This window comes from Vipera ursinii (genome assembly GCF_947247035.1).
Source record: "Vipera ursinii genome assembly, chromosome: 6".
Lineage (NCBI taxonomy): Eukaryota > Metazoa > Chordata > Lepidosauria > Squamata > Viperidae > Vipera > Vipera ursinii.
Window position 1 is genome coordinate 13,658,323 of NC_139515.1, and position 125,263 is coordinate 13,783,585.

The window sequence follows — 125,263 nt, forward strand, 5'->3', positions numbered from 1 at the left end:
TGCATGCAATAGATGAAATTTCAACTGCAGTTTACAAAATGATATAATTAAGCAAATATCGTAAAATGTCTTTTACAAAATGATACCGTTGTTCAATTGATATAGATCACAACAGAATTTTGGGCGATCGCATGTGAATTCCATTTTGTAATTTTAAATATTTGTGAATAAAAGACATAAGCTTCTAATTAAAGATTAGGTTTTACAATATAATAGTAATTTGCTAAACTAAAATTTAAATTCATTTATTTATTGAAGTTTTTTTTAAACATGAACTCGTACAACTCTCAGTAATATTTGAAAGTTTGGAATGTTCAGGAATCTCTGAAATTGTCATTCATTTGAACATTTTTCTTTCCATAGCATATCTATCAAAGGGGTCTACATAAACCCTTTTCTTTATATTAAGTAAAATAATGTATGTGATTTTACTCAAAAATAGTGTATTTAAATATACCTATATTTTGACAATCTAAATACAAAGAAACTCACAAAACTAGCCTTATCTTTCCATTTTTTGAAAATATTGTCGCAAAAAAATTCTATAGGATCAAGATCATTTTGTGAATTCTTCCCTCTTAAGAAACCTAGATGTAATAATCATACCAGGGGTTTTAGAAAGAAACTTAGATACAACGCTGTGAGGTGATTCTTTTGAGAACAAAGAGACTGTTGTTTTCTTGTCAGTACTTCCAGAGAGGTTTTTATTATATAAAAAATAACAAAACTCCCTGGTTTTCTAACCCCTACTTTAACGTTTATCACTAAGGCATGTCTATGCCATTGCGCTTAAGGATTATACTGAATAGGACATATTCTTTGTAATCCCGTTCTGACTGTGATTATGTTTTGTGTTGAAATGAACTTTTAATTGTGGCTTTAAAATGGTTTTACAGATTGTCCTTGCTTAATGACCACAACTGGGACCAAAATCTCATTTGTTCAACAAAGCAATCATTAAACAAGAAGCCCATAGGACTGCTTCATTCAAAAACTGGAATCATGGCACTCCTGATTGTGGTTGTTAAGCAACTCCCCAGTTGTTAAGTGGATAAAACAAAAGAGCTGCCTGCTGAAGGAGTTCAGTTCTACATGCAGCTGAAAACCTCCCAGCGGGCAACCCTTTTGCTCCCAAAGAGCTTCCTACCAGTTTGATTTCAGTTCTCTGAGGAGCTGAAATCTTCCTGGTAGGCATTCTTTTATTCTCAAATGTTTCTGCAGCCCACTGAAGGATTTCATCTCCCCTCCATGTACAAAGGGAAAAGGAAATTCTTTGGCAGGCTGCAGGACAGAGCTAAAATCTTTGTTCATCTTCAATTTCCCCTTTCCCTCTCATGCATGAAATCCCATAAAGGATTTCCGTTTCCTTCTATCCCCTCCACTTGCTATCTTTCTTGCCAGCTTCCCCACTGACTTTTTGGGGAAGCCAGCAGCAACTATTGCAAATGACAATCCCACTATCACCGGGGGCTCGATAACTGTATGTAAGTGCAAACAGGCTGCCAAGTACATACATTACAATCACATGTCTGCAGTGTAATGGTGGTATGATGTTTTGTGACAGCTAGAAGTACTTTAGATAGTTTATGCATATTATAAGTGCATAAAGCACCATTTCCAAAGCCATCATTAATTCAATTGGTTATTAAGTATCACTCATATGTTTGTTTATTATTAGATATTGTAAGGTTTTCCACTTAGCCTCACAATTTCCCCAGCATTACTCAGGAATTTAAAAGAGCTGGTAGAGAGATGAAGGCAACAACCAGGAAAGATGTCTTCCACCTTTTATACTTTTCCAGAACAAAGAGATCCGGTCTTGGTACTAGGAACCAAAAGGTACAGAAAAATAATTCCTAGATGATGACTCATACACAACAACCCAGGTTCCACCATAACTCCTTTCCCCCCTCCCCTTACCATGCTCTTTTCATGTAAGCAATCCCCTGTACCTAAAGCATGAAACATTTGCTTTTATATAACTATTTTCCCAACATAAAGCACCTAGAAAGCTGCTTGCACATAAACAAATACACACACACACACACACACACACACACAAAGTATCACCACTAATATCAATATTACTAACATCAACCTTAAGCATAATAAAATCGCTTCAATATTTTTTTTACTGTTCTTGCTTTTCATGGTTGTGAACTGCCAAGAGTCATATATATATTTAAGATGAGCAGCTATAACAAATGGCTGGCTGACTGATTAAGGTTATACTGAATTATACTATACTTACACTTTATGTATTTGTACTAATGTCTGTGTGTATGCTACTGCTAAGCTTGTAAACCGCCCTGAGTCTTCGGAGAAGGGCGGGATATAAATGGAATTAAAATAAATAAATAAAAAATAAAATAATTCCTAGAACAGTCTAGTGAGCATTCTATTCTCCTTTGAACTGCCTTTGTGCCTAAAGTAGGACTAGGATTTGTGGTCTCCTGGTTTCTAGCCTGTTGCTTTAACCGCCACACTAAACTGGCTCTCAACCAAGTCTTTAGCCATTTTCAAGTTAGTTGACGTTAACTCTTGTACTGGACGGCTGCCAAAGTGTTAGTTTTGGATTTACTCACTGTGCTGCTGGCTGGCTATGCCCTCATTGTTGGTCTCCTGACATTCAAGCCTATCCTTCATTCACCATCAGTTGCCTGCTGAGCTTGGCTGCAAATTCTTCCTCGCTGCTGTCCTAAATAATACAAATCTTCCTCCAAAATACACCTAAGCATGCGCATTGTGATGCTCTCAGCATTTTCCTTTTATAATTGGAAACCAAGCGTGGCCCAGTGTCCTTGAGACTGCCTTAAATGTCAGGGGAGAAAACACAAGGAAGAGCTGATAAGAAAGAAAGAAAGAAAGAAAGAAAGAAAGAAAGAAAGAAAGAAAGAAAGAAAGAAAGAAAGAAAGAAAGAAAGAAAGAAAGAAAGAAATGCTGGCTACTGTGAGGCTTACATTCCACAGTTTTTCAATGTGAAGGGAATAATGTGACCGAAATGTGCTGCTGATGAAGTAATTTTCAAAATGGAACCCCTCATCCTTCTTGTTTCTGGGGTGTATATCTGTTATTTCTATTGATTCTTCATTAGTTTAGTTTTGAGGGGAAAATGATTTTTTTTCTTTGCCATAACAGTAATTTAGCACTTCAGATAAAAGAGTTTGAAAGAAAATGTTTAATTTTGAAAGAGCCATCATTTTAAACTATTGCACTTCAAACCAGACTATTTAAGCATTTTTCATTTATTTTTTTTATTTTTTCCACCTTGGGATTAAATTATTACAAAAATATTCGGTTATTAAATGTTTTAATAGTATTGATTCCTACATATTTGGAGGATTTCCTTTCAATAGGTGTATTTAAAATACTAGCTATAGTATTTCAGAGTATGGAAGAATATGAGTTGAAATCTTGAAAAATGACTGTTAATCCTGATACTTCTGCAACTTCTGACAATTTTATTTTAATATATTGATTCAGTCCAGAGATGGGCAACAAAAATGAAGCAAGGTCTGAGGGACAGTTCCATTTACACCACATGTGAATTGAGATCCTCTATCTGGTGAAGTTTGGAGGAATGCTACATTCAGATACTTGGCAAGAGGCTCGTATTTATGACGGTTGCAGGGTCCTGCAGGTCATGTGATCGCCTTTTGCTACTTTCTGATGAGCAAAGTCAATTCACCTAACAACCATGTCACTAACTTAACAACTGCAGTGATTCACTTAACAACGGTGATGAGAAAGGTCATAAAATGGGGCAAAACTCACTTAACAACTATCTCACTTAGCAACAGAATTCAGATTCAATTGTGGTCATAAGTTGAGGGCTATCTGTAGGGTTTTTTTGTTGTACAATTATTTTTCTCAACAATTCTGTTTAAATTAAAGCTCTTTTTTAAAATTCCATTTATATCCCGCCCTTCTCCAAAAACTCAGGGCGGCTTACAAGCTTAGCAGTAGCCTTCATTCTATGTATATGCCTGCTTCTGCCCTGCCACTCTTCCACCCCTTCCCAGACTCACCACGCGGCCCGGTTCCTAACTGGCCAAGGCCCATTACTGGTCCGTGGACTGGGGACCCCTGACTTAGAGGAAATACTCATTTGCATTTTTTTAAAATCCTATTTATATCCCGCCCTTCTCCGAAGACTCAGGGCGGCTTACAATTTTAAGCACAAACCAATGTGCTTAGCAGTAGCCTTCATCCTATGTATATGCCTTCTTATTAGGGCTTTCACACACACCCCAAGCGGCATTATTACAAAGTCAGCTTAATTGCCCCCAACAATCTGGGTCCTCATTTTACCTACCTCAGAAGGATGGAAGGCTGAGTCAACCTTGAGCCTGGTGGGATGCGAACCTGCACTAATTGCAGGCAGCTGGTGTTACTTAAGGAGGCATTAGCCCACTGCTCCACCAAGGCTCATCCTCATTTTAACTGTCCAGCTAAGTTAATTGTGCAGACCTGACCTAATTAGAACTGTATGGTGTAGCAGGAGTGGATGATATACTATACATTTGCAAGTACCCACCAGAAGATCATCTCATAATTACAGTACTATATACAGGATAGGATTTGTGATGGTTTATTTACATTGGCACTCATTCCTTGAGACTATATTATTTGGCGAGCAGATCAGGCTTAAATATTAATGTCATCTGTTCTGTACTGGGTTCATTGCGCAGGAATGAAGACGAGGTGAGTGAGTTCAGCAAAGATGATGGTTTATTGCTTGCAGGATCTGAACTAGAGAACAGGGCTGCAGATACAGCAATTTATACCCTGCCCCCTAGGCGGCGGCCAATAGGTTTGAAGCAACCTATTGCCGCCCTAAGGGCAACCAATAGCAGCGTTGGAGACGGGTTGTCTGAGGGGCTGGGAGCCGTTAGCTAGCTTCCCTGCTCAGCAGCCTCCCAGCAATACCACGTGGTGTTAACAAAACAAGCCCAATACATTACACCCCTCCCCCCTTAGAATGAACAACATTATAGCAACAACAGAAAGTAATTACAGCAATACAATTACAATGGGTTACAATGTGTGAAAACAGGTTTTCTCTTAGCAGCTCAATAAGGCACTTACAAACATCATAGCTCCATTGTTCAGGACAATCTTGTAGATCAACAGGCAGTACAAAAAGATACATACAACATTATAGCTTTATTATTTCAGGACATAATCTTGTAGATAAGCGGGAGGTTTGCGAGCCCTTGCAGAACGTCTAGGGGACCCAGGCACTTCCTGGCCTACCAGCTTGCCCGCCGAGCTGGGTAGACCAGTGTCTCTCAATTCAAACAATTCAGGATGGCTTGGTGCTCTCTGGCTGGCCCTTCCAGGTTGGCCCACCCCAGAGTCAGTTTGTTCAGCAGAGTTAGCACAGCGGCTGTATGACTCAGGTTGGCTTTCTCCATCAGGGGACCCATATTGCACTTCCGGGCTCCCCTCCTCTACAGCCAACTCCCCATTGCTTTGGCTGTTTAAGCCTTCAGAGTCTATGTATGGATCATTGGAAGTGTTCTCCGAGCTTCTTCTTCAATTCGGTGTAGGAGACGGATTCCAACGGCATGGGCGTGAACAGGTTCTCAGCTAGATCGAATGTCACTGGGCCGCACACACAGAGCAGCGTGGCGGCCTTCAGTCCATCCTCTGCAACCTGGTTCACCTGAAGGTAGTTTTCGACCTGGGACAGGTATGAGGGCCATTCTTCTAGTTGCTTGATGTTAAATTCTCGCAGCCTTCCGACCTTGGGCATTGTGCTGGTCTTTGCAGCTGTTTTTCAGCGTCTTTGGATCCTGCCTCTCCATTGCTCAGGGACTGGTTTTCTGAGCGCGTGGTCGCTAGCATGGCTTGGCTAGCCAACTGTAGGGGGGATTGCTTTTCCTGCCAGGCATGTTCTGCCTCTACCCTAGTGACTTTCAGCTCTGACAGAGAAGCAGGATCCCACCTTCATCACCAGTGTTGTGTACTGGGTTCGTTGCACAGGAATGAAGACGAGGTGAGTGAGTTCAGCAAAGATCATGGTTTATTGCTTGCAGGATCTGAACTAGAGAACAGGGCTGCAGACGCAGCAATTTATACCCTGGCCCCTAGGTGGCGGGCAATAGGTTTGAAGCAACCTATTGCCACCCTAGGGGCAACCAATAGCAGCGCTGAAGACGGGTTGTCTGAGGGGCTAGGAGCCGTTAGCTAGCTTCCCTGCTCAGCAGCCTCCCAGCAATACCACGTGGTGTTAACAAAACAAGCCCAATACATTACATCATCTACAGTGAAGGATAACATTTCCCCAACCCAGTAAGAATATTCAGTTTGAAAGCCACTTTCTTTTGGGCTTCCATTACTGGAAAAATTATCAGAGGATGAAATATATTTACCTTTTTAAAACAAACATCATCAGTGCAATATACTTTGCAATGTTTAATTTATGTTGCACTACTTACATTATTCACTTGGCTCCTTGATAGACCAGTTCATTTAAAGATCTATTCTTTATTTCTCTGTTCCTATGGCAAAAGCTCTTAAATAAAGCTCAGACTTTAGTGAACAAAAGAAAGAGATTGGGCCAAATGATGCTCACTTGATGTATTTAAGGATTTAATTTTGCTTTCAGAGTCCATCCTTATGTATATGCTTTTTTGTGTGGATCAGCTATAAAAAAACTATCATTTGATTTGTTAGATATTGAAGTTACAAATCCAACTGAGTCCAATGGGATTCACTTCTAATTAAGCAAATATACAGTATATGATTACAACCTACTATAGTAGTAGTAGTGCCTACTTTCTTTCTCTTTTTCCTCTTTCCATATTCTCTACATTTACTGGAAAGAGTTCAGGATCTTCAAGAGAAAATATAGTGAGTATAGGGACAAAACGAAATAGGAAAATTCTCTGGTAAGAATCTATTAATGTAATGCTAGATTAAAACTCTAATCCACAGACATGCAATTTGCAGTTCAGAACAACAATATAATATAATAACAGAGTTGAAAGAGACCTTGGAGGTCTTCTAGTCCAACCCCCTGCTCAAGTAGGAGAGTTTATACCACTTCAGGCCACTTCAGACAAATGCTGAATCTCTTCTTAAAAACCTCCAGTATTGTTGCACCCAAAACTTCTGAAAGTAACTAGTTCCACTGATTAATTGTTTTCACTGTCAGGAAATTTTTTCTTAGTTCTAGGTTGGGTCACTCTTGGATAAGTTCCCATCCATTACTTATTGTCTTGCCCTCAGGTGTTTTGGAGAAGAGGTTGTCCCCCTTCTCTTTGTGACAGCGTCTCAAATACTGGAAGACTGCTATCATGTTATTCCAGTTTTTCTCTTTGTTAGACTAGTCACTAGACAAACCCAGTTCTTGCAACAGTTCAGCATATCTTTTAGCCTCCAGCCTTCTAATCATCTTTGTTGCTCTTCTCTGCACTCTTTTTAGAGTCTCAACATATATATTTTTTTATATCATTGTGATCAAAATCGGATGCAGCATTCCAAGTGTAGCCTAAAAACGTTTAGTGGTACTAATACTTTATGTGGCTCGAACTATTCATCTGCTGATGCAGCCTAGGACTGCACTGACTATTTTGGCAACTGCAGCACATTGATGGGCCATACTTAATTGGTGGTCCACTAGGATTCTGAGATCCCTCTCACAGTAATTACTGTTGAGCCAGGTACCACCTATTCTGTACCTATGTATTTGGTTTTTCTTGCCTAAGTGTAAAACTTTATTTTTTTTCACCGCTGAATTGAATTTTGTTGGATAGAACCTAGTGTTCCAATCTGTTAAAATCCTTGCAGTTATCTTCTAAAGTGTTGGCTATTCCTCCTAGCATGATGTGTCTGCAAATTTAATAAATTCCCTTTCTATCTTTCTAAATAGTTTATGAAGATGTTGGAGAGTACCGGGCCTAAAAAGAACCTTGGAGTATCCCACTGCATTCTTTATGTAGATGTAGTTCCATTGTGGATTAAATGTTGAGTGTGGTTTGTCAGATTTATTTGGCATGATCTGTTTTTTGACAAACCCATGTTGGCTTGCTTCTAGATGTTCACAGATTGGTTTCTTGATTATTTTTTTCTAGGATCTTCCCTGGTATTAATATCCAGGGCTTTTTTTGTCATAGAACGCCCAGAACGGAGTTCCGGCACCTTTTTTGGATGGAACCTTGTAGGCTAAGCAAGGCGGGTTGTATGACGTGTGTGAGTCCCGGCACCTTTTTCTTTTACAAAATAAGCACTGTTAATATCAGACTGATTCGTCTGTAGTTTCCTGGATCTATTATTTTTTTCCTCCCTTTTCTGAAGATTGGAACCACATCAGCTCTTTTTTCCAGTCCTCTGATAGTTTACCAATACTACAGGATCTTTGAAAGATATAATTCAGTGGTTCTGGGATCACATTTGCCAGCTCATTCAGAACTCTGGGATGCAATCTATTTGCTCCTTGGGGATTTGAACTTGTCTAGATTGGATAGGTGTTGCCTTACCATTTTCTTGATTTTTATTCCTAGTCTGTCTATTATAGTACTATTTTTGGTAGGTTGGACTACTGTATTTTTTCTTTTATGTGAAGACAAATGCAAAACATGAATTAAGTAGTTCTGCTTTCCCCCCACTTCCTGTCAGTTCTTTTCCGTCATCTCCCATCTGTAGACCAATAGTTTTCTTGATTTTTTTCCCCTTTGTTTTTTTCATGTTGAAAGAAATTTTAAAAAATATTTTTTATTTTTGTTGTAAGTCAAGTTCATTCTGAGCCTTAGCTTTCAGGCTTCGATTTCATCTATATGCTGGGAATCTGCCTGAGTTATGTGTCCCTGTTTCCATTTTTTTATACTTGAGTTTTTTTCCCTTTTAAGATTTAAGATTTTCATCCATGGAATCCTTCCCAAGTTCTTTCTAAGTTTTTTTGAAATCAGCTCTCTTAAAGTCTAAGACATTAGTGTGACTGTGTTTTATGGCCTGTGTCTGTTAGAAGTTGCATTCAATTTCCAACCTCCCATTTTGTAAGATCCCAAAGATTATTTGGGACAGTATAGTTTTCTGCTGAAAATGGTACTATTGTATAAACCATTGTTTTATAGCTATAATTTTACTTTCTGGTTTATTGCAAGGTAAACATAATCTGTTTTACTTGGCTTTTTTAAATTTTTGTTTGGAGAGGGTTTTTTTTAAAAAAAAACCAAAAACAAATTCTGGCTCTTCATTATGTCCCTTTCTCTGATCCTCATCTGAAAAGTAATTGTATATTGCTGGATGATGGGCTTTCTCAAGAACTCCCAAACCCAGAGTTTCTTGTGCCTTAGCAGAAAGCAGAATATCTGTTGATAAAATGCTACTTTGAAGTAATAGGATAACCCTATGCTGATGTTCTTATTTATAGACTCCAAATGATAAAGATTCTGAGTCAATCCCAATTCCTAATGATTTGAGGCCATCTAGTTTGCTTAGCAACTGTAGTGTATGCAGCTAGCATACACGAGCTGTCAGCACAGCAGGAGGCTTGGAGCTGGACAGCTCCAGGCTATAACCGCAATGGCGGGAAAGCCTGGTTCAAACAGGTTTGACAGCTCTGGGCTATAACCGTACCGGCAGGAAGCCGAGGTTTAAAGTGATTGGTTACCTGCAGTGGCGGGAAGCCCAGGTTTGAATCCATTGGCTGGCATTCACCTGGGCAGGTATATAAACATGCCAGGTAAACCTTTTTTCCCCAAGCTGAAACACCACCAAGCTTAATAAAGGTCTGCTACGCAAACCCGGCTGCCTTCGTTCTTCCTGCGACCTGCGACCTAACAGCAACATTGCATAACTGGTTTGCAATTGGCTGCTGATATTTTTTTAACTAACCAGATATGTCCCGGTGATCTTTCATATAAATACTAATCAAGTTCAACCCTTTGAGTTTTTTGACATCTGTAAGGTCAGCTCAGTGCTATTTCCTGCTGTACCCCTTTGGGTTCCAAATATATAAAGGTTTACAATATGCTCAGATACATTACCTAGATCCACAGAGTTTGCTGCTATTTGCTGTATGGTCATAAATCTAAATCAGGTAATTTGTTAACTAGATTAAATAAAGGGAATAAGAGAAACTGAGAAATGCCAAACAAGACTTTTTAAAGAAAGGTGTCATAGTATGTGGGAATGGCTTGGGAGACAGGAGGAAGAGCTGCAGCCTAGATAAACAAAATCTGATTCCATGGGAGGAGTATAGATGGAGAAAGCATCTCAAAAGGGTACTCTCTAGTTTTCAGGAAAATAAAAATACAGTAAGGGAGGAGAGAGGTACTGTTAGACTTGCAAGAGTCTGCTAATACAACTTTACCATAAAGGTCTGGAAAGTACTCATGGTTGGTGCTTCTTATATGGACTACCTTGAAAGGCCAAGAAAAGGAAAGGCTTATGGCCAATAAGTTCAGGTGATATATCAGCTAAGAAAGTACTAGTGTAGTTGAAGTGCAAACCCAGGAGAGGAGTATTTCAGTATCAAATGACAATGAATCTGCCAAGGGATTGTAGGACAAGCAAAGTCATTGGGAAATCCAGATTCACTTAACAACTGCATTACTAACTTAACAACTGCAGTGATTCACTTAATAAACGTGGCAAAAAAAAGTTGTGAAATGGTGCAAAACTGACTTTCTCACTTAGCAACATAAATTTTAATATCTGCATTGTAATAAGAAAGCAATACTTCTCTTACAATGCAGCATCATAAGTGTAGACAAAAATAAGTCTTACAAAGTTTAATGGAGCTGATTCATGAGTCCAGTGCTGCATTCGTAAGTTGGACAAAATTAAACATTAGGCAAAAGGAAGCATCTCTGGGGATAGATTTTTGGTATATATTGGTGGCATCTTGTCAAATGTTTAATTTACTATTATGTATTTTTCCATAACTGGATGGTCACTTTAAGCATCAGACCGGTTTTAGAAACTCCAGCTATTAAGAAATAAAATGTCTACAAAACATAAAAAATATTTCTACATTTAAGGAGTGAGCCTATCAGAGTAAACTTAGCCTGCTTAAACATTCTGGTATTTTTTTAAACTACATTAATTTTTTTCCACATAAATGGAAATAGGCTTGATACAAAAAAGCCTATCATCTTGAAACTCATAATAGAAATTAAAATTAGGTTTCCTAAAACTGTACAAATGTAATTTGTCAATTTGTGCTCAACGTATTTTTAATCAACATAGAAAAATGACTTAAGGCCTTTGAAATCCTTATCCGTGTATTTCAAGTTAAACAGATATTCTTTTTCAGTACATTGTTGTTTTGGCATATATGAATGCAAAATGTGCTTTCATATCTATTGGATTTTCCCACAGCTCTTGCCCTTGATTGTAAGGAAATACGATTTTCACAGGAAAATAGATCCTAAAAAGTTTTGAAATTATTCCTGTAGCAATAAAAATCTATGTGGTTCAAGGACAACGGGCCTTTCAGTGGAGATGACAACTTGATGCTATAAAACTGAAATTTACGTAGTTTCGTACAAACTCATTTAGGGACATCACTACTGAAAACTTCAGAATATTTTGCAACATTGCACTCTTTATAAAGAGTACATGCTGATTACATTTTGAAATTGTTCCAAGATGAATAGAATAGAATAGAATAGAATAGAATAGAATAGAATAGAATAGAATAGAATAGAATAGAATAGAATAGAATAGAATAGAATAGAATAGAATAGAATAATTTGTGATAAGACACACAAGGAATTTGTCTCTGGACTATTTGGGATACATATCATTCACTATATCAGTACAGAGAGAGTCCAATTGTATTTTTTCTTGGAAGCTGTTCCATAACAAAAGTTATCTGCACAGTTCACACACACACACACACACACACACACACACACACACACACACACACGTATAGTATTAACATGCAGTAAGTGAATGAATGCAAATGATAGGAAAACAAAGGATAATTAAAACACCAATTTTAATTTTTAATTAAATTAATTCAATTTAATTCTCCAAAGCGCCCGAAGGCAGGACAAGAAGCAATGGATAGAAACTAGTCAAGGAGAGAAGCAACCTAGAACTAAGGAGAAACTTCCTGACAGAACAATTAACCAGTGGAACGACCTGCCTCCAGAAGCGGTGAATGCTCCAACACTGGACGTTTTTAAGAAGAGACTGGACAGCCATTTGTCCGAAATGGTATAGGGTTTCCTGCCTGAGCAGGGGGTTGGACTAGATGACCTCCAAGGTCCCTTCCAACTTTATTATTATTATTATAGTTTGAGATAGATATTTTCAGCTGGCACTGAAGGATTATAAAAATGATCCTAAACAAACCTCTCTTGAAAGAGTGCTTTACTTAATATTTACTTTCCTCACTTTATTTAAAAGGCATATAGAACAGGATAATCTGCTGAACAGCAGGTAATGCAAAAACAGCTTGAAAGTGAAACTCAATAATAGGTGCTTTAAGAAGCTACTTTGCAAACCTTGCTCTACTTAGCATATTAATGAAATGTATGGTCACTTTTCATGAAATGAGGTATATTTATACAGTATATATAGCTCTATATTGTGTAGAATGGCAGCAGGTGGTCTCGCAAGTACCCCGGACCTAAGCCATGTAGGGCTTTAAAGGTAATTACCAGCACCTTGAATCGCACCCGGAGGGCAACCGGAAGCCAATGCAGCTCGCGCAGGAGTGGTGTAACATGGGAGTATCGAGAAACTCCCATAAGCACCCGTGCGGCTGCATTTTGCACCAGCTGAAGCCTCTGGGTGCACTTCAAGGGCAGCCCCATGTAGAGAGCATTGCAGTAATCCAGGCGAGAAGTGACGAGGGCGTGGGTGACCGTGCATAGGGCATCTTGGTCCAAAAAGGGGCGCAACTGGCGCACCAGGCGAACCTGTGCGAAGGCCCCCCTGGTCACAGCAGTTAGATGATCCTCCAAGTTAAGCCGTGAATCCAGGAGGACACCCAAGTTGCAGGCCCTTTCTGAGGGGGGCAATACCTCCCGCCCATCAAAAGAGATGAAACATGTTGGACAATACGAGATGCCGGTATCCACAGCCACTCGGTCTTGGAGGGATTCAGCCTGAGCCTGTTCCTTCCCATCCAAACCCGCACCGCCTCCAGGCACCGGGACATCACGTCAAGGGCATCACTGGGTTGGCTCGGGGTGGACATAAACAACTGGGTATCATCCGCATATTGGTGATACCTCACCCCAAAGCCATGGATGATCTCACCCAGCAGCTTCATATAGATCAGACATGTCAAACACAAGGCCCGGGGGCCAGATGCGGCCCACGAAGTGGTTTCATGCGGCCCGCGAAGCCATCCTGGAAACAGTGAGGGAACGGCCCCCACTGCCTTGGCCCTGGCCCAGAGATCCTCCTTCTGCCAGAGACCCTCAGATCTGTCCCACTCCTGCCCAGGCACCCATAGGCACCCTTGATGCAAACTATGTAGAGCTGGCCACGCCCACCCAGTAGGCCATACGTACTCTGGCCATGCCCACCCAGTAGGCCACGCCCACCCTGGCCATACCCACCCGGCCCCCTGAGGGCAACCGCAATGCTGATGTGGCCCTCAGTGAAATTGAGTTTGACACCCCTGATATAGATGTTAAACAGGAGGGGGGAGAGAACCGACCCCTGAGGCACAGACATTCCTCCTCTGTGCCTTCCCATAAGGGATGCTCAGGTTGGTCAGGTGGCCATGGACACCAAAGGTGCTTCAATGACTTTGACCTTGGAAATATGAGATTATCTCAAAATGAAGGAGCTGGGCCCTATAAGCTCTTCAGGAAGCTAACGTGTCTCACTACTTCCTCTTATTTCTCACCGTGAAGACTCTTTGAATTCAGGATTTGGGTGGACTGTGTATGGCTGGCAAGCCACATACCGGATGCTTTTCAAGATTGGGGAATGCAGACAAATAAGCCCCTGGCATCTCAAGCAAAATTTGTGCCAATCCTAAATAATAAAAGTTGCCATGTGTTTGTTTGCTTCCTGTTTGTAGAAATTGAAAGTTAGCTTCCCGAAGAGCTTAGAGGGCCCAGCTCCTTTGCTTTGAGATAATCTCATACTTCTGTATTATATTCTACACAATATAGAGCAAAGCCTCTTAAATATGTGGAGATGCTTGTTCCTCTTGAAACTGGGGAGTTGCAATCAACAAAGGTTGCTTTTTGGAGATGGTGGGAAGGACACTACCTGTCAAGTAATGAGATGTAACAGAAATTTTGTTGTTTTCTGAAAAATAGGAAAACTAGACAAGCCAAAACAGTTGAAATATTATGGCATGAGTCATGAAGCCGTCTCCATGCCTATCACATAGTGTAGCATGTACAATTCTTAGAACCTGCTGTTGCAGATGTCATAACTAGTAAAAAGGACTCTAGGCAGCAGCTCTTCTAAAGAGAGCAAAATATGAGCAAACATAAACGGCCTTTATTAATATGGTATCACAGCCTCACAAATCTGCCTCCCACATGTCAAGAAATATTACTTTGGTCATCAGCTATCCAAACCTCCACATCCAGCTACAGTAATGAGAAGTCATACTTTTTTTAAGGAGTGATACTAATGCCGTTCCATAATGTTCTCTGTGAAGGTATTCTAACATGGTTGGAAGAATATACATTTCAGTCTGGAAGGTTCTCAAAGAAGTCTGCAGAAGGCAGGACATTCGCAGAATATACAGGTATTAGAAACAGCCCCTCTTTTAGTGATGGCAACCAAAATTAATATATTCAAAAAAATATGGCAGTACTAAATCCCCACTAGACATTGATTTAATTCATACAGCAAAATTGTTAAATATAGCAGCCTACAGGCAAAGAAAGAATGTCTATCGACATTCTTGGTCATACAGGTCATAGTTGTCCCAAAAATGCTTTTTTATGAGGCAACTGGACTTTTCTGGGGGGGGGATTTGGGGGGGAAGGGGTTTGAAGATTTTGGCTTCTCATCCGAGAAGCTTCTTCAGCTCTGACTGGATGGTGGGGAATGGAAAGATTTATACTCCTTGCAGACAGCTGGTCATTGCATTCTTTTAGAGAGTCGTTGATGCCACCTGGAGGCTTATCTGTGTCATCAGGGTCACCTGAGTAGAGCAAATGGATGTGCAGCCTTCTTGAAACTGTTGAAATGACTATGTTGTAAACTGGAGATAGATGATGTCGTATCCCTCCCCTTCTGTTGTTCAGTTTTGGCAGATGGCCTCTTTGACTCCTCTTTTAAACCAGCAGTCCTCTCTGTCCAAAATGTGGACTTTGCTGTCTTCAGAAGAGTGGCCTTTTTCTTTTAAGTGCTGAATCTTGTCCTGATGGATTTTTTTCTCCTATGTAACACATGGCACAACAACAAACCCCTCAGGACAAAATTCAGCAGGGAGTTTTTACATTTTTACAACCTTTCTTGTTACAGTTGTCAAGTGAATCACTGCAGCTCTTAAATAAGTAACATGGTTGTTAAATGAATCTGGCTTCCCCAATGACTTTGGTTGTTAGACGATTGCAAAAGGTGATCAGATGACCCTGGGACACTGCAACTGTCATAAATATGAATCAGTTGCCAAGTGTCTGAATTTTGATCATGTGACCAATGGGGATGCTGCAATGGTCATAAGTGTGAGAAACAGTCATAAATCACTTTTTCCAGTGCCATTGTAACTTGCTGAGGACTAGCTGTATAGGGAGATAAATTCAGAATATCAGGGCAATTATATTTGGGTAGAGCTCCTTTTTAAAGGACAGAATATTCTCAGTCTTTCACGCTGGAGATAGGTAAGATTTGGTGTCATTTCTTCTAAGAGTGGAATGTTCAATTACAAGCTTATTTTGCAAAATCCATAGTGCTTAAAAAAATCAGTTATGTCCTTGATCAGAGAAGTGGTGATTAGTTCCAACTTCTGGAGGAAGAAATGGTGGGCTCACAATGGCTCTGTGAAAAGTGGAACTGATGACCAGGAAGGAATGAAGAGCCATAGAGTAGAATGGCTCTTTGAAGCATTTCTAGACAGGAGGTGATTGGAGGGGAACTGAGGTCACCCACAACTGCCAACTGGTCCTTGTGAGGAGACCACACATAGTTGTCTCCAGTGAGTTTAGAGGGATTAGCTGCCCTTGCACAAACTGTGGTTGTTTTTTTTTTGAAAGGACATTAGTTTGCATGCTTCCTTTCCTAATCACTCTTGGAAATTGATTGCTAACTGCTTTTCATGTATTTGGATCAAAAGGTTGACAGAATGGAGTGAGTTTCTTTCAATCCTTAATGAAAAAATAAGTTTTAAATACAAGTTTATGAAATTATGTGAGAAGGGTTAAAAAAAAAGTCAAGTTCCATGACATCATTTGAATGGATTAAACCTGAAGATTGTTAGAAGTAAAAGAAAAGAACATAAAGTTGGTTTATTTGATCAAGGTTAAAACAGATATTTCTGATGACTCCTAAAGACCTTTTGCTCATAGCAGTGATAACAATGCTTTATGGATTTGTTTACACATAAAAGATAGAATATAGGAAGAAGAAATCATTTGTAGTATTTTAAGAGGGGACGGCAACTTCCTAAAATAATTTATATTGTGATAGGAGGGAATATTTATAGATTTTTATATATTTCTTTTCTTTTCCTTGCTTTCTCTCTCACTCTTTTTCTTTTCTGCACGTTTATACTTTCTTTTTAATCTTCTATTTTTTTAGTTTCTATTAATTTTTAGAATCTTTAATAAATTGGTTATAAAAAAAATCAGAAGAGTAGCATCACAAAAGAAATAAGCATTACAACCTGGTCTATGAAAGATCTATTTACACTATTATCAAAGTTCATTACAAAGTGTTCATCTTCACAATATCCTCCAACACAGATCTGTGAGACATGGAGACTATTTCTTCCTCAGCAAGAATGCAAATAATAATAATAATAATATTTACTTTTTTGACTCCGAAAGGCTCCAATAAAGCCTATGAACATCAGTAATGGCACTACCTACCTTGAGAATTGCAATCAAAAAGGTTGTAGAAGTGGGAGAAAGAGAGAGGCAGAAGTTCAAGGAGAAAGAACCTCCTGATAAACTTTTCTCCATATAGAACTAGGCAAGAATTTCTCCCTCAGCTGCACCCAGTTAGCATGACTGATGCAGAGGTCAGGAAATATTAGGAAGAACTTCATGGAAACCTGCTTATCAGTTAAGATCTGTGGTGGTCTTGCTGCCTTCCATCCCTTCTTCCAGCCTGCAATAATGGTTAGTAAAATTAATAATAGCTAATGTAACTCACACCACTCTAGTAGTTTGGCAAACCATGTAGAACAAATATTTTGTTGATGAGATTATTAGGTAATAGCACACTACTCAAATTCACATTCTGCCATCCCCAACATGCAACGTACATCATTGCAGTAATGTGGCAAAGTGTGTCTTTTATCAGTTTCATATTGCAATCCAAATTCTCCCATTTTTGGAAGCTCTTAAAACACCGTATTGTATGAAAGCAATGCTTCAGATGTTTTGCCTCAATCCTTTGGCTGCTGCGTTCATTGCTTGTTTATCTTCTTGTCAGAGCCAGCTGCCTGGCCCTGTCTGATAATAAACTAAAGGATGGGTTTTCTGCCACTATCAAATTTTAGCTTCCTTGAAACACTATATATCAGCATCTGCCTGCTCTATCGTGCTTGAGAGCCACAAAGCAAAGACATCTGTATGCAGATTACTTTGGTTTGGAGAAATTATTGTTCAACTTGGAACCTGGCCATCTTTGGCTTTGAATATGTTGATTTTCAGACAAAAATGTGTTATTGAGAATATCCTTTGCCTTAAATGCACCAAAGGGAAGCTGTATTTTCTGAGCAGAACATGGATTCATATGGCTAGAAGGGACTCAGAGGTCTTCTAGCTCAACCCCCTGCCCAAGGCCAGATACTCTATACCATCTTGGTCAAATGGTTGTCCAGTTTACTTTTGAAAATCTCCAGTGATGAAGCATGTACCACTTATAGGTTGGATTTCTCTTTAGCAAGTTTCCACCCATTGCTTCTTGTCCTGCCCTCTGGTGCTTTGACAATAAGCAAATCATCTCTTTGTGGCAGCCCCTCAAAGACAGTTGTCGTGTCCCCCCTTAACCCCTACTCTTCAATAGGCTAGAGGTACCTAGCTCCCTCGTTCATAATAAAATTTAGCCTCTAGCTCAGGGTCAAACTGCCAGCCCATGGGCTGGACGCATCATGAAAAAAACTGCACTGAACCCATTGCAGGCAATGGCAAAAAAGCTCTGATACGTTGTGCAATGTCACGGGACGTCGCAAGTTTGACATGTCTGCTCTAGCCTCTTTATCATCTCTGAGTGCAGTGGTCATCCATTTGCAAATCCATCTGATGGTAGTACTGTCTATCCCGCATTATTCTCTCTTACCAAGAAATAGGCTGTGATCTACTTTGTCAAATGCCTTACCAGAGTCCGAGTATACTATGTCCATAACATTTTGCAGGTCCAGGTCCAGTGATTTACTCAATTTAACAAAGAAGGTAATAAGATTTGTCTGGTATGATCTGTTTTTAACAAACCCACACCCTCTTCTAGAAATCATCTTGTTTGCTTCTAGGTATTCATAAATCCTCCTCTGATATTTCTCATGCTACAGGAGCCTTGAAAGATTACATTCAGTGGCCCTGAGATTATGTCTGCCTGGTCCTTCAGAACCCTGGGATGTAAACCATCTGGTCCAAGAGAATGTACTTGTCCAGAGTGGATAGGTATTCTCTTACTAATTCCTTGCCTAGTTTGATTTCTATTCCAGTTCTATCTCCCTCAGTGTTGCTTCGGATAGGTTGAGTTATTTCTTCCTTTTTGCATAAAAACAGATGCAAAGAAGAAATTAAGCAGTTTGGGTGACCTATAGTACAAACCTATAGCAAAGTCATTTCTTTTTTCTCTAATATTTACCCAAATACTTTCAAGAAGACTTCCATCCCTTGTATTGTCTATTTTGTACTGTGTTTCCCCAAAAATAAGATCGGGCCTTATTTTGCCTCCAAAAGAGGCACCAGGTCTTATTTTGGGGGGATGTCTTTTATACTCACCTCCAGCATTGACAGCCCCACCCAGCCAGTCCATTTCTTCTGGAGCCAAAGGAGCAGCTTCATTCTGCAGCTGCACTCCAGCCTGCACTTTGCAGTCAGGCCTTTCTGGAAGGCCTCTACTGCTGAGTACCGAGCTATGGATTCAATCCATAGCTCGGTTCTCGGCTGCAGACATCTTGCAGAAGCGAGCTATGGATTGAATCCATAGTTCAGTTCTCAGGTGCAGAGACCTTCCGGAAAAGCCTCTAACTGAGAAATGCAGGCCTGGCTTCAGAAGACGCCTCAGAAGAAGTGGACCGGCGAGGAGTGGCCTGGCTGTGGGTACGTGAGGCAGATTCAACCCCTCCACCCCAACTTGATTTTAGGTGTGTACCACACCCCAAAACTAGGGCTTATTTTTGGGGTAGGGCTTATATTAGGCCCATCCCCAAAAATCAAGCTAGGGCTTATTTTAGGGGTAGGCTTTACTTTCGGGAAAATATGGTATTTCCCAAGTACATTGAAAAATATGGTGTTAAATGTCCAATGTTCACTTAAAGAACAATTGGCTGGAAATCTTTCGAACAAATCTCATAGAAGCAGATGAGAGCTGCCACAGAATGCCTCACATTTATTTCTGGAGAATGTATTTCTTAAAAAAAATATAACATATTAACTTTCTAAATGGAAAAATACATGATTTTGCTTTTTGGGGTCTAAAGTATATTGCATACTCTGCTCTTTATAAGCTGATTTAGTCGTTGATGTTTTTCTCGTTACCTTGTCAAATTACATTTCTTATAGTTGACTGTAAACAGACATTCACACATTTATAAAATGCATGAAGTCTATTCCCATTTAAAGCATAACTAACAGGTCACTGCAAAGCTGCCACAAATTGCTCTATGCTACAGAGGCCATGTTATTGCTTTGTTGAGATGCTGTGTTCCTCTGACAACTTTCTCTGGAGAGACTGCTGAACATCTACTGTTCAGTCTAAAAACTCAGGAATCCAAAACACAAAGAAACTTGGTTGTTTTGCTGTTGGGAACTTTGAGCTATACTGCTTTGTGAATTGCCTTCAAAATCCTTCACTCCAAAGATCACTGAAGCAAAGCATCTTTTTCAGAGTTTTGTATAGCCCCAATAATTCAGCTGTATTAAGTGACCTGAAAGCTACCGCGCTGCTAAAAAAAAGGGTCAAAAACTAAGATAAAAGATTCAGAAGAATCATGACAGACTAGACTAGAGCAATGGGCCCTGTCCAATAAGATGGATTACATTGCTGAGAAAAATAAGATCCTGCACTTAGGGAAAACCAAATACACAAGTACAGAACAGGCAGTACCCAGCTCAATAGCAGATAACTGTGAAAGGGATCTTGGTGTCTTAGTGGACCGCCACTTAAATATGAGCCAGCAATATGCTGCAGCTGCCAAAAAAGCCAATGCAATACTATGTTGCATCAACAAAGGGATAACATCAAGATCATGGGAAGTAATAGTACTGCCTACACTGCACTAGTGAGGCCACACTTGCAGTACTGAACTGCATCCAGTTCAGTTTGCCAAAATACAAAAAAGATGCTGGGTCCCTAGAAAGAGTGCAGAGAAGAGCAACAAAGATGACAAGGGGTCTGAAGGCTAAACCACTCAATGAATGATTAAGGGAACTTGGTATGTCTAGCTAGCCTAATGAAGAGAAGGATTCGGCATGACACAATAGCTGTTTTCTGGTACATTTTGGGCAGCCACAGAGAAAAGGGGGTTGATTTATTCTCCAAAGCATCTGAAGGCCGGGTAAGAAGAAATGGTGAAAGCTCATCAGTGAGAAACCCTACTCACAACTAAGGAGAAATTTCCTAACAGTGAGGAAATGTCCAACCAATGGAATAGCTTGCCTCCCAGAGTTATAGAAGTTTTTCAAGAAAAAATTGGACATCCCTTTGTCCAGGATGGTGTAAGGAAGACATGTCAAACACAAGGCCCGGGGGCCAGATCCGGCCCACAAAGTGGTTTCATGCGGCCCGCAAAACCATCCTGGAAACAGTGAGGGAACGGCCCCCACTGCCTTGGCCCTGGCCCAGAGACCCTCCTCCTGCCAGAGACCCTCAGATCTGTCCCACTCCTGCCCAGGCCCCCATAGGCACCCTTGATACGAAGGATGTAGAGCTGGCCACGCCCACCCAGTAGACCATACACACTCTAGTCACACCCACCCAGTAGGCCATGCCCACCCAGGCCATACCCACCCGGCCCCCTGAGGGTAACCACGATGCTGATGCGGCCCTCAATGAAATTGAGTTTGACACCCCTGGTGTAAGGACTCCTGCCTTGAGCAGAGGGTTGGACTAGAAGACCTCCAATATCCTTCCCAGTCCTATGATTTTATGATTTGTATGACTATTAGTATTCTGGAATCCTATACAGTAGGGATGGTCAAAGCTAGAAAAGCTTTGGGGAAACAAAAGACTACAGTGAGCCAATAGCAATGCAGTGAGACTGGAACCCCCTCGCTTGAGTTTTTCTCTTTGCTTTGTTGTTTTTGATTATGTTATTGTATTCGCACTACTGTTGGTGTGCATCTCCTTCCTAAAAATAAATGATCAAATGAAATTTCATGGTTGCAGGAAAAGGATTTCATGGACCTCATGTAAGAGCATGGGGTCATGGGTAGCCCAGCCATTTGATAAACTTTTGAAAAAGCCTGTTGCAATCAGGCATATCACTGGGAAATGGATGATACTCCACAATTTAACTTCTGTCTGTCTCTGGTTTATATGAACAGCTTACATAGCAAGACATTGTAAAGCAGGTCAAACTTTTTGTTTGTTTGTCTGAATACTGTATATCGTCGACTTGACTTACTCTTTCTTTTTGAGGCTCTAATTTTTACTATCAGACTGATTTCGGACTGTGCTTCTGAAAGTACTTCAACTTTCTTGGTTTTTTTCTGAGTCTCTAGCTATGATGCAGGACTTTGTAATGAGTCTTTCCTCAACTGGTTGCCATGGCCTATGTAGGACAAGAATCTTAATACTAACATTTTCTATTTTAGGTTAAGGGAAGATAAAATATGATTTATAGGATACCTGTTATAACATCGTATTTTTTTTCTCCCAATAAATACAATACTTCCATATAGAAGGGCTATGAAAAATCAGAAGATACTATACAATACTGTTATCCACCTGGCTTTATTTGCAAATATCCATAAATTCATAAAAACCATGTATAAGCAGCTATTCCCTTTTGCTTCCAAACAACTAGGGCTTTCCCATGATCTCATATCTTCATCATGGGGGTGCCCACTTGCATGCAGTTACTGCCAGTTGCGCAAATGACAAAAAATGAATAAGTCCATAAGTAGAGTTTGGCATATCCCCTATCAAGGAGTTTTGTCATTAAGGCTGCTGTTGTATTTGACATTGATTAGCAATCCTATCCTCATCCAAAATATACTTTCAGTGATAGTGGTCCATATGAAACTAAACTATGATCTTAATCTTTAAATTGGAAAGATTTCACCAGGAGTGTCCACAGGATATGGGCAAAAAGTTAAGATGGTTGCTGTGATAATGAGATCAAACATTTGCCAGGTTTTTTTTAATGTATGTCAGTGTGCTATGCACATAAAAAACAGACAGAAAAGAGACATAGCCCCTGGATATACCACAAAGATATGAGACCCAGTAACCCCAGGATATATTTGCTTTACTGTAGTCATATCTGAAGTACCTTGAATTTTGTGTTTCCATTCCTGAGAAAATTATATTGTAATAGATTGTAGACGTGCATTTATTATTTATTTTACTTAATTATTATAATTATTACCAATAATAATAACAATAAAAATAGTACTATCTTATTGATCTAGTATTGAATACTTTCTATTATTCATGACCATTCATACTTCAATTAATATCTTCAAAAGCAATAAATAGTATGGAACATTACTTCTGCTTCCATAGAGGGAGGGAAGTTGTCTCTATGTGTGTGTGCATGTGTGTGTGTAGATTTAGCAAGCACATTCCTCCCATCAAGCCAGAAGAGAGATTAAGCAATCAGGAGACAATTAAAGCCAATTTAGAACAATTTTGCAGCTGTGAAAGGGGGACCTTTTTGTTACAGGGATTCTGAACTTATGTCATATGTAATGAGAAGCTTGTGATTAAGAAAAGAATTAAGGAAAAAAACTACTGAGAAGCACTAAAAATAGACATGTTTTCCCATTTTTAATTTTGATCACACGGTAAAATATTACTGTTTTAAAAACTTGCAGCTAGGAATTTTAGTCATACATTCTCATTCTATCAGTCACCCAAACACAATAAAATATTCTGTTCACAGTAAGGCAATATAGTTAAATCTAACTGAACACTCTTTATGAACCAAATTCCAATAAACATATTAAGCACATGAATTAGACACACTTAAACCCACCAAAGTGAATGGACTTAATGCATCTGAATAGGATTGTAGCCACTTTGTCTAGTTAAAGAATGTGGGCTGCGAATCTGTTGTATACCTGCAAATCCTTCTGCATCTTTTATTACATGGGTGCTTAAACATGCTGAACCAAATATATGATAGTGGCAACATTTAAATAAAATATCTACTTAGCAGAGAAGTATTTCCATAGAAACATTCACTTAGCTAACAGCTTACTTCCATGTGGAACTAGATCATAGACCTATTTATGAAATTGTTTTCATTCTTGACAATTTCATTTCAGCTGCAATTATCTCATGCAGATTCTAGAGGTAATATTTGATGCTGACAACTGGACCTTCACAGCTGAGTCTTTCAACACTCCAACTAGGGTACACTATATTCTCTTTCTATTGTTGCCTATCATGGTGATCTCTATACCATTTCCACTATTACTGTTACTACTATCACTAAGGTAAAGTGGTATCATGTCTAACAGTTGAAATAAGACACTTCAAAAATAGAACAGTGTTTTCTGTAGAGCTAAGATGTTATACAACTATATAGACCACAGCCTGTTTCTTGGTAAGATTGAACAATGTGTGCTAGACAATATCACCACCACCAAACGGATTGCGATTGGCTCACCAACAATACCCAGTGTGTAGTCCTCAATGGAACTACACGGAGGGAATCATGCAGTGAGGTAACCCAGGGTTCTGTCTTGGGCACTTCAAAACTTTCGTAAAGGATCTAGATGATGAGATAAAAGTGGAGCTCACCAAATTTCCAGATGACATCAAGCTGCGGGAAATGCTAACACTTCGAAAGATAAACTCAAGAAGGGTAGGCTCAAGAAGGATCTTGACAGACCAGAACAGGGGAAGGCAACCTCGGCTCTTTTATGACTCATGGACTTCAACTCCCAGAATTCCTGAGTCAGCTATGCTGACTCAGGAATTCTGGGAGTTGAAGTCCATGAGTCATAAAAGAGCCGAGGTTGCTTACCCCTGGACTAGAACATGGGCCCTATCCAATACAATTCAGTAGTGAGAAAATTAGGGTCCTGAACTTAGTCAGGAAAAACCAAATGGACAGGTATAGAATAGGCAATACCTGCTCAACACTAGTAATTATAAGAGGGATCTAAATGTCCTAGTGGACAACTATTTAAGAATGGGCTAGCAGTGTGCTACAGCTACCAAAAAAAACCCGTGCAGTTCTAGGCTGCATCAATAGAGAGATAGTATCAAGATCAACTGAAGAGTTAGTACCGCTTTATGCTACACTGGTAAGACTACACTTGGAACACAGCAACCAGTTCTGGTCACTACAATTCAGAAAAGATGCTGAGGCTCTAGAAAGAATCCAGAGAAGAGCAACAAAGACCATAAGAGTTCTGGAGCTTGAAACCGTATGATGTATGATTAAGGGAACTAGGTATGTCTAGCCCAGGGGTAGGCAACCTTGGCTCTTTTATGACTCGTGGACTTCAACTGTTGAAGTTGAAGTTGAAGTCCACGAGTCATAAAAGAGCCAAGGTTGCCTACCCCTGGTCTAGCCTAATGAAGCGAAGGATTAGAGGTGACCTGACAGCTATCATCCAGTACTTGAGGGGCAGTCACAAAGAAGAGGGGGTTGACTTATCCTCCAAAGCATCCGAGGGCAGAACAAGAAGCAGCAGATGAAAGGTCATTAGAAATCCTACCTGGTACTAAGGAGAAATTTCCTGACAGTAAAAGCAATTGATCACTGAGATGGTTTGCTTTCCCGAGTTGTGGGTGTTTCTTCATTGGAGGAAAAGAAAAGATTAGACAGCCATTTGACTGGATTCCTCCCTTGGGCATGGAGTTGTACTAGAAGACCTCCGAGATCTCTTCCAGCCCTATGATTCTATAGATATAAATATCTTCACCACCTAATTCAACTCACTAGCATTTAGCTGTGACATAAAAACAATGAGATTTCTTTTTATTTTTTTATTTGAAATATTTAATAACTTTTTTTTATTTAAATAATTTACCTAGCCAGCCATCTCACAGGAGCAACTCCAGAAACTGGAACATAAAGTGAAAAATAAGTTATTCCGAGATCTAAAAGATTCAATTTTCAAACCATACAAATCAAAACAAATTAATCTACCAACACAACTGGTAAATTTATCTTTATGCCTTATTTCTTTAAAATTAAGCATAGCGTGCATGTTTCATTTCATCACCATAAAAGGTAGGTTTTGCTGAGAAAAAGTAATTGGCCCCAAATCAACTAATTAGCGCTGCAATCAAGCGATATCTTAAACTTTGATCTCTTAATCTAGGTCCAACAGTTTAACTGTTACACTCAAAGAAAAGGAATAAGAAGAAAATGGCATCCAAAAGAAGGTGCACTGCTTACATTTTACCAGGTTTTCCATTTCCTGAAAAGATAAAATTTAAAAAAAAACCACTAGAAATTTTCTAGGATAATTAATTTATTTAACGGGGAGGGGAAAAAGAAAACACAAAGCACGAGTTGGAGTATCTAGATAACAAAATAGGAAGGGAGAGATTATAATGCCCAATAATTAGATGATCTACTATTTGTTTAGTGACTCAGTTTATACCTTGTTTCTCTGTCAAGTCAACACGGAGACAACTTGGAGAGAGCAGGGCACGTGGGTGGATGGGAAGACAAGCAAGTGGATGGGTAGAGTGCAGAGTGGTGGCAGGGGCCAGGTGCTTCCCATGTTCTCACACCCCCATGCTGTTAGCTGACCAAACTCCAGGCCGTTCAGAATTTAGGCCATATGGAGTGGCGGCAAAGCGGCAGTGGGACACATCCCATTTTCATCCCACTGCCTCTGCGCTGAATTCCGGGAGTTCTGGGAACTCAGTGAGGTGGCAGCAGCAGGAGTGTGAAAATGGGATGTGCCTGGCTACCCACCCCACCTGTTGTCGCCACGAAATGGCCTGAACTTTGAACGTCCTTGAGTTCGGTGTGGTGACAACAGTGACAGCAGCAGCAACAGGAGGTGTGAAAATGGGATGCGCTTGGCCACTACCGCCTTCCAGCTCCCCACCCCACCCTGCCTACTGCCACCAACCCTGAACAGCTCAAACTCTGAGCGGCCTGGAGGTCAGCACAAAAGTGGCGACGGCAGTGGGTGTGAACATGGGACGTGCTCAGACGCCCCTTCCCATCCTCCCACTCTTTCTACCACTGTCGCCGTATGGCCCAAACACTGCAACCGAACAGCCTGAACTCTGAATGGCCAAGAACTTGGCACAGTGGCAGCAGTGGTGAGTGTGAAAATGGGAAGGCCCCGGCTACTGCCGCTCTGTGCTCTGCTCAGCCAGCTCTCTCTCCAGTGGGAAGCCCCTGGCTGCTGCCATTTCTCTGCGCTCTGCCCTCCCACCTGCATGGCTCTCCATTCAGCTTCTCATAGTGAATTGGCTGTGTTGAGTTGTCCTCTGAGAACTTGCTGGCACTGAGTTGGCAAAGGCGTCTCAGTGGTAGGAAGCTGACCACACTGAGCTGGCCACACTGAGTTGTCCTATTCCAACCTATATGTGAGGATTGGCCACAAAATTACTCTTTCATGTAATGTAATGGCAAATGGTCGCTAAGCAAGGCAGTCACTAAACAAGGACTGCCTATACTTTAACAGACATACGATATTCAGCATCACAAATGTTACAAGTAAATCACACATGCATCCTGCATTTGCACGAAATCTTGCTTCTCTTCCTGCATCTCATTCCAACTTAAATCCTACATTAGTTTAGTGATTCCTTGCATTTGGTGAACAGAGCAGTAATTCACACAAGCTTATGCCTTTTAATAAAATTTGCTAATTTGAAAAATTGCTATCAGATCTGATTTTTGGCTACCTGTTATTAATCCTTCTCTGGTATATCTTTATATCTGACATTTTTACTGTACGAGAATGCCCTCAGGGCAGGAAAAGCATATACTTTGGACCTGAAGTTTTTAATTCACATTTTAAATGGATATGTAAACGGAAAAAAACCCCCAAAACTAGAATACTAGAATACTAAGTGAAGTTATATAAAAACTTGATCAACTCCATATACAGTGGGAATAGGGGTTTAAATTATAATTTACTTCTTCCATCTGGAATATGAAAGCTTATTCTACCACATATGGCAGTTGGCAATGTACTCAGGAAGAAAAAAATGTTTAATTTTAAATTTTCTTTTTCTATCATTAATTGTTCTATTAATCTAAGTGAGATATCTTTTTTACGGGATAAAACTAAAATGCCACCAGATGTTTACATTTGTATGAGTAGGAAAAATGCTTACGAGCAGTAATGTGCCTAATAATTATTGAAACCTCTTTAAATAAGTGGTGAATTATGTTCTGTGCTCTCTGTCGCTTTAGTTCAAATTTAGATTTATATTTTTCTCACAAACTGATTACATTTACAGGTCTATTACTGAACTTTTATTATACACATAATAAAATATATATTCAGAGCATAATAACAAGTCATAAGGCTTAATGCTCAATACCTACATTTTATTCAGATATTCATGAAATTATATTGACTCAGTTTTTCCTCAACTGTATTTAAAATACCCATCATTAAATAGGGGTCATATATTAATAAAGGTTCAAAAGTGGGGGGGAAGCATCTAAACAATAAAACAATTGCAGTATTTTCAATTTCTTCTATATTGTTACAAGCTAAAGCTAAAGAATTAAACATTCTGATGGCTATGAACACTTATGTACTATTATTTAAATAGTAACTGATATCTGAAATGCGTAATGATAAACATTTCTGGAAGCAATGAATTAGACTTTTTGGATTTAATATAGTTGAAAGTAGACTTTATTTCTGCATGCAACATTAACAAATGGTATGGATCAAACATTGGAACTGATCTTATTTCAGCATTTTTAAATTAAATCTTTGGAGACAAATTCCCATTATTAATGATTTGAGAGAACAACTGTCTCCTGCAACTGAAACCCATAAATTATTGGGAGCAATTCTAACCCTGTTAGGCTTGCCAAATCCAAGAAACATGCAGCAATCAAATGCAATAGTTGTAATTATTAGGAAAGAGCTGGAGAAGAGGTAGCTTTGAAATGAATTTGAAATGGCAGCTGGAGATGCTGTGATCAGAGTGGACTTTGGAGAATGTACTGATCTGGCCCACTAAATATTCTCTATCTTAACATTTGCTTCAAAACTATTTCAATTGTTGACTGCATTTGTGTCTGTAAACAGAAAGAAAAAGATTACACTCTGCTATAAGTAAGCCCTGAATCCTGGTAGCATTTCTACCAACTAGTGCAGCTTCAGTTTGGGGCTTCTGTCTGTGTTAAGAGAGTTCTATAATTCCCTATTATGCTGTTTAATATAATGGTTTCATGAGATTTTTATTGTCCAGGGCATGCAGGAATTTGCTTATTTATTTATTTATTTATTTATTTTATTTATTTGATTTATATACCGCTCTTCTCCTGAAGGACTATTCTAATTAGCTACCCAAGAAATCTTTTGGGCTATTTTGTTTTACAATTTTGCAAGGTCTTCTTGTGAAATGAAATGCTAGACAGAAAACACGAGGGTTACAAACTTCAAAAAATAATGGTGTTTCATTTGGAATATAACTTTAATGACTGTTAACCCAGTTTTAAAAGCAAAAGAGGTCCAGCTGATTGCATCCCATGTTGCTGAAGGGGTGATCTTATGTGACAGCTTGGTTTTAAGTGCTGAAGGAATTAACAGTTTGCAGCCTGGTTTCTGTCTGGTTGGAAATAGTGTACTGTATTGTATTGTAATATTGGACAGAAAAGAAATGGTGGGAAACAGAGAAAGGAAGCCCAAAGACAACAATGAAGGAGCAGACAGTATCAGTGAACAAGGAAACATAATGGGAAATGAGGTGGTTGGATAACATGTGGAGTTAAGTAAAAAGTAAAGGTAAAGGTTCCCCCGCACATGTGTGCTAGTCGTTTCCGACTCTAGGGGCCGGTGCTCATCTCCGTTTCAAAGCCGAAGAGCCAGCGCTTGTCCGAGGACATCTCTGTGGTCATGTGGCCGGCATGACTAGACGCCAAAGGCGCACGGAACGCTGTTACCTTCCCACCTGAGTGGTCCCTATTTTTCTACTTGCATTTTTACGTGCTTTCGAACTGCTAGGTTGGCAGAAGCTGGGACGAGTAACAGGCGCTCACTCTGTTATGCGGCACTCGGGATTTGACCCGCCAAACTGCCGACCTTCCGATCGACAAGCTCAGCGTCCTAACCCACTGAGCCACCGCGTCCCTGTGGAGTTAAATACCTGAAGCAAAGAACAGCTACTGGTAGTAAATGAACTGAAGAACCTCATGGGGTGAAAGAGAGAAGAATGCCACAAATAGTTGCTAAAGGAAGCCATTCAAATACAGTGATGACTTGAAGGAAAACATAGAGATGAAAGATAAATGGACCAGGGGGGCATACTATTGATGTAAGCAGGGAAATGAGACATGGGTATCTCATTAGAACACAGCAACTCTGAAATGTTGTCAGTTGCAGATTCTTTGCAGTACTGGAAGCTAATGTGGACCCAAAATCTGTACAGAAGAGTTTAGAATTCATCAAGTAATTCGGCCTGGGCTTTATGGATAATCGGTGGGATTTACAATAAAAACTTTGCAATGTGGGATGTCTCCATTCAAGGTTTCAGACAGTCCATAGACTCCTTATTCTTATTCTTTATTCCAGGGCTTTTCAACCAGTGGTACGGGTACCACCTGTGGTACATTGGGACCTGACAGGTGGTACACGACCATCCTAGAAAAGTGGTAGCGGGGGAGAGGAATGAGCTGAACCGGTAGCAGCACCGCACAAGCCTGAGTGAGAGATGGCTGGAGCTGCAGGGCTGTCAGGGCTCAGTGGAAGCGCCAGGATAGGTGCCAGGCTCCAGCTGGATCTTGGCACTGATCCTGGCGCTTCTGCTGAGCCTAGAAGAAGCGCCGATAAGCTGGAATGTTGCAGCATCTCCAGGGCCTTGTGATTTACATTCGGATGCTCGGCAACTGATTCGTATTTATGACGGTCACAGTGTCCCAGGGTCATGTGAAATGACCAAAACCTGCTGCAACCACCCAGCAGAGGGGGGGGGGAATAAAAACCAAACACCCCCCCACCCCACCCCCACTGCCAATCCTCAACAAAAATGCTCACAACAATGAAAACCTTGGACAGGAGGAAGAGCGGGCAGGCAGGTGTCTTGCTCAGCTGTGGCTTGGGGGGCACTTTTTCAGTGCCATTGTAACTTCAGTCACTAAGCGAACTGTTGTAAGTCGAGGACTACCTGTACGTCATCACTTTTTTCCTTTTTTTTTGGTCATCAAGTTTTTGACACCTTGCTAGGCGACTGGTGGTACTCGGATGTAGCCATATCCTAAAAGTGGTACAATGGGTGAAAAGGTTGAAAAGCCCTGCTTTATTCTGTTCTTCCTTGCACTTTTTTTCCTTCCATCTCTCTCTCTTCCACAAAATCTACATTTTATGGCTGCATTAAATCCCTATTGAAATGCTGAAAGGGGAAGTATAATATTAATCCATGACACTGTGAGTTTTAGTCCTGCCTTAGATATGAAAACTAGCTGGGCAACTCTGGTCCAGTCGGTCTCTCTTTCAGCCCATCCCACCTTCCAGGGTTGTTGTAATGAGGAGAATAGGATGGATTGTTAGGTATGTTCAGTTTCTTGAGTTCTGTATAAAAGCATTTGACCCACTTCAGTTTGCTTACCGACCAAATCGCTCTATTTCTTCTGTTCTCCATCTGAGCTTGAAGCACTTAGAGCAGAGGTCCCCAACCTTTTTGGTATCAGGGACCAGTTTCATGGAAGACAATCTTTCCATGGACCGGGGGGGGGGAGGGAGTGGGGGAGGTTTCAGGATGATTTAAGCGCATTATATTCTAAATTTTCTAAATTAACAAATAAATAATGCACTTTATTTCTATTATTATTATTACATTGTATTAGATTAGACCAGTGACTTTCTGCTTCTAAGAAAGTGGGAAGGAAAAGTGACAACCCTAAACTCAGCCTTCCAGCAAAACAAACCAAAGCCCCACCACGTTGAGGAAGTGCTGAGAAAACGTCTCTCTGTCTGTGTGTGTGTGTGTGTGTGTGTGTGTGTGTGTGTGAGAGAGAGAGAGAGAGAGAGAGAGAGAGAGAGAGAGAGAGAGAGAGAGAAAATATGCTTAAAGGGAAATGTAGCTTCTTCCCTACCCCCTTGCAAGCCTGACAGGAGCGCTCTTGGCTTGCAAACTTGAGAGCTGCGTGAACATACACACATACACACACACCCCAAATTAAACCACGAAAAGCAGGCAGGAAATTGCCAAAACATGAGGCACCTGGAGCAGCATCAAAACAAAAGCAAAAAAACTTGGTGGTCTTAGAAAAGGTGCAAACGAGAGATTCCCTTGAAGACGCAGTGCTTAAAGTGAAAAGTAGCTTCTCTCTGTCCCTATTTGCACCCTGAGAAAGCACCCTCACAAACACATACCTTGGGGGGGGGAAATCCCCCTCCAACAATGTTTTGGGGAAGCCCCCCCCCCGCTGCAAGATGGGCTGGCGCACACTTCTCTTGCAAACTTGCACGAAGGGAGCACAAGCCCAGCTGGGGTGCTGGGAGAGGGAGAGGAGGAAAGCGAGGAAGAAGAGGAGGAAGAAAAAGTAGGAGGAGGAAGAGGAAGCAGGAAGAGGAGGAGGCAGAGCTCAGACGTTGCAAGAAGTGGGAGGAGGAAGAGGAGGAAGGACGCGGAGCTCAGATATTGCAAGCGCAGCCACTGAAGAACCTTTGCACCCCTCCCAGACTCGCCACGCGGCCCGGTTCCTAACTGGCCAAGGCCCGTTACTGGTCTGCAGACTGGGGACCCCTGACTTAGAGGAAATACTCATTTGTATTTTTTTTTAATCCTATTTATATCCCGCCCTTCTCCGAAGACTCAGGGCGGCTGACAATTTTAAGCACAAACCAATGTGCTTAGCAGTAGCCTTCATTCTATGTATATGCCTGCTTATTAGGGCTTTCACACACACCCCAAGCGGCATTATTACAAAGTCAGCTTATTGCCCCCAACAATCTGGGTCCTCATTTTACCTACCTCGGAAGGATCGAAGGCTGAGTCAACCTTGAGCCTGGTGGGATGCGAACCTGCAATAATTGCAGGCAGCTGCTGTTACTTAAGGAGGCATTAGCCCACTGCTCCACCAAGGCTCTCTAGGCATTTGTTGTTTGTTTGTTCAGCATTTAACACAATCATTCCCCAGCATCCAGTAGAGAAACTGGGCCTTTTAGGCTTGAAACACTCCTTTGTGCTACTGGATTCTTGATTTTCTTACTAACAGGCCCCAGCATGTCTGAGCTGAAACAAATATTTTTAACGCCATTTTCTTGAGCACAGGTTCTCCTCAGGGCTGCGTCCTAAGTCCACTGCTGTTCACCCTGTTGACCCATCACTGTTGTGCTAGGTTTGCCACCAACCGTATTGTGAAGTTCGTGGATGATACAACAGTAGTGGGCCTTATTCAAGATGACAATGAGGAGGCTTACCACAAGGAGGTTGAGGGGTTGGTGAACTAGTGTAAGGAAAACAGCCTAGTTTTAAACATTGGAAAAACCAAAGAGATCATTGTTATGTATGCAGGCACCTGCATAGCAACAGCCACCAGGGGGCGTTGGCCTGAACGGTTTCGGCGGGAAACCCAGTTTCGGCGGGAAACCTAGGGCCAACCCCATTGGCTGTCCGCTTACCTGGCCGGGTATTTAAGGAGGCCAGGTAACCCTCATTCCCAGTTCACTACCCCCCTCCAATAAAGAGCTGAACTCACACACCAGCTGGTGTCTCTTCCTTGCGTTGGACCCACTACACAATAATCATTGTTTCAGAAAAGGCAGGCACAACCACATTCCTCTGTGCATTAATGGTTCACCTGTGGAGATGGTTACCAGCATCAAATTCCTGGGTGTGCAGTTAACAAGTAGGTTGGCTTGGTCGCTCAACAGCGAGACTCTGGTGAAGTGGGCACAGCAGCGCCTGCATTTCCTGAGTTACATGAGAAAAGCACATCTTCCTTCCCCTTTCCTGACCACTTTCTACAGGGGGACGATCGAAGGCATCCTGTCATATAGCATCATGGTCTGGTTTGGAAGCATCACTGCTTCAGACAGGAAGGCAGTGCAAAGAGTGGTGAGGATGGCTAAAAAGATTATTGGCAGTTACCTCCCTTCCATCCAGGACACAGCATATAAGCACTGCTTGAGATTGTCTGGGACACTACACATCCTCTTCACGACCTGTTATTCCTTGTTACCTTCTGGGAAGAGGCTTTGTGGTATCCGAAGCAGAACATCTGGATTCAGTCATAGTTTTGTTCCATACAGTATTAACAGTATTAACCTTGTGAACTCAAGATAAGACAGTGATTAATATTTATGTTACTTACAGTATATGTAAGGATCTATGTATAGGTCTATACATATGTTGTACATGTATATAGTATGTTAAAATGTGTGTTGTGTATGTGTACACTTTGAGAGCAAGCAACTAAATTTCATTTTTAATGTGTGCCGTTGTGCCCACAGTAAAAAATTGACAATAAAGGCTATCTATCTATCTATCTATCTATCTATCTATCTATCTATCTATCTATCTATCTATCTATCTACCTACCTACCTACCTACCTACTTTTTGTATAAGGATAGTGCTATTTTGTCTACATAAACATCCACACTTGAATATGTACTCCAGCAAGAATGAGGACATGGTTCACTCCATACTGATGATAACCTAAGGAGCAATCATAGGCACAGTCCTGGGAAGTATACTATATTGAGCCTAGGAGACTTATTTCTAAGAAGTAATGCACGGAAATATATTTTTGCTGTACACAAGGAGCAGCAGCATTAGCCTCTCCAATCCGTTTCAACAACGCAGTTAAAGGATCAAATGTCAGTGGTATTATGAGATATTCATAAACTTGTTCATTTGCTAATGGGATGTGTGCTGCCATCACAACCCAATCCAAAAAAGAAAAAAGAAACAGACCGCTTTCTGCCATCAATATTCAAAAATCAGTATGGAAGTACTGAATCATTCTAGAAACTTATCACCGATTTACATATTGCAGAGGCTATAAGGGGTAATTTGTTTGAGAAATAGCTAGACTGAAATTTGTTAGGAAACTATTTCTCAGATAAAAAATGTCCAAGGTTTCTTATCATAGTATATCAAGTAAATTCAATAATGCAAAATGTCTTTGTGTATCTGGTTTCTAAATGCTAAGTATCTATAGATATCTTTCTCCATGATTGCTTTTATATTTTCCAGTCCTCTCTAACACTCAACGTCTCTGATGAACTAAACTGAAGTCTACAAATGCTAAAGTTGCGCTAAATTGTAGACTTTAAAAGTTAGCGCTACTTTTTATGACCTCTGCAGGCTGACCCTTCCCCAACCATAGGGCACTATCTGAGGATATCTGAAGTTTGAGCCCTTTGGCATTTGAGGGCTGAAGAGGTTTAGTTTGTTTCAGAAAAAAAAAAAAGAAATGGCACCCTTGTGCACCCAAGAGCACTTCACAGGATTCTGGGAAGGGTTTTTTCCAAGTCCTGTAAAGGTGAATCAGCTGTTTAAGTACCAGCATGTTGGTTGCTCTGTTTCAATGCATTTGAGAAAATCATACTTTCCCACTTTGGGCAGAAATAAAAGAATTTGTGTTAATCAGTGAACAAACTACAGCGCACTCTTGTTTGGCCATCCCAGGCAACACTTAGGAGGGTTTTTAATAATAATAATAATAATAATAATAATAATAATAATAATAATAATAATAATAATAATAATAATAATAACAACAACAACAACAACAACAATAATAATAATAATGATAATAATAATAATAATAATAATATAAAGTTGGAAGGGACTTTGGAGGTCATCTAGTCCAACCCCCTGCTCAGGCAGGAAACCCTATACCATTTCAGGCAAATGGCTGTCCAGTCTCTTCTTAAAAACCTCCAGTGTTGGAGCATTCACCACCTCTGGAGGCAGGTTGTTCCACTGGTTAATTGTTCTAATTGTCAGGAAGTTTCTCCTTAGTTCTAGGTTGCTTCTCTCCTTGACTAGTTTCCATCCATTGCTTCTTGTCCTGTTTTCAGGTGCTTTGGAGAATAGCTTGACTCCCTCTTCTTTGTGGCAGCCCCTGAGATATTGGAACACTGCCATCATGTCACCCCTCACTCTTCTCTTCATTAAACTACACATACCCAATTCCAGCAACCGTTCCCTATATGTTTTAGCCTCCAGCCCCCTAATCATCTTTGTTGCTCTTCTCTGTACCCTTTCTAGAGTCTCGACATCTTTTTTACATCTTAGTGACCAAAACTGGATGCAGTATTCCAGGTGCAGCTGGGACCAAGTTGCCCTGGCCATCCAGGGTTAAGAATATGAGGTTCTGCTCTTTAATGCTTTGAACACAATTTTCTCGCCCCCCCCTTTTTTAAAAAAAAAAAAATTAAGAAACTGAGTCAAATGGCGATCCTAAAAAAAGAAAACCGTAAGGAATCCTATTTATACTTATAACATTTCACGGACTATTTATATATGCTTTACGCTCGTTTAGTAAGACGAAGCTGACTCATCCACGTTTAAGGCGTGGAAGTAACGATCCGTTCCTCCTTTTTCAGGAGAAGACCTCTTGCGAGTGTCACCCGAGAATGCCACCTTCGTTTCCTGGAAAGCGAAAAAGATCCCTTAGCAAATTCCCCCTAGGGTAGGGGTAGGCAACCTCGGCTCTTTTATGACTCATGGACTTCAACTCCCAGAATTCCCGAGTCAGCATAGCTGACTCGGGAATTCTGGGAGTTGAAGTCCATGAGTCATAAAAGAGCCGAGGTTGCCTACCCCTGCCCTAAGGGAACTTTCCCCACAGCTCCGTTGATCCGGAGAAGGATCGATCGCCCCTTTGCAGGAGGGCTTTGGAAGAGATCTATTCTTATTTGCCTCCCTTCTTGCTTGCACGCTCCGCAAGACAGGGATGTTTCCCGAGCCAACCCGTGCAAAAGGAGAGCGTCAGAAGGCGGCTCGTCCCGGGGAAGACGTCGCCAAGCCGAAAGCACGGGGTTAATCGCTGCAAACCAGGGTGGACTTGGCAAAGGCTGGCTAATCCGGGCTGGGAGCGTCCCGCGCGAACGTTCGCTCTCTAGTCCTGGAAAGCTGCAACGTGGGGAATGGGTTGATAGGTTCGTGAAACTCGCCGCCGGTTTCTTGGGACTTTTTTTTTTAAACAAAACAAAACAAAAAACTTTCCCTAAAGTGTCAAAGTGCCCCGCAGAGTCCCGCCTGCCACGTAGTTATAAAACAGCGTTTCCCAACCTTAGGAACTTGAAGATGCGTGGACTTCAACTCCCAGAATTCCCCAGCCAGCTATGCTGGCTGGGGAATTCTGGGAGTTGAAGTCCACGCATCTTCAAGTTCCTAAGGTTGGGAAACACTGTTATAAAACACACTTGAACTTTAGGGGAAAGGGGGCATCTCCCTCATCCGGAGATTCCCACCCCCCACCCCCTTGAAGGGGGGGGAAGGGAGCAAAATGGGCTTCGCGCCACATTCCAGGCGCCGAGTGAGAGACACCCCCCCCTCACACACACACAAACACACACACACAACCTCCAACACCCAGGGGAGGGGAGGGGAGAGGGTGGGAGAAACGTCACGCACGTCTCCCCAAGGCGCCGACGTCACAAACCCACTCCCATCCTGGCGCCCGCTGCCCCTTCCAAGGCAGTTTCCACCCACCACCCACCCCGGCGTTCGGCATTTTCGTAGCCCGCGCGCCCGGGCAAGCGGCGCCGCTCAGCCGCTCCGTCGTCCCTCCGCCTCCGCTTCCCTCTCCCGCCTTTCCTTTTCCCCGGCCGCCTTTCCCTTCCCCGCAGCGCGCGCGCGCTCCGTGCCTGCCCGCCACATTCCCTTAGCGCCACCTCTTTTTTTTTTTTTTCCCCACCACTCCGCCTCGCCTCGCCCCGCCTTTTGGCCCCACATGTTCGGTCCGGAAAAACTGTTGTTGGGGCAGCTGCCCAAGCTAGAGAGAGACGGGAATATGGCGTCGGTGGGGGATTTTAACCCGGGCAGCGCCAACGTGCCGGCCACCCGGGTGGAGATCTCCGTGTCTTGCAGGTGAGGCGGGCGAGAGGAAAGGCGGCGCGGCGCGGCGCGTTTCTCTTGATTTTTGGGGTGGTGGGGGGAGGCGAGCGCCCTTCCCGCTCCCGGACGAGGCAAGAGTAGTTGGGAGTGGAGCCCCCCGCGACTTTTCCCAGGGACTGCGAGCGAGCGAACGTGTGAACGCCAGAAACCTGGCTGCACGGGAGGCTCGCCACCCTGAGAGCAGCGACGTGGGTTTTTTTTTCTCTTGATATTTTTGTTTGGGGGTGGTGGGGGGAGGCGAGCGCCCTTCCCGCTCCCGGACGAGGCAAGAGTAGTTGGGAGTGGAGCCCCCCGCGACTTTTCCCAGGGACTGCGAGCGAGCGAACGTGTGAACGCCAGAAACCCGGCTGCACGGGAGGCTCGCCACCCTGGGAGCAGCGACGTGTTGTTGTTTTTTTCTTTTCCACTCAGATCGTGCTGGCTGTGTGGGATTTTCCTACGCCCCCGCGGGGCTGACAGCCAGACGGGATCCACCCCCACGATCCCCCCCGGTCGGTTCTTGTGCGGGAGATCCCTCGACCCGGACTTTTTTTTTTTTTTGTCCCCCTGTTGCCTGTGAGGTTTCCTGACCCGCCGTGACGCTCGGTTGGCACCCGGGGAAAGTTCGTGGGGTGTGTTGAAATTCCTGCGTTGTACAATCCGGGAAGAGGGTTGGTGGTATGTGACGCACACACCCGGCCAGGCAGTTCACAACAAGAACTTGTGGCTTTGTGTTGCCTGTGCTACTACCGTAGTGTCAAACGACCCACAAGACGCAGGGGTCTTCAAACTTGGCCCTTTTATGACTTGTGGACTTCAACTCCCAGAATTCCTCAGCCAGCAAAGCTGGCTGAGGAATTCTGGGAGTTGAAGTCCACAAGTCATAAAAGGGCCAAGTTTGAAGACCCCTGCTTAACGATCCCAATGCAGAAACGAGAGAGAGAGAGAAAAAAAAAGAGAAAAATACGGGAGGGGGGAGAAGGGGAGGGGGAGAGACTTTGAGCGCAAAAGCATAAAAAGAATGCTACTTACTCTTGGGCTTGATTCGTGTATTAGAGGTAGGAAAAGCATCTGGCATCAGAATTAGGATTACTTCTTCGACATCCAGCAAAGGGGGTTTGTTTTCCTCCATGCTGAAAAGTTGTTAAATGCCTTCAACTCTACCAAGGCTGCTGATGCAAATGCACATTTTCTCCCCCCCCCCCTTTCACTTGATTGGCTTGGTTGGTGCTGTACCTGTAACTTCTGTCTTGTCTGTTTCCTGGTAAAACGTGCAGCAGGTATAAAAGCCCCCTTTCTTGTCACCCTCATATTATTGTTTTTACAGGATGCGAACAAGTGGGAAATACTGAGGTTTATTATCCCTGGGGAAGCATGCTAGTAGTAATGCATATTTTAATTTTCCTCTGTGTGTGTGTGTGTGTGTACACACACACAAACATGCATATATGTCAGATTTATCCTCAAGAGAATCCTTTGAAATTCTGTTATTAGGAAATGGGTAATTCAATCTGATTTTTCCCCCATTCTACTCACTCTGTTTCTTCCTGCAATCTTTTGAAAATATTGGTTTTTTATCATGGTGGAAAGCATTATTGAATGAAAGCATGGTGATTAACGGAGAGGAGAAAATTAAAATTGATATTGTGCCTTATAAAACTAATCCATTGCCTTTAATGTTGTCTCCTTATTTAATTATGAGATTTTCATGTTCTGGAGTTGAAAGTTATGTCTATTAAAGCTAGCAGCTAAAGGAAGAAAATTGTTACTTCTTATGCTTTAAAATTTAGAGAAAAGACCTTCGTATTTTTTTTTCCTCCAGAATGTCTTGGCTTGTCCCTTTCTTTTGAAATGTTATGCCAGTATTATTACCTCGTTTTCAGAGGCCTTTATAATGAAAAGAATTAAATGGGAATTGAATTGTCTTTTCTCATTTCTGAACACTTTGTAATATTTGATTTGCACTATACACATAGAATGGCATTTCTCTGCTGTCTACAATATCAGTAATCAGGTTCCGTTCTTTTGTATAGGCAAGAGAATGCAGCAACCAGGTTGTGATGTTGGGAAAATACGACTTTATCCAGATTTTGAAAAAGCCCTGAAATCAAACTTCATTGGTTGTACCATTCTTTCATTATAGATATATAACTTCCTCCAATTCCTCTTTAGAGAAATTTGTAATAGGTACAAATGGAAGAAGACTGTTCAACAGAGTACACCAATATAGAAATTTTACATTCAAACCTATGTGATAGTGAATAAGCTGTTCATTATGATGGTATTTCTACATTGGAAATTATTTCCTTTAATACATAAAAGATTGGTACAGAATAATTTGAATTGTTAATGGCTACAATAAATGTTTCAATTAGTTAAAACATATTGGGACACATGCTAACAAAGAGCATTAGAAATAGACTGACGTAGCAAACCAATACTAATTTAGAGGATGCAGAAAAATTATGTGATCCATAATGTTTGATAGATTCAGCATGTTCAGTAATCATGGTGGCGTCCATGATTTCTGATTCTCATTTGAAAGGTGGTGGGATCCTCCAAAAGAGATTTTTGTTGTGCCTAAAAGATTCTTTCTACATACGAGCTGATTTTAGAAAGTGGAAAAGAACTGATTACTCTCTGCATGGTAGAACTTTCAGAATTTGCTTGTGTAGCACTTAAGGTTATGTAAAAAAGCCATGTAAGGAAACTGCTTTTTAAGCTTGTTGTGAGTGGGTATATTCAGAGGGTGTGAATGTCCCTGTGATAGTAATCCCTCTTAAATATCCCACCATAGTCAATCTGGTTGAGAAAGTTTTTGTCCGATTGCTGTATTATTGGGGGGAGGGTTTCCAAAGAGTACTAAATGAGGGATTGAATCAGTATTTTATACTTTATTTATTTATTTATTTATTTATTTATTATTTGTATACCGCCCTTCTCCCGAAGGACTCAGGGCGGTGAACAGGGCAATACATATTAAAAACAAGATACAAAAATTAAAAACGATTAAACAAAGTGCCCATGAATAAGTGAAAACACATTACACATTAAAATAGGTTAAAACAAATTAATAAAACCCAACTCCATCCCATCAGGCCAGGCCAGCTTGTTCGAAAAGGTAGGTTTTAAGGTCGCGCCGGAAGGAGCGGAGGTCAGGCGCCATCCGGAGCTCGACCGGAAGATGGTTCCATAAGTCCGGCGCGCCCACAGAGAACGCCCTCCCCCTGGGGGCCACCAGTCGACATTCTTTGACCGGTGGCACCCTGAGGAGGCCCTCTCTGTGGGAGTGTACTGGGCGGAGGGAAGTTGACACCGGCCGCAGGTGCTCCCCAAGGTATTCCGGACCCATGCCATGTAGGGCTTTGTAGGTCATTACCAACACCTTGAATCTCACCCGGAAGACAACTGGAAGCCAATGCAACTCGCGGAGCAGAGGTGTAACATGGGAGTGTCGGGAAACTCCCAACACAACTCTTGCGGCTGCATTCTGTACCAGCTGGAGCCTCCGAGTGGTCTTCAAGGGTAGCCCCATGTAGAGAGCGTTGCAGTAGTCTAGACGAGAGGTCACGAGGGCATGAGTGACTGTACGTAAGGCATCCCGGTCTAGATAGGGCCGCAACTGGCGCACCAGGCGAACCTGGGCGAAGGCCCCCCTAGTCACAGCTACTATAGGGTCTTCTAGAGAAAGCTGTGAATCTAGGAGGACTCCCAAGTTGCGAGCCCTATCTACGGGGGGTAATAACTCACCCCCCATAGAGAGAGATGGGATATCCTGAATATCCCGAGATGCCGGTACGCACAGCCACTCAGTCTTGTCAGGGTTGAGTCGAAGCCTGTTCCTCCCCATCCAGACCCGAACCGCCTCCAGGCAGCAGGACATCACGTCGAGCGCATCACTGGGGTGGTTTGGGGTCGAAATGAAAAGCTGGGTATCATCAGCATACTGATGATACCCAACTCCAAAACCACGAATGATCTCACCCAGCGGTTTCATGTAGATGTTGAACAGGAGAGGCGAGAGGACCGACCCCTGAGGGACTCCACAAGCGAGAGCCCTCGAGGTCGATCTCTGCCCCCCTGCCAACACCGACTGCGAGCGTCCCAGGAGATAGAAGGAGAACCACTGAAGGACTGTGCCTCCCACTCCCAATCCCCTGAGACGCCGCAGCAAGATACCATGGTTGATGGTATCGAAAGCCGCTGAGAGGTCTAATAGGACTAGGACAGAGGAATATCCCCTGTCCCGAGCCCTCCAGAGATCATTCACCAGAGCGACCAATGCCGTCTCCGTGCTATACCCGGGCCTGAAGCCCGATTGGTACGGGTCTAGATAATCCGCTTCATCCAGAACCAGAGGAAGCTGATGCGCCACCACACTCTCAACAACCTTCGCGAGAAAGTGAAGGTTGGAGACCGGACGAAAGTTATTTAACACAGCTGGGTCCAAGGCAGGCTTCTTGAGGAGAGGTCTCACCACCGCCTCCTTCAAGGCGGCGGGGAAACTACCCTCACTCAAAGAGGCAGATATAACCGCCTGGAACCAGCCTCGTGTCCCCTCCCGGGCTGCATAAACCAGCCAGGAAGGGCACGGGTCCAATAAACATGTGGTGGAGCTCAGCCTCCCTATAATCCTGTCCACTTCCTCCGGAGTTACAGGATCGAACTCCTCCCAGATCACATTGACAAGATCACCTGTGTCCTCATCATCCGACTCTGCCCAGTCGGAGTCCAAATCGGTCCGAATCCGAGCGATTTTATCCAACAGATGTTGACTAAACTTCTCGGCACGCCCCTGCAAGGGTTCCTCACTCACCTCCTGATTGAGGAGGGAGCGAGTCACTCTAAACAGGGCGGCCGGGCGATTATCTGCATGGCTGTGATACCCCATTCCCTTCCTTCTCTGTCTAGCAAAATGTGGCAACTTGATTGGAAAGAATATACAGGTAGTCCTCGACTTACGACCATGATTGAGCCTAAAATTTCCATTGCTAAAAAAGACAGTTGTTAAATGGATTATGCCCCATTTTACGATGTTTGTGCCATGGTTGTTCAGTGCATCACTAGAGTTAAGTGGATCACATGATCATTAAATGAATTAGATTTCCCCCAATTACTTTGTCAGAAGCTCCATTGGACGCCAGGATGCTGCAACCGTCATAAATACATGCCGATTGCCAAGCACTTGAAGTTTGATCACATGACTAGATGACCAAACAAAAATACAAAATGACTGTGATGATGCTACAGCAGTCATAAGTGTGAGAAGTGGTCACAAGTCACTCTTCAATGGTGCTGTAACTTTGAACAGTCACTAAACAAATGGTTGTAAGTCAAGGACTACCTGTAGCAAAATATTTTTGACCTTTTCTATTTTGGAGAGGGGAAATCTACATAATGGGAATGAGCACAGGAAACTAAAAGACAAATTCCCATCCATACGTCCCTAAATCTGAAAAATAACCGATAATTACCTTTTGGCGGGGATTGCTTCAAACTTTGGATGGGATTAATTAGGTGAAGGGATTAATCGGGTTTGATACATAGTCTTTGCTCTCACTAAGCCCCACCCCATTGATTGATTGAAAAATATCAGTTAAGGGTGGGAATAGGAGGCCATGGCTTTCTGCTCCCATTGCCATCTTAATTTTTGAATTCATCCGGGATCAGCAACCTGAAACAGTGAAAGAGCCACTCAGAACCGGTTCCCTCACAAAAGGAAAAACTGGGAGCCGCAAAAAATGTGTGCACATGCGCGTACATGCGCGCATGCACAGAACAGGGTTTGACTGAAGAGTGGAGCCAAGGCGAGATACGCACCTACCCTACATATTTGAATTAATTGGTTGAACTTTTTTAGTCCCACCCTTTTTTTTTTGGACTGCACATGTCAGAGGACGGAGCCGCGGGTTGTGCAGACCTGTGTCCCATACTGTACCACCAAAATATATTTATTTATAAATCAATTAATTTATGGGCTGTTCAACTCAAAGCAATTCTGTGTAGCATATAAGATAAATTAATTCATTTCCTGTTAAGTTTGGGGCTCATCTTCAGATGTTGATGATCCATGGAATACAGGCCAGGTGTTGCTCTTTCTCTGTGCTAGATTACAAGGTTTTTAACAAAGGAAACAACAGCGCCTCTAGAGGAAAACTGTCTTTGCGTTTGAGAGTTTTACTATGCAACTTACAATATGTAACATTTGTTTATAAATTTGTTATAATGTCACTGATACTTAGGGAAAAAAATTAAGTATATACAGTACAAGTCCTCTGGTACAAATATTTTTGGAAGAAAGGTGGTTAGCAATATGAAAATAGTTTTCTTTGCCACATTGTGCACTACAATATTTAAAACAAAATTGTAGGAATTGTCTTTTTTTTCATTTTCAGAAAAAGAAAATTGTAGAAAAATCAGTTTTCTTAATATTTTCTTGCTTTTTTTTCTACCCTCACATTTCTAATGATATATTCTGTACACATTCAAGACCAGCCTGTGGATTTATTTAGTTAACAGATTTATATCCTTTTTGGTTCAGGAGTCAAGTTGGTATACATAGTGCTCTTTCCTCCATTTTGTTCATACGATACCCCTGTGAGGTAGTTTGGGATGAGAGAACGTGACTGGTCCAGAATTACCCAGTGAGGTTTTTCCACTGAATGTAGGCCAGAATCTAGGGCTTCCCAATGGCAGTCCATTCCTCTTTCTTCCCATACCAACCTGGTCCTTTCATTATAAAATAAGGTTTTTATTTGAAAATTTACTGGAAATGTTCCAGATTTGTAAGTTGTGTGATGCATAAACATACATGGTAGAATCATAATTGCACATTTACTGCATGTTACAAACATTCAGAGCATTTAATACACACTCTGACATTTAGATTCTCTATATGCTTCTAGATATTTTTAGTTTTCAGTAATGGACAGCAAAGCATCTACCAGGTTTTTTTTTAGCATGTCTCTTAGGAGATGTGAAATATGCTCTAGGAATGTAAAAGTATTTTTGCATTAGATAGAAAGGTAAACATTGGTCTACGCATATTCAGAGGTGTCTTGATTTCAAGGAAGGAGGTAGTTTACCTATGTTTATTTTATCTATATTTATAACATAGGAGGTGGAATGATACCACAGTGTGGTACAATCAAAAGATTGTATAGAATGTTGGACGGCAGCCATTTCCTGGTTTTTCATGCAGGGTAGTTGGAACAAGTCTAAAGGCTGAAAGTAGAGAAGGAAATTTCCAAGTAGTTTTCTGTATGACTGCAGAAACAACTTACATTTATCAGTACACTGGCCTGTGCTATAGCTCTGTACTTATTGTTAAACATTTAACTTTGTCCAGTGGTTTGTCATTTTACTAATATTGTCTTTGTAGGAGTAGTTGTACTTTGCAAACAGTTCTCAGTCCCCAGGACTGTAGATTAGACTGGGAAATAAAAAGTTAATGACAAACCTCTTATTTATTATTACCAAGAATACTATTACTACTAATGCTGCTGCTGCTACTACTACTACTACTACTACTACTACTACTACTACTAATAATAATAATAATAATAATAATAATAATAATAAAATAATAATAATAATAATAATAATAATAATAATAATAATAATAATAACAATAACAATAATAATAAAATAATGTTGGAAGGGACCTTGGAGGTCATCTAGTCCAAACCCCTGCTCAGGCAGGAAAGCCTATACCCTTTCAGACAAATGGCTGTCCGGTCTCTTCTTAAAAACTTCCAGTGTTGGAGCACCCACAACTTATGGAGGCAGGTTGTTCCACTGATTAATTATTTTAACTGTCAGGAAGTTTCTCCTTAGTTCTAGGTTGCTTTTCTCCTTGACTAGTTTCCATCGTTGCTTCTTGTCCTGCTTTCAGGTGGTTTGGAGAATAGCTTGACTCCCTCTCCTTTGTGGCAGCCCCTGAGATATTGGAACACAGCTATCATGTCACTCCTCATCCTTCACTTCATTAGACTAGACATTCCCAATTCCAGCAAACCGTTCCTTATATGTTTTAGCCTCCAGTCCCCTGATCATCTTTGTTGCTCTTCTCTGTACTCTTTCTGGAGTCTCAACATCTAGATTAAAATGTTCATGTAATCATCAGAAGTTTAGATCCTTGTGCAATCCTAAAATGCATTAAGATTTTCACCTTAGCATCATATGTAGGCAAAGTTTTAGAATGAGTAAATCTTGCTCTGAGATGAGATGGCTAGATTGCTCAACCTATTACAGTATGCTCTCTTTTATAGTTAAATTGCTGTTTTTTATAGTATAATGTGATTGATATTTATATGTGTATAATTCTGTATTATAAATGATTTGACTCTATTCACATTCGCTCTTATAAGTTAATATGATTTTAACATGTGTCCTTCTCACAGTCATTTGGAGGCTTCCTTGTTGAATTATTTTTATTGCTCACTCAGTATGCAGGCTGGCCATTATAAAGTCTTTATGTGCCCTATTGAATAATCAGTTACGCACTATAAAGCTGAAGTCTGCCTGAGGAAATACTAATATGCTTTGCCTGGTGTTAGTTTTAATAAGCTGGGTTTCAGCACCAGCCCTTAACCCAGTGGTGGGATTCAAATATGTGAACAACCAGTTCTCTGTGTGGATGCTGCTTCTGGAAGTCCATTCTGGGCCTGGGCAACAAAAAATTAGCTACCGGTTCTGCCGAAGTGGTGCGAACTGGCGGAATCCCACCACTGCCTTAACCTGTTTAACCTATCTTGCATGTTTATACTATTTATGACTTTATATAATATTTGTGATTTTCACTTTCATTTTCAACTGGAAATCAAATCAATCTGTTCCATCTGCTTTCTGCTCTAGCATCTTTTATACATTTGAAAAAAGGGATGTGAGAATTTATTATTTCAGTAGAGGGAAAGCATCCTGACCAGCAGAGACTCTGACAAAATCATTGAGTTGTTTGGTTTCCCGATTAAGGGCTCATGAATGAAATAGTTAATAGAAAAAATAATGATATTACTGTCTTATTCTTCATGTGTACAGGTATTCCTTAACTTACAACCATTCATTTAGTGACCATTCAAAGTTATCATTCAAAGTTATAATGGCGCTGAAAAAAGCAACATGACCATTTTTCACACTTACCAATTGTTGCAGCATTCTTATGGTCACCTGATCAAAATTCAGACACTTGGCAACTGGCGTGTATTGTTGACGGTTGCAGTGTCCTAGGTTCATGTAATCTCCTTTTGCAACCTTCTGACAAGCAAAATCAACGGGGAAACCAGATTTAATTAACAATTATGTTAGTGACTTAATAACTGCAGTGATTCACTTAATAACTATGGGAAGAAGGATTGTAAAATCGAGCAAAACTCACTTAACAACTGTCTTGCTTAGCAACAGAAATTTGGGGCTCAATTTTGGTTGTATGTCAAGAACAACTTTTACTCACTGATGTATATATATATATATTGTGTGTGTGTATGTTATTCAGATTTAACTTTCAGAGATGAGTTAGAGAGGCTGAAATTAGATCTAGGAATATTCATAGTTCTGAGACTTTTTAACATTTTTAACAGAGTATTCCCACAGTGAGATGGGCGGCAAATAAATTTAACAAATAAATAAGCATAGCAAGTTAGTATATGAATGCGATAATAAATAGTTCATTAGGATTTTATTAAACCTTAAGTCAGGGGTGTCAAACTCAATTTCATTGAGGGCCGCATCAGCATTGCGGTTGCCCTCAGGGGGCCGGGTGGGTATGGCCTGGGTGGGCGTGGCATACTGGGTGGGCGTGGCTAGGGTGCGTATGGCCTACTGGGTGGGCATGGCCAACTCTACATTGTTCGCATTAAGGGTGCCTATGAGGGCCTGGGCAGGAGTGGGACAGATCTGAGGGTCTCTGGCAGAAGGAGGGTCTCTGGGCCAAGGCCAAGGCAGTGGGGGCCGTTCCCTCACTGTTTCCAGGATGGCTTCACAGGCCACATGAAACCACTTTGCGGGCCGGATCTGGCCCCCGGGCCTTGTGTTTGACATGTCTGCCTTAAGGTAGTTATCTATTAAGAATCATACTTTTTGTTTTTTCTTCTAAAAAATTGTTTCACAGGAACAGCAAAGGAAGTAAGGATAATTATTACTTAGAATATAGAAGATAAATAACAAAGTCGGAAGGGACCTTGGAGATCTTGTAGTTCAGCCCCCTGCTCGAACAGAAGACCTATATCATTTCAGACAAATGGCTGTCCAGTCTCTTTTTAAAAGACATCAGTGATGGAGCACCCACAGCTTCGGAAGGCAAGCCTTTCCACTGGTTAATTGTTCTTACCATTAGGAAATATTTTCTTAGTTTTAGGTTGCGTCTCTCCTTGTTTAGTTTTCATCCATTGTTTCTTGTGTTGCCTTCTGCTACTTTGAAAAATAAATTGACTCCCTCTTCTTTGTGGCAGACCTTCAAATACTGAACACCGCTATCATGTCTCCCCTACTCCTTTTCACTAGACTAGACATATGCGCTCGTGACCTCCCGTTTAGACTACTGCAACGCTCTCTACATGGGGCTGCCCTTGAGGACCACTCGGAGGCTTCAGCTGGTGCAGAATGCAGCCGCACGAGTTGTGATGGGGGTTTCCCAATACTCCCATGTAACACCTCTACTCCACGAGCTGCATTGGCTTCCGGTTGCCCTCCGGGTGAGATTCAAGGTGCTGGTGATGACCTATAAAGCCCTACATGGCTTGGGTCCGGGATATCTGAGGGAACACCTGCTACCAGCATCAAGTTCCCTTCATCCAGTGCGCTCCCACAGGGAGGGTCTTCTCAGGGTGCCGCCGGTAAAAGATTGCCGGCGGGTAACGCCCAGGGGGAGGGCCTTCTTAGTGGGTGCGCCTGCCCTCTGGAACCAGCTGCCCGTGGAGTTGAGGACTGCCCCCGACCTCCGTTCATTCCGCCGGGGCCTGAAGACCTGGCTCTTAGAGCTCTCTGGCCCAGGCCGAGAATTTTAATTTTAATTTTAATTTTAATTGGGGTTTTTGTTCTCTCAGGGACTATTATAATCTTTTTAATTGTTTTTAATTTTTGTATTTCTTGTTTTAATTCCCTGTAAACTGCCCTGAGTCCTTCGGGAAAGGGCGGTATACAAATCCAATTAAATAAATAAATAAAATAAATAAATATCCAATCCCTGCAACCATTCTTCATATGTTTTAGTCTCCAGTCCCCTAATCATCTTTGTCACCCTTCTCTGCACTCTTTCCAGAATCTCATCATCTTTGGTTATTGTGGTGACCAAAACTGGATGCAGTATTCCAAGTGCGGTTTTATTAAGGCTTTATAGAGTGCTACGAATACTTCATGTGTCCTTGATTCTATCCCTCTATTAATGCAGTCAATGGCTTTTTTGGCTGTTGACTCACACTACTGGCTCATATTTAAGTGATTGTCCACTAGGTCTCCAAGTTCCCTCACAGTTTTTGCAGTGAGCCAGGTTTCACCTAATCTGTACCCATACAATAGATTTATCTTACTTTTCTCTACATTGACTTTCATTTTGTTAGATAGGGCCTAGTGTTCAAGTCTGTTGAGATCCATCTGCATCTTGAGCTTAACTTCTGGTGTATTGGCTATTCCTGATAGCTTAGTGTCATCTGCAAATTTGATGAGTTCTCCTTCTATAATCTCATCTAAGTCATTTATGAAGATATTGAAGAGTATTGTGCCTAAGACAGAACCTTGTGGTATCCCACTGTTTACTTCCCTCCATGTAGATGTAGCACCATTAAGAACTACTCTTTGAATATGGTTTGTCAGCCAGTTACAAATCGATCTGGTGGTAGTGCTGTCTATTCTACATTTTTCTAAATTACCAAGAAGTAGGTTGTGGTCTACTTTGTCGAATACCTTACTGAAATCTAAGTATACTACATCCATGGCATATCTCTGATCTACTAATTTAGTCATTTTGTCAAATAATGAAATAAGATTGTTTGGCATGATCTGTTTTTAACAAACCCATGCTGGCTTCTAGTTATAATTTTGTTTGTTTCTAGATGTTCGCAGATGTTTTTTGATGATCTTTTCCAATATTTTCCCAGGTATTGATGTTAGGCTGATTGGTCTGCAGTTTCTCGAGTCTGTTTCCCACCCTTTTTTTTTGAAGATGGGAATCACATCAGCTCTTTTCCAATCCTTAGGTAGCTCACCGGTGCTCCAGGATTTTTTAAAGATATGGTACAGTTTTTGATAAGTTGGGTTGTATTTTCTTTTTTGTGTGAAGAGAGATGCAAAGAATGAATTAAGCAGCTCTTCTTTCTCTCTACTCCCAGTTTCTTCATTGCCATCTTCTCTCAATGGGCCAATTGTTTCCTTGAGTTTTTTCTTGGTTTTTTTTTAATGTGTGGAAAGAACTTTTATTATTTTTGATATTTGTTGAAAGTCTTACTTCATTCTGAGCCTTAGCCAGTGGTGGGATTCAAATATGTGAACAACCGGTTCTCTGTTGGGAATGCCGCTTCCGGAAGTCCGTTCTGGGCAACAAAAAATTAGCTACTGGTTCTGCCAAAGTGGTGTGAACCAGCTGAATCCCACCATTGGTCTTAGCTTTCCTAACTTCATTTTTGCAGGTTTGAGCTATTTGTTGGTGTTCTGTCCTAGATATGTGTCTCTTTCCATTTTGTTGTTGTTGTTAGTTGCGAAGTCGTGTCCGACCCATCGCGACCCTATGAAGCTCACACCTACTGCTTCAGTGACTCCATCCAACCACCTCATTCTCTGTCGTCCCCTTCTTCTCTTGCCCTCCATCTTTCCCAGCATTAGGCTCTTCTCCAGTGAGTCCTTCCTTCTCATTAGGTGGCCAGAGTATTTGAGTTTTAGCTTCAGGATCTGGCCTTCTAAAGAGCAGTCAGGGTTGATCTCCTCTAGGACTGACCGGTTTGATCGCCTTTCCATTTACTATTACTATTATTAATTAATAATTACTAGTATTAATTTATTGGGATTATCTCATGTAAAAAGAAACCATTAATTCATGTCTTTGGTTCATGCTGTGGCTTTGGTCTGTATTTGCGGTTAAAACCTTTCCCTCAGTATATTCCTGCTGCAAACTGTTTCTCAGCTTTTGTCTTACGTGTTCTGTACCAGCCTGCTACTGGCCCTGCAGAAAAGGCAGGGACAACCCCTTTACAAACGGCAAGAGGCTGGAATTACGCCTGCCAAATTTATAGCTACAAAAACAAACAAGACACGAACCAGGAAACAGGAGCTTTAAGAAACATGAACCATCCGAGCGGTTGCCTTCAGCAAACCAGCCCTCCCAGACATTCCCCTTATATAGAGTTCAGGGCGTGGCTTCTCTCTGCCTCCTTCCGAGAAGCCCCATTGCCTTCCTCTGTTTACTCCTAATTGACTGCCTCCTGCGTCGGGTGTCCTTGAACAGGGCCAGCTGTGGGTCATCTTCATCCACGCTGTCAGGCTCACACAGCTGGGTCTCCGTGGTGACCAAGTGGGAGGGGCCTGGCTGAGGGCTCTCATCAGCAAGATCTTCAACCCCTCAGCAAGGTCTTCAACACCCCCCTCCTCTGAGTCGTCCGACCCAATTGCCGAACCCACAGGCTGACCCTGAATCACAACATTACGTTCTTAAGATGTGTGCAATTTGGTAATAATAATTGTGACCTTATTTTTCCCCATATCATTTCTTTCTATTATTTCTGGTAGAAAAATGAATATTAGCAGATGGTATAGGGCTTGGGTTTCCAGGTAGTAACTCCAGGGCAACAATACGCTTCTCTCCCTACTTTCATTTTTTTTTAACTTAAAAGTAAATAAGTTTTCAAAATTTCAAATGTGCTCCCTATCTTAAATATTTGGAGCACTTGTCCCTAGAAAAGAACACATCATTTGTACTTAAGTTTTTGTTCACCTTAGAAGTAATAACCTTAATGTCCAAATACACAGAATAATTTACTATTCTTCATGTTATAATAAATTTCTGAATGGGGCAATCTAGAGTTCTAGGATGACAAGCTAACTTCAAATGCCCTCTTTCAATTCAAACCTCTAATAAGAGATTCTAGGTACTTCTTTCATGGCGTCCTCTACCCTCCCTGCTTGGGGACCCTAACGTTCCCAAGAAAGGGATATATTAGTAAAGGTAAAGGTTCCCCCGCACATGCGTGCTAGTCGTTTCCAACTCTAGGGGCCGGTGCTCATCGAGCCAGTGCTTGTCCGAGGACGTCTCCGTGGTCATGTGGCCGGCATGATTAGACGCCAAAGGCGCACGGAACGCTGTTACCGTCCCACCGTAGGGGTCCCTATTTTTCTACTTGCATTTTGCTTTCGAACTGCTAGGTTGGCAGAAGCTGGGACGAGTAACAGGTGCTCAACTCTGTTAGGCGGCACTCGGGATTCGACCCGCCGAACTGCCAATCATCTGATCGACAAGCTCAGCATCCTAACCCACTGAGCCACTGAATCCCTATAGGGATATATTAGTAACTGTTAAATTGGTTCTAAGAATTCAAGCCAGTTTAAGGTTCTTAACAATTGCCTGGAATAATAAAGTTGGCTGAAACTGATTTTGCCCAAGTGGAGCAAGTAGGAAACAGACACCTGATTCAAAATACATCATTGGAGGCCTCCAGATCAGTACAGTGTCTTCTCGAAATGTCCTCTAAACCTATCACAGGAATTGTATATGGGTTCCAAAATTTATAGGGGATGATATTATAGCAATAGTCTCCTAACCACATAGGATAATTCTTCTGGGGAAGCAACTAAAGGGTACGGTATTAACCAGCAAAGTAAGACTCAAGATATGCCAAGCTATTTTCAGTCATCCTCACATAGATTTTCATAGGTGGATTCGAATCATCTCCAGATCTGACTTATTCTTCATGGATCCTCTGAACTTTAATAATAATGCCATAATGAAAAGAATCAGAAGTGATAATATCAAGGATCCATTTTATCTTGTCATTCTAATCTATAACAAAACTCAGCCTCGCTATAGTTGCTCAGCCTGTCATCTTGAAAATTACCCCAACGCATTCAGTAATCTTATGCATTCTATGTTTCTTGACTTAGACTATTTTAATTAATCCTTTACTCCGGCAGGTGGACAACTTGGCTGCTGGTTGAAGTGGTTTAGGCTGACAATGGATTAATAATAGCATCTTTCCCATCCCAACTCCCCTTCATTTTTATTGTATTCACTATCACTCTTCTCATTGTGAAGTCAAATGTGAATAAATATGACTCATGAATAGCATACTTATTGGCATACAAGCCATGAAGTCACAAACTAGCACTGAGAAATCCCTGGCATAAATTTTATCTTGTCTTTATTGTACCAAAACTGGTCTTATTTTTTTCTTTCTTGCAGTTTATATGCATTAGACAGAACATCGATTGCATATTTGTCAGTTTTCCTATTTCACTGAAATTGCAGGATAAATTTGGCAGCTCTCTCCTGAAGTGGAATAGCTGTTGAATATATAGTCAGAATAATTTTTAAGTTATCTATGAAAAAGTATGCTTTAGTGAAGCCAGGTCCCCATTTGTAGAATGTTTTTGTTAGCCTTTTAATCTAAATCATTTCCATCTCTTGCAAGTTCTAATCTTGTAGTTGTTTAGCCTTCCTAATGACCATCATTTCTGCTCAGTGGGTGAATTTTCAGACCTTTGAATAAATTTTACCTTACTGATTTTCATTCCCAAGTAACTATAAAGCATTTGCATGATTTTAGACTATTACTTTTATATAACAAAATAAGAATTTCCATACACATAGAAACCAATGTTTCATGGGATGTATTCATACAATACTCTCATGCAACCTTTTCTTGGTGGTATTCTTTATTTCTTAAGCTGCCGTAGCAGCCTCAGGGAAGTGAGAGAAAAAAACAAAAGCTTGATCTGGAAATATGCAGATAGTAGAGGAAGGCTTCTTACAAATGTCATTCTCATCCATACAACATTTCTAAATGCAACTTGCATATTTAAATGGAAGTGGGTTTTTCTGTTCTGTCTATTCCACAGTTTTCTTAGGTAGGTAAGAAAATTAATTCCTTAAATAGTTCTTAATTCTTGCTAGAATTGCTGGGCACGTTATTTATCTGTTCTTGGTAGAATATCCTGAGTAAATAGTAAATGTAGTTGAAAATGAAAACCTACATAATAGATCCCTGGCACTTTTTTCTGAAGCTGCATGTTAATTTGCTATTAGTATATGCAGCACATAGGAAATGTTGTGAACCCTGGAAGTATGCTTTCTCTGTTGTGGTGCCTGGCCTATTGGCTTTTGTAAAACACTAAAGGCCTATGTGTTGCCATGAGCCGTGGATGAATACAGTATGCTGGCTGGCGTCCTCAGTTGCCAGTCTGTTACTTGCTTTTGATGAGAATGTTTCTATGATTGATTTTAAATCTGTAATTTTTAAATTTACGTATTTTTGAATTTGTGAGCTCCCTAGGGTGGTTTGCAAGTTGGGCATCCGTAGAGGTTGAGTAAATATCCAAGCGTCTTCATTGTTTAAAATGTTTGACCCGTAAGATAGTCTCGAGGATCTTACAAAAAAAAATTAGAATACAATCACTCAGAAGAAAATTGTATTGCGTTCAAAGGCTTATGGTTCAAAATATACATGCAACGTTTAACTTAGCTTCCAATAATAAATTGTATAATTATACATAGACCCTATGTCAGAATCCATTTATATCCCATTCATAAATCCCTATCTATATGTTCTTACACCCCTCCCTGGATTCTGCCATTCCCAAGGAGGAGAAGAGAAGATGTTAATTGGCCATCCCTATCCATTAGATGCAAGGTTTTTTATTCAGCCTGCCTGGAGGCCGTCATCAAAGACCAGGGAAAGAACCTTTGAACTGAGAAGAACAAAGAAAGGTGGTGGTGGGGGGAGAGATCTGGTTTGTATCTCCGATTAGAATCCGAAGGAGAGGAAGGAAATGTCGTAAAGGCATGGAAGATCTCTTTTCCCTTGGAAAGTTTTGACACCTGAACCTTAATTGATCCGGGACTGACCAAATGGACTGAGGGGAGGGGGTTTCACTCAGGGACACTTTAAAAGTATCAATCTGTAACACAGTTTTCAGATCCTGTCTAGTTTTTCCACTGACAATCATGTTTTAGTAAAAGCTCCTTCTTGGACAATCCTGTCTCCAAGAGTTCTTCTTTCCTAAGATGTGGATTGGGGTGGGTCCTGACACCCTAGTTACTTGAGGGACCGCCTATCTCCCATAGTATCTGCCCAGCTAATTTGATCTGGTAGTGTCGGCACACTCCAGGTTCCATTAATTATGCCAGCTGTCAGAATTCTGGAAGCACACCTTCTCTATAGAACAGGGGTCTTCAAACTACGGCCTGCGAGCTACATCCGGACCTCCGGAAGGCTCCTTGCAGCTCTCCAGCTCCTCCCATGTGTTTCCAAACAGCCCAGGGAGAGAAAGCAGGTTGTATTCACCACTGTTTGGAAAGAAAGAAAGGTAGGATTCCCTCAATTTCTCCAGTGTGTGTGTGTGTGTGGGGGGGTTGCTAGCCAGCTGGAGGGTTGGTGGACGAGGAAGGGGAAACACATTCCTTTTTAACATTGGCACTGGTTTTGAGCCAGCTGGAAGGTTGCTTCCTGTCAGAACTGCCATCCTTTGCTCACACCTGTGCTTCGCTACATACCAGTCTGCCATAAGCCACGGGGGTGGGGGGAAGAAGTCACGGGAAGGCAAGGGGAAACAGAAAGTGATCTTCATGCTGTTCCCAGCCGTCCCAAGGCCGAGGATCTGGAAATGGAATGCAGCGCCTATCCATCTATCCAACTGTTTGCAGGGGCAGTTACCAAAACATGTTCTTTGAATATTTATTTATTTATTTATTTAATTGAATTTTTATACCGCCCTTCTCCCGAAGGACTCAGGGCGGTGAACAGGGCATATAAATAGAAGTACAAAAGTTAAAAAGGATTAAATTGTTGCCCAAATTAAAACAATCAAAATATAAAAAACATTAAAACCCTAACATTTCCCCCATCAGGCCAGGCCAGCTTGTTCGAATAAATGGGTCTTTAACCCGCGCCGGAAGGAGCGAAGATCCGGTGCCATCCGGAGCTCAACCGGCAGTTGATTCCATAAAGCCGGGGCGCCCACAGAGAAGGCCCTCCCCCTGGGGGCCACCAGCCGGCATATGACTGGACAATGGAGAGAGAACGGGGTGGAAAGGAGAAGGGAAATTTAACCAAGGAATCTTCATGCGCAGACTTTTTTTTTAATCCCTTTTATATTCCGCCCTTCTCCAAAGACTCAGGGCGGCTTACAATCTAAGGCACAAATCAATGTGCTTAGCAATAGCCTTCATCCTATGTATATACCTGCTTATTAGGGCTTTCACACCCCCCCCAAGCGGCATTATTACAAAGTCAGCTTATTGCCCCCAACAATCTGGGTCCTCATTTTACCTACCTCGGAAGGATGGAAGGCTGAGTCAACCTTGAGCCTGGTGGGACTCGAACCTGCACTAATTGCAGGCAGCTGGTGTTACTTAGGGAGGCATTAGCCCACTGCTCCACCAAGGCCCTTTTAGATTTGCCTTTGCTACTATAACTGCTTGGCTTTAGTAAAAGTAACCTTTTCACTACTGAATGGAGTCAAGAGTGTTTCTTTCCTAAGATAACCAAGCTGGGCCAGGTCTGACACTTCCTTTGCTGGTGGGGAGGAGGGTTGATCTAAGGCAGGGCTTTTCAACCTTTTCACCCATTGTATGACTTTTAGGATATGGCAACATTCAAGTACCGCCAGTTGCCTAGCAAGGTGTCAAAAACGATGATCCAAAAAAAAAAAGGAAAAAAGTGTTGGAAGTACAGGTAGTCCTCGAATTACAACAGTTCACTTAGTGACTGTTCGAAGTTACAATGGCACTGAAAAAAGTGCCCACCAAGCCACAGCCGAGCAAGACACCTGCCTGCCTGCCCGGCGGAGCTCTTCCTCCTGTCCGAGGTTTCCATTGTTGTGAGCATTTCTTTTGAGGATTGTCAGCGGGGGTGGGGTGGGTGTTTGATTTTTATTCCCCCCATCTCCTGGGTGGGTGCAGCAGGTTTTGGTCACGTCACATGACCCTGGGACACTGTGACCGTCATAAATATGAATCAGTTGCCAAGCATCTGAATGTAAATCACAAGACCCTGGAGATGCTGCAACATTCCAGCTGATCGGCGCTTCTTCTGGGCTCAGAAGCGCCAGGATCAGCGCCAAGCTCCAGCTGGAGCCTGGTGCTGATCCTGGTGCTTCCACTGAGCCCTGACAGCCCTGCAGCTCCAGCCGTCTCTTGCTCAGGCTTGTGCGGTGCTGCCACCGGTTCAGCTCATTCCCCTCCCCCGCTACCACTTTTCTAGGATGGTTGCGTATCACCTGCCAGGTGCCACTGTACCACAGGTGGTACCTGTACTACTGGTTGAAAAGCCCTGATCTAAGGGAGTCCCTTTTATTGTTTCTCCCCCCACACAAAGAAAGCCCCATTTGAACTGGCTCAGGCCAGGTGGAAGGGTCATCTGGAGGGTCCCTTCGTTTGCCTTGTGTGTGTGTGGGGGAATGATCTAGCCTATTTGGGCACATTTATAAAATTGATTTTTCCCCCCCTCTGGCCCTTGAATTTTTGCAAAATGTCCAATGGGGCCTTCAGACTGAAAAGTTTGGAGGCCCCCGCTATAGAAGAATGGGGTGAGGTTCCTGCCCAGATTCAAATGGCCTCCACCCTGTTTGTATTTCAAACAGCTCAGAAGATGTAGCTCTTTGCCCAGGTGTTCTGACCAAAACCTGATTCGCCCAAAGCAACCAAATCACATTGAAGATGGAACATACATTTATTTTCATGCAACCGATAATACAGCATACTGGGCTCTCAGCAAAGTTTTGCACTTTGCTGAACAGTCACGCAAAAGTAGCTTATATACCTTTCGCCCATTACATTGCAAAGAAAAAGCCAGAGAAAGGAATGGTTGAAATGCCTTACACAGTTCTGTTAGAAACAAAAGGAAGTAGCGGCCATTTGTTATACTACCGTTGGAATGATTAGTTAAATACAGTGGTTAGGAGGATCACCAGTTAGTGAGTCAGATTAGTGAAAGGAAGGAAGAGGGGTATGTGTGGAATTTCAGAGGTTGCGCAGTGACTTATCAGATAAATTGTGGGGTGTAGCTCTTATGTTGATAATTTTTTTTCTAATATTGTGAATAGTTCAGTTAGCTGTGACTTACCTGGATCAGGCATTCATTGCTTATTCAATTGGAGCAGCTTCGAGTGGAATCCCCAAGGGATCACTTTCTTGTGACCATGAGGGCTTTCAGCACCACCAATCTATTGGAGAGATCTATTGTAATGGCCTGTTGAAGTCAATTTACGAAAACTTTTGGTTTTCAGTAAGTTTTCGGAGTATTTTCCAACTATTTGACAGGAGATTACCTTCTTGACACATGGAAAACTAAGTTGAAAAAAGTGCTTGACAGGTTTACTCCCAGCAGTCTCTCCTTTTCATTAATACAAATACTATACTTAATTTATTTACTTTCTCTAGGAGATAAATGACACAAAAACACCTAAAGCAATACTAGAAGAAGACATGAATATAATAAGCATGGATATAAATCATTATTTACTTTTATTTTTAAAAGGTTTGATTGGCTGCCCATCTTAAGGGCCATGGCCCTAGGCAACTCACAAAAGCAGCAGTAAAAAACAAAAATAATAAAATCAATGTCCCAGATAAAATAAATAAAATCCCAGCTTCTTAAACAACATTTACAGCCATGAACTCCAGTCTCACCCCATCCAATGCTGAAAGGAAGAACCAGATTTTTAAGGCTTTCTGGAAAGCTAGAAAAGTTAAGGGCCTGCAGAAACTCAGACTTGACTACATACTGTGGCAGTAAGCGTGACAAGCATCCATATATTTTATGTTCTTTTCATGTCTGCAAAATGCCATCCAGTAATACTGTTTAAAGAGAAATAACTCTGTTGATGAATGGTGACAAAATGAATCATTGGCCAGCTTCTGTGACCTTTTTGCTAGATATTTTGTAGAGAAAAATCATTATGGGCAACATGATAACTTTATTGCCACTTTGAAGTACACCAATTATCAGAGTTAGATGGTGGTTAGTCAAAATCCAATTAAGGGAGATATCTTCCAATGAGAGATTTATTTGAGTTTGTGGATTCTGATGAAGTGGGCAATATTTTATGTGAGCTGGATTTTTGTGTGTTTTAGCCTAATCAAGTTGCCAAGAAGGGGATATAGATTTGATTGGGGAAGTAGTGAATTCTTTGAGAAAAGGGAATCATCATCCTTGAATGAAACGGCAGTATGCCCTGTCCACAAGAGGGAGGTTTGACTCTTGAAGTGGCCATCTTCATTGCCCCATCTTCACACTTTTGGGGGGAAGGTTCTTGAGAAGGTAAAGGGTAGTAGCAACATCAACTGGGAGATAAAACAGGATCCTGACATGTCTAGTTGATAATTTTTGTCAGCTAAAAGGTAAAGAAATAGAAGGACAGCTATGCTGGACTTCATTCTTACTAATAGGCATATAATGATTGAAGGGGTAGAAGTTGTAGGAACTTTGGGGAAAGAGTGACTGTGTCATATTAGCATTCAACATAATGTAGGCACAGTTAATTGAACAAAGTCAAACTATTGTTTTAGATTTCAAGAAAAGTGACCTGAACAAACTTAAGAGATTAGGAAGGATTCCTTGAATGGAGATCCTAAAGGGAAAAACAATTCAGGATGTTTGGGAGACACTGAAACATGAAATTACAAAAGACCAATCAAACACAATACCACAAAGGGGGGAAAAAGACACACGATGAAACCACCATGGCAGCACAAAGAATTGCCTGAGAAACTGAGGGACAAAAAAGAACAAGTATAAAAAAATGGACGCTCAAATCTAAAAGGATGATGTCAGGAAAGCTAAAGCTCAGAATTGCAACAAATGCCAAAAATAACAACAACAAAAATTCTTTTAGTATGGAAAGAATAAGAAGAAAGTCAAGGGAAAGATTTGTTCACTAATGTGAGAAGATGATAAGATGGTGGCAGGCAGCAGGGACAAAGCAGAACTGCTTAATTCCTTCTTTGCATCTGTCACAATTTACAAAATGAAAAAAAAAATAGTCCAACCCTATCAGAAGCAGCACCGTGTGAGATAGAAGAGGAATTGCAGGTCAAAAGAGGCAAAAAATAATAATAATAGTAAGAGAGCACCTATCCACTCTAGACAAATTTAAACCTCCAGGACCAGATGGTTAACATCTCAGGGTTCTGAAGGAGCTGGCAGATGTGATCTCGGAACCACTGAACTAAACCTTTGGAGCACTCCTGGTGAATGGGGGAACCGTGATAAATATCAGTCAGTTGCCAAACATCTGAATTTTGACTATGTGACTGTGAGGATGCTGCACTTTTTTCCAGTGTCTTTGTAACGCCAAACAGTCATTAAACGAACTGTTGTAAGTCGAGGACTACCTGTACATTTTATTATATCACTGTTAGGGTTTTGAAATAATGCAGAACAGTGACACACAGGCTGTTTCTTTCCCCACCCAAAAATGTTTTATTGTACAAAATTAAATTTGCATTTTATTTTACTCAGTGCTTTTTTTTGTAAAAGAAAAAGGTGCCGGAACTCACACATGTCATACAACCCTCCTTGCCTACCCTACAAGGTTCCATCCAGAAAAGGTGCTGGAACTCCGTTCTGAGCGTTCTATGACAAAAAAAGCCCTGATTTTACTTCTCTTCCTATTACTATGAATTGACAACTATTTCTATTGTTATTCAGTCTATACATTTCTGTCTCTATGTTCTATTTCTCTATTCCTATTTCTGATGTTTGTAGCACTATGTTTTCTTATGTTAAACATTTCTTAGCTTTTTCAATCTTTCCTTTTCCTCCAGACGTTCTTTTCCGATAGCCAGTCTCAATGCATTTGCATGCGAAAATCCTTTTCACTACAGACTTGTGGATGGGGTTTCTCTCCCCTTCCCAAGTCGGAAGAAATTACAGCTTTCTGTTTCTGGAGCTTTAGAGCTGCTGCACATGGTGGACTTAGCTATACACTCCAATTGGGCTCTTTTGCTCCCTTTGTGTCTCAGCTCTGCCTCTCAACAGTCCTGCAACTCCAACTCTCTTCCTATTTGAAAACTACTCTGAGTTGCTTATCTTTGAGTTGGAGGTTTCTCATTCCCAAGTCTCTGCTGTCTTCATGGATTGACTCCTTTCTTGACATATCCACCCACCTGCTTTCTTTCAGTTACCTTTTTATAAAATAAACTCACCTATTAAGGAGAGGTTGGGGCTGTTTCAACCCTCCTGTTTCCACGGTCATAAAGCACCTAAAGTCTACAGTAGTGGCTAAAATTGTGGAGACCTTTGGGAAATGCGTATTTTTGAGGTTTGATGGCTAATAACACCACTTTTTGGGGGGAGCAGTACCATAAAGAGATTGCCGGCGGGTGACACCCAGGGATAGGGCCTTCTCAGTGGGGGCGCCTGCCCTTTGGAACCAGCTGCCGGTGGAGCTGAGGACTGCTCCCGACCTCCGATCATTCCGCCGGGGCCTGAAGACCTGGCTCTTCGAGCTCTCTGGCCCAGGCTGAGGAGACATTCATTTTAATTGGGGTTTTTAATAGTACAGGGTTGATTTAATATTTTTTAAATTGGGTTTTAACTTTTGTATGGTTGATTTTTAACTCCCTGTAAACCGCCCTGAGTCCTCAGGGAAAGGGCGGTATATAAATGCAATAAAATAAATAAAATAAATAAAATTATATATCAATGGAGAGATAATTTAATCAAGAATGTAATGCAACAACGTTTGTTCAATTATCCGTACTGTATTCTATGAAAGGTTATAGCCAAATAACCGGAAAAAGGAAGCACAACTTGCTTAGGTTGATATCAGGTAGCTTTCCTTCATCTGATTGCAGCCAATGAGCATGAGTGTTTAGAGAGCCAATCAGGTGTCATCTTGTTTTGGCAATGAGCCAATCAGATTCACAGCAAGATTCAGTTATTGATGTCATGTATTGAAGCTGAGAGGAGGACGTTTGTCAGTGTGTTATGTGATCGCTATCACGTTGGTTGTTTTTTTAATGTTCTTTCATTTAGTGAGCTTGTAAAACGTAATAAAATTAAAGTAATGGTGCAGAGTTGACTGGTTGCCCAGAAAGTGATATAAAATAGTATTATTAAGTGAACAAGGCTACTGTTATAAAGAAATTAGAAGGAAAATTGGTGGAAACTTAACCAAAGGTGGCATTTCTACTGTACACCTTTCCCCAAAAGGTTTCCACAAGTTTGGCCACTACTGTAGGTGTGAGGTTGCTGTAAAAAAAATAGAATGGTAATATCCACAAAACTGACCATAAATTTATTAGAAAAAATATGGTATAAAAATTGAAAAATTTACATTCTTCAAGCCTGAAAAGTTACTCTGAAAATTTGAAAAGATGGGAGATTAAAAATGATTTTATAGAATCATGAAAAGTATGGTACAAGTGCTCATATGTACAACATATAAATGTACGCTGAGCCCAGCCCTTTAAATTTTAACACAACAGTACTAATTTGTGGTATTTACTTGCCGTCATATGTTTTAACAGTTTTAAGGCTTACTGCATTGCTGACTAGACAGTTAAGGTTATGTTTTCTTCCCTTGCCCTGAGCCATTATGTCTTGCTTCACTACACTGAATTAATGCTGAAGGCTATGTCCAGAACTGAAGACCTTTTCTTCAGAAAGGAAAGATTAATAAGATTGGTAACACCTAGTATGGGGTTCTGAAGGGCAATAGCTATTTCATTTCACAACTTCATTTCCTTTAACTGCAATCTATAATCCAACTAATCTTGACTATACCGTTAGCTGTGGGAGTTGCCAGACATCTAGTCCATCTACATGACTAGCCTAATAAAGTTACAGACCGTAGCTGCAAGACTAGTTGACTTTAATGTTTCCCCCATGTTGTCTACTTGCCTATTTTCAAGGACATTGATTCCAATGACACAATGATAGTGCAGTCTGCTGATTCTTCTGCAGGAAAACCTACTGAGTTCTGGAGTTACACCAAATCTTTCTGCTATTTCTAATAAATCTCCAGAGTTATGTCATAAAACCTCTCACTTTCTGTAAAAGGAATTATTGAGAGCATCATTCTGGAAGATTTATTTATTTATTTATTTTATTTAATCCCATTTATATCCCGCACTTCTCCGAAGACTCAGGGCGGCTTACAATTTAAGCACAAACCAATGTGCTTAGCAATAGCCTTCATTCTATGTATATGCCTGCTTATTAGGGCTTTCGGGGGCCCCCAAGCAGCATTATTACAAAGTCAGCTTAATTGCCCCCAACAATCTGGGTCCTCATTTTACCTACCTCAGAAGGATGGAAGGCTGAGTCAACCTTGAGCCTGGTGGGATTCGAACCTGCACTAATTGCAGGCAGCTGGTGTTACTTAAGGAGGCAGCCCACTGCTCCACCAAGGCTCTTTTAAGATTGTGTTCTTGCCTTCTTTTCTAGGCACTTTACCTTTCAAGAACAGTAGCCACCTTAGGGCTTTATTAGATCTCTGCAGCTATTTTTTTTAGGTGTCCTTGTTTCTGGAATATGCTGCTTGCTTCTCTACTTCCATCTTTTAAAGTGGATTGTATGACATAGGGCAAGGATATCCAAGGTACCACTTATTTCCAATTGTTTCTGCCAGCCTAGTGTGTTCCAGCAGAGATGGGTCTCCTCCATTAAATATTGCCACCTTGTGGGACTTAGGAAGTGTGCTTTTCTATTACAGCTTCTATCCTCTGGGACAGCAGCCCCCCCCCCCCGAGTAAGGATGACATCCTCTCTTGTTGGGTTCCAGAAAACCTTGAAAACCTGGCTTTCGTCTCAAACCTGTTTTGTTTCATAGGTTTTGTTACCAGACCATTTTATTGATTGATTTTATTTGAATTGATTTTAGACAGTGTACATCATAAAACATAAAGAAATAATATGCAAAATATATATGGCCCCAAGTAAAACTGCTACTATAGATGTTAATACAACCAGGAAAAGGACCCTTTAACATACTTGGGGCCCCAGGCCTGGGGACATAAGTCTTCACAGCCTTGCAAAAGGTCAACAAGATCGGGTCATCCTGATATCTGGCGGGAAGGATAATCCATGGGTCAGAGGTAACAGTATAGGACAGGGCTTTTCAACCTTTTCACCCATTGTACCACTTTTAGGATATGGCAACATCCGAGTACCACCAGTTGCCTAGCAAGGTGTCAAAAACCTGATGACCAAAGAAAGGAAAAAAGTGATAAAGTACAGGTAATCCTCGACTTACAACAGTTCGCTGGGTGACTGTTCGAAGTGACAATGACACTAAAAAAAAATGCCCCCCAAGCCACAGCTGAGCAAGACACCTACCTGCCCACCCGGCGGCGCTCTTCCTCCTGTTTGAGGTTTTCATTGTTGTGAGCATTTCTGTTGAGGATTGGCAGCAGGGGTGGGGGTGCTTGGTTTTTATCCCCCCCATCTGCTGGGTGGTTGCAGCATGTTTTGGTCACTTCACATGACCCTGGGACACTGTGACTGTCATAAATATGAATCAGTTGCCAAGCATCTGAGTGTAAATCACAAGACCCTGGAGATGCTGCAACATTCCAGCTGATTGGCGCTTCCTGTGGGCTCAGCAAAAGCCCCGGTATCAGTGCTGCTTTCCAGCTGATTGGTGCTTCTTTAGGGCTTATGGAGGAATCTCTGTGGATTTATTAATGCATATGAATGAAACATGTTTTGCTGCCCTGACCACCCTCTCCCATTTCATGCAACACCAAGGCTTTGATGACAGCATGTATCAGGTTTCCCAGAACAACCCCAAGCTGGGCCCATTAGTCACCTGGGGTGCACCCATCTAACAGGTGTAGCCTCGTTGCAGGGGGGTATGCCAGACAATTGGAGGCTCACCAGGAATGGTCTGACCGTGACAGGAGAAACCAATATCTTCCCCCAGTTCAAGAGCATTCTGCCACTGGTCTGACAGAAAAACTTGGTGAGGCATATTTAATTTAATTTAATTTAATTTATTGAGATTTTTATACCGCCCTTCTCCCAAAGGGACTCAGGGCGGTTCACAGGGCATAAATATAAATAACAATACAAACATTAAAAGACAATTAAATCAATGCCCAAGTTAAAACTAGAATAATAAAACAAGCCTATAAAAAACCCATGTACCCCCATCAGGCCAGACCCGCTAGTTCAAATAAATGGGTATTCAACCCGCGACGGAAGGATCGGAGGTCTGATGCCATCCGGAGCTCAACCGGCAGTTGGTTCCATAACGCCGGAGCACCCACAGAGAAGGCCCTCCCCCTGGGGGCCACCAGTCGACATTCCTTGACAGGAGGCACCCTGAGGAGGCCCTCTCTGTGGGCGCGCACAGGGCGGAGGGGAGTCGACGCCGGCAGCAGGTGGTCCTCGAGGTATCGCGGACCCATGCCATGTAGGGACTTAAAGATCATAACCAAAACCTTGAACCTTACCCGGAAGACAACTGGTAACCAATGCAGCTCACGGAGCAAAGGTGTAACATGGGAGTACCGGGAAACTCCCAAGACAACTCTCGCGGCCGCATTCTGTACCAGTTGGAGCCTCCGAGTAGTCTTCAACGGAAGTCCCATGTAGAGAGCGTTACAGTAGTCTAGGCGAGAGGTCACGAGCGCATGAGTGACCGTACATAAGGCCTCCCGGTCCAGATAGGGCCGCAACTGGCGCACCAGGCGAACCTGGGCAAAAGCCCCCCTAGTCACGGCCACTATGTGATCCTCCAAAGTGAGTCGTGAATCTAGGAGGACTCCCAAGTTGCGAGCCCTATCCACAGGGGGTAAAAGCTCACCCCCCATAGAAAGAGGTGGAACATCCCAGGTGTCCCGGGAAGCCGGAATGTACAGCCACTCAGTCTTGTCAGGGTTGAGTTGAAGTCTGTTCCTCCCCATCCAGACCCGAACCGCCTCCAGGCAACGGGACATCACAGCGAGGGCATCACTGGGGTGGTTTGGGGTCGAAATAAAAAGTTGGGTATCATCAGCATATTGATGATACCCAACTCCAAAACCACGAATGATCTCACCCAGCGGTTTCATATAGATGTTGAACAGGAGAGGCGAGAGGACCGACCCCTGAGGAACTCCACAAGCGAGAGTCCTAGGGGTCGACCTCTGCCCCCCTGCCAACACCGACTGCGAGCGTCCCAGGAGATAGGAGGAGAACCACTGAAAAACCGTGCCTCCCACTCCCAATCCCCTGAGACGCTGCAGCAGGATACCATGGTCGATGGTATCGAAAGCCGCCGAGAGGTCTAATAGGACTAGGACAGAGGAATATCCCCTATCCCGAGCCCTCCAGAGATCATTCACCAGAGCGACCAATGCCGTCTCCGTGCTGTGCCCGGGCCTGAAACCCGATTGGTAAGGGTCCAGATAATCCGCTTCATCCAGGACCAGAGGGAGCTGATGCGCCACCACACTCTCAACAACCTTCACAAGGAAGCGAAGGTTGGAGACTGGACGAAAGTTGTTCAATACAGCTGGGTCCAAGGCAGGCTTCTTGAGGAGAGGTCTCACCACCGCCTCCTTCAAGATGGTGGGGAAATAACCCTCGCTCAAAGAAGCAGATATAACCGCCTGGAGCCAGCCTCGTGTCCTCTCCCTAGCTGCATAAACCAGCCAAGAAGGGCACGGGTCCAATAAACATGTGGTGGAACTCAGCTTCCCCATAATCCTGTCCACTTCATCAGGGGTCACAGAATCAAACTCCTCCCAGATAACATTGACAAGACCGCCCGCGTCCTGATCGCCAGACTCTGCCCAGCTGGAGTCCAAACCGGTCCGAATCCGAGCGATTTTATCCGACAGATGTAGATTTAATGTTTCTTGCTGTTTTTGCACTACCCAGAATCCACTGGAGCTAGGCAGCCAATAAATGTAAATGAATAAAATAAAATTTAAAAGAAATAGCTCCTGCCTATGGATTTACAATGTGCGTGTGTGTCTGTGTGTGTGTATAGTGTGTGTGTGTGTGTGTTGTTGTTGTTGTTGTTGGTGGTGTGTGTGTGTGTGTGTGTGTGTATGTGTCTGGGATTGATCTATTGCTTTCTATCACCGGTTTCAGCTTGCCTGAACTACAGACTCCCAAAGTTTTTGTTTCAGTTTATTTTTTTGGATTCAGCCAGACCCACATTGGGCGAGGTTTTCCTCTTCAGCCCTCTCCTGTTTCCCCAGATGGCTGGGGTGGAAAGAAAAAAAAGATTTAATAGCAAAAGAGAAGGGGAGTGTCAGCAAGGAGACTTAACTTGCCAGTCGCTGTTCACCCACAGATGCAAGTTACCACAGAGCAGAAGGACCTCATTGGAGGGGCTGGTTTGATCCCAAGGACACCTCTTCCCTCATTACAGATACATTTGCCACTTTAGTGCCTAACTGTGTGTCTTTTCTGAGTTGTTTAAAATAAGTGTATGGCATCTGTTGTTTTGTTCTTCCACCTCCAACTACTTATTTGGCGTCTCTTCTAAGTTATTGGCGCTTAGTATTTATACATGCGCTGGGTAATCTCACTACTTTTAAAGTATTTCAATTCCTACAATGCGTCAGTTTCCACGATTCCTTTGTACATTACCCAATTCATAGGAGCAACAATAGAAGAGTACCCACTTTTCTACCATTGCTATATGTTTCAAGCCTATAAGTTCTCCTTAATAAGTTCTCCTTAATATCCAACTGCTGGGCCATATGGTAGCTGCCACTTAAATGTGTTTTGTCTTTATTTTAACCCTTACAGAAATGATATTTCCATTCTGCTTCTCTGGGCATGGATGTAAAACAGCTCTCTCTCTCTCTCTCTCTCTCTCTCTTTTTTTTTTTGTAACAGTGTTGGAAGGTACCTTGGAGGTCATCTAGTCCAGGGGTGTGCAATCCCTGGGCCATGGTCTGTGCAAGTGGCAGGCGTGTGCAGCTCCACTTGTGCAAGTGACGCACACACACCTGCCGCTCACATGGAACCGTCCCATCTCCCCCCCTACCAGTCCACCAAACTAGAAAGGTTGAGGACCGCTGATCTAGTGCAACCCCCTGTTCTCTCAGGAGACTATACTATTTCTGATAAATGGTTATCCAGTGTCTTCTTAAAAGCCTTATGCGGACTGAGTAAAATGTTTTAACAAAAATATCATTTTATTTTGCTTTTATTAATAGGAACCTTTTGGATAGAGATACATTTTCAAAATCTGATCCAAGTAAGTATTATTTTGGCATTCCCCTTTTGGAATAAGGCAATGAAGAGATAATGCATACACAGTGTACATTATTTGCATAAATAATGCTCGTTACAATAGTGTAATTTCAGATAGCCCTTCCCTCAAATGTAACTGTTGAATTGAGATTTTACTGTAGGAATTTAAAAACCAGATGTTGATTGGCTGATTGAACACCAGGACCTATTTGAATGCACTTTTGCGGTAGACTGTGCTTAGAGATATGAAAGCTTGAAAAAAGAAATTGTGGATATTTTGCGTCTGTTTTACAAGGCCTATTTTGTCTTTGGTTTACCAAAATTGATAAAACAGGCTATGAAGCATTTTTTTTAATAAAGGAGAATATTTGTAGCTCATGGTTGGCATGAGGGGTCCTTGCTGCTCTCTGAGCTTTCTTGCTTTCTTGCAGATGTTTCATTACCCAAACTAGGTAGCATCATCAGTAGCACTGATGATGTTACTTTGTTTGGGTAATGAAACATCTGCAAGAAAGCAAGCAAGCTCAGAGAGCACCGAGAAACATTTTTTTTATTTTTAATATATAATAATCAAGATGTTAAAAAATAGAGAAGCTTGTCAAGAGACAAATCTCAGTAGAAGCATGAATTCTGTTACATTCAGCCTTAAAATTAATATAGCCACTGTTTTCTATTTAAGTCTCTTTCCTTTACTGTTGTACAATAGAATATATTACATACATTTATTATATCTATACAATGTAACATTACATTTTTATAGTTGAAATGACACTTCAAAAAAGTGATGTAAGGGGTTGGCAATAGTTTTTATGGCTGACTGTAGTAGGCCATATTTAGTGTGGAAGGGATAAAATTAAAAAACTAGACTAAACCAAGATTATCCTCCCCCCCCCTATGCCCCAGTGCAATGGACAAGTGTTGAACTTTTAAATTTCTAAAATAAATCTATCTTTCCATATATATCTTTATTAGACTTAGTATATATATAAAATAAAACCACAAATATTCAAATCCCAGGTATGAATTTCAGTTCATTAACTCTTAAATATAACTTCTGCTATGTAATTTTAACATCTGCCTAATATTATATCTTAAATATAATAGTCTATAATGGAATGTTAATTTGCATATTGATTGTTTTTTCTTCTTTTCTACAGTTTGTGTTTTGTACACCCAAGGGATGGGAAATAAAGAATGGAGAGAGGTAATGTTATATATAGCAGTTGAGTACTGTCATATAAAAATAATATGTACTGGTGTGAGAATTTTTTGCTTTCCAAGAACTTGCAAGGACCAGCATAGCAAATGTGTACACAAATGCTTTATTACAACTTCCCCAATAACAGGATATTGCTTTCGGTTAACTCTACCCTTCTAGCTTTTGCAGGTTGTTGTTGCCGCCATGTGAAATGTCTTGAATCCTTTATATTCAGTCTCTAACATTCAGTTCAAACAAAAGACTCAAAATCTGTTAAGTAGCATACAATCTTTTCCTTTTTTCCAAATGTTCTTGCACTAGTTGTAATGAGTTGTGGTCCTTATCTGGTTGTTACCAAGTCCAGGCAAAACTCCAAGTAGGACTCCCTCCAGGATATGTTGCTCACCGCAGTTTGTGATCCTGGCAGTTGACTTGTTGTTTGAAATAGCTGCCAATAGTACATAGAATCATAGAGCTGGAAGGGACCTTGGTGGTCTTCTAGTCAAATTTGAGCAGGAAGGCAGGAGAATGGCTATGCCGGTTGTCCATTCTGTTATTGAAAACCTCCACAACTCCAGGAGGCAAGCTCTTTCATTGGTAATTGCTCTCTCTGTCAGGAAATTGCTCCTTAGTTCTAAGCTATATCTCTCTTTAAGCTTCCACCAATTACTTCTGGTCCTGCACTCTGAAAGACTATCATGTTAAACCTATATTTCTCTTTGTTAAATTAGACACACTGCTGGCTCATATTCAAGCGGTAGTCCATTAGGACACCTAGATCTCTTTCACATTTATTACTTCTGAACCAGGTACCACCTATTCTGTACCTGTGCATTTGGTTTTTCCTGCCTAAGTGCAGGACCTTACTTTTCCCACCAGTGAACTACATCTTGTTGGATAGCGCCCAATGCTCAAGTCTGTCAAGGTCCTTCTGAATCTATCTTCCAAAGTATTAGCTGTTCCCCCCAGCTTGGTGTCGTCTGCAAATTTGGTAAGTTCTCCTTCTAGATCATTCATGAAGATGTTAAAGAGTACTGGGCCTGTTTGCAATTCCTTTCCTCCTGTTATGTATCCAGGTGCAGGTCACCTGCATAACAGCAGCCACCAGGGGGCGTTGGCCTGGACAGTTTGGCGGGAAACCTAGTTTTCGCAGGAAACCTAGGGCCAAACCCATTGGCTAGCTACCTACCTGGCCTGGTATATAAGGAGGCCAGGTAGCCCTTGTTCGCCAGCACGGACCCCTTCAATAAAGAGCTGAACCTGTACTCCGGCTGGCATCTCTTCCTTGCATCGGACCCACTACATTACACCTCCTACATCCCTTTTTTTCTATTCTGCCTTAAAATTTGCATTTGTAAGCTAAGAGCTGGGGGGGGGGGCGGTCAGTCTGCTTCTGGATGTTGGCAAGTCCTTGAAAATGCCAGGGTGTGGCTCACTTATCATAGGCAGCTACCTGGAACACTAGCTTGCAGGCTTGTGAGGTAGTTGTGAGGGAATGTATGACTGCATGAGGGAAGTGAAGGTGAGAAACATTTCTGCCTTGCTGCAAAGCACAGATCGCAGCCATTCCCTCACAACTGGCTCTGTTTATATGTCATGCAGCACCAGATTCAAGCATGAGGTTGAAAGCTGGGAAAAGTTTAGTATTGTACAGGTTACCCTATCTTCAGACGCACTTGCCCAGGAGATGCAAAAGATGTTCTTCTGGCACACCATGTCCAGAAACATCTTTGGACAATTTTGGCAGGGTCACCAGTTGTGCCTAGAAGTTTCAGAATGCAACTACTTGCTGACAGGAAATATCCAGTTAAGCTGAATAACACCTATTCTATTAAATGCTGAACTGATTACTGGTAGGTTTCTGAGACTAATTCAAAGTATTAAATATTTGCTGTAGAGGATTTGGGCCTGGGCTCTTCAGAAGGTAGAATTTTCCTGTGGTGCCTGGGAGGCAATGCTATAGGTCTGAACCCCTAGAAAGATCAGAGAGTAGTAGGAACCTATAAAATAACATTCTCAGTAACATTATTTTAGATAAGTTAGATTGGCCTCACGCTTTTAGCCTTTAGAAATAATCTATTCCATCGGGCTTTGGGGGATGGAATTGGAAGACAACATTGGTCTTAATAGATTTATTTTGAAAAATGTTTGGATGTTAAAGATATTATAAATATATATTATTGTAAGCTGTCTAGATTCCCTTGAACTGGTGGTATATAAATAATTGTAAATAAATAAATAATCAAATATGTGTTGCAATGTAAGCCACATAATTTACATACTTGTGTCCATTGTTTGGAGGAAAATATGAAAGGCCAGGATTTACACTGTGATATCTTAAAGTGATTTTCATCATTTTCACATCATCATCACTTCATATTGGATTTTTGTGGCTTTGGAAGAAGACTTTTATAGCATTTACTTTTTCTCTCTCAGTATTGCTTAGATTAACAAATTAATAATCCATTTGGTTCTGACTTTGTAATTGTGAATGCCACCCTCTTCTCCAGTCTGTTTCACTTAAGTTCTTATGTGGTAATTTGCTATTATGTACCCATATTTAACCAAAAGTAACCCCCCCATTTGATATTTTTAAATTGGTAGGTGTAGGGAGACATCAGTTAAACCAGTTAAATAATCTGTCCAACTGAAGGCTGCAATGTTAAATGTGTAAGTTTTAAAATAGGTGAGTAGCTCCGATTTGCAGTTTCATAAAAAATAGCATCTGGTATAGGCTGTATAGAGATCAGGCTATGTATTTTTTTAAAAAAGATTTTTATTTCAGTTTTCTCTACAGTCCTGTGTTGGACTGAGAAAGTAATGGCCCAAAGTCATCCTGTCAGCTTTCATGCCAAAGGGAGGCCTAGAACTCTGTTTTCTGGACCAGTACCTTAACCACTATACCAAATTGTATATATGCCTTAGGATCACAGATTTTTCAGCATCTCTTGTATTTATTTGAGTAAAAGTTTTTAGTGCTGAAGCCAATCCTGTGGATAAAATTGTCCTGATTAAGTATATTTGTAGAGAAGTGACAGCTGACATGGTTACTACTGTTTGGAATAATTTCTCGTTGGAATGAGTCGTTCCTATCACCAGCTTATTTACATGTCATATTGGACTAGGCCAGGGGTAGGCAACCTTGGCTCTTTTATGACTTGTGGACTTCAGCTGCCAGAATTCCTGAGCAGTGGCGTAGCGTGGGGGTTGCAGGGGGGCCCGGCCGTACCAGGTGCAACATTTGGGGGGGCACACTCACACTCGCAGCTCTCTGCCCCTGCCTGGCTCACTCACTCTCTCTCACTGCAGTGCTGGCTGGGTGAATCCGATCCGAGCCGCCGGGTCGCCGCCCACTGGGGAGGGGGGGTGCCAGGCATGTGGTGCGGTTAGGGGGCGCAAATTACTTGCCTTGCCCCGGGTGCTGACAACCCACGCTACGCCACTGTTCCTGAGCCAGCATGGCTCAGCTTGGAAACCTCTCCCTTTCCCCTCAGCATGGCGGGCTCATGAATTCTGAGTCATAAAAGAGTCAAGGTTGTCTACCCCTGGACTAGACTTTCCTTGAAAAAAGAAAGAAACAAGGGAAGCTTTTTGTTTTTGTGTGTTATTCTGGAAATGGGCTGAAAATCTTTCCAATTTTGCCAACATTGAAAGAAAAGATTTTTTTTTCTTCTCCCAGAAGAAGGGCAAGCTGTTTATGGAAATGTTGGTATGCATATGAGTATAGGAAATGATTTTGTTTGTGTACATGCTTTATCCCAACAACTGAAGTGACTGCAAAAAGTCTTACCTACTCGTAGCTTATATGATAAAAAGGTGACAGACTGGGATAAATGACTTTTTAATGAAATCTGAATGTTTAACAAAAGCATAATTTGAAGCAAATTGCGCTACAACTTTTTCTTATTAGACCCCTTTGCAGTCAATTTTGGATTTACGTAGAAGAATAATATTAACCTATTACATAGATTAGATAAATATTTGGGAATAGGTTCCGAGAATACTTATTTCTGTAAGGACTGAAAGTTTCTCTACTAGTTGTTCATTTTAATTAAAGTCTCTCATTTCCTCTTTTACCTCCTTTAAACTGGCCCATGATTTGTTCAAATATATATTCATATTTTTATTTGGTAATTTTACTTGAGGTGTACATGTGCAGAAAGATAATTATATGCTGATGCACTTTCTTTAAAATATTATTTTATAGTTTGGAAGAACAGAAGTAATTGACAACACTTTGAACCCAGATTTCGTAAGAAAATTTATAATGGATTACTTTTTTGAGGAGAGACAGAACCTGCGATTTGATTTGTAAGTTTACTAATAAACTTGAATTTTGATAGCATAAGTGTATTGATCTATCAGAGTAGTACAGATACCGGGAGCTATTTTGTCAGTAAACTACTTGTATTAGATAAGTCATATTTTAAACTTATTAGATAAGTTTAAATTGTAATGAAGTGCTGAATTGATTTTTAAAAATATAGACTTCAGTAAAAATTATTTTCTAAAATCCTAGTTTTCACTATTTTATAGTATATTTCCAGGTTAAGACAGTGTAAAAACTGTTCTGTGCTGCAGGCAAGTCAGGATGTATCAATTTATCAGAAATAACAGCGGAAATTATTCCTTATGCACCTCACAAAAATGTAGCAGGTAATATATGAAACCATATTACCACAGTCTGTTGTTTCTTTTGCCAAAAGACAATATAATCTTGGCAGAGTACAAATCAGAAAACAAACAAAAATTGATAATCATATCTTTTGTATTCTGCCAAATGCACTGGAATGCCAGTTAGAATCAGGGATTTCCACTTACTTCCTATTTGTGTTATGCATGTTTTTTATCACTTTTTGTTTGTTGGCTGGTTTTCCGTTTTGGAGATACGTAATTGATTTAACCGCTGGGTGCAAGGTTAAGTTAAACCCGGAAAGCAGGTTTCACACATAGTAGGTTATCTTATTAATTGTCTCTCTTACTATATAACTTTAGGATGCAAGTACCTGCAAACTCCAGTATGTCCTTGAATATTTTTGCTTTAAAATATTAGAGTGAATAAATCTATCTTTTCTTTATAGGTATGATGTTGATTCTAAGAGTCCAAACCTTTCAAAGCATGTAAGTGTGTTAATTTACAAATTTATCCATATAGGGTTTTTTTGTTAATTGGGAATCTGCGGGCCAGTTACGTATAGTGGTTAAGGCACCAGTCTAGAAATTAGTCTCAACTTAGGCACAAAGGTATCTGGGTGATTTTGGGTCAGTTATCCTCTCTCAGCTATAAGAAGGCAGTGGCAAACCACTTCCAAAAATATTGCCAAGAAAACTTGCCCAGGCAGCCTCCAGGAGTCAACACTGGCTCAAACGATGAAAAAAATGGGGTGGGAGAATCTGGTTCATCATGTGGGAACATCATATTGATTTACATAAAATTAGCATTTTGAATTAATTTCTAAACCTGGGGCTCTGGGATTTACTGAGGGAATTTGAGGTCCCCTTGGAAAACAAATTATTTATATTCTATCAAACTGGAATGAAATTCACAAAAAAAGATTATGAGGTAGGGATGAAGTGAGATATTGGAGCAGGTATTTGTTTGAAGCTTGCCACTTTATGTGTCTTTTTAAAAAGTATATGAACCTTTTTTGTTTTCAGATAAAATGTGGTAATATGTTCCATTCAAATTAGTGATATCTGTAGCAAATTTTATATACATAGTTGGAAAGTATTGAGAACAGTGAGTATGTACATTGACTCTTGATTTACCCATGGTCATTCTGTACTCATAAACTTCAATTCTTGCATCCAGACATAATTTGTTTTATTTATTTATTTATTGAATTTATATGCCACTCATCTCATTTTTGAAGTGACCTTGAATGGCTTAATTTAATTGTTCCTAATTATTTATTATTTATTTATTTATTGATGGGATTTATATCCCGCCCTATCTCCCGAAGGACTCAGGGCGGCTAACAACAAAACATATAATAAGTACAGAAATCAAGATAAAAAATAAAATTAAAATCATCTGTGCAAAAAATTAAAATTAAAAACTAAAAAATAAATTAAAAATTCTAAATATAATTAATTAAAATGCCTGTCAGTCCAGGTCAGCCTGGTGGAAAAGGAGTGTTTTGAGGCCGCGGCGAAAGGATAGGAGATTTTGGGCCATCCGAAGCTCAGGGGGGAGCTGATTCCATAGGGCTGGCGCTCCCACAGAGAAGGCCCTCCCCCTGGGGGTCGCCAGCCGACATTGCCTAGCTGACGGTACCCTGAGGAGGCCTTCTCTGTGTGAGCGTACTGGACGATGGGAATTTGTTCCCGGCAGCAGATGGTCCTGCAAGTATCCCGGGCCTAAGCCATGTAGGGCTTTAAAGGTAAGTACCAGCACCTTAAATCTCACCCGGAGGGCAACTGGTAGCCAATGTAGCTCACGCAGGAGGGGTGTAATATGGGAGTATCGGGGCGCTCCCATCACAACCCGTGCAGCTGCATTCTGCACCAGCTGAAGCCTCCGGGTGGTCTTCAAGGGCAGCCCCATGTAGAGAGCATTACAGTAATCTATACGGGAGGTAACGAGTGCGTGGGTGACTGTACGTAGGGCATCTCGGTCCAAAAAGTGGCGCAATTGGTATATAAGGCGAATCTGTGCAAATGCCCCCCTAGCCACAACTTATAACTAAATTGTTCATAAGTATTGCGTTTCTTGTGCTGATAAATGGAGCGAATATGGATGGAATGCTGCAGGTGGAACAGTGTCTAAGCTCCATAACTTTGTGTGATTTTCAGGATTTCTTGGGACAAGTGTTCTGTACATTAGGAGAAATCGTTGGGTCACAAGGAAGCAGATTAGAAAAACCAGTTGTGTAAGTACGTTTTTAAAGATACAAATTTGGTAGTGCTATGTTGTTACAAGCCCAGTGTTGTTTTCATAACATTTTCATAACGTTTACTTGTTTTCATAAATGTTGATCTGAAACTTGATAGAAGAGAATATTTGAAGCTCAGGGTTGAATTGTGGAGTCCTCGGTGCTCTCTGAACCTGGTGGTTTTCTTGCAGATGTTTTATTACCAAACTAGACAACATCATCAGCGCTGAAAACAATCGAGCTCAAAGAGCACTAAGGACTCCACTGATCTGAAATTACAGGTAATAATTGTACCCCAACGAGGTCGTTATTTGAGATAGTTGTTTTCTCACTCAAGCAGAGGGGACTTTTTCATTTCAAATTCTGTAGGTATAGAATTTCTTTCCAACATATACGTTGTTTCCTGTCCAATTAAATTCAATTGTTGATTTGGTTTTGAATGTATGATACCTTTGTATTGATTTCTAAAATTGTATTGTAAAATGTAGCTGCCTGAAATACAGTTACATGAAGAATTTAAATATCTAAAATAAATTCAAACATTTAAAAATATTTTCTTTTTGTCATATATTACATAAATAAAACATTATATAAATGTATATAATGTCAAAAAATCAGAAAGAAGAGTACTTCTGCCTAGATAAAGATACATTCCTGTTGCTGTGAAATAAATGTTTTAAATTAAGTCCGTGAATAGTAAAAGTAAGTTATCTGTTTGGCAGATTGAATCTTCCTTGGTGGAACCTGGTTGCCAAAGTAAAAATGGCTGATCTAAGTAGGCTGAAACAGTGTGTATTTGTTGGTGGAGGGAGACTAGCTGCTGCTTTCATTTGGAATGATTATGTATTGTTGCATAGATATGCTTTGATGTGACATTATATATTGCTACGGGACTGTGTGTGATACCTTTATTTATTTATTACACTTACACGCTACCCATCTCATTCTGCAAAGCGACACTGGTACATATTGCTGATAGTTTATAGTCACTTATTGTGGCTGGATATCTTGTCAAGTGCTGTACAGGTAGTCCTCATTTAGCGACTGACTCATTTGGTGACCAATAGAACAGTACTCAGAAAGTAACTTTGCAACCAGGCCTCGTACTTACAACCTTTGCAAGTCTATAGAGCAAAAGAAGAGCTGAAGAACAGGTTGTCCTTTTGTACAGTGGCAATGAATGATGGGAGTTTCAGCCTATTGCCCAAAAGTACAGCCTTTGCAACAGCCTCACGGTCATGTGATTAAAATTTGGGCACTTGGCCTTTGTGCCCCACCGAATCCGGCGGCAACTCCTGCCGCCTACTGATCTCTGCCCATCTCAGCCATTCACCAACATGCATAAAATTACTATGGATCTGGAGGCCTCGGCCTGCTCACTGGCTATTTCTCCCTACCTCATCAGGCCCTCTCCCCGCCCCACCATGTCCTGGGCCCTCTCCCATCCAGTCGTGCCTGGTTCTACTTACCTTTGCCTTTTTCTGCAGCTGTGGATAGGCAGGCTCCGCCAATGCAAGGCACATCTATAAAGCTAGCATTTGGGATCTTTGTGAAAGCTAGAAGACACGTTCTACTCTTTCGAACCTTCCAAGAGATCACGATCACGTTTCTGGTTGCACCTCCCATTGGCTGTGTGCACTTGTTAGTACAGACATGTCAAACACAAGGCCCGGGGGCCAGATCCGGCCCGCGAAGTGGTGTCATACGGCCCGTGAAGCCGCCCTGGAAACAGTGAGGGAACGGCCCCCTCTGCCTTGGCCCTGGCCCTGGCCCAGAGACCCTCCTCCTGCCAGAGACCCTCAGATCTGTCCCACTCCTGCCCAGGCCCCCATAGGCACCCTTGATGCGAACGATGTAGAGCTGGCCACGCCCACCCAGTAGGCCATACGCACTCTAGCCACGCCCACCCAGCAGGCCATGCCCACCCTGGCCATACCCACCCGGCCCTCTGAGGGCAACCGCAATGCTGATGCGGCCCTCAATGAAATTGAGTTTGACACCCCTGTGTTAGTAGCTGCAGAAAAAGGCAAATGTAATTGGACTTGAATATGGTGGGGTGCGTAAAACACAAGGGTGTCCTGGCCCGAAGAGGTTTCTGCATACTGGTGGGTCCCGTAGCCAGCCAAGGCCTCCCAGCCCATGGCAAGTTTCCACATATCAGTAAGCACTGGGCTTCCCAGAGTCTCTTACCTCCTGAGGCACTCCTGCATGATGACCGCAAGTGGGAGAGCTAGGATTGAGGTTGTTGAGTGAAGTCACAGTGTCTCATTTAACAACCACTTCACTCAACAGCTGAGATTCCTGTCCCCAATTGTAATCATAAGCAGCCACTTAGTGACTGACTTGCCAGTCCCAATTGTGGTTGCTAAACAAAGACTATCTGTACTGTTATGCCAGTCTTAATGCTTATATGTACTGGGCCCTTGCATGTTGTCAGCGTGTAGGACGTCTTTGCTGACTATCTGTATTTGTGTTTACTGCATTGCTGCACATCCTTATTTCCTATGCTATAGTGCTCTTTTTAGGCAGCATGTTTTCATATGTTGCAGTATTTATATATACAACTTATACACAATATGCACAATCGTGTCTCAGTGTCATTTTTCCTTGTTTACTGCCACATCATAATCTTAATCTTAATTCCCTGCGGCATGCTCCTAAGTGTTGCTTTGTATATTTCCATGGAGCGTTCTCTGTTTTATTGTTCTGCTTTCTTTGCTTGTTGCATGCTTTCGGATATGTCTGAAAGAAGGATTGGACTGTGTAGCCTGACTTTGTGTTAATTTTCAGTTTTTGGTTTGATCCATTTTGTGCTGCTTACATCGTTTCTGAGACCACTGCTATATTCAGTTGCTTTGTAGCCTCTAAAATAATAGATTATGTGGTAGAGTTACTGAAAATCTCTTCTCAGCCTTAATTTCCCATCATTGAAACAAACAAAAAAACTGGTCTTGAATTATGTTTTAAGCTATTGGACAAATTATGGATAAAAAGAAGTAGTCAAAGATTTTTTAAAAAAACTTATATTATTAGACATTCAATGGGGAATATTGGGCATTTATGGTATTTATCCATTTATTTGGAAAGTAACAGAGGTCGATAAATATAGTGAGTCAAGCAGTTCGGCCATCATAGTAAAATAAAAGTGTTCTTCGCTGTGTTCTTCCTTCCCTGTCATCCTATAAGACCTTATTGATTTATTGGCTTTTCCTAAAGGTTGCATTGTTGTAAGGTGTTCTGGGGAATGTGAAATTAATAACATTAGTACACCAAACATTGGTTCTGAATATGATTTTTCTATCACTGCACAAAACTGTCCAATAGAAGTTTACCAAGTAGCTATTTTGTTATAGATAATGTATTATACAGGGGGAAACGGGGGGCAGTGGCTCAGCAAGTAAGACATTGAACTTGTTGGCTGGAAAGCCGGCAGCCCAGGTTCGAGACCTGAGCGCCATCCAACACCTACCAACTTATCAGTAGATAAATAGATACCACGTTGGTGGAAGGTAACAGGACTCTGTGACATAATGCTGGCCACATGACCGTAGAAGTATCTTTGGAGCTGGCTCAGTGGACTGATGAGAACCAGCCCCTATAGTCAGCAGTGACTAGTGGAGTAAAATCTGCAGGGACTTCTTTATCTTTAATATTAATGTATCATACACCTGCTATAAGGATGTGTTGTGGTTGTTAAAGCAGAGGTCCCCAACCATTTGGGCACCAGGGACCGGTTCCGTGGAGAGAGGTTTTTCCACAGACCGGAGGGTGCATGATTTTGTGTGCTGCCTGCATCCCACGAATGGGGCTTTGCTTGTTTGTGTGGACTGGTTGTTGGCATGCCATGAACCGGTACTGGTTCACGGACCGGGCCTTGGAGATCCCTGTGTTAAGGTACTCACAACTAGTCTGATTTTAAGTGCATTAAATATATAAATTATTTATACAGGGAGTGCAGAATTATTAGGCAAATGAGTATTTTGACCACATCATCCTCTTTATGCATGTTGTCTTACTCCAAGCTGTATAGGCTCGAAAGCCTACTACCAATTAAGCATATTAGGTGATGTGCATCTCTGTAATGAGAAGGGGTGTGGTCTAATGACATCAACACCCTGTATCAGGTGTGCATAATTATTAGGCAACTTCCTTTCCTTTGGCAAAATGGGTCAAAAGAAGGACTTGACAGGCTCAGAAAAGTCAAAAATAGTGAGATATCTTGCAGAGGGATGCAGAACTCTTAAAATTGCAAAGCCTCTGAAGCGTGATCATCGAACAATCAAGCGTTTCATTCAAAATAGTCAACAGGGTCGCAAGAAGCGTGTGGAGAAACCAAGGCGCAAAATAACTGCCCATGAACTGAGAAAAGTCAAGCGTGCAGCTGCCAAGATGCCACTTGCCACCAGTTTGGCCATATTTCAGAGCTGCAACATCACTGGAGTGCCCAAAAGCACAAGGTGTGCAATACTCAGAGACATGGCCAAGGTAAGAAAGGCTGAAAGACGACCACCACTGAACAAGACACACAAGCTGAAACGTCAAGACTGGGCCAAGAAATATCTCAAGACTGATTTTTCTAAGGTTTTATGGACTGATGAAATGAGAGTGAGTCTTGATGGGCCAGATGGATGGGCCCGTGGCTGGATTGGTAAAGGGCAGAGAGCTCCAGTCCGACTCAGACGCCAGCAAGGTGGAGGTGGAGTACTGGTTTGGGCTGGAATCATCAAAGATGAGCTTGTGGGGCCTTTTCGGGTTGAGGATGGAGTCAAGCTCAACTCCCAGTCCTACTGCCAGTTTCTGGAAGACACCTTCTTCAAGCAGTGGTACAGGAAGAAGTCTGCATCCTTCAAGAAAAACATGATTTTCATGCAGGACAATGCTCCATCACACGCGTCCAAGTACTCCACAGCGTGGCTGGCAAGAAAGGGTATAAAAGAAGGAAATCTAATGACATGGCCTCCTTGTTCACCTGATCTGAACCCCATTGAGAACCTGTGGTCCATCATCAAATGTGAGATTTACAAGGAGGGAAAACAGTACACCTCTCTGAACAGTGTCTGGGAGGCTGTGGTTGCTGCTGCACGCAATGTTGATGGTGAACAGATCAAAACACTGACAGAATCCATGGATGGCAGGCTTTTGAGTGTCCTTGCAAAGAAAGGTGGCTATATTGGTCACTGATTTGTTTTTGTTATGTTTTTGAATGTCAGAAATGTATATTTGTGAATGTTGAGATGTTATATTGGTTTCACTGGTAAAAAATAAATAATTGAAATGGGTATATATTTGTTTTTTGTTAAGTTGCCTAATAATTATGCACAGTAATAGTCACCTGCACACACAGATATCCCCCTAAAATAGCTATAACTAAAAACAAACTAAAAACTACTTCCAAAAATATTCAGCTTTGATATTAATGAGTTTTTTGGGTTCATTGAGAACATGGTTGTTGTTCAATAATAAAATTAATCCTCAAAAATACAACTTGCCTAATAATTCTGCACTCCCTGTATATTTGCAGTCTTCCCTAACTGAAGAACATTTTCTCTTGCTCTGCTTTATATGAGCAGGAAAGATTGTTTTATGTAATCACACCATCATTGCTATAGATTTTTTTTTAATCTTTGATTTTTCTTTCATAGTAATTTAAATGTATTTTTGTACTGACGTATATAGAGTGTCTCTTCCTAAATGTAATAAATAAATAAACAAAGCACTTGTGATACATTCAGCACAGTATAAGTGCTGTGAATATTCAACCTACATCCTCCCACTTTTTAAAAATTAGTTATGTTGAGGGGTTTTTTTAAGAAAAAGAAATCAAGAAAATCTTCACTTTAAAGAAAAGGCACTTTGTGTCCCAGAAAGCAGAAAAATGGTAAACTGACACCCATTTTTTCTGTGCCATGTAAGGCATGGACCTACCCTACTAAGTTTGTTTGCAACTTCTCTGTGAGCCTATCTTAGTTGATTAGCTCCAAATACTACATTTGAAGCATGGGACAAAATTAAATTCAAGAATTGTAGGTCAGTAGTACATTATCTTTCTTTTTTCTTTCCTGTCCTCTCAAATAGGGAAAAAGTACGTAGGTACGTTAGTACTATTGAACTGTATATGAAAGAGCAAACAAGTCTGATAAAAATCACCTAATGTTCTATTTGTTTGGAAACTTACTTTACATTTATATTTCAGTTACTTATATGATTTTTTTTTTTACAGAGGAATTCCTGGGAGAAAATGTGGCACAATAATACTGACAGCAGAGGAACTGAACTGTTGCCGGGTAAATTAATAATTTTGGTTCACTGTCTGGCATTGCCAGTCATTATCTGTCAGCTCAACCTTACATCACAGGATTGCTGTAGGGAAAAATAGAAGGAAGGCACGTGGTACACAGTGCCTTGAGCTAATGGATGAAATGTAGGGAGGGAAGGAACTAAGGAAAGTGTTGTCTAATAGTTAACTGGAATCAATAAAAACACTTTCACCTTTGACTATAATTACTTACAGTAGCAACCAATTCCCTAAAAAGATAATGGCTCTCTAAAGTTGAAAAGATTCACTAGGACCAGAAAAATAAAAAGTTCAGATCTTAGCCCCATCATGCTATGATTAGATGTATCCTAGGAGCACTGTTTGGTGCTTTTCACTTTTAATCTTTACATTGGAAGTATCCGCAAACCAAAAGAAGCTTCTTCTGAATATCAGCGTTATTTTCTAGATGACCGCTGAATTACAATCCTATGTCATCGCATTACGAGCTACTGCAAATCCACAGGGTTGCATCATGATTGGAAAAGCAGAAGTCAGCTGCTCTCCGAAATTATCTAGCCAATGGTGCCAAAAAGAAATATATTTATCCAGCTCACAAAAGAGAGACAGGGAGAGAGAGCACACACTGCCTCCTTGGGGGAATATTTTTGGTGATGCCTTCACAATGGATCCTCTAGCAGTGGCAGCGGTAATGGTAGCATGGCCTCTGGCCACTTCAGTGAAGAAGGTTGCTGACCTTGGATGCTTTTCTCAATTTGGAATTATCTTGGGTCACGTAGCAACATTTCACTCCATATCAAAAGCACTCTGATGTTTGCGTTCAACAGTCTTTATTTCTGAGAATGAACAGGGAATATCACGATTTCAGTTTGTTATCTGCCCAGCTACTCAAAAGAGAATTCAGAAATTCACTCTTGCCCCCCCTGAGCCGCGATAGATCCTGCAGTAACCACTCAGTCTGATATGTCTGTTTTTCCATATCACTTGTAACTTTTCCCCTTTGCTGTTACCTTTTTGTAATTTTTCTGCTGCGGTTTTTTTATTATAATTAGTATATGCTCTTAACATCTATTTCCATTCTTAGATGATACCACAGGAGGGCAAGATAAAAACTGAAAAAATAAAATGATATTCTGTGATATGGTAAAATGAGTTTAATGGTATATATATAACTGGCAGAAAGGAAAGAAATCGTTTCTCCTAATTCGTAGTTTGGTAATGAAAATAGTGACCCTGGGCTTAAAAATGTACAATACTGTTCTATCCTAGTAATAAAAATCCAGGCAACTAATAAATGTTTTGAAGAACTTTTTTCTTTATTAGCTTTATTCTTCATTCTAACTTTATTCTAAGTTATTAGTAAATTAAAAATTAAATTGTGCTTATTATTCTTTATGTAAATCATCCTCCATACGATTTATGAATTAATCTTTCTATTATTCTTTTTTTTTTTAGGAAGCTGTTTTGATGCAATTTTGTGCAAACAAACTAGACAAGAAAGATTTTTTTGGGAAATCTGATCCCTTCCTGGTATTTTTCCGTAGCAATGAAGATGGCAGGTAGATGTTCTCATTCATTCTGCTAGATATTCAGTCTTAGAAGCTTTAATAGTGATTATTGGATTCTCTTTGTAGTCTATGAAAAATTTCTCTTTACTTTCATAGAGTTATTAGCTTTTCTTTATGGATCGATAACCCTCTAAATTATCTCTGTAAAAAACGGTACTATCAATAAGAGAGATCTAGGTATTTCAGTGGACCAGCACTTGAGTATGAGCAGGCAGTGTGCTGCGGCTGCCAAAAAGGCCAATGCAGTCTTGGGCTGCATCAAAAAAGGGATAGCATCAAAATCATGCGACGTTATAATACCATTTTATACTGCACTATTAAGGCCACACGTGGAATACTGTGTCCAGTTCTGGTTATCACAACATAAAAAAGATGCTAAGACTCTAGAAAGTGTACAGAGAAGAGCAATAAAGATAATAAAGAGGCTAGAGGCTAAATCATATAACGGTTGGAGCTAGTATGTCTAGCCAATCATAGAGAAGGATTTGGGGTGGGTGGGCATGATAACTGTCTTCTAGTACTTGAGGGACTGTCATAAAGAAGAGGGGATTGGTTTATTTAATAAAGCACCAGAGAACAGAACAAGAAGTAATGGGTAGAATCTTGTTAAATAGAGATCCAACCTAGAAGTAAGAAGAAATATTTTGACAGAACAATTAATCAATGGAACCGCTTTCTTCTGGAGTTGTGAGTGGTCTATCACTGGAGATTTTCAAAAATAGACTGGACAACCATTTGACAGGCATGGTATAGGACCTCTTGCCATGGGCAGGGGGGTTGGATTAGAACAGGGCTTTTCAACCTTTTCACTCATTGTATCACTTTTAGGATAAGGCAATGTCCGAATACCACCAGTCGCCCAGCAAGGTGTCAAAAACTTGACAAAAAAGGAAAAAAAATGATAAAGTACAGGTAGTCCTTGACTTACAACAATTCGCTTAGTGAGTTCGAAGTTACGACAGCACTGAAAAAGTGACTTATGACCATTTTTCACACTTATGACTGTTGCAGCATCCCCGGGGTCATGTGATTTACATTCGGATGCTTGGCAACTGATTCATGCTTATGACGGTCACAGTCCCCCATGGTCATGTGATCACCTTTTGCAACTTTTTGACAAGCGAAGTCAGTGGCCGGGGGTGGGCAGCTCATCACTCAGGTTGCAGGGTGCCTGTGTGGGGGGAATCCATGGGTCTCTGGTGGAAGGGGGTGGGACTGGGATGGGTGCCCTCCTTCCTCCCTCTCTCCCATTGTTCCTTCCTTCCTTTCTTTTCTCCTTTGTCCCTTCCTCCTTCCCTCCCTCCTTCCCATTGTCCCTCCCTCCCTCACGTTGCAGGGTGCCTGTGTGTGTGTGGGGGGGGAAATCCATGGGTTACTATTGTGAATGGGCAGGAGGGAAACCATACTTTTCAATAGGCATGTTACTGTTAAAATTCTGAAGGGCAAATATCCCTACCTTCTTTCCTTCCTTTCTTCCTTCCCTCCCTTTGTCCCTTCCTTCCTTCCTTCCCTCCCACTGTCCCTACCTTTCTTCTTTCCTTCCTTCCTTCTTTTTCTTTTTCTTTTAACTTGGATCGTATTTGAAGAAGTTCTTTTTATTCCTCCACCAACCTCGGTTCATTCTCAGCAGTTCACAATTCTGGGCTTCTTCTTTTGTCACCTTTTTGTTTTCCCAGTTCTTCCCTAAAATTTTTGGGTCGTTTCTTCTCTTCTTTTCTCCTCCATCCTCCGAGCAATTGTGCTTTCAACGAGTCCAACTCCCCCACCCCACCCCACCTTGTCTCTTTTCCCCATTGTTTCCTCTTGCTACCAGGCACTCTCGGTTTAGGAAAACCGCTTTCTGATGTCCAAGATAGGGAGGTAATCAGACACAGTCACGCTTCCATTGCAGTTGCCCTTAAAGTCCCAAAATTGGGCTTATTTTGCTTCCATAAAGATTGTTCTTTCCCACGCGGGCTTTAGCTGCCTGAGAAGACGCGAGGGGCTTTGCTCCTTATCGGAGACGCGCAGAGAGAGGCCAGAAATCCACCCTCAGATAGTGGCGTTGGGTGGGGGCAGAGCCTGCAGGGAACTCTTTGGAGGGAACTCGCTACCCGGCCGGCCGGCCGCCTCCGCAACTCCTTCCCCGGGTGCTTCTGCACTGATCATGTTTTTTTTTTAATTTACAAATGTTCGTTCAAACTATGGGACGTCGCATTTTTCAGAGTTTGTTCTCTGATGGCAGACACTGAATAAATACAAAGTAAAATAAATATTTTGTTTGTTTTAGTTTCACAATCTGCCATAAGACAGAAGTTATAAAGCACACTTTAAATCCAGTATGGCAGGCATTCAAGTTATCGATCAGAGCACTTTGTAATGGAGATTATGACAGGTAAGTGAAGCTGTTTTTGTTTAAATGTTTCAGAATGCTTACAAGTTCATTCACTTTAGTTGAATCCTTGTAAAAACCTTTCAAAATCCTTTTATAAATTAAGAATTCATAATAAATATTAATATGTTATTACTTGTTAAACATAAATACCTGACAATGCAATCTGAAGTACATGTTAACTTAGATGTAAAACTAATAATCCATAATAATAATAATAATAATTCATAAGACTACAGCCTAAATGAAATATATATCATTTTTAGTATAACAATAAGTGCTACTCTTTCCACAGATGATTGACAAGCAGATAAAAATCAAAATATCAGGAAACAAGAAGTTACTGCTGCTAGTACACTAAGATATTAATTACTGCTCTGTAATATTAAAAAGTAAACACTGATGATTATGCTTTCCTCAAGCCAAACTTTTATTAAATTTTATGGAAATGTCTTCTTGCTTAAAATAGATTGGATAAAAATAAGACTAAGAAACTTCAGCAGAATACATGGTAATCTCATTCATTTCCTAACATCTATCATATCAAGAGATAGGAATCTTGAGTACCACATTCAGTGCTTCTGATAAATAAACTCAATTTAGGTGATTGCCAGCATTACTGATACAATCGCTACTTCAACTGATCTATCTTCTCTTCCCCCTTTGCCACCTTCAGTGTGAAACCTCAGGCTACATTATAAGCCACAGAATGGAGGAGGAAAGTTTCAGAGCAGTCTGTCAAGGTATTCTGAACTAAACAAAGTGAAGAAAAAATAGCATTTGCAGTTGACAAAATGAGTTACATGTCTGCATAGAAAATCTGCTGGCTTTCCTTTTCTTCATTTCATTGTCAGAATAAAGATTTTTTTTCCCAAATCAAAGAGATAAATTAATTATAGTATATTTTCAGTGCAGAAATGCTGAATTATATAGATTAAACTTATTTTTTTTTTAAAACCACACAAATATTTAGGAGACTTGTTCAGTCTCACATATTTGTCTCTGGACACGTGGCAACTTCAGTTACCGTATATACTTGAGTATAAGCCGAATTTTTCAGCCCACTTTTTGGGCTGAAAAATTCCACTTCGGCTTATACTCCAGTCAACAAAAAAAACTTACCGAGGACTTGTGCGCGGCCGAGGCTTTGGTGCTTCCGGGATCGCCCGCACCTCTCCCAAGCCACCGCCGTCCGAGACCTGCCGAAGTTTGGGGAGGTTTGGGGAGGTGCGCGCGCACCTCCCCAAACTCCGCGCCTTGCCTGCCTGCTTCTTTCCGCAGCGGAAAGAAGCAGGCAGGCAGGGCGCGGAGGAACGGAGACTTGCAGACGTTTGGGGAGGTTTGGGCGCCTCCCCAAACCTCGGCAGGTCTCCGTTCCTCCGCGCAGACCTGCCGACGTTTGGGGAGGTTTGGGCGCCTCCCCAAACCTCCCCAAACCTCGGCAGGTCTCCGTTCCTCCTGCCGACCTTTGGGGAGGTTTGGGCGCCTCCCCAAACCTCCCCAAACCTCGGCAGGTCTCCGTTCCTCCTGCCGACCTTTGGGGAGGTTTGGGCGCCTCCCCAAACCTCCCCAAACCTCGGCAGGTCTCCGTTCCTCCTGCCGACCTTTGGGGAGGTTTGGGCGCCTCCCCAAACCTCGGCAGGTCTCCGTTCCTCCGCGCAGACCTGCCGACGTTTGGGAAGGTTTGGGCGCCTCCCCAAACCTCCCCAGGTCTCCGTTCCTGTTTGGGGAGGTTTGGGCGCCTCCCCAAACCTCCCCAAACCTCGGCAGGTCTCCGTTCTTCCTGCCGACCTTTGGGGAGGTTTGGGCGCCTCCCCAAACCTCCCCAAACCTCGGCAGGTCTCCGTTCCTGTTTGGGGAGGTTTGGGCGCCTCCCCAAACCTCCCCAAACCTCGGCAGGTCTCCGTTCCTCCGCGCAGACCTGCCGACGTTTGGGGAGGTTTGGGCGCCTCCCCAAACCTCCCCAAACCTCGGCAGGTCTCCGTTCCTGTTTGGGGAGGTTTGGGCGCCTCCCCAAACCTCGGCAGGTCTCCGTTCCTCCGCGCAGACCTGCCGACCTTTGGGGAGGTTTGGGCGCCTCCCCAAACGTCCCCAAACCTCGGCAGGTCTCCGTTCCTGTTTGGGGAGGTTTGGGCGCCTCCCCAAACCTCCCCAAACCTCGGCAGGTCTCCGTTCCTCCGCGCAGACCTGCCGACGTTTGGGGAGGTTTGGGCGCCTCCCCAAACCTCCCCAAACCTCGGCAGGTCTCCGTTCCTGTTTGGGGAGGTTTGGGCGCCTCCCCAAACGTCCCCAAACCTCGGCAGGTCTCCGTTCCTCCGCGCAGACCTGCCGACCTTTGGGGAGGTTTGGGCGCCTCCCCAAACGTCCCCAAACCTCGGCAGGTCTCCGTTCCTGTTTGGGGAGGTTTGGGCGCCTCCCCAAACCTCCCCAAACCTCGGCAGGTCTCCGTTCCTCCGCGCAGACCTGCCGACGTTTGGGGAGGTTTGGGCGCCTCCCCAAACGTCCCCAAACCTCGGCAGGTCTCCGTTCCTCCGCGCAGACCTGCCGACCTTTGGGGAGGTTTGGGCGCCTCCCCAAACGTCCCCAAACCTCGGCAGGTCTCCGTTCCTGTTTGGGGAGCTTTGGGCGCCTCCCCAAACCTCCCCAAACCTCGGCAGGTCTCCGTTCCTCCGCGCAGACCTGCCGACCTTTGGGGAGGTTTGGGCGCCTCCCCAAACCTCCCCAAACCTCGGCAGGTCTCCGTTCCTGTTTGGGGAGGTTTGGGCGCCTCCCCAAACGTCCCCAAACCTCGGCAGGTCTCCGTTCCTCCGCGCAGACCTGCCGACCTTTGGGGAGGTTTGGGCGCCTCCCCAAACGTCCCCAAACCTCGGCAGGTCTCCGTTCCTGTTTGGGGAGGTTTGGGCGCCTCCCCAAACCTCCCCAAACCTCGGCAGGTCTCCGTTCCTCCGTGCAGACCTGCCGACCTTTGGGGAGGTTTGGGCGCCTCCCCAAACGTCCCCAAACCTCGGCAGGTCTCCGTTCCTGTTTGGGGAGGTTTGGGCGCCTCCCCAAACCTCCCCAAACCTCGGCAGGTCTCCGTTCCTCCGCGCAGACCTGCCGACGTTTGGGGAGGTTTGGGCGCCTCCCCAAACCTCCCCAAACCTCGGCAGGTCTCCGTTCCTGTTTGGGGAGGTTTGGGCGCCTCCCCAAACCTCCCCAAACCTCGGCAGGTCTCCGTTCCTCCGCGCAGACCTGCCAACCTTTGGGGAGGTTTGGGCGCCTCCCCAAACCTCCCCAAACCTCGGCAGGTCTCCGTTCTTCCTGCCGACCTTTGGGGAGGTTTGGGCGCCTCCCCAAACCTCCCCAAACCTCGGCAGGTCTGCGCGGAGGAACGGAGACCTGCCGAGGTTTGGGGAGGTTTGGGGAGGCGCCCAAACCTCCCCAAACAGGAACGGAGACCTGCCGAGGTTTGGGGAGGTTTGGGGAGGCGCCCAAACCTCCCCAAAGGTCGGCAGGTCTGCGCAGAGGAACGGAGACCTGCCGAGGTTTGGGGAGGCGCCCAAACCTCCCCAAAGGTCGGCAGGAGGAACGGAGACCTGCCGAGGTTTGGGGAGGTTTGGGGAGGCGCCCAAACCTCCCCAAAGGTCGGCAGGAGGAACGGAGACCTGCCGATGTTTGGGGAGGCGCCCAAACCTCCCCAAAGGTCGGCAGGAGGAACGGAGACCTGCCGAGGTTTGGGGAGGTTTGGGGAGGCGCCCAAACCTCCCCAAAGGTCGGCAGGAGGAACGGAGACCTGCCGAGGTTTGGGGAGGTTTGGGGAGGCGCCCAAACCTCCCCAAAGGTCGGCAGGAGGAACGGAGACCTGCCGAGGTTTGGGGAGGTTTGGGGAGGCGCCCAAACCTCCCCAAAGGTCGGCAGGTCTGCGCGGAGGAACGGAGACCTGCCGAGGTTTGGGGAGGTTTGGGGAGGCGCCCAAACCTCCCCAAAGGTCGGCAGGAGGAACGGAGACCTGCCGAGGTTTGGGGAGGTTTGGGGAGGCGCCCAAACCTCCCCAAAGGTCGGCAGGAGGAACGGAGACCTGCCGAGGTTTGGGGAGGCGCCCAAACCTCCCCAAAGGTCGGCAGGAGGAACGGAGACCTGCCGAGGTTTGGGGAGGTTTGGGGAGGCGCCCAAACCTCCCCAAAGGTCGGCAGGAGGAACGGAGACCTGCCGAGGTTTGGGGAGGTTTGGGGAGGCGCCCAAACCTCCCCAAAGGTCGGCAGGAGGAACGGAGACCTGCCGAGGTTTGGGGAGGTTTGGGGAGGTGCCCAAACCTCCCCAAAGGTCGGCAGGTCTGCGCGGAGGAACGGAGACCTGCCGAGGTTTGGGGAGGTTTGGGGAGGCGCCCAAACCTCCCCAAAGGTCGGCAGGAGGAACGGAGACCTGCCGAGGTTTGGGGAGGCACCCAAACCTCCCCAAAGGTCGGCAGGTCTGCGCGGAGGAACGGAGACCTGCCGAGGTTTGGGGAGGTTTGGGGAGGCGCCCAAACCTCCCCAAAGGTCGGCAGGAGGAACGGAGACCTGCCGACGAGCCGCGGCCACACAGGGTATTCCTGTGTATTCAGGCTTGCAAAATGGCGGATCGAGCCTCTGCTGGCGGCAGAGGCTTGCAGAACGGCGGATCGGCTTATACTCGAGTCAATAACTTTTTCCAGTTTTGGGGGGTGAAATTGGGGGTCTCGGCTTATACTCGAGTCGGCTTATACTCAAGTATATACGGTAATATGCCAGATTTCTGCTTTCTTAAAAAGGCACAGCATTTTCACTAGCCAGTTTTCTTTGCTTTTATAAGTGCCATCCATTATGGAATGCAAAATATTAATCTAGTGCTCAAAAAAAAATCACTAATTTAAAAGTATGACAGTTGGAACAATTAACCAGTGGAACAACCTGCCTCTAGAAGCTGTGAATGCTCCAACACTGGAAGTTTTTAAGAAGAGACTGGACAGCCATTTGTCTGAAATGGTCTAGGGCAGGGGTGTTAAACTGATGGCCCGTGGGCCGGAGCATCACGGAGAAACCACGCCCATCCCATTGCTGGCAATGGGAAAAAGTTCCGATACATCGCGCGACATCACATGCCGTCGCGAGTTTGACATGTCTTGTGTAGGGTTTCCTGCCTGAGCAGAGGGTTGGACTAGATGACCTCCAAGGTCCCTTCCAACTTTACTACTATTATTATTATTATCCTATGAATTGTTTGGGTGTAGTTTATAAGGTAATTCTTCTTTCAGTATTTATCTAGACAAGTACAAGTACAAATTATTATACTTGTTTAAGTATAATATGATTGTTTAAACAGTTTGGTTTTGCATGGAAATTAGTTGTGAGTCTCAACCAATTTTCAACTGAAACAGACTTGAAAAAGGTATGGCCATGTCTTTAATATAAAGTCTTTGATTTTGGAGAACTGATAGCAATAATTATTAATAGACAATATATTGTCTATTATAAAATTAAGAAGTACCATGAAATAAGAACTAAAATATTTTGTTTTGAAAGCAGGCAGTTCAGTTAAAATTATGGGTACAGTTCAAACAAGCTGCTAAGCTTGTAAGCCGCCCTGAGTCTTTGGAGAAGGGCGGGATATAAATGGAATTAAAATAAATAAATAAAATAAAAATAAATTGACATGGACTAGAAAGAGTATACTAACCCAAAATGCTCATATATTCTGAGGTTTGAAATATATAGCATTCTGCACCTTCATTTTGTGTTACATTGAACTTTAAACTTATGGTTAACCAGTGCTTTTTTTGTAAAAGAAAAAGGTGCCGGAACTCACACATGTCATACAACCCGCCTTGCCTACCCTACAAGGTTCCATCAAAAAAAGGTGCCGGAACTCCGTTCTGAGCGTTCTATGAGAAAAAAAGCCCTGTGGTTAACCATATATGTAGACAACATTTGACATTAGTGACTAAATGTAGCTAGACGTAATTCCTCAGAAGCAGCTTCATTAATTTATTATATGCCTCTGCTGCCTTCCTCAGTAAATTCTGAGGAAGGCAGCGATAGTGACTCCAAATGATATATTGATGTTTAAGAACCCAATCTGGACAAGCTGATAGGCTTCATCTGACTTGGAAATGAGAAAGAGGTAAAAGCCATTTTTAACAACATTGATTTCTTTATTCATGACACAAATTCAATGACACATTCCTTCAGAGAAACATTCCTTCATCTTATCAAAGTAGAAATAGTAGTATAGGCTGTTACCTCTTATGAAGAGATCTGCAAACCTGAGTCTGAGATCTTTATTAGTCTTACAAGATGACTGTAATTTATAAACTGTGGCTTCCTATTAAGCAAGATGGTTAATGTTGTATAATATTCATTCTTGTGAATGATTACTATCGTGAAGAATTTAATCCTGCCCCTAAAATATTTCTCTGAGAGTAGATCCAACAATCCACATATTTCCAACTGAGTGTTCTTTTAGTATAATATAAAATGTCATATGGATAGTTTTATGTACTCTAGCAGCAGTATCTGCTACATCTGCCTGTCAGTCATCTATGGAATGAGAAGTTGGGATAACTGGACCTACCCTCAGAGAAATGTGTTTTTCAGGTAGGGAAAAATCTCTATTATTTTTCACTTAAATAATTTGATTAAAAATATTTTGTTTCATTACACTTACGTAGTTTTGTTCATCCACCATTTCTTTGCATTATATACCTGTAGATCCTTTTACATCCTACCCATGCTTATTTCTCCCTAAGTCATAAAAATATTAGAATGACTGCTAAACATTACCAAATAAATGAGAACAGATATTGAATGTTTTTGCCAATGACTGAAGATTTGGTTGTTCCCTATCCATGTATTAATTTATTTGTTTAATTAAAAAGTTTAGTATTTCAGTTTTTTAAAATACAAAATATGAAATATTTACAATATCTCATTCCTTCATTACAATAAAATTTAGGTTACATAGACCAGTTTGGGGAAAATAGTTGTGTTAAAGCCAAGTGTTTGTTAAACTTGTATTTATGTCAGTCCAGTCAACTGATGTAATTTATGTCATTTGCATAAGTTTACTTCATTTATTTTTTTAACATTTGTATTATGTATATAATTTTATGTAAATTAAGTGAAGCACATAATTATATAAATGATATCAATAGATGTAAATGACATATATTAAAGCAGTTGCCTAGACTGTTTTGAGAATAGTGGATTTTATTATTTTGAAATTAAATCTCACCTGAAATTCTGACTGTTGCATCTGAAATCTGCTGAAGAGGGATCTACAAAACTGAGGTTTTACTGTATCTCCTCCCCTGTGGTATCTTAAGTTTGGATACCTATGTTTGGAAGTAAGATATATATATTTTTCTCAGTCAAACAAAGAAAAATTGGCTAGATCTTTGAGTAACTACAGTAGTTTGACTTTAAAAGTTTTTTATAATGATTTTAGATTCAATTATATATCATCTTAATACTTGCCTCTTAAAAGGTATCTTGAGAAGTTTATAAATGAATTATATTGCCCTCTAAATTTGAGCAAAATGGCTGGCAGTGATAGCACAGTTCAAATAATTGTATTTTTTTACTCTAGAATGTTTTCTTTATTTTTTTTACAGAACAATTAAGATAGAAGTGTATGACTGGGATAGAGATGGAAGGTAATTATTATATACACTTCACTAAATGTATAGATAGAAGATATAGCATTACCTATATTTTTAATGCTAGGTGTTATGAAGGTGGATTTATCAATTAATTTGACTGAAACCTTTGATGGGAATATGCATATTAATAGAAAAGACATGAATTTTAGCAGCTCTTACTGCTTGCCGTTTCCTTACTTTTGCTGTCATTTATACACACATACACAAATACAAACACATATGTGCATACACTGTACTTCTACACTGAGCATACTGGTGTGTGAAAAAAACCCTTGATAAAATGCATTTGCCCCTTCACTTTTGAGAGACATGCTTTGGATTTTTATTTCTTTTAGCACAGGGAACCCCAACCTTTTTGGCGCCAGGGGACCAGTTTCATGGAAGATAATTTTTCCACAGACAGGGCTGGTTGGTAGTTTAGGTTCTCGCTCGCCCACTGCTTACCTCCATCTGTGTGGCCCAGTTCCTAACAGGCCATGGACGCGGGGGTTGGGGACCCCTGCTTTAGCAATTAGTTAATTTTTGAAAAAATGCCTGATGTGATGGTATTTTTTTATCAAGAATCAAACTTTTCTCTCTTTGATGCTTTTGATCCTTCTTTAAAAAAATAATGACTTAATAACCAAACTTTTGACTCTTTCATTTAAGTATACATACATTTCTCAGCTCCATTAACTGCTCTGCCTCCCTGTCCAATTAGTGGTTATTCCACAACCTAAGCATTTTATGGGTCACTGCCTTAATTGTCTCTTGGCCAGCAGCCCTCTAAAATTTGCTACTTCAAACATTAGCACTGTACTTTTTGAACAGAATCTTTAAAGTTTCTTGATAACAGTGTGATATTACAGAAGATCAGCTATGGCCAAGTGCAAACCATTGAGAATATGAACATGGGAAAGACCTGTGCTTTTATTATTAAGCGTATAGAGATTTGAAATACTGAAATCTGTACTCTCCAAAATTGTGAACAATTTACTTAAAATAACCTAGGCAAATGTATTAACATACAATATGTCACTGTAATGCTTGATTCTACTAATGTAAATATTTCTTTCTGTTTCTAGTCATGATTTTATTGGAGAATTCACAACAAGCTATAGGGAATTATCTAGAGGCCAGTCACAGTTTAATGTTTATGAGGTAAAGAGTTAAATTGATCTCTCTCTCTCTCTCTCTCTCTCTCTCTCTCTCTCTGTGTGTGTGTGTGTGTGTGTGTGTGTGTGTGTGTGCGCGCGCGCATGCGTATTTCCTTATTTTAAGAAATTAATACTTATCACCTCAAATCTTCACTTAAGGTTTATTTGAGAAATTGAGAAAAAGTAAAAACAGTCTTTGGCTGTTGTCCCAAAGGTGCTTTTTCCAAAAGGCAGTGGGACTTTCTCTTTTTCTTTGAAAATATTTTGCTTCTCATCCAAGAAGCTTCTGAACTGAAGATGCTTCTTGGCTAGGAACAGCATGTTGGAAACCAATAAGAAATTGATCTGACTGGATAGAGAGATGCTTTAGGTTGTATGCCAGTTGCACCCAATTCTTGCTCTGTTCACAGTCATGACTATGCCCTAGTCATCTCCAGATTGGACTGCCGTAATGTGCTTTACATGGAGTAGGCTTTAAATAATATCTGAAAGCTTCAGCTGATATAGAATGCAGTGGTGCAGGAAGTTATGTGTACTCCTAGGATAACACATGATACATCTCCGCTCTGTTTGGTGCATTATTGGCCAGTTTTCTTCCACTGACTTTCTCATCCCCTCTCTCCTCTCCCTGTTACTTCTTACTTTCTAGTCCTTCCTCTAATTAACTCCAAAGAAAAAGATATAGTAGCAGCCAAGGAGCCCATGCAAATTCATCTCTGCTTTTGAAAAGCTAGTTCTTTGGGGAAGTGTGTATAGTGGATGTTAAAGGGATTCAGTTGCATTCTAAAGGTGTATGAAACAAGGAAAAACTTGCATTAATATTGAGTATACTTTATTTGCTTATCTTCCTAGGTAATAAATCCAAAGAAAAAAGCAAAGAAGAAAAAGTATGTTAATTCAGGAACAGTTAAGTGCCTGGTTTTTATTACCATGTTTCCCTCCTTTGTATGTATCCTGAAGTAAGTTATGGTTCGTTGCAGTCAGCCAGATGTGCCATTTTTGTCTGCCTAACAAGTCCTTCCCAAGGACTTAGGATAGGTAGATGTGGATGTTTTATGGTGTTAGAGATATTGTTGCAGGATGTAAGTTGTTCTGAGCAATTGGCTGAAGTTGAATTTGTCAGTATTATTATTTATTAAATTTGTTTGCTACCCATCCTGTGTAAGCTGACTCAGGGCAGCTTACAACATTAAAATAAAACTATAAATATATAAATTCACATTACAATTACTGCAGTTAAATTCTGAAATAATTTGCGTAAGGAGCCTCCAAAATTTATCATCACTGACTTTAGATTGCTCAAAATATTAAAAAATAGTAAGACTTGGTCTGATATAGTTTTGAAATTTTCACTTAAGAGTTAACATAGTCTGGTAAAGTGCTTAAAAATAAACATAAAGCCTGAATAATTTTCTGACTTAGGAAACTTTGATTTCCTAGAAGTTAAATTATCAATAATAAAATTCATATGTGAAAATCTGAAGCTCTTTCATTTATCAGGAGCCAATAGTTCCTCCAAAACATTTCAGAAATTTAATATAAATTGCTTAGTTATTCTGAGGAAACAAAAACAGATAACTGTACTACTATTCTTATTCACATATATGAAGTGAAACTAGGAATAATAACCTTATACTTTGAAGGTTTTGTCTCGCCATGTTTTCTTTTGCTATTTACACAGTTGGCAATCATTAATGCTAGGCCCAGCAGTACTTTTAAACATTAATTTAGGAGATAATCCTGGTATTCTCTGAAAACAAAAATGCATGCACGCCTTCGGATAGAAACTTTATTTCACTCATTAATCAATAAAGGTACATTCAATAAACTGAATAATACAAAAAAGTATGCTCTAACAAGAACTATTAGCAACATGTAGCAAAGTGTTGCTATTTTTAGAGAAATAAACTTATTTTAATTGTTTAATGGATAATAAAATAAAAATTGGAGTACTTTGAAAATTTAAATAAAAGGGGTAAACTGTTATTGTCCCTGTAGAACTTGGCAATACAGAAGAACATGGGCTGTGGTTTCTGTGGTATCCATATCATAGGGACAATACTGGGTTTCATATGGGATTTTCCTATATCTCCCTTTCAGGACAGCAGTGTAGAGAGTATTAAATTGAGTTAAAATAAGGCTCTCCTAAATTGGGGAACAGTAATTGATGTAAACATGAGGCTGGTTTAGCCACTCATTAAGTAATTTGCAAGGGATGCAGTGGCTCAGTGGGTTAGGATACTGAGCTTGTCGATTAGAAGGTCGGCAGTTTGGCGGGTCGAATCCTGAATGACGTGTAGCAGAGTGAGCTCCTGTTACTCATCCCAGCTTCTGCCAACCTAGCAGTTCGAAAGCACGTAAAAATGCAAGTAGAAAAATAGGGACCACTACGGTGGGAAGGTAACAGCGTTCCGTGCGCCTTTGGAGTCTAGTCATGCCGGCCACATGACCACGGAGATGTCCTCGGACAAGCGATGGCTCTTCGGCTTTGAAACGGAGATGAGCACCGGCCCCTAGAGTCAGAAATGACTAGCACGCATGTGCAGGGGAACCTTTACCTTTACCTTAAGTAATTTGCAATTATATTATTAGAGAAAGTAGCAATTTCTGTTGATTTCTGTATCTATGATCCTTTGCCATAGTATTGATCTAGTTTGATCTGACCATTGGTGAAACCATAGATACTCAGTTTCTTTTGGATCACTATTTCCCAGGAAGTTTGAAGTTGTCTGCCAATATTGCAAGGGTCAGAGGCATACAGTCTGATTCCTTGCTTGCATTGCAGGAATTGATAGGTGAAATCCTCCAAACAGAGCTGTCAATAGGGAAATGACAGGACTCTTCTCAATAGTTGTGGATTTTGTAAAGTGGAGAAAAAAGTTGTTACTGATACATACCAGGATCACACAAAATGTTTCACTTTACTGTATAACGGAAAGTTTTAAATAAATATAAACTTTTCTAATTTAAAACAATATTTCAGTATTCTAAAAATAGATGTTCTTTATCTGTATGGCTGTTTTGAAAATCAATGTTCATTACTTCTTATATATCATTTACTCTCAGGTAACTTTACTTTCCTTCCTAGTGGAAACAGAAGTTTCATTTCTCGACTATATTAAAGGAGGGTAAGTAAATACTCCAGAGAGCTGATTAAAAACTAGATTTTGCATTAAGAATAAAATAGGAGCATAAATTCTTTGCACTAGTTTCTTACAGAGATATTGTTTTAGGTATAGTCGTCAGGTCTCTGTCAAAGACATAATACTACTAGAATATGTTTATTAGGACATGAAGAATCAGGAATAATATTTTTATTGTAGCAAAATGATAAATCCATTATAAAGAATTTCAGTGACTTCTGTATCAAATGCAAGTTCTATTTATATTACAAGGAGTGTTCAAATTTATTGTGCCTCTTCTACTTCTGCTTATATGAGGGCTAAAAGCAATTCCTTGTGGTACCAGCCTGATGTAGGTACCAGTCTTCAAATCATGTGAGAACTAATTTCAAACAGTATAAAAGAATATAACAACTTAGGAGTTTTGATTGTTATTATACATATTTTGTAATTATATTATTAAGAATATTAAATAAATAACATATGCTGTGTGGTTCTCTCTGACCTTGGTTGTTTACCTACAGATATTTCATTCCCAAACAAGCTAACATCATCAGTGCTAGAAGGGAGTGGGGTTTATTAAGTTATATTAATATGGGAGAACATGGTTCAGAAATGCAACTAAATCAATAAATTATCAACCACTTGATAAATTTAAATGTTAAACTATCAATACAAATAAAAATATGTAGCAAAAAAACTAAAAAAGACAAGGTTTCAAAATGTATAATAAGTACCGTAATAGTAAAGCAATAATAAAGTAAGTAAATAATAGTAAAGCATAGCTTATCATTTTGAGCATGTGTTGTTATGTCCTAATTGAATTCTTCACGTGTGGATCTGGTTGTACATGCCTAACAGTACTCCATTTTAAATCTTTCAGAAATTACAGATTACAAGGATTGTTACACCAAGTGGTTTTGCTTTGGTTTCTTTTGGATGATTGTGTAGCATTTAACCTAAACAAGGCTTTTTGAAATCTGAAGGCTTGTTTTTGCTTTCTGACATTTAAATTAAAGGTAATAGACATGTAGTATATGGTTTGTCTTAATATATGTACTATCCAGATGAGGATTTATCTGTAATAAGCCTCTACATTTTAGTGAAATGATGTACGTTTCACTTATAAATTAATTTTTAATAGCTGTATTAAAGTTACAGGAACTGGCAGATGTGGTCTCAGAACCACTGAACTATATTTTTCAAAGATCCTGGAGCACTAGGGAACTACCAGAGGACTAGAAAAGAGCTGACGTAGTTCCCATCTTCAAAAAAAGGGGGGAAGTGGACCAGCAAAACGCTATGAACATAATAATATATTTGTACTTCAGGGAGGCATTTGACAAAGTAAACCCCTTGTGAAAGTTTCCCAGGAGGCGGGGTCTGGTGTGATTAATGTTTCCCTGCAGGAGGGGTAGCATTTTAAGGAGGTCTCTCCTTAAGAAGTCATTGCTGGGTTCCACCCTGCGGGATAATTTTTAACATGTCTCCAATCTTCCTTTTTTGGGGAAGGTTGTTGAGAAGATTCCCGTCCAGAGGTTCCCGGGTGAAATGAATTATTTAGACACCAATCAGGATTCAGACCTGGATATGGAATGGAAACGGCGTTGGTTGCGCTTTTTGATGATCTCTGGCAGGAGCGGGATGGGGGTAATACATCCATCCTTACTCTACTTGACTTCTCGGCGGCCTTTGATACCATTGACCATGGTATTCTTTTGGAGAGACTTGGGAGTGGGAGGCTCTGTGCTGTCCTGGTTCACTTCCTTTCTCTGTGGCCCCTCTGTCAATATTGATAGTGAGAGGTCCATCCCTCATCTACTGCTTTGCAGAGTGCCATAGGGCTCATTACTCTCTCCACTTCTGTTTACAATCACCGTGGATGGAGATATCAGCAATATGCTGTTGATACTCAGGGAGTATGTCTTGGCCCATGGTGAGTTAAGAGATGCCATGACCTCCCTCTTGCAGTGCTTGGAGGCTGTTAAGGGCTGGATGGGGAGCAACAGGCTGAAACTGAGTCTTGACAAGATCGAGTGGCTCTGGATCTGGGGTTCTTTGGTCCTTGGAGAATTGCCATCTTTGGTTTTGAATGGGGTGACAAAGGAAGAGAAAACTATGCCAATCTATGATATTTCTGTTCATTATTTCAATATGTTGATAATAAACCCAAGTAATAGTTGCTTGGTCATGCTACTTGCTGGGATATCTTTCCTTTGTTGACATTTAGTACTGTAAAAACCAGATTAGAAACACCAGTTAAGATAGGCAAAAAAAGTGGTAAGTGAGCACTTGTCCACCATAGACGAGTTCATGTCACAAGGACCGGATGGATTACACCCCAAGGTTATGAAGGAACTGGCAGATGTGATCTCAGAACCACTGAACTATATCTTTCAAAGATCCTGCAGCACTGGGGAACTACCAGAGGATTGGAAAAGAGCTGATGTAGTTCCCATCTTCAAAAAAGGAAAAAAATGGATCCAAGAAACTACAGACCTATCAGCCTGACCTCAGTACCTGGGAAGATTCTGGAAAAGATAATCAAACAACGAATCAGCGAACACCTAGAGGCGAACAAAGTCATTACTAAAGGCCAACATGGGTTTGTCAAAAACAGATCATGCCAGATAAATCTTATTGCATTCTTTGACCAAGTGACAAAATTAGTGGACCAGAGGAATGCTGTGGATATAATTTACTTGAACTTCAGTAAGGCGTTTGATAAAGTGCCACAACCTACCACTTGATAAAATAGAAAAATGTGGTGTGGGTTAGACAGCATCACCACCAGATGGATTCAAAGCTCGCTGACTGGCTATACCAGGAGTAGGCAACCTCGGCTCTTTTATGACTCATGGACTTCAACTCCCAGAATTCCTGAGTCAGCAAAGTTGAAGTCCATGAGTCATAAAAGAGCCGAGGTTGCCTACCTCTGGGCTATACTCAGTGTGTGGTCCTCAATGGAACTGCATCTACATGGAGGGAAGTTTTTAGTGGGGTGCCCCAGGGCTCTGTTCTGGGCCCAGTGCTCTTCAACATCTTCATAAACAATTTGGACGAGGGGATAGATGGGGAACTCACCAAATTTGCAGATGACACCAAGCTGGCAGGAATATCCAACACTCTAGAAGACAGGCTTAAGATACAGGAGGATCTGGACAGACTTGAACACTGGGCACTATCTAAAATGAAATTCCATGGTGAAAAAGTAAGGTTCTACATTTAGACAAGAAAAACCAAATGTACAGGTATAGTATAGGTGGTATCTTGCTCAACAGTAGTAACTGTGAGAGGGATCTTGGCATCCTAGTGGACAATCACTTAAATATGAGCCAGCAGTGTGCTGCAGCTGCCAAAAATCCAATACAGTGCTAGGCTGCAGTAACAGAGGGATAGAATCAAGATCACATGAAGTATTAATACCACTTTACAAAGCCTTGGTAAGGCCACACTTGGAATACTGCTTCCAGTTTTCGTCAGCACAATGTAAAAAAGATATTGAGACTCTAGAAAGAGTACAGAGAAGAGCAACAAAGATGATTAGGGGACTGGAGGCTAAAACATATAAGGAACGGCTGCTGGAATTGGGTATGTCTAGTTTAATGAAGAGAAGGGCAAGAGGGGAGATGATAGCAGTGTTCCAATATCTCAGGGGCTGCCACAAAGAAGAGGGAGTCAAGCTATTCTCCAAAGCACCTGAAGGCAGGACAAGAAGCAACGGATGGAAACTAATCAAGGAGAGAAGCAACCTAGAACTGAGGAGAAACTTCCTGACAGTTAGAACAATTAACCAGTGGAACAACCTGCCTCCAGAGGTGGTGAATGCTCCAACACTGGAGGTTTTTAAGAAGAGACTGGACAGCCATTTGCCTGAAATGGTATAAGGTTTCCTGCCTGAGCAAGGGGTTGGACTAGATGACCTCCAAGGTCCCTTCCAAATTTATTATTTATTTATTATATTATTATTATTATTATTATTATTATTATTATTATTATTATTATTATTATTATTCAGTATATTTGTCTCAAATCACATGGATTAATCCTTTGTAAGGGGATTATACTTTTAATTGTGATCAGCATATTTAAAAAAAGGAATATTCCAAATATATGACAAAAGAGTATAAGTGCATACTCTTTTGAATGCCATTTTCATAAAAGATCTTTCTAAAAGATAATAAGTTTAATTTTTGATCAATGCAGCTTGAAATTTATATATGGGAACATTTGTAATTAAGTATGTTTTATTGTTTTTTCTTATATTCCTCGTATACTAAACCTCACTCTTAAATAATTTGCATTATTAATGTTTTTTTTAATAGGACTCAAATCAATTTCACCGTGGCTATTGATTTTACAGCTTCAAATGGTAAGAGTTGTATTGTTGGGGCATACCATACAGTTTTCTAAACATTTCAATTGTGGGAACTATTTTGATGTTATATGCTTTCATTTTGGCTTAATGTATTCTAAAAGCTTAATGCAAGTAAATTACAGTGGTTTGGAAGCAAAAGTTCACTCTCTAAATAGAAAAGCGCTAATGGCTTCATTCTGCATATTCCCACATTATGCTAAGGATTTCTCAATTTTAATAGCCATATCTTCAGGAGGGAGGAAATAAAGTCCTTTTATTGAAGACATTTCTGTCTATAGAAATGTGGATCAAAGCCAGTACATTCAAACTGAGAATGCATTATTAAGCGCACTAGAGAGAGTTCTTTTGTCTTGTTTGCTGTGAAAAATGCTGTGCTGTATTGCAGTAACCTAGCATTCACTGCCTAGATTCCTTTCTGATATATTATTAGAAAAAGATGGGAAGCCTTGGTTACTGAAAGCTTTTAATTATCTTACCCATGAGAGGCTATTAGACTGCTATTTGTTTTTGGCATTATATGTTTATATTCATTTTTATATACAGTAAAAATCAAGTCTAAATCTAGGTTTGCATATATCTATACAATATGGTTATATTTGTATGCAATTTACTGTATGGTGTATACCAACAAATATTTAGGCTTGTTTTATAAAACCAGAAAACCATGGTTTGATTTGATAAAAAAAGACATGAATAAATCTAGATCTTGGAATCATATGATGCCTCCTTTTCTTCTTTCTATCACTATGGCTGGAAGGAATAGTTTTATTAATTACACTTGCCATATATTATGAAATATAAACTGTGCTCCATTTTAATTCTTTTATTTTTAATTAATTTGAAAGCTTTTGTTGCTTATTTTTGTTCTCAAAATGAGCTCATGAAGCCTAGCAGAAAATTAAATCAAGTGGTTGGGCTAGAAGACTTCCAAGGTCACTTCCAGGCATATGATTCTATGGCTCTTCACATAATCTTAGGAAGTTCAAAGTCATCCATAGAATCTAGTGCTTACAGTGAAATATGGACATCTGTTATGGGCGTAATTGTATAAAATTTTAGATACTGTTCATAAAGACATTTTTTAAAAGTTCTCTTATTTTTAGAACTTGAAACAGGTTTATCTGCAACCTTTGATTTAGAGATAAGTTTGGCTCTCAATCTCCATTTCTCTGTTTTGGTGACTATACATTTCTTTTGAACTATTGCTGCACAATTTTCAAATTTAGCAAAATTAAAATTGCCATGATTTAATATAATTTTTAAAAATGACCAAAGCAGTATACCTGTGTGCCCATTTAGCCCATTATATACTTACATTGAATACAGTAAAAACATACTTGAACAAATACTTAACTTTGCTGTCCACATTTTGAAAACGTTGTGTAGCTTTTTCATCACTAACAAATTTATTGTCGAAGTCTGTGTTACTCACATGGAAAAGAAGGCAGCCTTTGATGGAATAATGGGGAATTCAGTTCTGTGTGGAAGTTGAGGGCAGAAATAATCAGAAATATCTATTAATAGTAGAAATATCTGTTAAGAAAGTAGCAATTAGAGAGATGCTTGCTCCTACAGTCATACCTTGGTACTCAACTGCTTTGAAACTTGTTGAATTTGGTACTCAAAACATATTTTGACAAGACAATTTTGTCCTGGTAGTCGTCGTTTGTTTGATATTCAACATGCAAGCTAAAACTTGTCAGTGTTGGTTGCTGGATGACTCAATACACTTTCCAGCTGAAACAAAAGGTCATACATTAGTCCTGCAGTAGCTCTTACCTTGTGCACATCCCCTTGCGGTCTTATCTTAGCTTGTGGTCATTTTGTGTATTTTTTTTCTGATCAATACAGAACAGATAAAATGAAGTTTTATTTAATCTAAGTATTCATTTTTGGGCTTATTTCTTATGTAAAGTAATGATATACAGCCCTATCTTTTTACATGTTGCCTTAAAAATGTACATTGTTTTTGGTTTGGAACGCATTTAATTTATTTGCATTATTCCTTATGGAAAAAATTTGGTATTTAATGTTTTTGGTACTTGTGCCTCCTGAAACCAATTAACAACCAGTACCAAGGTGCCAAGTATAGAGAACTATAAACGTACATATTAAGTCACATCAACTAAACATCCTCTACATATATTTTAAAACAGGTAACCCTGCACATCCAACCTCACTTCACTACATGAATCCATACCAACTGAATGCATATGGCATGGCATTAAAAGCAGTCGGTGAAATCATTCAAGACTATGATAGTGACAAAATGTTTCCAGCTCTAGGTTTTGGTGCAAAACTGCCCCCGGATGGAAGAATATCTCATGAGTTTGCCTTGGTAAGAAATATATTTATTTGCTTGCATGTTTAATTTATAAGTCACCCATCTCACCATTAAAGCAACTTATGTAGCAGTAGTTGTTTTTTTAAAAAAAGAACATGTTCAAAGATTGCGCATTCTTATTTTGCTTCTTTTATTTTTTTAAATGTACTGATTTGATCATCTCCAGGTTTACTTGGCCTAAGTATTAAGGAGAGATGCTAAGACTGTAAAGTTCTTCTATATGGGTACAATGCCAATGAGATGGATAGCTGTCTGACAATAGCAGAAGAAATAGGCCTGTAGGGTCAAATATAATTCTGAGCCCTGAGATGTTCTGTTCCAGCCTACGACCGGCCCTGTTTGTGTGTCAGGGACAACCCCTTTTTCCTTTTAACAATCAATAGGCTGGAAAAACCCAACCCAAATTTATCTACATTTCAAACAAAAAAGCAGCAGAATATTTCCTTCAATAAATGAATCAAAATATCAAACGAGTCAACAAACAAGAGTTAAACAGAAGTAACAAGAACAGACCAGGATTCTCTTAGAATGTCTCCAAACAGTTGCCTTCAGCAACCAACCACCCCCACACACCTTCCCCTTTTATTATCAGTCCCAAGGCGTGGCTTCTCACTGCCTTCTCCTCCTCTCACTGAGTTGTCTCATTGATTTGCTCTGCTCTGCTCTGCTGGATTGCCTTCTGCTTCTAGCATCTCTGAATAGATTGAGATGTGACTGAGTCCGACACCTCGTACTCACACAGCTGAGCCTCATGAGGAACATGACTGGAGGGGCCAGGCTGAGAGTCCCGCAGTGCATCAGAGCCTCCCTCTAACACCAAAGGCTCTCCAAACCCCTCCTCCTCCTCCTCAGATTCATCGGACTCAGCTGCTGGGAGCACAAGCTGACACTGAATCACAACATGGGATCAGAAACCTGGTCCAGGTCTGGGACTTAATATTTGGCACATTAGCTTCAAGCCTCAAGACTGCATTAGGGATGCATTTTGGGGTATCAAACTAAGTCCTAAAACTATTCAATTCAGTGGTTTCATAAGCCCTTAGGCTTATATATGGGTCAAGTTGTATCTCAGGTTATTTATTTAATAAATCACTTTATATAGCCTCTCATTTCACAAAGAAGCGACTTTGGACAGCATACAAGAGAGCTAAAAACAGTTAATAAAACCATTAAAAAGCATAAAAACCAAGCAAAACAAAAACCAGACAAAATCAAGCAAAACTAGAAATATTAAAATAAAAAAAACTATAATAGTTGGTCAACTGTTTTATCCGTAAACAGTTTGATTGCAAGTTTGTTACCTATATAATTTAGGCAGTGCTTGTTCATTCTTTTGGGCAGTAGAAATGACATAATTTACTTGGAATGTTAATTTCTTAGAGACCAAAGATACTGTGCATAGTATTTAAAACATTTGAAATGCTCTAATTCATGGGAATCAATTGTCCACTTGTGTTTTTGTCCTTTGTTGGAAAAAAACTAAAAACTTTAAAACAATTAGTTGATAACTAATTGTTCCTTATTGCAGTAGAATGGCAGGGTTCTTAGTGCCCACTTCATGACTATAAAAGAGAAGGAGAGAAGAACAGCATCAGCATACAGTGGGAATTGGGAGATGTCTATCAGCTAATTTAGGTGCATGGATAACAACTCTCTGAAGGGTTTAAACAGTTGATAAACATGTTAAAAAGCAGTGACACTAAAATACGTCCTTGTTTCATCTCCTTGGCAGTCTGTATAGTCAGAAATGCCCCCTCCCTGTTACTCTAAGGTTTATTGTATAATGTATGGATTAAGAGCCACTTTCGTCTAGTGCAGGGGTAGGCAACCTTGGCTCTTTTATGACTCGTGGACTTCAACTCCCAGAACTCCTGAGCCAGCTATGCTGAGGGGAAAGGGAGAGTTTCCAAGCTGAGCCATGCTGGCTCAGGAATTCTGGGAGTTGAAGTCCAGGAGTCATCAAGGTTGCCTACCCCTAGCTAGTGGACTAAGTTTACCAGGCTAGAAACTGGGAGATTGAGTTCTAATGTAGCTTTAGTCATGAAAACCAGCTGGGTGACCATGGACCAGTCACACACTCTCAGCTCAACTCACTTCATAAAGTTGTTGTGTGGGAGAAAAAGGAGGAAGTAGTGTTAGATATGTTTGCCACCTTGAGTTGCTTATAATAATAAGAAAGGCAGCATATTAAACCAAGCCAACAAACGAATGAATTGCATCATAGTTTGCATTCAGAATATGCTGCCACTATTACATGATATATGTATTTAGATTTTATTTAGCCCTCTTGTCTCTTTTAACATGCAATATATACCTGCCTTATATATCTTCCAAGCATCTAAGCAATCAATCAGGAAGAGTAGAGTGGCTTTCTTTTTTTCTTTTTTATTTAAAAAGTTTTACAATACATTTTGACTTTAATCCCCCCTCCCCCACCCCTATCTAGCCCTCCCTATCCCTCTCCCCCTTTCCCTCCTCCCCCCCCGACTTCCCAGAGCTAAATACAGGGTATAAAATCGAAAAACAGACATAAGCACCCCTATGTTATCAACAATAAACTATTAATTCTATCTCCCTCTAGCTCATATAAAATGAATACAAACAATATTAATATTACAAATAAAGTAAAAAAGAAAAAGAGGAAAACAGAAAAAGAGCTTTACTCAGAATAGATTTTCTTAATCCCAGTCCTTATTCATATTAATTTCAAAAAAAAAGAAAAAAACTTTCACCTACTATTTACATTCTCCCACCTTTCTCTAATTTCTAAACAAATTCTCAGTTACGCGCCAAAAGCGCCTATCTCTGTTAACCTTAATAATCTCCAACCAAACTAAACTATGATCAAAAATAGTTCTTGCATGTATCACGCCAAATGTCTCGCAGTTCCAAATCATCCTTGAGTTCAAATAAAAAGAGTAAAAAAAGGTTTAGGCAGTCTCTAAGACAACTTGTTGTTAATTAGGAGCTTGCGTACCCATTCTTAGTTCAACACATACTTTTAGTCCATAACCCTAATATACTTTTCTAGCAAGCAAATAACATCAATCTTAAATTGTGTTAAATATTAAAAAAACTTTCTTTCTCCTCTATGATAAATTTAATCCATTGACATTCTAATTTAAAAATTTAATCAGCAATTTTGACGCCCCAAAGCTTTTGGAGCACGTCTGTCATGACCCCCATAACTTCTTTGGACCGCGCCCCTCCCACAGCTTCACTGTAAGTACGCTTTGGAGATTCCATAACTTTCTGCTGGTCTTGCTCTTGCTCTCGTCTCGCTCTTCTTAGGGCGGCACGCGTCATCCTCTGGCCTCCTGCAACAACCGATGAGACTGTAACTTGATCCCCTCCAACACCATTGTCCTCTGTCTGTCTATCTGCAACATCTTGAAGCTTTCCCTCGCCGTATCCCTTTACAGCTTCCAAAAATGATAGGGGGGTTGCTTTTAACACATTGCTATAAAAATCACGTGCCTGGGCCACAGTAACCAGACGATGTCTTTTACCTTCGTGCGTCACCACCACTTTTTTCTTATTTATGGGTTTCTGAGAAGTATCTTACTGGTATCTCAGTACTGAAAACAAAAAGGCTGTCATATAGATACATCCTCAGTTTGGTTCAATTTAGGATGGACACATTTTTTCCTGTCATGTATCAGAAAAAGTACCAAATTAACAAAAGAAATACATTCTTTCTTGGCAAATTTGATCAAACCTATCGTTTGTGCTTGGCTTCACTTCTGTTTTCATCTTCCATCATCTTGTCTGAATGATTTCACGAAATTTTAAGACATTGCATGTGATTCTACCTAACGTATGGGAAGATGAGTAGAAATGAAGAAATTTTGCAGATTATCCGTAGCAATGGGGATGGTGTTGTGATAATTAAGTGAATTTAAAAAGAAAAAGGCTAGAAGTGAAGGATATGTGATCAAGGAAGCACATGCAGATTCTTATTATAGTTTCCAGAATTTTGTGAGTACACCTCCCTCCTTACTTGGATTTGGAGATTTTGAATGGATAATGGGCAAAATGAGCGATTTAAGCTTTGCAGTTACTTAAGGAGCCACTTCATCCTTTAAAACTCCTGAAACTATCTTAAAATACAGTTTGTCTACTTTTTTAGAGTCCCATATAGCCCATGCAATGCTCAGTGTGGCCTTTGTCAGTCATAATACTATATTATAAATAACATTCTCAGCAGTTAAAACGTTTTCCTGGTTTTAACTTTACAGAATGGAAACCCACAAAATCCTTATTGCAGTGGAATTGATGGCGTAATGGAAGCGTACTATATGAGTTTAAAATCTGTGCAGCTTTATGGACCAACCAACTTTGCTCCAGTTATTAATCATGTAGCAAGGTAATGAATATGTTTAATATCCAGTACTGAAACTTTATGTAAAAATATTCCAAAAAAAATTTGTTTAACGTAGTCTTCATTAATATGGAAGGAAGAACTGCATCTTTTTTTTTGCCTTCAGAATATTCTGCCATTACTTATTTATTCCTCTTGTTTTTTTTTAACATGAAGAGTCATTTGTGTTTTGAATTCTTGATTGTTCATGAATATTTAGGCAAGGGAATCATGTGGGGTGCTTATGAAGCAGAAACTGTTTCAGGGGGGGGCATTAGGTTTTTTTAACACATTATGGAACATGAAACATCAGACATTCTGCCTTTCAGATCAGCTGAGGTTAAACAAAAATAAAATCTCAAAATTTTGTTATTTTAGATTTTGGCTTAAAATAACCTCCAGGGGTTATAGAGTGGTTCTGTGGTGGTATAGGAGTATGTTGTCCCTTTTCTTCTCTCACATTCTATTGGATGTCTATCCCTTCACTTATCAATAGTTTTCCCTTCTCTCTGTCTCCCCTCATCTGCCAGTGCCAGTGTTGGTTTTTTGTTGCTTAAAGGTAAAGGTTCCCCCGCATATGCGTGCTAGTCGTTTCCAACTCTAGGGGCCGGTGCTCATCTCTGTTTCAAAGCCGAAGAGCCAGCGCTTGTCCGAGGACGTCTCCGTGGTCATGTGTCCAGCATGACTAGATGCCAAAGACGCATGGAACGCTGTTACCTTCCCCCCGTAGTGGTCCCTATTTTTCTACTTGCATTTTTATGTGCTTTCGAACTGCTAGGTTGGCAGAAGCTGGGACGAGTAACAGGCGCTCACTCTGCTACGCGTCACTCGGGATTCAACCCGCCAAACTGCCGACCTTCTGATCGACAAACTTAGCATCCTAACCCACTGAGCCACCGCGTCACTTTTTGTTGCTTATACCCCCCAAAACAACACACTTTTGCTCAAAACATCTAGAGCACCACTATGCACAGAGTAAACCTTTTGTGCATCCATAGACTCATTTGCAATTATAACTACATTTCAGTGACAGTTAGTTTATTTTCACACTATAAACTCAATGAAGCAAGATTTCACAGTATTTTGCTCTATATCCATCAAACTATACATTATTATCAACGTAAATCACAAACCTCCTAGACAATAAAGTTTCCCAAGACCAGATCTCTAGTAGACACAATTCAATTCAACTGGAAAACAGGAATGAAATCAAATGCAGCAATTTATTGCTGACTGCCTCAGTGCAATACAAGGGCTCATAAAGCTGAAGTAGTTCAGACCCATAGCTTTTTCTTCACATAAATTAACAATCTCTGCACAGCATTGGGTGGCCTTGAAACTGAGCCATTGTTGAGTGTTTACTTAACTGCCAGCTCTGGCTTGAGAATTGGTAGCTTTCTATTTTACAAGTATAAAAAACGGAAAGAGGGATACATAATTAAGGCAGAATACCAGCATATAGCAAGAATCTGTAGAGATGAAGTCAGACTTGCAAAAAAAGGTGCGTTGAATATGTCTGCCGCCTTGCATTATTTGTATAAGTAATAAATGTGGGATATAAATAAATAAATACTTCTTACTTGGATGTTACCCATGATCTTCAAAATAACATTTTGAGGCTAACTTTACTTGCCAAGCATCTTGTTGATTGCACACCTAACATTCTGGCAGAGAAGGATAACCCAACTTTCGTGATTTAATTTATTTTGCTTATAAAGAAGTTTGTAATAGGACTGAAAAACTCCCATTTGCCTCAAACATAAGTGTTTAAGTAACTCTTTATACTGTGCTGTCCTCTTCATGTACCCAGCCTTCTATTTATGTGTTCATAAAATGGAGAATTAAATTCTAAATAGAACTGGTTGAAGGTTTTCAGTAATAATATATTAGGGAAGTGATTACTATCTGGAGTATAAGCATAAAATTCTAACAGAAATATATTTTTTCTGTATAGAAGATTGACTTTTTATCCTCGCCATAAGACAGATATTATTGCCTATTTGGATGCCACTGCAGTTCATGCATAAACTTTAAAAAGTTCTCAGCTCATCTGAGGAACTCCTCATAGACTAGGTTGTGCAAAGAGTGATGGACTACAGTGTTTGAACAATGAAAAGGGCACCCAGAAATGACATGTGCATCATACTGGTCATCCTAGTTGTTGGCCCTACTAGCCTCTACTCCATATCTTGATGTGTCCTTGCGGCAAAGCCTCTTTTCAAATCTGAACTTCCTACAGTACAGACTACCTGCTAAAATATCTTTATATTTATTCCCTCTGCCTCAGAGCACAGAGGATCTCTCTTTTCCAACTGTAAGATTTCATAAAAACAAGAATGGTCTTAGTCCTGAACAAACAACATCCAATTAAGGAACAAAATATTTTAGAAATGAACCACCGGCTTAAGAGTTGGTGCCACCAAGAGAACTTTGGTTTCCTAGACCATGGTCTGCATTACCTACATGAAGGTCTTCTAGCACGGGATGGGCTGCACCTCTCAGGAACTGGGAAGAATGTTCTCAGAAAACGACTTCAGAAAACAATTTATCAAAAGAGTTTTAAACTAAAATTGAAGGGGGAGGATGACCAATCCTTAGGATCTTTAGGACCTAATCCCAAGCATAAACCCTAAGACAGTCAACCAAACAATGAGGTAGAGTGATCAGAAGGAAGAAAATCTCAGAAATAAAGTGGGAGATACAGGAAACATACCCAGAGTCAACCATACGGAACTCAAATGCCTATACATGAACGCTCAAAGTCTAGGGAACAAAAAGGTGAACTTGAAGTACTAGTACACAAGGGCAAGTATGATATAGTTGCCATTACGAAAACTTGGTGGGAGGAAACTCATGGCTTGAATGTACTAATAGAAGGATACAAACTGTTCAGAAAAATTAGATCTAACAAAAGAGAAGTGTCAAGTGCCAGGGAAATCGGGATTCAGGCAGTTCAAATGAGTATAAAGATTTATTGCAAGCTTAAGCTCGCTACAAGAATCTGAACTACTAATGGTCAAGGGAAATTAGTGGGAGTTAAGAATAGAAAAGAATTCATGGTGGCCTGGACTTAGATCTTTTGTGGGTGTGGAGGGGACTCATAACTGATGACATGCTTGACCTCAGGCTTAGCCTGGTCATCTCCTACAAGCAAGTGGAGCTGCATGATATGTAAGAGATCATTACATTACATTACAGAAATGCACAAACCAAGAATGAAAGCTTCCTAGAATGCATATGAGAATATAATTATAAAAGGGAACAAGAATGACATTGACTTAGGTGTATACTACAGGCTACCCAACGAAGCAGAAGAAATAATGAACTTTTTGCTAACTAGTTAACAAATATATGTAGGAAACACACCACAATAGTAATGAGGGACTTTACCCTGACATCAGCTGGGAGACAAACTGCATTAAGTGGGAGATTGGACAGGTTCTTGATCAACTTTGCCATCCAAAAGGTAGAGGAGGGAACTAGAGGATCAGCTATACAGTATTGAATCTCATTCTGACTAACAGAGAAGTGATGGGCAGGGAAGGGGGGTGTTGAAGTTGCCGGAACTTTGAGCAAGGGTGACCATGTCATATTGGAATTCAGTATAATGTAAACACAAACAATAAAACATAATCAAACCAGACTGACTTTAAAAGAGCTGATTTTAACAAACTTAGAGCTTGGGAAAGACTCCATGGATGAAAATCTTAAAGAAAAAAATAACTCAAGAAGCTTGGGAAACTCTGAAAAATATGTATAGAAGCGCAGCCCTGCTCAATACCACTGAAAAAATCCCTTAAAAAAATACCACTGAAAAAATCCCCAAGAAATCCAGGAAGAAACCAGCTTGGTTACACAAAGAACTCTGATAAACAAAGACAAAAAGGATAAGTACAAATAATGGAAAAGGACACGTAATTAAAGTAGAATGCCAACAAACCATCACAGATGGTTAGGAAAGCAAAGGTTCAGAATGAAGTAAGACTTTCAACAAATGTCAAAAATAATTTTAAAAGTTTCTGCCAACACATAAAAAAGAAGAAAAAAGTCAAGGAAACAATCGGTCCACTAATGAGAGAAGATGGCAAAGAAGTAATGGGCAGTAGGGAAAAAGCAGAGCTACTTAATTCATTCTTTGCATTTGTCTTCATGCAAAAAGATATTACAGCCCAACCTATCAAAAGCAGAACCGTAAAAGACAGGCTAGGAATACAAATTAAAATAAGCAAGAAAACGGTAAGAGAATTACCTCCGCTCTAGATGAGATCAAATCACTGGGATCTGACAGATTAAATTCCTTCTTTTCACTTGAAAAGAAAAAGCTAGCAAAATTTAAATCATGCTTTATTTGTTATGCAAATGTACAATTAATAAGGAGCTGCTTTATTTTTGTTTTTGTTTTTTAAATAATAATAATTGGGTGTTTTATCATTTGTTGTAGTGTTTAGATTTATATTTAAAAGCATTCCAAATAGTGTTTTAACATTAAAATATGAGGGCTTCTTTTTTTTTTGTTTTGTTTTTTAGATACGCTGCCTCAATAAAAGATGGCTCCCAGTATTTTGTTCTTCTCATTATTACAGATGGAGTCATTTCTGATATGGCTCAGACAAAGGAGTCCATAGTGCATGTAAGTTTTGTTTTGTGACAGACTCACTTTTGGGAAATGGTATAGACCAGGGGTAGGCAACCTTGGCTCTTTTATGACTTGTGGACTTCAACTGGCTCAGGAATTCTGGGAGTTGAAGTCCACGAGTCATAAAAGAGCCAAGGTTGCCTACCCCTGTATAGACCACAAACAAGAAGCAAATTTTCTCTTCACAAAGTTGCTTTTTCACGAGGCAACTGAGCTTTCTTGTTTTTCCTTTGAAGATGTTTTGCTTCTCATCCAAGAAGTTTCTTCAGCTCACAGCTGAAGAAGCTTCTTGGATGAGAAGTGAAATGTCTTCAAAGAAAAACAAGAAAGTCCAGTTGCCTCATAAAAATCATCTTTGGTATAACCATGACCTGAATGACTGAGAATCTCCATAGAAAAATTTTCTCTTCCTTTGGAGAAAGGGGAAGATTTATTGTACAAAGGTAACCTTTTTAAAAAAAAAACAAAATGGAGCATTCTGTTTTCTAAATCTTCGAAATCAAGTTTCTTGATGAAAACGTGTTGGTTAATTGATTCAAAAGTAAATAATGCTTCTTGAAAATAAAACAAATTTTATTTAACTATTTCAGTAATGTATTTTTAAAAAATATTAAGGGATTAAATGTATATTTAAAATATTTCCCTGTGATATCTGAAAAATGATGTAACTGTTTTCATGTTCTTCTTTTGAAGGCTGCAAAGTTTCCAATGTCAATAATAATAGTGGGTGTTGGACCTGCGGAATTTGATGGTAAGAACCTCAGTTAATATAGCTCCTGTTATCTAAAGAGAAGTCTTAACAAAAATCGGTGGCACAAAGTCTGTACTTCTTTTATTTAATAATTTGTGATATCTTTCATGTAATAAATTATTTGACAAAGTGATAAGAAAAGACTGGACAGCCATTTGTCTGAAATGGTATAGGGTTTCCTGCCTGAGCAGGGGGTTGGACTAGAAGACCTCCAAGGTCCCTTCCAACTCTGTTGTTGTTGTTGTTATATTTTTCTGAAGAAAACTAAGTAACAATGTCCTGTTTCTTAGTTTTCAAATTTTCCTTACGATTTTAATATGGTTAGTTGGTATTCGATTATAATAGATTAGATTTACAGATTAGCATTCTATATGAACCATTTGTGATTTATATAAAAAGTCATGATTAAACAAATTGGGTTAAGCAGATTGTGAATAGAACCAGTATGTAAAATGGGAATGTAGTTTCTTGTTATTGTGTTTTCATTAACCTTATAATTTTGCAAGAAAGTAATTTCAGTAATTCACACATCAACTGTTTACTTATAGTTCATTAAATGCTGTAGTTTATATCTAAGATGTAATTGCATTATATAGATTATTATATAGGAAAGCCACACATTTCATATCAAGTTGGCAGCATTAATTTCAGACAGCGAAATAATGGGAATATTTTATCTTTTAAGCCATGGAAGAATTGGATGGTGATGAAGTAAGGGTTTCATCAAGAGGAGTTTATGCAGAAAGAGATATAGTACAGGTAAGACAAAAATATTAATGTGTTGATTCATTTAAAAGATTTCTATAGCCCCTACCATAGGTGGCTCACAAATGACAGTTAAAAATAATAAAGATAGTAAAAAAAATGGAAAACCAATACTGATACTATCAGCTTCACCAACCACAGCACATCTCCACACAATCACAAAAGCTCCACAATCAGATACCTGAGCATGATAAGTGGAGAAAGAAGGCTGGGCTATTTTGTGGCATCATGTGAAATCTCTCATCCACATTATTTTTCTGCTGGTGGTATTTTTGTGTGCGTATTTGATCAGATCTTTGGTGAGAAGTTTTTCTAAATTGTCTTTTAACTACATTATGACTGTGGTTTTGATTATTTTCGTTGTTGCTGTTGTTGCTTTTTCCTGCATTTGTCTAAAATTATTTTCTTTCCTGCTTTAGATTTCATTCAGCATGATACCACAAAAGCAATACTATATTTTTTTTTTTTGCCCCCCTGTTTCATTTCAGTTTGTACCATTTCGGGATTATGTTGACAGAACTGGAAATCACGTATTAAGTATGGCCCGACTTGCAAGAGATGTCTTAGCTGAGATCCCGGACCAGTTTCTTTCCTACATGAGGGTCAGAGGAATCAAGCCATCTCCGGCACCACCTCCATACACACCCCCTATTCACGTGGTGCAGACTCAGATATGAGTACTTTGAATATTGAATACTTTTGAAAAGTATTTTGGAACTATACACTGCTGCCAAGAAAGAATTCCAGTACAGTGATGCACTTTAAGAGCCAGCAAGTTCTTTGTATGCAGTAAGTAGAATTTTTGAGTGGGCTTTGGGAAAACATTAAAAAAAAGATTAAACTTCATATACCAAAATGTTCAATCTTGCTGCACACGCAACTGAACAGCTTTTATTTACAAGAAGCAAAATGGCTAAGTTGTTTCTAAGTGTTACTCTGTTTCTAACAGAAAATGCCTATTGTGTGGTTTTTTTGAGGAAAGCACAAGACCACGGGTTCTATTCAAAAAAGTCTTTGTCTTTCTGACTTAATATGTATATATAATGTGAATGCAAATCCTCTGTATCACTGTTTACATGTTACTACTTTTGAAATTTAACTACTTTTTATAGTTATTCTTAAAACATTTGTCTTCTATCTTGCAATAGTAAAAATCCACAAGAGAAGCAATATCTCTTTGAATGATTGTCCAGACGAATTAGGTGCAAAGCTAAGAATAGAAAGTGGGGACAAATGCATTCATGGGTCTCAATGGAAACACCTCACTGAAAAGCTCAGTAAAGTATCAACCTGATATATCTGAGAATAAGCTTCCAAGTTGTGAATAATGTAAGAAAATGTATTTTTGCAAGATACTCCAATCCTGAAATAACTTGTGTTTACATTTTTTTAAGATTGATTATGCTGGCATAATAAATGATAACAACAATATCATGCACTTCTAATAACTTTTGAGCTCTGTGTTTAGCTCATGTAAGGTGTGTGAAAACTGTAAAGTATCTTGCATTGAATAACAGTAGACATTTGGCGTTATATTGCTTTCTGAAGGTGAATATCTTACTATGATTGACAGTTGCTATGAGGTTTGTCTAGATTGGCTATTCAAAGCAGGGGGCTGACTTATTTTGAATTGGCTGAGCTGCAGTCATATTGCCATGGAGGGCACATAAATTGTGAATCTTATTTAACTTGATTAAAACTGCACAATTGTATTGCTTTGTGCACAACTTTGTGTATAGAACAACTCAAGTGTTTTATGATATGCTTGTTCTTATTCCAATTATCCAGTGTTTTTGCATGTACAGTTTTTACAAGAAATTCACATTTTTCTGGGTATTTGTCAAAATTTTACAGTAGAACAAATGGCCTTAAATCTCACAGATATCTTGGAAATGATTGTGAATTGCCTTTTATTTTTCTGTCAAAATTGTGTCATTGCCTTGTAATGTGTGGCGCTCTTTTTGGCACATAACCTGTTTGATACCTTCTTTACTGTTATATATGTTACACTGAATAATATGAAATTAAGGTGCATTTTTAAAGCATGAAAGGGATTTCTTCTGGAAAAAACATACATATAGCATCAATAGTATATAATCCTATGTAATAAACAATCTTACATTTTTAAATATATTAAAGGTCCTTAAAATACTAACATTGGAAAATGCTTGTCTGAATAGTATGAAGAATAGCCAAATTGTTCAGAATAGCTAAATAATAATATAAATAATAACTTCTACTTCAGATATTGAAGTTGCCAACCTAGATATAATTTCATATTATTTAGACAGGTATATTCAGAATTTTGAAACACCTCATAACTTTTTCGTCAAATCAGACAATGAAAAAATAAGTTCTAAAAAAAAAAGGTTGCCAAACACTAAGTATGAAATATTTCTCTTATTTACATTTGCTAAATAACAACTAATGCAGTAATGTTTCCTTATTGCTTATTCTTAAGAAATTTCCCAAAAGAGTTTCTTTAGATTCCATTTTTTTTGTTTTACAGTTGTGTTACTATTGAAATAAAAAAGGCAATTTCTGAATGTGACCATTAGAATTTTTTTCTCTGAGCTGTATGTTAATATAAACTAAAAGCCACAAAATTCTGATTCACATATACCTTGCACTTTGAATAGTTAATTATTTCATAATTGCTCTCATAATTTCATAATTGCTCTCCTTGCTTTAAGTTGCATCTAATTCCACATGAAACGTTGTATCCAGGTTTTTCAAACTTGGCAGCTTTAAGATGTTTGCCAGTTTCTAGAATGCAGTTTGAAAAGCACTGATCTAAAATGTTGCTCATTGTTTGGTCAAATTTACAATTGTCATGTCTTCTCTGGTCAGTAAATTATAAAAGATATAGCTAGTAAAATGAAATTCTTTTTAATTTCCTTATTTAAAAGATTCCTAGTGGTAAGTATATCTGATCCCAAATAGAAACTCTTACTTTAAAATGTGAAAGCCAGGGTATAAGGATGGCAAGAGAACAGCAAAATCCGTTGTTGATTCCATAAGCAGTTATAACAGGTAGCAATGATTAAAGAAGACTTCAACATGTCTCGTACAATGAGTTTAAGAGATCAAGATGATTGTAATAAGATTGAGCAAGATTTTTCAGCACAGAATTTTAATTAGCTTCTCAGAACTGCTGGGGGGGTACTGTGATCTGAAGATGCAATGCCATCTCAGGCTAAAAAAAAAGTTTCTTTCAATATGTAAAAAAAAACCAAGAAAAAAGTCAAGGGAACGATCAGTCCATTAATGGGAGAAGATAGCAAGGAAGTAACAGGCAGTAGGGAGAAAGTAGAGCTCCTTAATTCATTCTTTGTGTGTCTTCAAACAAAAGGAAAAAAATAGCCTGACCTACCATAAACAGAACCCGTAAAAGACAGACTAGGAAGATAGATTAAAATAGAGAAGAAAATGGTAAGAAAACACCTGTCCACCCTAGATGAGTTCAGATCACCAGGACTAGATGGATTACATCCATACTAGTTCAGTTGCAGGTAGACCTCAAGCTACAACTGTAGTGGTTCCTGCCCATTAGGGTCGGAGGTTGGGACAAACAAATGAACTGCCTCAATTAATGAACAGCCATCCCTGCTCTCTCCAGTGTGTTTATTAAACAAATCTACAGGTTTTTAAGTGGAGCACAGGGTGCCTCAGTGGAACAATTGGTTGAGGCCACATGGTTATGACCACTTCACCCCACCCCACCCCAGTTGACCCACCATGGGTGTTTGTCCCTGACTGCCCTTTCCCCCACCCACCCACCCCCTGTGCTTCCCTGCCGCCATTATTCCCCCACTGGCCTTCCCACAATTGCGGGCGATGTGCTGTGGGAGAAATCTCCACAGCCGGTTCCCTGCACAGGCCTATTGGCTGCGCCTGTGGCGCCCCTGCCCTCCCAGCTGTCTCACCTGGTTGGGGCGCTGGAGTGAACCGGGAGAGGAGGGAACGCAGGGGGCGGTGGTAGCAGGCGGGACAGGGGCTTCAGTGGGAAACTCAGCCCGGGGCGCTTGGGGGTGGGGGAAGCAGCAGTGGGATCAGAACCTCTATGGAGGTGCAGGGGGAGATAGCAGCAGGTGGCTGCCAGGAAGGGAATTCCCATCTGTGCTCCCGGGCCTGCGTTCCTCGAGCTTTTCCCTGCCTCTCTCTCTTCCTCCCCCTGCCCCCCACCTCTACTCCTGCACTGGGATTTCTTCCAAAGCTTCAGGGTGCCTGTGTTGTTTAGGCAACTGCTGTGGCGCCCAGAGACCTTCCTGCTTTGTTTGATCCCCTTTCGGTCTTTAGGCATTTCCAACCCTCTCTCTCCAATGTTGTCCAGGGAGGTGCGTGCTCAGTTGCCCCTGCCTTCCGCTCTCTTGCTCACGTGAAGGAAAATGGAATTCAAAGGAAAGTGGCTTAGGTTTCTGAAGGTACTCTACACCTGGTAACAGGTACAAGTCACACTCCCATCTTTGCTAACTATGGCTAGCGGTTTGCTGTGCTTAATGTCACGACAGTTGGCAACTAGCTGATGAGAAATTCCCCAGCTAGACAAAATTTTCAGGAGTTCAGAGAGCTGAGTCACTTTTCTACTCTGTGATAGAAAAATAATAGCGTGCTTCTCCTCTCTCTCTTTTTTAAAAAAAAGGTTTATTTTAAGAACAAGATAAGAAACATCTTCAGAATCCTAACAACAGAAAGTCTCTCACTGACAATGGCAATTAAATTATTTCAGAGAAGACTTGATGGCTTATTAATGTAGATTAATATTAAACATTGCCATATTCCTCCAAAAGAAAGGTTCAGCTACCTCCCTTCCCAAATTCCATGAATGCTTGAATAAAATTGATTTTTATAGCAGTCCTGTGTGTTTTCCTGAGATAAAACCTTCCCAAAGATATAACAAATTCTGTTGCAACAAGTCTGTCACAATAAATAGGAATAGTAAATTGTGAGTTATGTACACAGCTTTGGGCAACCTGAATGGATATTACCTGACTCACATACCCTGAATCAGGATGAGTCGTCTAAGAGTCTAGGTTAATGCTGGTCTGCCATGTAGAAGATTACTGTCAACCACATAATGGTTCTTGGCCCTAAGGACAAATGCTAAAAGTCAGTTTTGGAAGTCAAGGAAAGGTAGTATTTTGGATGCCAGATGTTCCACTTAACATTTGAGAAGGAGGAAAAGTGAGTAGGCAGTGATGCAAAGTGAGCATGGCTGTTTCTCACACATGGGAGGGCTCTGTTTTCCTATGCTCCAAGGACGAGAAATTCTGTTGTAGGATTTAAGCTACAGGGATCACATACTTTCCATCTCAAACTAGCAGCAAAGACTAGCAGTTTGGTGCAAACATGCTTATAGGGAGCATAGGCTCTTCCAACAATCCTAGAAACTCAGATTGTCCATTCTGATTGTGGTGCGAAATTGGCAGTTCTCTACATCTTTCTCTTGATGTGTCACTGCCTTCATTTACTTAGGGCAAGCAAAATCAATCTTTTTCTGCTTCCCTGTGTTTTGGTAGGTTGATGCTAAGTTTTCTTTGGTTGAGGATTCTGGGACATGTAATCTGACACATCCAAAGAGTATCATAATAAAAGACTATTCTACTGTGGTTAATGAGTTGAACTTTGAGGAGGATAAGGTTTAAGTCCGCATTTGACCAGGGACTCTAGGAAACAATTAAGGGCCATTCATTCTCAGCCCACCCTACCTCCAAAAGAAATTGCTGGAAGAATGAAATAAGGGAAGTAACCCCACCCTCCCCGGTGAACTGCCTTCAGTGTTGACAATATAAATGCAGTAACTAAATAAATAAATAGTGCTGACATTTGAGAAGGCTCCTTTTTCCTGTTTTCCTTTGGCATTTGAAGCCACTAAGTAATAAGTACATTTTTCCCTCTTGGCCTGTAGAAGATCATTGGACAGTTATAATTTCACCAAGCCTTCAACCCTTCTGTCATAGTTCCGACAGATGAAACTCTTCAAAAGAACTTCGGGGCATTGTTTACCTTAAAGAATCTTTTATTTGAGAAACAAAGTATCGGCACTACATAGTTGAAACCAAAAACTAAATTCCCCTCCCCTGGATACAAAGTATCAAAGCACAATTCCCTCCTCCAGTTAACAGCTATAAATCACATTCCTCAATTAGCTTGAAGCACGGGCTTTTTCCCCAGCTCTCCAGCCTGCCAAAACTCTTAACCAACTCGGGGCCCAATGACCTTGGATTCCCACGGCTGAGTTATTATTGCAATGACTAGCTGGACTCTCATCCACATTCCCCCTCCCAGCATCAACTAACTCTAAAAGCAATAGAGAAAAATGGCTGCATTTCCACCTGTTGTCAAAGCAAGAACATCCGATGTTAGCAGCGTTGACACCTAACTTTGTTATTTGCATTCAACTTGATGATGGGTTGATTTGTTATCATTGTTTTAAATTTGTTTATATGTTGTAACCTCCCTAGAGTCTTTTCCTTTGGGGAACTATGAAAACTGAAATAAATCAACAAACTAATTGATGGTGTGTTTATTCAAGAGAAAATATCCAAATGTAACCATATTAAGACTGGCTCAGGCAGTCAGACATTCTGACTAGGGCTATCTGCCCAGCTTAGGGAGGGGAGGGGACAATTCTATAGCATGGCAGAAGCCCCAAATGGCTGGTGCTAAAAAATCAAAGACTGTAGAAGAGTTGACCCAACCTTTGAAACAGCTGGCCTTTGTGGGCTTCTTTGCCAGCACCGATGCTGGTTCTAAGGAGAAGGAAGAAGAACAGGTGCTCTTCCAGAAAAGAGCAACCACTTTTTTTGTTGAATGGTAATTCAATTCTAATGCCAGCATAGAAAGCAAACTAAAAAGATGGAACCTGATCTCTGATGTCCGTTAGATAATGTCTTCAAGCAATGACCTCTGGAATATGGAAAACAAATCGACGTATTGTTGAGGGGAGGTTCCATGTATAGGAGATAGAATCACACCAGCAGCCCTCTCTGTCCAAAATGTGAACTTGTTGTGATTCAGGGTCAGCCTGTGGGTTCGGCAGTTGGGTCGGACGACTCAGAGGAGGAGGAGGGGGGTGTTGAAGAGCTTGCTGATGATGGCTTTGAGGCTCCGCAGAGCCCTCAGCTGGGCCCCTCCCACTTGGTCACCACGCAGACCCAGCTGTGTGAGCCTGACAGCGTGGATGAAGATGACCCACAGCTGGCCCTGTTCAAGGACGCCCGACGCAGGAGGCAGTCAATCAGGAGTAAACAGAGGAAGGCAATGGGGCACCTCGGAAGGAGGCAGAGAGAGGCCACGCCCTGAACTGTATTTAAGGGGAATGTGTGGGAGGGCTGGTTTGCTGAAGGCAACCGCTTGGATAGTTCCTGTTTCATAGCTCCTGTTTCATGGTTGGTGTCTTGTCTTGCTCTGTTTTATGTTAATAAATTTGGCAGGCTTTATTCCAGCCTCTTGCCGTTTGTAAAGGGGTTGGCCCTGCTTTTTCTGCATGGCCGGTTGCAGGCTTGTACAGAACAGAACTTTGCTGTCTTCGAAAGAGAGGCTTCTGTCTTTTAAATGCAGATGGACTGCTGAATCTTCTAAAGACAAACAGAGTAACATGGTACGTGCAGTACGATGCAGTGAGATGTGCAGATCTGTATGTTAGGGAAACAAAACAACCGCTTCATAAACGCATGACACAACACAGAAAAGCAAACCCATCAAGACAAGATTCAGCATTCCATCTGCATTTAAAAGACAAAGGCCACTCTTTCGAAGACATTTTGGACAGAGAGGACCGCTGGTTTGAAAGAGGGGTCAAAGAGGCCATCTAGGCCAAAACTGAACAGCCCTCTCTCAACAGAGGGGAAGGGGTCCAACATCATCTTATCTCCTGTCGTACAACACAGTCCTTTCAACTGTTCCAAGAAGGCTGCACACCCATTTGCACTACTCAGGTGACCCTGATGACACAGATAAACCTCCAGGTGGCCTCAACGACACTCTAAAAGAATGCAAATGACCAGCTGTCTGCGAGGAGTATAACTCCTTAAATTCCCCACCATCCAGTCAGAGCTGAAGAAGCTTCTTGGATGAGAAGCAAAACGTCCTCAAAGAAAAACAAGAAAGTCCGGTTGCCTTGTGAAAAAGCATCTTTGGGACAACTATGACCCAGATGACAGAGAATCTCCATAGACATTCTTCATTTAGCAAAGTGAAACTCTTCATCTCTACAAGTAAGTGGTTCCACATTCAATTAGAAAGGATTTTCTCCCCTAAATAAATCAAAATTTGCCTTCCTATAACTTAAATGCTTTCTTGAGGTGTGATATGCTGTTTATTATACTTTGTATAACTTTTATAAGAAAAAAGAGGTTCACTATTAAATTCCAATATTCTGCATATGACCTTTTCTTCCTCCCTCGCTTCCACATTTGATGTTCCATGACATGGTTGATACAAAATTTACTGTAATAAAAGAACAGTTTAAAATAACTGGGAAGCATTTGACAAGATTTGCATGGGATTTTAGCAGCAGAATTGGTGAAATTCTAACGCCATTCCGAAAACCTGTTCTTTTGTTGATTATTCTCTTCACACCATTCTTCAGCTATAATGGTTTCTCAATTCAAAGACAGTTGAGTTTTCAAGTTTTATATGAGTCTTTTCTAGAAAAAGATTGCTTTCAGAAAGTATACATCAACAGATTGATGGGTTTTATTTCAAAGCTTAAAGTGTGAGTTTTGACATGGGCCACAATTTATCAGATCAGAATAAGAGGAGGATTGTGTTAAGTCTGTGGTGCCAAAGCCAGCAGCAATCTGATACTACTTTTTTTTGCACCTCACAATATATTAGTCAGAAAATATGTTACTGGATTCCTAATTTTCAAATCAGAATGCCAGAGTCGGAAGGGACCAATCAAGCCAGACTCCCAACTCGGCAGGAACCCAAATTAAAGCATTTATAACTGTCTGTTCTGTCCTCATAGAATCATAGGGCTGGAAGGGACCTTATTTGATTCCAGACAAATGATTGTCCAGTCTATTCTTCAAAAACTCCAGCAATGGAGCACCCACAACTCCGGAAGGCAAGCTGTTCCATTGATTGTTTTCACTGTCAGGAAATTTCTCCTTATTTCCAGGTAGGATCTCTCTAACAAGCTTCCAGCCATTACTTCTTGTCCTATCCTCAGGTGCTTTGGAGAATAGGTTGACTCCCTTTTCTCTGTGGCCAGTCCCTCAAGTACCAGAAGACAGCTATCATGCGAAAACCAGTGGAATGGCTTGTCTTCAGAAGTTATGGGTGCTCTATCACTGGAGGCTTTTAAAATGAGACTGGAAAACCATTTTCTGAAATGGTATACAGGGGGTTGGATTAGAAGACCTCCAAGATCTCTTCCAACTCTGATATTCTGTTATGTAACCCCCTAATCCTTCTCTTCATTAGACAAGACATAAGATAATCTTTATTGTCATTTTTTGCTGTGGGCACAACGGCACACATCAAAAATGAAATTTAGTTTCCCGCTCTCAAAGTGAAACACGTACATGACACACACCTAAAACATACTATATACAACATATGTATAGACCCACACCCCTACATATACATAACAATAAAATATTAAATACTCTCCATCTTGAATATATAACGGAAGGAGGAAGCCTGAGAGTTCACAAGGTTAATGCTGTATGGAATGAAACTATGGCTGAATCTGGATGTTCTGCTACGGATACCACGAAGCCTCCTCCCAGAAGGTAACAAGGAAAACAGGTCGTGAAGAAGATGTGTAGTGTCCCAGACAATCTTACGGACCCTGTTCAAACAACAC

At 40.9% G+C, this 125,263-nt stretch overlaps 1 protein-coding gene across 5 annotated transcripts; it reads left to right on the forward strand.

Moving 5' to 3' along the window:
* The first annotated feature begins 37,132 nt into the window (after nucleotides 1–37,132).
* LOC310641825 (copine-8) lies at nucleotides 37,133–117,997 on the forward strand. Of its 5 annotated transcripts, none has more exons than XM_083365099.1 (21): nucleotides 37,133–37,670; nucleotides 67,978–68,018; nucleotides 69,172–69,218; nucleotides 73,420–73,523; nucleotides 74,294–74,333; nucleotides 76,008–76,084; nucleotides 76,810–76,875; nucleotides 82,308–82,371; nucleotides 83,817–83,920; nucleotides 86,199–86,303; nucleotides 93,907–93,948; nucleotides 95,019–95,094; nucleotides 95,943–96,035; nucleotides 98,157–98,218; nucleotides 102,538–102,584; nucleotides 104,747–104,928; nucleotides 109,173–109,300; nucleotides 113,822–113,924; nucleotides 114,624–114,681; nucleotides 115,367–115,440; nucleotides 115,935–117,997. In XM_083365099.1, exons 1-21 carry the CDS (start codon nucleotides 37,534–37,536, stop codon nucleotides 116,121–116,123), a joined length of 1,839 nt encoding a protein of 612 aa, XP_083221225.1. In that variant the 5' UTR covers nucleotides 37,133–37,533; the 3' UTR covers nucleotides 116,124–117,997. The 5 variants fall into 5 exon arrangements, with proteins under 5 accessions (XP_083221225.1, XP_083221226.1, XP_083221227.1 ...); XM_083365100.1 differs by having other exon boundaries at nucleotides 95,943–95,996; XM_083365101.1 differs by lacking the exon at nucleotides 76,810–76,875.
* The last annotated feature ends 7,266 nt before the right edge of the window (nucleotides 117,998–125,263 follow it).

Excerpts from the sequence above, each read along its gene's own strand:
- LOC310641825 (XM_083365099.1), top strand. The coding sequence starts at position 37,534 with ATGTTCGGTCCGGAAAAACTGTTGTTGGGGCAGCTGCCCAAGCTAGAG. Across the intron at positions 86,304-93,906 it reads TGTAATGGAGATTATGACAG|AACAATTAAGATAGAAGTGT; the intron begins GTAAGTGAAGCT and ends TTTTTTTTACAG. Across the intron at positions 95,095-95,942 it reads CACAGTTTAATGTTTATGAG|GTAATAAATCCAAAGAAAAA; the intron begins GTAAAGAGTTAA and ends TTATCTTCCTAG.